Here is a 132,789-nt window from a genome sequence, read left to right on the forward strand (position 1 = left end):
TGAGCGTGGGAGGGGGCCTAGATGCCCTCCAATTTTTTTGGTCACTTAAAAAGGGCACTAGAACTTTTCATTTCCGTTAGAATGAGCCCTCTTGCGACATTCTAGGACCACTTGGTCGATACGATGACCCCTGGGGGAAAAAAAAACAACAAAAAAACAAACAAATAAACACGCACCCGTGATTTGTCTTCTGGCAAAAAATGCAAAATTCCACATTTTTGTAGATAGGAGCTTGAAACATCTACAGTAGGGTTCTCTGATACGCTGAATCTGATGGTGTCATTTTCGTTAAGATCCTACGACTTTTAGGGGACGTTTCCCCCTATTTTCCTAAATAAGGCAAATTTTCTCAGGCTCGTAACTTTTGATGGCTAAAACTGAACTTGATGAAACTTATATATTTAAAATCAGCATTAAAATGCGATTCTTTTGATGTAGCTATTTATATCAAAATTCAATTTTTTAGAGTTCTGGTTACTATTGAGCCGGATCGCTCCTTACTACAGTTCGTTACCACGAACTGTTTGATACAAAATAATTCGTTAAACAAAAATACCAAAAACTACGTGTGAGGATGAGTCTGCCCTCATAGACAATCACGTAATGCTGAGGGGGAAGTAAAAAATAAAAAACACACTATGTTCATGCAGGTTGTCAAAAGGGCATATCAGTAATATCTAAGGCGCGATAAAGACTATTAAGTGGAAACTTACAGAGGGCGTTGAAGGGTTTTGTTGAATTAAGAAAAGACAAGATGTCCACGCTACTACTACTATTACGGCTACTACTATGACTGCTATTACTACTACTACTACTACTACTACTACTACTACTACTACTACTACTACTACTACTACTACTACTACTACTACTACTACTACTACTACTACTACTACTACTACTACTACTGCTAATGCTACTGCTCTTTTTTCAACTTAAAAGGAACAAAAATCATTCCGTATACGGGGGACTGCCTCTTCCTTAACCTTCACTCTTTACGCTAAAATCTTAAAGTGGTTTAAAAACACTTCTACAATCAAATTTATCTCAAATTCAAGAGACTTCTGTTTGAGAAGTCCTTCTTGAAAATATATGACAAAAGTCGAACTTTGGCGTAAAGAGTGAGGGCATAAGAAGGGGTATTTTCCCTCATACACTGAAAAATTTTTGTTAGCTTTAAGTTTTAATGATGTTCCTTACTTTAAGCCATTTTTTTACATTTAATTTCTGACCGTTTTTCAAACCATGGAAGGAAATCCATTCCCTTCCCCTAACCCTACGCGTAAAATATTCATTGGACAATTTTTCCCGGAAGATTTCGTCCCCACCAAAAATATCCCTCCCGAAGAAAATTCCCCCCAATTTTGTTTGCATATTCCCCAATAATAGATACTATTTGTGAACAATGGGCTATTTGCGTAACTTATAACCCTTTTCTGAAGGTATTTGTGGAGTCTTGTCATCCCCAAAGGAATAGTTAGTGGACACTTCAGCTATGCTGAATTGAATGGGGTTTCTCAAAATCTTTATTGGATGTCTTTGAGGAAATAAAGGGCTTGGAAGACTTCATCCATCGATTTCGAAAAATTTACTTTCGCAACTTAACTAATTCTTAAAGTGGTTTACTTAAAAAATACTTTATGATGTATATATATATATATATATATATATATATATATATATATATATATATATATATATATATATATATATATATATATATATATATATATATATATATATATATATATATATATATATCAAACAGTTCGTGGTAACGAACTGTAGTAAGGAGCGACCCGGCTCAATAGTAACCAAAAATCTAAAAAATAGAATTTTGATGCCAATACATACATCAAAAGAATCGCATTTTAATGCTGATTTTAAATATATAAGTTTCATGAAGTTTAGTCTTACCCATCAAAAGTTACGAGCCTGAGAAAATTTGCGTTATTTTAGAAAATAGGGGGAAACGCCCCCTAGAAGTCATAGAATCTTTACGAAAATCACACCATCAGATTCACCGTATCAGAGAACCCTACTGTAGAAGTTTCAAGCTCCTATCTACAAAAATGTGGAATTTTGTATTTTTTGCCAGAAGGCAGATCACGGATGCGTGTTCATTTGTTTTTTTGTTTTTTTGTTTTTTTTTTTTTTCTTTTTCCCAGGGGTGATCGTATCGACCCAGTTGTCCTAGAATGTTGCAAGAGGGCTCATTTTAACGGAAATGAAAAGTTCTAGTGCCCTTTTTAAGTGACCAAAAAAATTGGAGGGCACCTAGGCCCCCTCCCAAGCTAATTATTTTACCAAAGTCAACAAATCAAAATTCTGATATAGCCATTTTATTCACCGTAGTCGAAAAACGTTATAACTATGTCTTTGGGGACGACTTACTCCCCCACAGTCCCCGTGGGAGGGGCAACAAGTTACAAACTTTGACCAGTGCTTACATATAGTAATGGTTATTGGGAAGTGTACAGGCGTTTTCAGGAGGATTTTTCTGGTTGGGGGAGGGGTTAAGAAGAGGGGGATATGCTGGGGGAACTTTCCATCGATAGTTTGTCATGGCGGAAGAAAATCTCCATGAAGGGAGCGCAGGATTTACTAGCATTATTTAAAAAAAAATGAAAAAATAAATATGAAAAAGTTCTTTCAGCTGGAAGTAAGGAGCAGTATTAAAACTTAAAACAAACAGAAATTATTACCCATTTGAGGGGCTCACCTCCTCCTAATACCTCGCTCTTTACGCTAAAGTATTTTTAGTAATTTCAACTATTTATTCTACAGCTTTTGTGATTCTGGGGTCATGCTTAATGAATTGGGACAAAATTTAAGCTTTAATGTAAAGAGCGAGGATCTGACAAGGGGGGAACCCCCTCATATATGTAATAAAAATATGAGAATACAAAAGTTCTTTACTTAAGCTAATTTATAAGTTACGTAAATCTTTTACTAATAAAAATATTCGTAAAAAATCAAAAATTCTAGTTGCCTTTTTAATTAACCAAAAAACCGGAGGGCAACTAGGCTTCCTCCCCCGCTCTTTTTTTCTCAAAATCATTCGTTCAAAATTATGAGAAAGCCATTTAGCCAAAAAAAAAAAATGCAAATTTTGTTTTAATTATTCCTCTGCGGAGAGCCAAAATCAAAACATGCGTTGATTCAAAAACGTCCAGAAATTAAATAAAAAAAAAACAAGTTTTTTTAACTGAAAGTAAGGAGCGACATTAAAACTTAAAACGACCAGAAATTACTTCGTATATGAAAGAGGCTGCTTCCTCATCAACGCCCCGCTCTTTACGCTAAAGTTTTTTACTGTTTTAAAAAGAAGAATTGAGAGAAAGAGTCAAACTTTAGCGTAAAGAGCGAGGCTTTAATGAGGAAGCAGCCTCTTTCATATACGAAGTAATTTCTGGTCGTTTTAAGTTTTAATGTCGCTCCTTACTTTCAGTTAAAAAAACTTGTTTTTTTTATTTAATATATATACTGTAATGATACCGGCACTGTAATGATAAATAATTTTCACAAGAACCTCTAATATTTTAGAAATGATTGTAGTCAATGAGTATTGTTTCTCTTATTAGGGGCATTTGAGATATAACTACCTCAGCAAGGGGCCATTTCGCTCCCTTGAACTACTGTTTTTTTCTATTTTTGGTCCCATTTTTCTGGGTGCCAGCGGGTGCCATCTTACCTTTGTAATAAGAAATTTTACTCCGAGGCACAATTCTCTTTGTGTTTTGCTTATTTATCCAATGCTTTATTCATATTACTGAGCTCTTGACTATATTTTTTTACTTTCTTTATTTTATTATAATTCATTTCTCTAATAATATTAGATAAATTAAGTATCTTCTAACAAGGTAATTTCCTCGGGAAGGTTCAATACAGGAGCAAAAGTTCCTTTCCAATTAGTACTCCTTATTAAAGAACTCATGTTTCATAAGAATCAAGCCGAATTGATTACAAAGAGATAAAAGGTTTAGTTGCAATGATTTTCATGCCAGTATTCCCCTTTTTAAGGATTTCGTTTGGAATTGAAGTTATTAGAAAAGAGGAATAGATCTTCTAACATTGCTTCCTACGATACAAAGGAGTTGCATATGTTAATAAACTGTGAAAAAGGGAGTTTCTCAAATTTCGAGACACCTAGGAGAGTATTTGAAACAGGGGTATTGTTAGAAAGGAATGAACAATACTATTACTTTGTTTACCACTTTGACTTGACTTGACATTATTAACCAAAAACACTATACACATTAATGTACAAAGGAGACAGAGAGGCAACTCGTAAGCCTCCTTTAATAATATAATAAAAGAAAAAAATTGCACTTCACTAACTCTCACAGAGCACTGAGGAAGAAGAAAATAAAGAAGAAAGACATATAGAAAGAGAAGAAAAAAGGAAAGAAAAAACACTGAAAACATTGAATACACAAAATTAGTACAAAGAAGAAAGGGAGATAGAGAGGCAACTTGTACGTCACCTTTAATAACAAAGGGAGTAGAAAAAAAAATGCACTTCAATAACTCTCATGGAGCACAGAGGATTAAAAAAAGAAAGAAGAAAGAGATATAGAAAGAGAAGAAAAAAGGAAAAAACACAACTCGTACGTCTCCTTTAATATTAAAGGGCAGAGAAAAAAAACACTTCAATAATTCTCACGGAGCAGAGAGGAAGAAAGAAAAGAAGAAAAAAAAGAAAGAACGAGAAGAAAAAAACAAAAAAGAAATAAACAAAGAAAGAAAATATCGTCTCAAGGAGATAGGAAGGATATTTCTTTGAAAAAAAAGAAATACTCATGATATAAAATATTGAATAAGTAAGTGAATAATAAAATACGGATAAGAAGAGAATTCCTTAAATTGTCAGCACCAGTATATTTAAAATTGATGAAGATAAAAGCAAAGTAAGAGATCATTCTAAAAAGTCTGTTGCAACTACAATATTAAACTGTAATTGCTATGTTTAACGTTTCTGATTAGAATTCGAGGGGTAAAAAAGAGAAAACACTGACTCAAGGAGATAGGAAAGATATTTCTTAAAAAAAACAGCAAAAGAAATCCTCACGATATAGAATATAATAAAGAAAAGAATAATAAAATACGGATAAGAGAATTCCTTAAATTTTTAGCATCAGCATATTTAAAATTGAATAAGATATAAGCAAAGTAAGAGATTAGTCTAAAAGTCTGTTAACATTATAATAATAAACTGTAATCTTTATATGTAATGTTTCTGATTAGAATTTATAGCACAAAGAACATTTCTATCTTCTTGCTTGTAAATATATTCACCTTTCAGGTATTTAAAATATTAAGCTCTTAAATATCACTATATATGTAACATCATATATAGTCGTAAGACTATATATGCAACATCATCGTAAGACATAAATGGAACTAAAGTTCATAAAAAGAAGGAAAGAAATAGGCTGAACACAGGAGCAACAAGATACGGTATAAAGTTAGAAATGAGGGGGAGTGAGACTTCCTTACAAAATAGTTTGATCCCATCAAAAAAAGGCTGTAGGAAACCTAGAAAGCCCCTTGCGTAATCGAATGTAACCCAGAATCTTTCGTTCTAATAGTGTTAAAAAAGCAACTGAAACTAAAACTATAACTACTTGTAGGAAGATAAAATAGACCATTAAAGCTAGTGCTATCAACTAAGGTCTCCTCATAAATAGATCCTAAATCTAACGCATTTATCTGCCAAGTTGACATAAAATCTCAAGAGGTCCTTTCGTAATATCATGAGTGGGTTTGCCTTGGGGGTAGAAACTAACCTGGCATACGCCGGTCTGAACTCAGATCACGCAGGTTATTTGATAGTCGAACAGACTGCCTTGCTGGGCTGCTGCACCGAGTAGGGTCCCTGAACCAACATCGAGGTCACAAACTCTTTTGCCGATTTGAACTCTCAAAAAGAATTACGCTGTTATCCCTAAGGTAACTTAATCTTTATTCATCTAAGGATCAATGGTCATTCATTGATGTATTTATATTGTGAGTGTTTATTCTGTTCTCACCGTCGCCCCAACCAAAAATTCTTTTCTTATGTCTAATTACTTACCGTAAGACAAAAGAATTAAATGTAAAGATGGTCTTATCGCCCTCCAAGTGCATTTAAGCTTTTTCACTGAAAGATTAACTTCAATTTAATCGAAGAGACAGATCATCTCTCGTCAAACCATTCATTCCAGCCTCAAATCAAAAGGCTAATGATTATACTACCTTCGCATGGTCAGTATACCACGGCCCTTTAATTCATCAGTGGGCAGGCCCGACCTCCTAATATTAGGAGGCGATGTCTTTGTTAAACAGGCGGAGATGAGTTTTGCCGAATTCCTTTCGGATTTTCTAGAACAAATTGTGTTAAATGTATTTGTAATTCTACTGATTCTATTTTTGTGATCGCTAAATTTCTATAGTTAGCACCGGCTAGTCTAAATTAATTATTTTGAAATTATCATTTTAGTGACCATGGTTATTACACCGAGGCAACTTTTAAGCCTAGTCATGTCCTTATTGATATTATAATATAATTTTTTCTAGAGCTCGTCCCCTAGAAAATCTTCCTTGTGGAGTACCCTGAAGGAGTATTCTGCCAACCAGATATAAAGGTACGAAATATTTTTTACAACAATATCAATCTTAAAGAGAATTATGAAACAGTCATCTTTAATTGATATAGATCACCCTATTTCGGGATTCGCCAATAGATATCGAAATTTAATAAACCCTGTTACAAAAGGTACAAACAATAACTTTTTATAATTAACAAATTTCCTTTTCAGTACTTAGACCTTGAATAAGTTCAATTCTTTTACTTATATAATATTGTTTTAAGTAGATTTGTGAATAAAGGTTTAGGAAGCAAATTAAGATCAGTATCTTTTTAGTGTAAGCAAAATGTTTATTCAAACTCCCTCCCTCTTTCAAGATACACCTTCCGGTGTACCTACTTTGTTACGACTTAAATCTTCAGACAAGAGAGTGACGGGCGATGTGTACATTTCTCAGAGCCTCTTTCAGGTCGACAAGCCTTACTTCTAAATCCACCTCCTCCTCCATGAAAAAATAGAAGTTCCGTTAAATTCTTATTGTAACCCACCCTCTCCCGGACATAAGCTACACCTTGATCTGATTTATTAGCTAAACGGCGGTATATAAGCTGTTTGACAAGAACGGGTTGATTGTTTCGTGGATTGTCGTTTACGGGGCAGGTTCCTCTAGTAAGTTTAGAAACCGCCAAATTCTTTAGGTTTGGATAATACTACCCAGGTTAGTTAAGAATGGACTAATAGGGTATCTAATCCTCGTTGTTTGGCCATCTAAAAAGTGCTTTAATCAAAAGAAATAGAAAATGAATACAGATTTTAACCTTATTAATGTAAAATATGTTTGTGTCAAAGCTCCTCTGTTCACCTAAAATATTTGCTCTAGGGCCTTGTATGACCGCGGATGCTGGCACAAAGTGATCAACCCTATCTTTTCATTCGCTATACCTAAGAAATAGGCAATAACATCGGTCACTGCACCTCTGATCTAAAATGATATCTTGCATATGACTCGTAGAAAAAGTAAATAAACTAGCTAGAATCAAACTTTTACTATTAGATATAGAATTGAAAAAGAATAGATACGGGTTAACAGTGTTGTAATATCGAAAGAAAATGACGATAGGCAAAGCAGTGTGACCGGATTTGCTTACTAATTCGAATGTATGTGGAGATAAAGTTTGTGAATAAAAATAGGAGAAGGTCAGGTATATAAGGTTTATAAAAGCAGCTAGCCCGGCAAGCGACCGAAACCCATTCTCTAGTCGCCATAAAGAGTGAAACATCTCCTCAGTGATTTTATTTAAATATCAAAAACACTATAAAACCAAATAAGAATCTATGTGAAGAAACGTCACCTGAATGGAAAAATAATAATTGAAAAAATGTTGCTCGATTAACTTTAAGTACTTGTTTGGTAAATAAATCTTCTGTAACAAAATAGTTACCACTTGAGGTCCATCAATTAAAACTACCCGTCAGTGCTAGGATTAATAAAATTAAATTTTTAATAAGTGAGTATGAATATAAATGAAAGTTAAAATTTATTTGAATACTTACAATTGTGCGTATATGATTATAAAAGTGATGAACAAAAATAAAAAGGTTGAATAGGGAATTAACCCACCCCTACAAACCTAAAATGACCATATAAATGACATCGAATTCTCGGACCTGACATAGCAGACAGATGTAGTTAACAACCAATCGGAACAGAAATAGCAGGTGAAATTTAATATAATGACATGTTCTATCAAACATGTATGGACGAAGTGATATGTATCATTAAATACGTAGGCTGCCTCAAGGACAAGGCCCCCCCTCAAACATGTAGGTTTGTGCCTTCATCATGGATTCCAAGGCATGACAAAATTATACTATCGAAAATCGCCTTAGCGTTTACAGTATCAATCGCTGTCACGTTCCATACTAGAATATTTTTATCAGTTTCTTTACTTTCCAACTTCATCATTGTATGCTTTAGGCTAGATAACTGCGATTTCAGTAAAGAATTTTCATCAACCAGCACAGAAATGTGGCTCTTCAAATCGTTGGTTTCTACCTCAAGGCTAATCACTTTAGGCTTAATACCTTCCATCTCCAATTTCGATTCCAATACAGATTCTTCGATCTTAGAAATCCTTTGATCTAATCCTTTAAAATTAACATTCAGCTCATTTAACGTAGTTGAATTTTCTTTAACAGTCTGTAAAACTAGACTCAAACTATCAGCTAGTGATTCCAATGAGATTCCTTCAATAGGACTGGATGCGAGAAAAAACTCGTCAGATTTTTCCTTCTTCCTCTTTCCTCCCATTATACAAACCAGTAATTGAACTCCAAGAAAAAATAGACTGTAGAAATATACTACCACATAAGACTCCTTTAATTACTCACTTTGCGTAATATTGGCCTCTGAATCTATCCAAAAAAATTTCGACAGCAAATTAACCTTGCTGAACACTAAATGAATGGTCCGACGCAAAGTAGTAGTATTTACCTAGAATGCATTCTTGTTTTATCAAAACTTTGTGAGAGTAAATCCGGTTTAAGATGTTCACTGAATGAATGCTATATGTGAACTGAATGCTATATGTGAATTGACGATTAAAAAGTTACATAATGGAATCTGCTTACAAGAACGGTTGGTAAAAATTTTTATTTCATATTTTATTTTGGCCTCACTCCAGTTTTTCCGCCTGAAATACCCTCATTAAAGATACTATTTTTTTTATTGATGAAATAGTGGTTAATTTTTTGTTTGTTCTGTATCAATGAGGATTGTTAATTTTTGTTAATATGTTTTGCCCAGTAGTCGAGCTTGTCTCTCCATTTGGGCAAGTCGAAGATTTTGATGAATATGAATTTTTATATAAGTGAATCTGAATCTGAATCCAACAGTTTGTGGTAACGAACCACAAGTAAGGAGCGACCCGGCTCAATAGTAACCGAAACTCTTAAAAACGGCATTTTGATACCAATAGGTACATCAAAAGAATAGAATTTGTATGCTGATTTCAAATGTTTTGTTATTTCTCAAGTTCAGTTTTACCCATCAAAAGTTACGATCTTGAAAAAATTTACCTTATTTTCGAAAAAAAGAGGGAAACACCCCCCTAAAAGTCATAGAATATTAATGAATATCAGACGATCAAATTCAGCGTATCAGAGAACCCTACTGCACAGGTTTCAAGGTCCTATCTGCAAAAATGGGGAATTTTGTATTTTCTGCCAGAAGAAAGATCACGGATGCACGTTAAATTTTTTTTTTCCAGGGATGATCGTATCAACTCAGTAGTCCTAGAACATTGTGAGAGGGGTCATTCAAATTGAAATTAAAAGCTCTAGTGCCCTTTTTAAGTGACCAAAAAAATTGAAGGGCAACTAGGCCCCCTCCCACGCTCATTTTTTTTCCGAAGTCACCAGATCAAAATTTTGAGATAGCCATTTTGTTCAGTATAGTTGAAAAATCTAATAATTATGTCTTTGAATATGACTTAATCCGCTAAAGTTCCCAGGAAAAGGCCTGCAAGTTATGAGCTTTGCCTATTGTTTACTTATAGTATTGGTTATTCCGAAGCATTTAGGAGTTTTCAGGGGGATTTTTTCTGCTCGGTGGGAGGGGAAGGAGGTAGTGTTGGCGGATCTTTCCATGGGGAATTTTTCATGGGGGAAGAGAATTTTTCCATGAAGAGGGTGCCGGTTTTCCCAGCATTAGCCTATTTAAAAAAACGATTCGAAATTAAACAAAACAACATTTTTTTTTCAACTGAAAGTAGGGAGCAACTTTATAACTTAAAATAAACAGAAATTATTACGCATATGAGGGGGTTCACCCCCTCATCAATACCTCACTCGTTACGCAATTTATTTTAGTACTTTTAAAAGAGCTATTTATTCTAATGAAACGGCCTTTGTGACTCAGGGGTCATTCTTAAAGAATTAGAAAAAAAAATCGAACTTTAGCGTAAAGAGCAAGGTATTGACGAGGGGACGAATCCCTTCATATACATAATAATTTCTTTTCGTTTTAGGTTTTAATGTTACTCCTTACTTTCAGTTGAATAAAAACTTGCTTTTTTTTATTTAACTAGCTGTTGGGGTGGCGCTTCGCACCACCCCAACACCTAGTTGGTGGGGCGCTTCGCGCCCCCCAAGCCCTCCCGCGCGCGTAAGTCGTTACGCGCCATATTAGTTACGCGCCATTGTAGTTGTGTCCCTGTGTCCCACGTGTGAATAGAGATAGATATATATGTATATGTTCTTAACTACGTAAAACATGCGAACATACAACATTCTTCGCTGTCCCATTGTCTGTGCATATAAATAGATTGTCAGGTTTACTGACTCTTGAACATGCAACATATAATTGTCCATGGGAAAAACAATCCGTATTCAGATCTATACCTCATTATTCTAATGATGTGTCCCTGTGTCCCGGTCGTCATTTATATTCCCTGTGTCCCGGTCGTCATTTGTGTCCCTGTATGTAATTTCATCAGTTGACAAACATGACGTCAGTCGACAAACAACTTCATGACGCATACAGCTCAATCCTTATAATGACGTCAGTCGACACACAAACATGACGTCACTCGACACACACACACACACAGACAACTTATTTTTATATATATAGATAGATATAGTACCGGATCTAGGCACTTGGCACGTGGCAAGCTTGTGCATATTGATTCACCTTGTTGCTTTTCTTCTAATTTTAAATAATGTGGACTTCTTCTTGATGCCTTGGCGTCACGCTGGGTTTCATATAGCCACCCTGAGAAAAATACGAATTCTTCATTAAAGTAGTGACGTATTTAGCTCGTTTTTGTGGCCAGAAATGTTAATATGCCAGCTTAAGAAAAATATTATGTAGCCGATTTCGAAAAAAAATAAGAACATATATGCACAATTATTGCTTGTTAAATTGATAAAAAATGCATACGATTCTATCAAAAAGACGTTTCGTTGGCAGTTGTCAATGCTTCCTTCCACACAGCATAATGTTATAGCCATTTTTTTTCAGGTTGTAGCAGAACTTCTAAGCTACGTTGTCGTTTAACGCGAGAAAATGCCACGTACAAAATGCCGTCATTAAAAACAGGTGTCCGGAGGTTAATGTGTCTTAAGTTAACACAACTTAAGAAATGTGAACTGCTTCTCTGGATTTTTCCCCAGTAATTCTATTTGCCGTAATTATGTCGTTACATAGTTCAGTAACAATAAGGCACCTTTCAGTGCACATCTCTTCTGAAATATCTTAGTTATCCTTGAGTATAACTACTGTATTTTCTGTTTTTTTAATCATGGTAGTGACAAAAGTGCAGTATCAATTGAATTGGGGAATTCTGAAGTGAATTCAATTCTTCCTTCCTGTTTATCCTTTACAGAATCACAGAATCTTTACAGAATCAAATATTTCTTCAATTAAATATTTACTTGCAAGTTTTCTAACCGGATATGTCTTTTTTCTTCACTTTTGATTTTGACTCGTTTTGATTCTCACTGTCACTCACCTTCTAACCGTATATTTCTTTGCTCATCACTTTGGTTTTTAGTTCTTTGTACTCCTCGTCGTCGCAAGCCTTCTAATCGCATATTTCTTTGTTCCTCACTTTCATTTTTGGTTCGTTGCAACCATCGCTGTTGCAAGTCTTCTAACCGCATACTTCTCTGTTCTTCATTTTGAATTTTCCTTTCTCAGACATTTTTCAATGCCCTTAGCTTTAGTTGCTCGGAATGGTCTTGTCTCATTTCATGGTCCAGGCTGTTCATTTTCGCTCATTATGAATTAAAGTTTTTCGGGCCGTTCTCTCGACCTTTTCACATTTGATGTTTCATGGGGGCCGAAAAAAATTTTTCCTAGTTCCAACAAATCATCATTAATAAAAATTGTACATTCTAGTTTTCTGGGTCCTTCTTGACAGTCTTGTCTACGTGAAAGATAATATATGAGACTGCATAACGGTTTATGATGGTAAAAAAAAAAAACAAGTCATTAAAAAAAGTCGTTGAAGCTATTTCAGAGATACAAGAAAAAACATGCATTTGATAAGATCAACACATTTACATACGTAAGTAACAGAAAGTTAAAAGCAATATAATTGGGGTAGCTGGTTTAGAATTAGTATCCAAAGATTTTAACAAGATACAATATCGAATTAACCAACCTTACATCTTATGCTAAAGACCATTGTCTTTGGAAATCATTTATCATTTTAGACCACCAAGAATAGCTTGAAAATTTTTTTATAGCAAAACTCCAAAATATAAACGAAAGATTAAGAACTTTAAGAGCATATTATATACGCTATGTTCAATTTCTCAATATTTACCTCAAATCAAGCCAAATACAATAAAAAAATATAATAAATCAAACAGTTATAAGTCTGAAATGTACATGTCAGCACACGCTGTCCTTTGAATTAGGAAGCGATGGTAGGTTTGAACCCCTCCTCAAACTTCTCCAGACCGTCACTGACCATCTTGCTTGATGAGTTGACACCTTCCGGCTAATAAGTGACCTTTGGGGTGTGAAACCCAAATTTGTTTCTCTCGTTCCAAAGGTGTTTCTTTCATTCAAATTTTGAAATTGAATTTCAAAATTTGAAATTCCAAATTTGTTCAGCAGAAGCATGTATTGTTTTTTCCGTTAATGCAAAATTTGAACTAAAAGGTTTAACTACTTAGACCTGGTGCAAGCATTTAAGTGCATCTGCATTTCAACAGAATAAAGCGATTCGATTATTGGGTAAGTACGTTATAGATGTTTATGACACAGTAGGCTATGTTGCCTCATATGCTTGAGAGCACATATTCGGCAAAATTTGAAACCATGCTTCCTCTCAAGGTCAAAATGTGTTACTGATTTTAGGAAAGGGCAATCTTTTTCATGCAAGGAACAGCTAGAGATATCAAATTAAAACTTTCAGTGCGTGTTGGAGAGAGATAATGTAAACAAGGAATACGAGGTGGAGGACTATGTGGGGTTACATATTTTTTGTCTCTAGTGGTTAAAAAAGTATGCACACTACTTGCAGCTGAGGTAAAAAATCTACAATTATCATAACAGCTAAGCTAATTTTATTGTCCCCTTGACATGGACGTTTTGAATATATTTGACGAATTTATTCTAAGGGGTATATGGTTTTGGAATACAGTTCATAGTCCCCGTTGAAGTATAAAGGCGAGGCCGTTAGATCTCATACCTTTAAAACCAATAAAATTTTAAAATTCGTAGAAGATAATACCCAGCACCTAGCATATATCAAAATAAGAATGGAAGTATGGAAAAGATTATGGTGAGAGTTTATTTTTTATCCAAAATAACTTTGGAACTTGATTTTTTAAATATTTATAAATTACGCTGTAAAAATTACCTAAGGCTAGTATGTATTTTAACAAATTGAAAAACAGAAAATTCGACTTATAAATCAGATATTACAGTATTTCAGCTTTTACTAAAATTTAAACTTTAAAGTTTTTGAAGCAAAAGTGTTACTTGTGCTCTTTTTCAACAAATAAAATATACCTGCTCTACAACCTTAATGCCTTTGAATAAGTGTTTATTTTCTTCCATCATTTTTTGTTTGCAAGAAGATTTCACAGAAAAGAATTTCTTCTAAATTAAACATGATGTCTATTCAGTTTGTACCATTCTCAATGAATACTCCAGTCTTCCTTTGTCAGGTTTTAATTTTGTCACATTCAATCTCAAGATTTCAGGTCAGTATGTTTGTTTTTCTTTCCATTCAAAAGCAAATCTAATCTTAGTAAAAGTCCTTAAATGTTGTCCAGGCAAATCGGAAATGTTTTCTTGCTTACAAAGAAATACTAGGAACAGGGTGTAATTGCTTTTCTGATATAAAGGTGATCTGAAAAGGCCTTCTCAAAATGCTTTTGAAAGGTCAAGATTATGGAAACATTCTCTTGCAAAAAGAAAAAAAATAAGGTCAAAACGATGTACGTAGGAGAAGCTGGCTAAGGGTCCGTGTCCCCCTGAAATCTTAAATTTCCTAGATGTCTTGGTAATTCTGATTCAAACTAAAAAATGGTTAAGGCTTAGAATAAATCGTCTCTTGCGGCGAAATGCCGCTCTACCGAAGCATAGGCATAAGTTTTAGCGTTGGCAAAATATAGGAACCAGGGCTTTGTCTCAAGAACATAGGGTCAAATGAAGTCTGTGTAGAGGCTCCTTAAAATATATTTGATTGAAAGAAACAGTAACAAATACCATTTATTCTTTGCCAATCAAATTCCCCTCGAAGGGTGCCTTGTCTGTGGAAAAACATGTAGAAACTTCCGTAAGTAACATAGGCTCTATAACGTTCAGTTCTAATGATGAAAAAAGAAAAATCAACTGAAAGTAAGGAGAAACATCAAAACTTAAATCGAACACAAATTATTACGTATATGAAGGGAGTTACCGCTTTATTTTTTTTTTTTTACTTTATTTGCATAATAAACAAAAATATAAACTATTACAGACATAAATCACTACGCTAGGATATATAAATCACTCAAAACTTCGCTCTTTGCCCTAAAGTTTATTAGTACTTCTAAAATGTTTCTTATTTTTCTAATAAGTGACCCTTGTGTTTAAGGAGTCGTTTTTAAAGAGTCTGGACAAAATTCGGACTTTAGAGTAAAGAGCAATCTGTGGAGGAGGGGGTAATCCTCTTCATATTCGGTATAATTTCTGTTCGTTTTAAGTTTTAATGTTGCTCCTTATTTTAAGTTGAAAAAACTTCTTTTTTATTTAATTTCTGATAGTTTTTTAAATGATGCCAGGATATCTGGCCCCACCTCCACGGAGAATTTCCCCTCCCCACGGAAATATTCTATAGACAATTCAATCCTGGTGAACTATTTACCCTGGACAATTACTCTTAGCAACTCCACGCGTAAAATTGACACGGAAAAGAGAAAACAGGACATATAATAAGAGTTTTCAATAAGAATTCTGGTAATTTCCACCAGTGTATAATTTCCCCTTGCAAGTTCACTCTCTGGAAACTTCCCTCCCCAAGGAAAATTACCCCATGGAAAAACTACCAGCAGAAAATCTGTCCCCTCCCCAACCGAAAATGTAAGCATACTTTCCTGTAACGATTACTATGCGTAAACAACGGACAAATTTCATATCTTAAAAACTGCTCCCCTGGGGCTATGGGAGGTGGGTCCTTTTATAATCAAAGGCATAGTTATTGTGCCTTCCAGCTATAATGAACAAAGTTTCTATATCAACTTTTGGGTAAAAGGTGGGGAGGGGCCTAGTTTCCCTCCATTCTTTCTTGTCACTTAAAAAAGGCACTATAACTTTTAATTTCCGTTCGAATGAGCCCTTTTTGCGATATTTTAGGATAACTGGATCTATGCGACCACCCCTGGAAAAAACATAAAAAAACACAAACAAATAAATAAACATGCATCCGCTTTAGATATATCTATTGGTACAAAAATTCCGTTTTTGAGCCTGGTGGCTCCTTACTTACAGTTCGTTACCACAAACTCTTTGATAATGACCAAACATCTGGTATTCAAGTGAAGTAAGCATACTTTCAGGGTCAAATGTTGACTAAACATTTTTAGTTTAATTTATAATAATCTTTTAAGAAAAGAGAAAAATTTACCAGGTTCACCTCTATTTTTAGAAACCTGGTAAAGGACCAGAAAAAAACCCAATTTTGATACTTTCTGCAAAAGACAGTTCCAAGACCTTTGAAAAGAATTCAAGCACGAAAAATTGTCACTAGTTTTATTTTAGTAGCCTGGCCCTTTGATATTCTAGTAATAATCATGTAAATGGTAAAATAAATTATATATGAATGCCAAATCGGTGACAAATCATCTACAAAAGGACAAAATCGACATTGAAATTTGAGCGCCCAGTTTATTAACTTAACAGAAGTAATGCCGTGCTTCCGAAGACCAAGCTCTCTAAGGCCAAGTATGTGTCCCGATGTTCTAGGACTACTGGTTCAATACGATCATCCCTGGGGAAAGAAACACATCTGTGATCGCTCATCTGGCGAAAAAGATACAAAATTCAACAATTTTTGCAGATTAGAGCTCGAAACCTCTATAGGATAGGACTTTATTGATACTCATTAGGCTTTTCGATTACAAACAAGAGAGTTTGGAGAATTATTAAAGTATCAGTAAGATGTGAATAATAAAATGATTGAACTTGAACATTCCTAAATCAGCTGAATCAGCGTCTGGCACCGCTATCATGATCCGACACTGCAACCATTATAGTTATTCATATCTTGCATGATTTTTAAAACCTTTGTGCTAAATACAAATCTTTAAGCTTTATGCTTATGCTAACAGAAATTAGAGAAAGTTTATACATTAATTTACACGTACAATCAGCGCCGTATCCATGAGTGGGTGATAAAGGGGTTTGAACTGCCCCTCAAAAAGTGTTTTTCCGACTCATAAAAATTGAACAAAAATGAATATAAAAGATATTTTGATGCATTTTTTAAAAAAAATTTGTAACCCCCCTCCTCGAAAAAATTCTTTGGGCCTCATCCCGCCCGAACCTTGCACATAATCACTGCCGCTTCTGCTACTAAAATGCCGCAAAAAAAAAAACCACGTCCATCTATTCATTTATGATGACAGGTTAGTTAAAAGAACAATTTCTTTCCTTAGACAAATATACTATGTCACCATCTTGAGAATTAAAAAGTCAAAGCTAATTAAGGAACTGAATATGGGTAACCGATTTAATGATAGATTTATGGTCTCACGAGTTTTAGGATAAATATGTCCTCGACATGCAAATTGAGGATTATGTCAGAGAGATTTCTCAACGACAAACTCATGATCAGAGCCGTTCCAAAAGGGCGGAGGGCAACCGGGGCAGCTGCCCCGGCCATCGTGCCTGTAAGGAAGATGCTGGGGGGTTGCCCAATTTGATCAAATTTTTCACTTAAATTCAGGTTTTATTGCTTGTATTTAAATTGGGAGGGGGGCACTGTACATAATCTTTCCCCGGAAAACACCAACTCTAGGAAAAGCTCAGCTAATGATTATTAAAGTACCAATGACAGCAAAAATGAAGTCTAATCTTCTGGATTGGTTGAATTGAAACACTTGCAAAACCAAATATATCTTAAAATTTAGGAAAAATTGGTAATTTAATTTTTAAGCAAAATGCCTATATGGTTCAAGGTTTCATTTATTTATTGATATCGATTTATGTCCGTTTTACACTTGAATTATTAATATTTATTTTTTATTTCTGCTCGTCTTTGGTTTAATATAGTTCTTTAATTTTCTTTGAAAACCTTCTTTTGTAGCAAAAGTTTTGTATTAAATTGAAATTAGCAGAGACCTTAAAGTTGCTACTTCTAATGCTTGGAATTCGGCCATTCGGACTTCACGAGCCTCTCCCCGTCTATCAGTCAGTTGTCTTGGCAGTTTTTATGTGGTTCTCGTAATTCTCTCTTTAGAACCGCCGTGACTCTGTTAGTATGAATCCTCTTGGCCACTTTCTCTATTTTCCACCTTTAGCCTTTTTCTCTTTGTCAGCCTCTAGCTTCTTGGCTCTTTCCTCCATTCTCGCTGTTGCTAAAATCATCAAAGTCACCCTTCCAGTGCTTCGGAATTTAGAAATGCATCTTAGACCGACAAAAGAGTGAGTATTGTAGTGCGTCATGCAATCAGTGGAATTGGCTATTAAATAAATTTCATTAATTTAGCTCAATTATTTAGTACTGGAAGATTACAACCTATTATACCTTACTGTTCTTACTGCAACATATTATTCCTAGCCGGTGGTTGGCGCGGTGAATTTGGAATCCTTTATCTGAAGGGCGGGGCTCGATTCCTGATGTGGCTAGTTATTTGGTTAGGGACGGGAGTCATTGGCGTGACTGTGTAAGCTCAGCCAGAGACCACCCATCTCTAAATGGGTACATGGAGAAATCTGGGGAAGGTAAGCAGGAAGGGTGAGCGAAAGCACAGGATGGCTGGCCCCAGCCTCCCCTTGCACTTCCTTGCTGAAAGGCCTTGAAACGTAGATCACCCCTTCCGTTTGGACTTTAAGGGTCTCGTGCCGCATCTTTACCTTCTATTGTTCCAAATGGCTGTAATAATGACTCTTATGTTTCATGAATCATTGCCAACGATGAAAATACGATTCCTATTTGTAATGAGGTACAGTAATTGGCAATGTTGTTTACACTCATCTCGATTCTTATCTCTAGCTACGAAAGGCAGCTTGGCCTATCAGCCCTAACAAACTTGTTTCTATGAAGTCACATTTCTGTCTTCTGTTGTTTTGTTTTTATGGCACTTGGTATTAACCAAATGACATATAGCAATCGCAAATTCTGTCGGTCTGTCGGTCCCGGTTTTGCTACTTTAGGCACTTCCAGGGATGCTAGGACGATGAAATTTGGCAGGCGTATCAGGGACCGGACCAGATTAATCAGAAATAGTCGTTTTCCCGATTTTACCATCTGGGGGGGAAGGAGTGAGGGACCGGTTAATTAGGAAAAAATAGAAAAATTGAAGCATTTTTAACTTACGAATGGTTGATCAGATCTTAATGAAATTTGATGTTTGGAAGGATATCATGTCTCAGAGCTGTTATTTTAAATCTTGGAAAACACTTAGAGTGGAGGGATCGGGATGAAACTTGGTGGAAAAAATAAGCACAAGTCCTAGATACATGATTGACATAACCGGAAAGGTTCCCCTCTCTTTGGAGTAGTTTGGGGAGGGGGGTTAATTCTGAAAAATTAGAAGAAATGAGGTATTTTTAACCGACGAACGGGTGATCGGATCTCAACGGAATTTGATATTTAGAAGGATATCATGTCTCAAAGCTCTTATTTTAAATCTCGACCGGATCTGGTGACATTGGGGGGAGTTTGGGGAGGGGGACTTAAAATCATGGAAAACACTTAGATTGGAGGGATCGGGATGAAACTTGGTCGGAAAAATAAGCAGAAGTCTTAGATACGTGATTGACATAATTGGAATGGATCCGCTCTATTGGGGGGGGGGGTTAATTCTGAAAAATTAGAAAAAATGACGTATTTTTAACTTACGAAGGAGTGATCGGATCTTCATGAAACTTCATATTTAGAAGTGCCTCGTAACTCAGATCTTTTATTTTTAATCTCAACCGGATCCAGCGTCATTGGGGGGGGGCAGTTGGGGGAACCGGAAATCATAGAGATTTCCTAAGTATTCGAAAATACTTAAAGGGGAGGGATCAGGATGAAACTGAATGGGAAGAATAAAAATCTAGATACGTGACTGACATAACTGGAACGGATCTGCTCTCTTTGGTGGAGTTGGGAGGGGGTAATTCGGAAAAATGATGCATTTGTAACTTAAGAACGGGTGACCAGATCTTAATGAAATTTAATATTTAGATGGATCTTGTGCTTTAAAGCTCTAATTTTAAATTCAGACCAGATCCTGTGACATTGGGGGGAGTTGGAAGGGGAAACCGGAATTCTTGGAAAACGTGAAAATTGGGGTATTTTTATCTTACGAATAGGTGATCGGATCTTAATGAAACTTGGTATATATAGAAGGATCTTATGTCTCAGATGCTCCATTTTCGACTCGAATTAAATCCGAGGATATAGGGGGTTGAAGGAGGGAAACAGAAATCTTGGAAAACGCTTAGAGTGGAGAGATCGGGATGAAACTTGATGGGAAGAATAAGCACAAGTTCTAGATACGTGATTGACATAATTGGAACGGATCCATTCTCTTTGGAGGAGCTGCGAGGTGTTAATTTGGAAAAATTTGAAAAATTGAGGTTTAACTTAAAAACAGTGACTGGATCTTAATGAAATTTGATATTTAGAAGGAATTCATGTCTCAGAGCTCTTATTTCAAATCCCGACTAGATATTTTGACATTGGGGGAGTTGGAGGGGGAAATTTTGGAAAACGCTCGGAGTGGAGGAACCGGGATGAAGCTTGGTGGATAGAATAAGCAAATGTCCTTGATACGTGATTGACGTAACTGCACTGGATTCGCTCTCTTTGGGGGAGTTGGGCGGAGAGGTTCAGTGATTTGGCGAGTTTGGTGCTTCTGGACGTGCTAGGACGATGAAAATCGGTAGGCGTGTCAGGGAGCTGCACAAATTGACTGGATAGAGTCGTTTTCCCAGATTCAACCATCTTGGGGGCTAAAGGGAGAGGAAAAATTAGAAAAATGAGGTATTTATAACTTACGAGTGGGTGATCGGATCTTAATGAATTTTGATATTTAGAAGGACATCGTGACTCAGAGCTCTTATTTTAAATCCTGACGGGCATTAAGCCTCTGATTTTTCTTTTAAATCAATCTATTGATTCTTAGAATTTTTTTAGAGCTCATACCATATGAGCTCTTGGCTCTTAGCTCTTCTTGCCTCGTCACAAGTGCCATATGAGCTCTTAGCTCTTGTTTTACATTTTTTCGGAATTTTATGGTCCGTGGTCCTAAGGCCAATGCTTGGTTTAGGTTCCAAGCTATTCTTTAGCTACACTGAAAAAAAAAGAAGAAATTGATTGAAACTATTAAAGAAAAGGTTAGCTTTGTTTGATCAGCAGATAACATATTATTTAAAGTAGTAAAACTTTGATTTTCAGCCATTTTATCACTATAAATCGAGAAACTGCAATTTAATTTTCCCAAGAAACATAATTTTGCGAAGGTAGTTGTCCCAATGGAGTAAAGAATATTTTTTTTTACAGTTTCGCATTTTCTCCGTTCGCCGGGCTTGATTTCGCTGTATATCAAAACTGCTTGACTTACTATGGTTGGCAGTTCGAGCATTCCAGTTGACAGCTCTGGCAAGGCTTTTTTCTATTTTATTTTCAAATGAAGATACAAAAAATATCTTCCATGTCTACAGGGGGGTTTTTCGAATTTGTTTTATTTTTCAAATTTAAATTTCAGAAATAAATGTTTTTTTCCAATTCTAGGGGGGGGGACAATTTGTACGACAACCCTTCACACTTCAAGTTGGCTTGTTCATTTCTCTTTAGTTGTAATGTTGTAATGTTGGATCATTATATATAGTTTTCTCTCTAATAGTCTCGAATCAGTTTTGCAAAGTTTTCATGTTTGTACCTTTGATAGTTTAACAGCTTACCCTTTTCTTTACTATTTATCCCGTAGTTTTTTGGCTTAAAATACAATATCGACTCATTCTAGCTTGTGGCCGCCATTACAAAATTAAATATTACCTCCTAATATTATCTTCCAATATTTACTTCCTTATTGAAATCTTACTCAATAAAATGTTTGGACATTTAAACATTGAAATCTTCCCTGGTGAAATGATTGGACACCGGCTAAATTAAGTTCCAGCTACTACTCTATTTATTATCAAAAACAAAGTAAGTTAAATTATAGTAGCATCTATCCTAAATAATTGTAGAAGCAGGAACACACTCGTTCATGTTTATTCGTTAACAAGCCACTTTCTTTAATTCTCTTTTAAGGGTCTATTATTTTCATTCGATGGATTTCAATCGAATTTCTCCGGTTGCTATGTAACTGCTACTAATGAATCTAGTCTTGACAGGAATAATGTAAATATAAAAAATGTATTTACAGCTAGAACCGTTCCTAGGGCTGGTGATACCCTGGAAAAAATTAATTACAGTCCCCCCCTTTCCAAACCAAATATATACATAAAAAAGTCGAATCAAAGTGAAATATTTGATCAAAGTGGCCAGTTCCCCAACCGCCTTCCCCCGCTTAGGTGCGGCACCAGGGAAGCTAACATGATTCCTCCTTAACAATTAAGTTTACAATGCATTTTGGGACATAAAAATCAAGGTCGTATTCAGGGGGAGTAGGGGGTTTCAACTCCCCCTGAAATACTTGTCTGGCTCGTAAAAAAAAGTAGCAAAAATGAATATAAACAAATATTTGATTGCATCTTTTTAGTTTTTGTAACCCTCTCCCCTCCCTAAAAATTATGTTGTAAACCCCCCTCGAAAAAATCCTTCATACGGTGCTGATCAGAATGTACAATTTATTCGATTCATTTTCTATTGATCCAAATGAAAAGGTTTGGAACAATTCTTATGAGCGTATCAGCGAGTTAGGAGGTACTCGCGCTAATAATAACCAAACTTTATAAGAGAAATTTAGGCTAACAATTAATACCCCAAAAAATGGCTTTTGATACTGATTAATTTGAAAAACTTTTTATACAAAACAAGATTTACAAAGAAAAATAAAGAGCTCGATAAGCCAAGAATGAGCAAAAATAAAGTCAAATAATCTTCCAAGCTTAAAACTACCACAAATCACTATCAATAAATAAATGAAAATCAAAATGAACAGAAACTACAATAAATAGCCGAGTAAAACTCAAATCGAGCAAAATTTAAAACGAGTAGCGCGGATAACCCCCCACACCTTGTCAAGACTAGAACATAGTTTGCACTTTACTTAAAAAAATGACCGTAGATTGTCAGTTTAATTGACATATAATGATAATTATTCCTTAAAAGTTTTGATAATTTTTCATTTATGAAAGTAAGAAAAATGAAAACATTTCGAACGTATTTTGTTCTCTAAAGCGCGATTTTTGGTCTGGCACATTAAACCTGTCCAAACCAAAAATCTTGATTTGCAGCACAAAAAGTTTACAAGAACCTTGAAAGGGTTGTAAAAGTTCATTTTCAGGCGTGTTCATTTGAAAATTCTCGAATCACTGAGCTTAAGCCCCATCTTGGCCATATTCCAGATTATTACCTTCTGTCATCAGACCAACACAGACCAGAAGTCCCTATTGCCCCTAAAACAATAATGCCATCAACATAAAAGTATTTTGTCCCCCCTCACCAACATGAACCCATTTAGGTCTATTACTACCTAAGAACTTCTACTACCTAATATTTTCTTTCTGTTGTCTTAAAATTACAAAGTTTTTAGGGTAGTGCCACATTTTCGTCAAGTTTAACCGTGATAATAAATAAAAAACCTAATTAGTTAAAATTGACAACGATTTTCTTATAGGAAAATTCGAGCATGCCTTCGGAAGAAAGATACTCCTTTTTACAATGTTTGTTACCACATATTTTTAGCTGATTTTTGCTGGTTTTTCAGCCCCTTTCTTTGTTTTTCATTTATGGGCCCACTGCTACCAACAAATGCGCAACTGCATATGGAGGCCTTCTTTGTTAAGGATTAAATTTCAAATTTTTTTATTATTTTAAGATGTCCATGGTTGCTTAGGTTTCCAATTGACCAACCCAAACAACAAGGTTTCATTTTCTTTGTCGTTGGTGCTTCAACTTAAATTTGTTTGAATAGTGATGAAAAGATAACCCATCTCACATTGACATTTGATGTCTGGCTAAGCACACATGCGAACTGGACCAAAGAGTATGGGTGACTTATGAGAGTGGGAATTGGCGCTAGTGTTGATAAAAAACAACAGCACCATCAAGCGTTTGGCGGCTATCGGTATTTTCAGTGTAATAATAAGAATAATAATTTAATTATTTTAATTGGTAAAAGTATGTCTGTAAGTGTCTGATCTCAGTTCCTGACAGAAAAAAAGATTGAAAGCTTGAAAAAATACCAAGGATCGCTAGACGCTAGATGACATTGATAGTTTTATTGACGACACTAGTGCCAGTTTCCACTCTTATAAGTTACCCTTAATCTTTGAACTGCAGATGAATTACTGCAGATACCTTACTTCAGATGAATAAAATGCAATAAAACTCATAAAAAACGAATATATTGATTGTAACACTGTACAAAGTTAGGAGGTAGAATACAAATAGGAATAACGCATTTGGAACGAAGAAAAAATAAATTATTATAAGAAATGTAAATTAACACAAACCATAAACCAAATAAAGTTCAATTGAAAGGCAAAACTATATGAAGATATTAGTTAAAATTTTCATCAAGCATTTCACATTAATTTAATCACGGAAAAAGTTTTTTAGTCACAAATTTTTTTCTACTTATGTCTTTGACATAAGTAGAAAAAAATTCATGACTAAAAAACTTTCATTTCTTTTAACTGCCTTAAATTTTATAAAAAGGTAACGGATCAAATAGAATTTCGCTTTTTGGATATTTCAATGGCTTAAAATATCCCACAGAAACCAATAAGTTTAAAAAAAGCATCCCTCGCTAGCATTCGCAATGGCGCCAATTCATCGAAACTTGGGAGTGGACAAGAATGTTTTTTTAAAGTTTGATGATTTTTCATAGTTTAATGAAAATACAAAAGAAACCACTTTTCAACGAAAACACCAAACAAAGCATTTTACGCCAGTATGGATATAATTAAAGAATATGATTAATGATGATTTTGATGATGATATCAATTAATCATGATGGATCCTCTGTGCCACGGAATTCAAGAAAAATAATCTCTCGGTTTTTCTATAATTTTTTTTGTAAGTTGATTCTATCTTTAATTCAATCTTTTTCTATTTGAACGTTGAAATTGATGCAGTTCTATTTAATTTCTTCAAACAATTCACTTCCAAGGTTATTCATTAGAAAAATGTCAAATACTTCTTTCAAATACTTTTTTTGTATGTTTCAATCAAAATATTTGACTTACATTTAATTTGATGTGTTCCTTCATGATGAAAACATAAATTATGAGTATATTCTATTTTGAATAGCTGTGAATTTACCGTGAATAACAATGCATTTATTTCATAAAACAAGGACAAATACAAATAAATAACAGGGATTTTTTCCAACACCAAACATTCTTTAGTTAGTAAATTCGCCCAAGTTAAAACTAAAATTCAGATAAGGACCGTATCTGTATTTATGAATTTAAATTTTAATCAGTAATAAACTAATGTAAGCATTAGAGGATTATATTCTACTTTATATTTCTTCTGTTTCGTTCTGTGTGTTTAAAATTTGACCTATGAACGCTTTAAGCGTATTAAAATTTGTAGATAGTTATTATCAAAGCCAGTGCTAACAGAGGTCTCACAATATATAAAATACACAAGAGACAGAAGCAACATTTAATTCAAATTTTATGTGAAATTTTAGCCAGGCACAAACAAGAAATAAAAACTACTATACTATCTCAGAAGTTTCTCCTAATATTTACGCCGCCATGATTTTCCTTAAAAAAGGAAAGGTGAGAACCAAATTTTTAGGAGGGAAGTGGGGACAGAGTGGAAGTGGGGACATTTTTTTTCTTAGTAAAGGTTGGGATTAATCCAGGATTCAAGTTTTTATTTAACACAAGAAATAATGACTTAAACCAAAAACATCATTTTGCTACCATTTTAAAAAACATGATCCCACCTCACCATTTTTTAGAGACCCTCAATCAAGTTCTTAGCTCTAGTGAGGTAGACTCATATGAACTTTCGTGATAACGGTATTCCTGGAATCAATATATTTAACACCAGATCCCAAGAATAATTTTAATCAGACTTTAAATACCAAACAACGTTAAACAACGTTTTTTCAATAACGTTATATAACGTTAAATACCAAAATCAGACTTAGGAGACTCAAGTTCAAAATCAGGTTTATGCCCTTCGCCCACTGAATAAGCTAATGAGGATTGATATAATGAGGACGGATGGGTTCCGCTATAAAAGCCAAATGGCAACATATTCTTTTCACAACAGTTGAAATAAAGCAGGTCACCATCACCATTTGTCTTCCCCAGCACCATGGCTCTGAGCAACACCACAGAGCCATGGATTATAAATCTTTGTGGATGTTCTTCTTAGATCACAGCATGGATCTTCTTCTGTATAATTCAAGTAAAGCAGAACAATACTAGCATTAGTATTTCGATTTCACTACCTATTACTACAAGTCATGGCTCTTGTATCTTGATGAATATTTTCAAGATCACAGTATTGATGTTCTTCTGAATGATTTAGATAAATCTGGTCTCTAATATCACTAGGCTTTCGAATTCATTACCTATTGCCACAAGTCATGCCTCTTGTACCTTGATGAATATTTTTCTTGATCACAGCATTGATCTTCTTCTGTATGATTCAGATAAAGCAGGTCTGTACTATCATTAGGCCTTCTAATACATTACATGTTACCATACAGCCATGGCTCTCGTGTCTTCGTAAATATTCTTCTTGGATTAGAGCAAATATTCTTTTTCAGTGAGAGGGAGATATGTCTGGTTGCCAATACCGTTAACCTTTAGAATGTATTACTGGTTACCATAGAGCTGCTCAAATCTTGAACCATGGCGATGGTCCTGCTTCAGCACAAAGCAGGCTGCCAGTATAATTATTGTCTTAATACTTTTCTTGTTGCCACATAGCCAAGGGCTTCCTAGACAGAGATTCAAACAAAATATTTAAAATTGGTGCTGTTTTTCTACATTAAAATTAAAATCATGTGATTGATTCCCTATAGTTTGATAACAGAGGACAAGCGGGTGAATTGGATGGAATGGTCTTTGAGATTCGTTTACGGTCTACATGGGCATATATGACCGACTCTCTATTTTGTGGATCAATCACTGTTGCAGGAGGTGATCGAAGAACTTGTGATTCTGGATACTCAATTTCTCCATCCTGAAAGAAAAGAGCATATTTACCATAGTAGAATATATAATCAATTCTACATAGAATATATGGAGTTGACAATATATCGTCATCGTAATAATTAATTATCTCATTATTTCTGCTATATAATGTCTTCGTTGTATTCAGGCAAACCTTAACAGCAGGGTCGTATCCAAGACTTTTTTCGGGGCTGTTTTGCACAAGACTCTTTTTTCGGGAGGGGGGAGGTAGGTTTTGAAAAAGGGGTTCAAATCTGGAGAGTCAAGGGGCATGGGTTGCGTAACAATTATTTCTAAATTATATGGGGGGTTACAGCCCCCCTTGCCCCCTTCCCTCAAACGATGCCACTGCTACTACAGTATAAGTATAAAATAAACTTTTAATAAGTTTGGTGCCACTTCAGAGGTAGCACTCGGAGAGAGCCTTCCCTTTACCAACTCCTAACTACACCAGTGCTTGGGGTCATCCCTGTAGAACACAAATGGATCAACTACCTACTTAGCGCCTGGTTGTATACTTGTTTTAGTATAAGAGGTCATTTCCAAAGTTATTACTCCATCTCTGCCTAGGTCGTCCAAGATTGTGTCTTCCTTGGGGACCCTTCTTGCAGGCATAATTTCTCCATTCGATGCCAGTAAACCAGTCACCTTAGTTGCTGTAGTCGCACTAAGAAAATGTTGTTTCCTACCTCAGTTGCTTTCGAAGGTCATTATTTAAGGCTCTGATACGCTATTTCAGATATATGGTGCCAAAGGCCGAAATTCTACTTTCGTCTCAACCAATCATAAAAGTGTGCCAAATCACATCAATTTAGTTGATCATTACTTTTCTTTGAAAAATTTCAAATCTCTTTTGCAGTTCGAGATAATGAAGCCCTTGTTTCTGAAGACGATCGAATCATTATATCCCTAGTTTTTGTGTCATTATTGTAGGAGCAACTTTGCAAGCTCTTGAAATGACTTTTAGTCCATTTGTTTTCTAAGATAAAGATATATGATGGCATTCACAAAAATCGTATTTAAAAAAGTAACACATCAGCAACTTTATACCTGAAGAATTTCAAAACTTGACCCTCTCTAATACAGAATTATTTTTCTTATTTTTAAGGATACTTGGATTAAAAAACAACATTATTTTTGTTTGTGAATGGGCGAAATTTTTGGTGAATAGTGTGCCACAATGAAAAGGGATGCCCTATGACGGAAGGAAACCCTGCAAAACAACTAGGAATTTTTTTATTTGTGCATTTGGTTGTAAAATGTCACCAAATTTAAATCATTATTCACTGCCAAGATTCAACGATTCTTTTAAATAGAATAAAGTTAAAGAATATTTTTGTTTGTAAGTCTAGGTGGCCACTAAATAGAACTATTACTTTGGAGGGTAAAGAAGTTAGTACCAATGAAAGAAAAGGAGACGTGGTTTAGAAAAAAAAAATTGTGGTTTTCCAACGTACCATGAAAAAGACTATACTCAGTGATTCGGAAAATAAGTTCCAGGAATGTTTTCGGCAATAAATTAGGCTATCTGGCAAGTCACATGGTTCTAGAATTACACAGCGGCGGAGTTGATAACATCCTTCAGTAGTTTATAGATGGGAACAACTTTTTTGTAAATTTCAAAACTGATTCGTGTTAGCGGGTATGCTAGTAAGAAAGAATTTTCCAGATAACCGAATCGGTGTTCACCAATTCCGGTAGAGAAGAAATACAAAAAGAGATGAAGAATGAAAAAAGTCAGAACAACCGAAAGTGAACGGAGAATGAACAACTGACTAAGAGATTGAGAGAGAGAGAGAGAGAGAGAGAGAGAGAGAGAGAGAGAGAGAGAGAGAGAGAGAGAGAGAGAGAGAGAGGGAGAGAGAGAGAGAGAGAGAGAGAGAGAGAGAGAGAGAGAGAGAGAGAGAGAGAGAGAGAGAGAGAGAGAGAAGAATAAGTAAGATAGATAGACAGGAAGAGAAGGGAACGATAAAACGACAGAGACATACCGGTGGTTTACAAGAAAAGGAGACAGATTTAATAGGAGGATGTCTAAGATTACTTCGTAGAACAACATCATTTTTGGGCAGAGTCGAACATTTGCGAATACTCGATGTGTCACCACTTCTGATTCCAACAATTGTCCCAGAGAGAACATTTAATGGATTTTCAGTTATATGAGGAACTAGGTCACCTGAAAAGAAACTTGATAATTGATATAATATATTGAAGCTACATATGAAGCCATAACAAATCGGCTTCCTAATAACTGTTAGTTGGCGTTTGGATCCTTTGAATTACCATTTCTGGAGGCAAACTTAAACTTCTCCCCCTTTTTTTATTTCAAATATAACCCATATACAAAAAAGACTTATTTCTAATTATCCATGTTCCAGCCATAACCTAAGAATAAATACTAGAGTCAGAACCCCTGGTAATACTGTTGCCCAATTATAGCAACTCGTGAACACAAACTAAAATATTACGAACTTTAAAGACTACTTAAGAAATGTTTAGTTTTGGTTGAAGCATTATAGAATGTAAACCAGACATTTGTCTCAGGAGCAAAATAAAACCCATATCACAATTTTACAATACCAATTATACATACAATTATATTAAATCTATAAATTCACATTTGTATTCGCTTATTTAAATAGCTATCGTAGTCCTCAAAAAAGAATGCAAAATTATTCTACTTTTACGATCACAAAAAATAGAAGATGAGAAAAAAAGGTACTTGTTAATACTCTTACAAAATATCGCATGAAGGAGTTTATATTATATGTTGGTACAACATTTAACGGATTGTAGTTTATCGTGATGCCTATTAATTTTGCTGATCTGTGCAGATGGTGGAAAAAAAGATCGGTGTTTCTCATTATCTATTAGTGATATGTGATGATATAGTGAGATATGTGATGCCTGTTAATTTTGCTGATCTGTGCGGATGGTGGAAAAAAAGATCGGTGTGTCTCATTATCTATTAGTGATATGTGATGATATAGTGAGATATGTGATGCCTATTAATTTTGCTGATCTGTGCGGATGGTGGAAAAAAAGATCGGTGTTTCTCATTATCTATTAGTGATATGTGATGATATAGTGAGATATGTGATGCCTATTAATTTTGCTGATCTATGCGGATGGTGGAAAAAAAGATCGGTGTTTCTCATTATCTATTAGTGATATGTGATGATATAGTGAGATATGTGATGCCTGTTAATTTTGCTGATCTGTGCGGATGGTGGAAAAAAAGATCGGTGTGTCTCATTATCTATTAGTGATATGTGATGATATAGTGAGATATGTGATGCCTATTAATTTTGCTGATCTGTGCGGATGGTGGAAAAAAAGATCGGTGTTTCTCATTATCTATTAGTGATATGTGATGATATAGTGAGATATGTTATGCCTATTAATTCTGCTGATCTGTGCAGATGGCGGAGAAATAGATCGGTGTTTCTCATTTTCTCTTAGCTTTTCTCAGATTTCATTATCAACTCATGTCTTTGAGCAAATAATGTGGTCAAGCTCAAGAGTTCAAGAGTATTTTCATGGTTAATGAAGCGGGGTCCAAGTATTATTTTAGTAGCAAGTTGTTGGACGTCAGTTGTAATGTTTTACGCTCAAACCAAATATGGCCATGGCACTTTTTTTCATTCAACATTTCTTAACAATACCTGTGATCTTTTTTTTATACATTCGGGTGTCGGGTATATTAAAAATAAATATAACGGTAATGGCTTTGTGAATTTTATCTGAAGAGGTTGTGGGCTAGACTCAAAGATTTAAATAAATTTTTTCTGACTCTCCAAGCTTTTTTCCTGATTTAAAATAATATTTAGTTGAATTTAAAGGCCCAACAATTCAAATACCGATTCGACGCTTTACGCGCCATCAATGGCTTTGGAGGACCTCTATCGTTTTATTTATTTTCTGGGTTTCAAACCAGCTATGTTTTTGGAGAAGATTCTAAAAGCTATATTTACGACTTACCTCTTTCACTCCCTTCACTAATGTTCTTCATCATTTCTGGGTCAACCTCTTCCTCCTTGCTAAGGTTGTTTGGTGGATGACCTTTCCGTTTTGGTTTTCTCGTTGCCTTTGTTAAAACAGCAGCTATAGTGATGGCTGCCAAAACAAAAACGGTGCCACAGAGCCCAATCACTGCTCCCACAGTTGGCGTAAGCTCAAAAGGGATTGAGGATGTTGCTACGAAAGGAAAACAATTAACATAAATCGGAGAAAGATAGTTTACTAAAAAAGATTGTTTTTAAGCTTATGGTTCATGGGAAAATGCAACTGAGGGTATAAGGTTTACGTACTTTGAAAAATTCTGTCAAAAAGAGTTAACCCTTAAAGAGCCTGAGTCAACTACCAGAAATTTGGATGGCCTGGATGGCTAGTTTGTTCTTCAGACAGATAGACCAAGAAGCATACGAATAGGATATAGAACTATTTAGGCTACAGTCAAAATTCATACTTTATAAACGATGGTTGGAGTTTCTGTAGTAGACTGCGAGGGAATCGGTCAGTATGTGTTGTATATTGAGAAAAATAGGTTTAACGACTACACTGAGAGAATTTGTACATCTCTCATATTAAAATGATATACATGATTATGTACAAACTTATATACTTAAAGAAACATCGTCAGAATCATCATAAGTACCGTCAACTTAAAGAAACATAATCATCGTCAGGCATGTCAGGGCTGTAGCTCGTGCACGAGCTACAGCCCTGAAAGATAACCTCCGGTCAGCTATCTATTTCATCTTTACTTTTTACTGTTTCTCCTCATATTTTACATTTTTGTTGTTGCTGGTCGGCTCTTGATTTTCTTTTTATCTAGGTTTCTCTTCTTTGTTCATTCTGAGTATATCATTTTAGGTTTTTCTTCTTTTTGCTCTGAAAGGCTAAGGCAAGGTCTTGGTCCAAATCTTTGCATTATTTTCTGTTAAATTTCCGGATGGCATGAAATCAAAAAGAAATCAACATAGAACTATATGGCAAAACAAATATATGACAGGGTTCCAAGGACGAGAAGGGATATAGACATAGGGAATGGTACCTAGCTTAGTTTGATTTCAAAAGTTGCCTATTATTGCAAGAAGCTATCGAGAATCTTCTAAAAACACTAATTAATACAAATAATGAAACTTTTACAATTTCTTGATGGTACATCTATCTTTTTTCTTAGGATTTAATTTAATTTCTTTTCCTTGGCTTTATTTTCCTGAGCTCTTTGCAGAGTGGATTAGCTGCTTCGATAGCCAAAGAACAATCCATTTGCAATCGCATATCGAAATGGGAATCTTTGGGTTTTACATTTGTTCACCTGCTATTCCAATGGATAAAACCTTCTGATCAATATTTCAGCCGTTTCCCATGTTCCAATTGAAAAAAAAAATAAAATAAAAAACAAGCGAGGAAACGTGTGCAGCCAGTAACTAAATGTTTTATGAAACAATTAGATATTTCAGCATGATCATCGCTTTGGTGTCTTCAGTAGGGAAATAATCCTTGAAACACAAAAATAAAACGGAAAAGAGCTGATAATAATAACAAGAGTTTGAATGAAATAACTTTTTAAAGTTAAACTAAAAGTGAGGACTTGAAGAGCTGCCTATCAGATCATAACCAGATTTTTGCTCTATTTTTGGCTAGAGGCCAAAATTGGTCCATGAACTCTACGAAAGTGGACCCAGAGACTAAATTGAAGTAAACTTAATAAGTCCGATAGAGCCTCTTTCCCTATGGGACCACATTCTAAAAGGACACGTGTAAAGAAAGAAGGATCGCAAAAAAGCATGTTGGAAGACAGTAATTTGATTACCTCTCTAACAAGTCCCGTAACAAAATAATTGCCAAATGTTCTTATCTTTTTATCCAACGGACTGTTGGAAAGGAAAAAACAGTCCGCAAAGCATTATGCAATAAGAATAAATTAAATGCCGATTCATTCCGCTTTCCACAAAAATGTTACTTTTGCTTAGCAAAATTTGCCATAAATCTTCTGAAATTTGTATATTGTAGTGAAAAAGCATGATTAGAAATTGCTGAACGCACTACTGATACATTGAAAAGCCTTGGTTTCCCCCTTTCTGATTGTAGGACACAACTATGTGAAGATGCTGTAAACATACCACCAAAAACGATTATGCACGAGTGACATGCCACCTGGCTCATCATGGTACCCAGCATCACCTTGGCTCTCAAATGTTTCTTGAAATGTCAAAGAACATAAATAGAAGACCATGATTCTACAGCTACATTATCTCTTGAAGATTGCCACGCATCTAGTTTATAAGCTGATGACACTGATAAATTCATTCCAGAAAAAAACCTCGTACTTGGAAATGGCCCAGAATAGAACGTCCAGTGATAACCCCAAGATAAGCAATTTTGGTAAAGCATTTTCGATTCCATGTGAGCCTTCTGCGACCGAACTTTTCACATTTAATAGATATTTGAACTATCATCTGTAACAGCAATCCTAAAGTGGAGGAAAATTTTCACTTACGGTCTATAAGGCCGGAAAAGGTATGGCTGCTTTCACATCGTTAAGCCAGCTTGAAGAATCGATGCACAGACCTTTTAACAAGATTCCTTCAGCCTCAGAACAAAATACAGAGCAACTAAAACTTTTAAAAACGCTTGAGATGGAAGGGATGGGGTAAAATACGAGGTATCAACAGTATTTGTCCTTCTTGGGAAGCTAAAGACAACTGAATTTTTCCTTTACAGTCACGTATAGCCTTTCAGTATGTAAAGCCAATAATGGAAAGTAATAATGGAAAGTAATAATGGAAAGTAATTAATGGAAAGTAATTAAGCTTTCGCCTTATTAAAGTTTTTCCAAAATCCTAGACCATAAATCATTATCTAAATCTTTAGTATTTGAAATCTGGGCTATGTGCAGTAGCGTGTGAAGAATATACGTCTCTAGGTGACCAACATAACATTAAAAGAGACAAAAATTGTCATTCGGAGAAAAACCAGTGACGTAAAAGGCCCCCTTGTCTCTTTGATGTACTTAAGCACTGATTTAAGGCTTTAGCATCAGAAAATTTGCCCACTGATTAAATAACTTACAGAAACCATGGGTATATGAAGTTGCATAATTTTTTCAGTGAAGTTGCCTGCGTGAAACTAGAAATGTAACTGCAGGTTCAATAATGATTTGTGGTTTACAATTTTAAGTTGAAAATTAATTAATTTTTAACTTAAATTGATTTTAATAATTTTTAATGAATTAAATGTAAATAAATTAATTTTAATTGTCTAACATAAATTTAAATTTAAAAATAAAATTCAGATCATTATAAGAAAATAAAAAAAAATATATTAGAATTTGTTTCTCCAGAAATTAACATTCCTTCTCCGACTATATTAGTTGGTCAGTATTAGTTAGCCTGAAGCATTAATTAGCCCAGCTTCGAAAAGGTAGGACTATTTTTCTCCCAAAAATAAGAAATATCATTGGCTTACGAATATACATGGCGAAAATCCACCAATGAGGACCTTTCACAATTAAACAAGTTCCTTCTCACAAAGGCCACCATAAAAATCTCAAAAATCATCACAACCACCTTCTAAAATTATCGCATTCATCAAAGGCAAACTATTCAACAATTAAAATACGGAATGGACATGGAAATTAAAGTTCTGATCAATCATGAAAGGCTTTCAAGCAGAAGTTTATAAATTTTTAATTGATTTTTTTTAATTCTATTTTGTTGATGCTATGTTGAACTTTTCCACAGCATAACATAAACTTTACGTAATGTCAAGTTTTAAGAAGAGCTAAAATCCACTTTACACAAGTTACAGGCAGAATTTGAACACTGAACACTGTATCTGTGTTCAGTGTTCAGTGTGTATGTGTACAGTGTTTAGAAATGAACACTGTATATGTGTTCAAAATATCTAGTTAAAAATTGTATATCTGTTCACTATCGATTAAAAGGTTTCATCCCTATTTTGAACTGTTATACTTCCGTCATGGAAAGGCACTGTGGTTTTCGAAGTTATCAACATAACATGTTTTATTTTTATTTAGGTTTTTTAAGGGAGGAGATGAGTTCGGAGTGTTAAGCGAATGGTAGCAGGGTATATGATGTTGTGTTTTATTTTTACAGCCTCTCTGAGGTTCATGCTAGGTTGTTTTTTTGTTGTTGTTTTTCTTCGTTTTTTGTGTTTTTTTTTATTTGTTTGGTTATACCTCCACTATATCATGCTCTGACATTTGGAGGGGGTGTGTTTATGTTTTTTTTTCAATAATTGCCATTAAATAAATAAAATAAAAATGAAGTCTTAAGCTATGCTGGTATGAATTATTTTACGGGGTAGTTGGAAAGAACCATTGACTGTTTCAAGGAATTGGCTGTAAGTCTGATTTAATTTCTCAATTAATGGAGATGTTTATGATTCGAAATATGCAGGAACTAGTCTCAGGAAAGAATAGGATTTGACTCTGTTTTCATATTGATTTTTCAATCAATGTCGAAGTTAATTAGACATAAGTATGAAAAAACGTCAAATAGGATGAACTTCTTTAATTAGAAATGGGAATAAAGATAAGAAAAGAATGGAAATGTAGATCGATCTTGGGATCATAATAAGTTATCTCTAGAACCTATATAGAGGAAATGAATAAAACAAAGAGATGTGGAGTTTAATAAGGTAAGGAAAAGTGTGATGTGACAAAATTAAATAGATTCAATTTCAATCTTTTGGAAGGAAAATAATGAAACATGGAGGCTTTTTTATGAAGATTTGTAGGCCTTCTTACTACCAAAGGGAGGGGAAAGGTAAAAGCAATAAATTAAAATAATTCTAAAAAATATATATTTCCAAAAATTCTTGTCCTTCTCCTCTGAAAAATATTGTTTACCCATGTCATACCAGCATATAATAGAAAACAGTAATTATGTCCCTCTATATGAGTAAAACAAAAATAAACAGAAACTCATAAAAAATATATATAAATAATTGACAATGAATATCACGGTAGATACTACGAATCTACTAGGGTGCATGAAAGAGGAGGAGAAATTTTCCTTCTCCGATATATTTCTCCTTAATACATTTCCTATCCTATATCTCCTTAATATATTTCTTTCGAAAAATATATTAAGAAAATAAAAATTTTCTTAATATATTTGGAGATATATTGAAGTGAAGGTGAATTTGATCTGACTGGAGTTATAGGACAGAGTGAATATACCTGCAAGTAGTGGATGAATGATTGGAAGATTACTCTAAAATTGTTTCAAAATATCCGCGCCGCCCTCTCCCCAGAAAGAACTATGCTGCGACAATCCCCCATCCACCCACGAGGAAAACCCGTAACGTCCCAACCCATATAAACCAAGTCTATGTGCACCTATAGTTCAAAAGTGCCGAAAATTGTCCCATTATTCCCTGTCTAAGGTATTCTATATCGACCTTGTCACGCCATTTGAAAGATATTGCAGGTCTTTGATATCCTGGTCCTTGTGACCTGTACTAAAATACATTGTAAGCTGATGAAAAACATTAATTTCTTAGAAGAAGAAATACTACAATTTTTGGGATTTTTCTATTGGTTATAAATAAAATAACAAACGGAAAACATGATCTTTTTTCCATAAACATATCTTTTTAAAGACTAATAGAAATAGCAAACTATTAATAAGAAGTTTGACGCAATACGGACCAGCACTTATTATATTTCAATAAAATACAGACTAATTCTTTTGGCGGTATATTTTTAAAGTACCAAGGACAATGAAAATGAAACCTAATTGTTTTCATTGGTTCGGTAGCAACTTACAGAACTAAATGTATATTAAGAAACTAGGAAAACTTGGCAATTCAATTTTTAAAGAAAAAGACATCTGTATGCGGTTATACAGTTGTTTTTTTTTGTTTTTTGTTTTTTGTAGTAGCGAGCGCCAAGTTAAAACAAAGTAACGTGAAAAAGAATCAGCAAAAAATCGGCAAAAAACTTGTGACACCAAACCCTTAAGAGGGTGTAGCTATCCTTTGAAGGTGAAGTTGTCAATAGAATGCTAGTGTTCGAACTTTTATGAGCGAAAAGCGTTGTAAAATTTAACTAATTAGCTTCGCTTATTTATTTTTGCGATTTAGCATGGTAACGCTGACGAAATGGCAGCACAGCCCTAAAAACTTCTCATTTTTGAAAAAAAAGAAAAAACCTTAAAAACTCTCAAATTTCATAGTATGAAAAGACCTAAGACGGGTCCACGAGGGAAAAAATTGGTCCTTAGTAATTTAAGTAAGCTATGAAGGTTTTCTTGAGTCTGGTCTTCTTGGGAAGATTTTCTAGGAAGGGTTTCATAGATTAAAAAGGTGAATTTTAAAATTCCTCAGCTAAATCTTAGCCATAATTTGCCACAAATAGGAGTATAAAGCTCTTGCTTGCTGCTAGTGCAACGATAGCTTTGGCTTGGCTGGACGTTGACACGGCGTTACGAAATTGACGTGACAATTTGATGTTTATAGTATTAAATAAATAAAAATAAGTTTTTTAACTGAAAGTAAGGAGGCACATTAAAACTTAGAACGAACAGAAATTACTCCGTATATGAAAATAGCTGTTCCCTCCTCAACGCCCCGCTCTTTATGCTTAAGTTTGACTCTTTTTCTCAACTCTACTTTTTAAAACAGTAAAAAAAAACGGCATTATTATGCGAGAGTCTTGGATATTGATTCTCATTGTCACTTATCTTATAACCGCAGACAGTGTGTGCCTCTTCTTGATGTCATGACGTCGATAGGTTCGATTAAATAAAAAAAAACAAGTTTTTTCAACTGAAAGTAAGGAGCGACATTAAAACTTAAAACGAACAGAAATTACTTCGTATATGAAAGGGGCTGCTTCCTCATCAACGCCCCGCTCTTTAAGCTAAACTTTGACTCTTTCTCTCAGCTTTTCTTTTTAAAACAGTACTAAACTTTAGCGTAAAGAGCGGGGCGATGATGAGGACGCAGCCCCTTTCATATACGAAGTAATTTCTGTTCGTTTTAAGTTTTAATGTTGCTCCTTACTTTCAGTTGAAAAACCTTGTTTTTTTATTTAATTTCGGAACGTTTTTGAATCAATACATGTTTTGCTTTTGGCTCTCCGCAGAGGAATTTGCAGATTTTTTTTTTTTTTTTTTTTTGGCTAAATGGCTTTCTCATAATTTTGATCGAATGATTTTGAGAAAAAAAGAGCGGGAAGGATGCCTAGTTGCCCTCCAATTTTTTGGTTAATTAAAAAGGCAACTAGAACTTTTAATTTTTTACGAATCTTTTTATTAGTAAAAGATATACGTAACTTATAAATTAGCTTACGTAAAGAATTTTTTATTCTCATGTTTTTATTACACATATGAGAGGGTTAGCCCCCTCGTCAGTACCTCTCTCTTTACACCAAATCTTAAATTTTGTCCCAATTCATTAAGAATGACCCCTGAATCACAAAAGCCGTAGAATAAATAGTTGACATTACTAAAAATACTTTAGCGTAAAGAGCAAGGTATTAGGAGGAGGTGAGCCCCTCATTTGGGTAATAATTTCTGTTCGTTTTAAGTTTTAATGCTGCTCCTTACTTCCAGCTGAAAAAAACTTTTTCATATTTATTTTTTCATTGTTTTTTTTTAACAATGCTAGTAAATCCTGCGCTCCCTTCATGGAAATTTTCTTCCCCCATGACAAATTCCTCGATGGAAAGTTCCCCCAGTATATCCCCCTCTTCTCAACCTCTCCCTCCAACCAAAAAATCCTCCTGAAAACGCCTGTACACTTCCCAATAACCATTACTATATGTAAGCACTGGTCAAAGTTTGTAACTTGTAGCCCCTCCCAGGGGGACTGTGGAGGAGTAAGTCGTCTCCAAAGACATAGTTATAAGGTTTTTCGACTACGCTAAATAAAATGGCTATCTCAGAATTTTGATCCGTTGACTTTGGGAAAAAAGTTAGCGTGGGAGGGGGCCTAGGTGCCCTCCAATTTTTTGGTCACTTAAAAAGGGCTCTAGAACTTTTCATTTCCGTTAGAATGAGCCCTCTCGCAATATTCTAGGACAACTGGGTCGATACGGTCACCCCTGGGGGAAAAAACAAACAAAAAATCAAACAAACAAATAAACACGCATCCGTGATCTGCCTTCTGGCAAAAAATACAAAATTCCACGTTTTTGTAGATAGGAGCTTGAAACTTCCTATACAGTTGGGTTTTATGATGTGCTGAATCTGATGGTGTAATTTTCGTTAAGATTCTATGACTTTTAGGGGGTGTTTCCCCCTATTTTCTAAAATAACGCACATTTTCTCAGGCTCGTAGCTTTTGATGCGTAAGACTAAACTTGATGAAACTTATATATTTAAAATCAGCATTAAAATTTGATTCTTTTGATGTAGTTATTGGTATCAAATTTCCACTTTTTAGAGTTTTGGTTTCTATTGAGCCGGGTCGCTCCTCACTACAGTTCGTTACCACGAACTGTTTGATACAGCCAACATGGGAGATATACAACTTATATATCTATATGAAACTTATACATTTTAAACCAGCATTAAAATGTGATTCTTTTGATGTAACTATTGGTATCAAAATTCCGTTTTTTAGAGTTTCGGTTACTATTTAGCCAGGTCGCTCTGTTTGAAAGGTAAGAAAAGGATACAGAAAGTTGGTTCTTCGGTGATTTATCATGGAAAGATAGCATTTAAAAGCCAATTTCATCATTGACAGTGTAACGTCTGACGAGTTTATTAAATAAGTTGTAAACATCAAAGAAAATTTTATAAATGATATAGTTAATCATAAAAGCTGAAATTCCCCTATAAAGCTTAGTTCTGACACTATCCCGTATTGTATGATGTACGCTGCAAAGAATACAAGGACCTGGGAATCAAAGAAAATACATAGAAGGAGGTGGCTAAAACACTTGATGGATCAGCTAAAAATATCTTTGGTATTTATTCAATCTTTGAATTTGAATGAGAAGTGCCCAGAGGACTAAGAAAAAAATTAGGGGGAGAAGAATGCCCAGAGTCATTATATATATATATATATATATATATATATATATATATATATATATATATATATATATATATATATATATGTATATATATATATATATATATATATATATATATATATATATATATATATATATATATATATATATATATATATATACACATATATATATATATACCAGGGCACTTCGTGTCAAAGGAGTTGTCATAGGAACTTCGAAAAAGGATCAGCAACTTGGAAATTGAAAAGGTTAGTGCCCTTTTTAATAGTCGAAACTGATTGGGGCATGGGGGGGGAACTCACCCCCCTCACCACGCTCACCATTTCCCTAAACACATTCAATCAAAATTTCGAAATAGCCATTTTGTTCAACATAGTTGAAAGATCTGGAAATTATGTCTTTGAGGATGACACCCCCCCGCATCCATCAGGGCAAGGGCTGTAAGTTATACCCTGGGGGCATTTAAGGTTTATAAAGAAAGGGTGATCGTATAAAATTTGGAGGGTGCTCATTGGATTGGTAATCAAAAATTCTAGTGTCCTTTCTTTAAGATTCAGAGTGATCAGAGTGTGGATACCCCCAAAACCTCGTATCTTCCCGAAATGCATCGGATAAAAATTTTGAGATGACCATTTGTTGTCGCAGAAACTTCTAAAAGGGCTTATTAGATTGGAAATTGAAGTGGCTAGTGCCTCTTTTATTAGTCGAAAGTAGTTAGAGGGCAACTAACCCCCCTCTTACAACCACCATTTCTCCAAACACATCCAATCAAAATTTTGAGATAGCCATTTTGTTCAGCGTAGTTAAAAGGTCGGTAAATTGCATCTTTGAGGATGACAACCCCTGAGAGCCCTCAGGGCAAGGGTTGTAATTTATGCCTGGGGGCATATAAAGTTTTGTATAGAAAGGGGGGTCGTAGAAACTTTGGAATGACCTCATTGGATTGAAAACCAGATGTTCTAGTACCCTTTCGATTCAGACTTCTCAAAGGGTGGATGCCCCCCTCCAAACCTAGCATTTTTCCGAAATGTATCAGATAGAAATTCTAGATGGTCATTTGTTATCGTGAAAACTTAAAAAAAAGTTCATTCTGTTGGAGACAATTTCGAAGACCACACTGCCTTTCCATGACGAAAATACATCAGTCCAAAATAGGGATGAAACCTTTTAATTGACAGTGAAAAAAATATAGAATTTTTTTAACTGGATATTTCGAACACATATACAGTGTCCATCATCAACAGTAAAACTGATGCCAGTTTTATATTTACGTCGATTATATGGGGCTATTGTGACGAAGGAGGTGTCTAAATATATATTAACACCCTTAAGAGACACGCAAATGTTATAAATCAAAAGATTTTCTTCATCAATGTAAGAAGAAAAGGATTTTGGCGCCCTCAATAAAATTCAATCTACATTTAGGCACCTCAGCAATCTACATCTGTCTACATTTTGGCATCATTTACATTTAGGCAATCTACATTTAGGCATCAAGTTCATGTTCAAGTTCAAGTTTTTTATTTCAACATTCACAAATACATAGATAAAATACAACACTTTCGCGCTGGGGAAAACCTGCCCTTTTCATCATCAGCACTTTTACTGCTGATGATGGACACTGTATATGTGTTCAAAATATCCAGTTTAAATTTCTATATTTGTTTCACTGACAATTAAAAGGTTTCATCCCTATTTTGAACCGTTATATTTTCGTCATTCTGTTGGAAGTTGAAGGGCTAGTGCTCTTTTTAATAGTCGAAAGTGATCGGAGGGCAGCTAACCCCACTCCCACGCTCACCGTTTCCCCAAACACATTTAATAAAAATTTTGAGATGGCCATTTTGTTCAACGTAGTTGAAAGGGCCGAAAAGTTAAGTCTTTGAGGATGATAACCCTCCTAGAGCCCTCGGGGCAAGGGTTTTTAAGTTATGACCTGGGGGCATATAGGGTATATATATAAAGGATGACTGCATCAACTTCGAAGGGGATCATTGGATTTGTAATCAAAAGCTCTAGTGGCCTTTTTAAGATTCAGAATGATCAGAGGGTGGATACACCCCCCCCCCTAACACGCCTCATATTTTCCCGAAATGCATCTCATAAAAATTTTGAGATGGCCATTTGTTGTCTTAGAAACTTCAAAAAGAGCTGATTTGATTGGAAATTGAAAGGGCTGGTGTCTTTTTTAATAGTCAAAAGTGATTGGAGGACAACTAACCTCCCTCCAATGCCCACCATTTCCCCAAACTCATCCAATCCAATTTTTTGATATTTTGTTCAACGTAACTGGAGGGTCCAGAAATTATACACTCCCCCCAGAGCCTTCAGGGCAAGGGTTGTAAGTTATGCCATGGGGGCACATAAGGCATATATAGAAAGGGAGATCGTATAAACTTCGGAGGGGGCTCATTGGATTAGTAATCAGAAGTTCTAGTGCCATTTTACGATTCAAAGTGATGAAATGGCGGATAAACCCCCCTCCACACCTCGTATTTTCCCGAAATGCATCTGATCAAAATTTTTAGATTGCCAGTTGCTGTTGTAGAACTTCGAAAACACCTCAATTGATTGGATATTGAAAGGGCCAGTGTCCTCTTTAATAGTCGAAAGTGATTGGAGGGAGGGCAAGGTTAAAGTGAGGAGCGATACTAAAACTTAAAACGAACAGAAATTATTACGTATTTGACGGGGGGGTTGCATTTTCCTCAATAATTCGCTCTTTGCGCTAAAGTTTGACTTTTTGTCCCAATTCTGTAAGAACGACTCCTGAAGAACAAGGGCAGGTCAATTAGAGCAACAAGATACGTAACAATTTCTGTTCATTTTAAGTTTTAATTTTGCTCCTTACTTTAAGGTTGAAAAAAATTGTTTTTTATTAATCTGGAATTGAAGAAAAGACTTCAGGAGAGATAATTAACTGCGCCTTTTTAAAGCCGAGTGGTTAGTGTGCTTGACTTGCAATCCTGTATCCGTAAGGGTAGGGACACAAGCCTTGGGGTTGCTGAATATTTGGTTTCGAACGGGGCAGGCCCTTTCACTCTGTAAGCTCCAAATGGGTACCTGGAAAAATAAGTGGAAGAAACATGTGAAGGGTCAGATGATTTGCCAAGCCAAGATGTTCTTTTACCAGTAAAATCTCTGTATTTCTTTCTCCATTTTCTCAGGTAACTAACAAATCTTTTATAATCAATTAACAAAATTTAAGAAAACGGCAGTGAACAAAAATTACCGGAGGTGTGCATCTCCACAGGCATTCCATTTAGACTGACAGCTTCTAAGTAAACAGGATCACTTTGACCCTGAGCATTTACAGCTGTGATTTTAAGGACTGTTGACCCATACGGAATAACTGCAGTTGAAGGGGTAATCCGAGATTCGCTGACAAACCCCTCATCATAGGAGGATGTGCTTGTAGGGAGAAGGCCAGCCATAACAAGTTCAAATCTTGGAACAGTTGACGATAAATTTGCAAGTGATCTAAAAAAAGGTAAAAAATTGTAGTTTAATTATAGCTGCATATTATCTCTGCAAGATTTTGGTATGTTATTTATCTGCGGGACTAGAATTTAATGTTTCAAAGTGAAACTAATTCTTCAGTCATTCCATTGTTGAGATTCAGGTATATCCATCCATTGAATTCCTTCTTTTTAATTCGCCTTGAATTTGATTTAGATTTATAAGTATGTTGATAAGGTTCTGGAAACATGAAAAAATTGGAAAATAGATTTTTCTCTAAGAGAAAAGTTTAAAGTTATTCTGGATCAGTGAATGGATACATCTGAAACTAATGAATCCAAATGATGTTAGTATCATTTCCTTTTGCTAAAATTTACTGATGTGACAATATATATATATATATATATATATATATATATATATATATATATATATATATATATATATATATATATATATATATATATATATATATATATATATATATATATATATATATATATATATATATATATATACATATATATATATATATATATATATATATATATATATATATATATATATATATATATATATATATATATATATTCCTTTACCCTTCACAAAAGTTTCACCCTTATAAGCTTTGCCTTAGTAATAGCAGTATTAGTAAAAGTAGCTATAGTAACATTAGTAGTAGTATTTTACAAAAAAGGCCTTTTAGTTCAACATCTCCCTCAGCATGTCCCGGAAGTGTCAACTTGCTACTCCAAGCCGTTCCTGAAATATTGCTGATACACCGTTTTGATAAACTATGTTCCCTGATGGTCCCCAAAAATCTTTCATACTCAAGTCATTATCGGTCCCTGAAATGGCCAGAAAACTTGTTTCCTCCCAAACAGCTAGACAGTCACACAAGTAAGCTCCTGGGCCAAAGTAACCCTCATGCTCCAAAAACTTCTCTTTTACTCTCCCCCTCCCCTTTTCTCTCTCCCTCCCTCTATCTATCCTTCTCTTTCTCTCTCTTTCTAAAGTTAAGCACCAAAACTCGTAAAAGATTCATAACACAAAACTTTTGGTGATCGACAAACTCTGATTTCTTTTTTCTGTTCACCATAAAGAAAATGCACCGAAAACATTAGGCAGTTAGGATTTTTTTTTTTTTAATCCCCCAAGTTTTGCCAAAACAGAAAAAAAAATCCCAAAAACCTGAGAATTGTGGGTGATGACAACTTCCTAATTGTTTTTTTTCTATATTAAAAAGCTATATTTGAATAGCATTTTTCTGCTATTCAGCCACCTTTTTTCTATTCTATGTTTTTTTGGTGTTATATAAAGCAGATTCTCATTGATATAATCCACATACTAATAAAATTTATAGTAGGAAGAGCATCATTTGTGTCCCGGTGTCCCAGTTTGTAATTTCTCTTTGAGTGTCCCGGTCGTCATTTATATTCCCTGTGTCCCGGTCGTCATTTGTGTCCCGGTGTCCCGGTCTGTAACTTCTATTCGAACAATCCCTGTGTCCCGGTCGTCATTTATATATCCTGCCTGTGCCCCCGGCGTCCCCGTTGTAGTTGTGTCCCTGTGTCCCGGTCGTCATTTATATTCCCTGTGTCCCGGTCGTGATTTGTGTCTGGGTGTCCCAGTGTGTAATTTCTCTTTGAGGTTCCCGGTCGTCACTTATATTCCCTCTGTCTCGGTCGTCATTTGTGTCCCGGTCTGTAATTTCTCTTTGAGTGTTTTTTCTTTTGAGTTTTTTTTTTTAGTTTTTTACCTTTTTTCTTTTTTCAGTTTTCTTTTTCTTCTTTATTTTTCAGCGTCACTATGAAGTACATATCGACGAACCTTTGTTTTTTTAACTTAAATCTGGTAGGCATTGATGACCTTATCCAAGTCAAAATCCCAAACCCAATAGGTTCTTCAGTCATTTTACAATTAAACATTTTTCCGTGAACAAATGTCTTAAATACCGTTAATGACGTCACCGTCAAAGCAAAAATGACGACAACTAATTTCATGACGTCAGCCGACACAGAAACATGACGTCACCTGATCCACAGATCCACAGACAGACAACTTATTTTTATATATATAGATATATAATATATATATATATATATATATATATATATATATATATATATATATATATATATATATATATATATATATATATATATATATATATATTTAACTACGTAAAACTTGCGAATATACAATATTCTTTGCTGTCCTATTGTCTGTCCATATAAATAGATTGTCAGGTTTACCAACTCTTGAACATGCAACATAATAATTGTCCATGGGAAAACAATCCTTATTCATATCTATACCGCATTTTTCTTACGATTGCCCTTGAGCTTTGTTGATGGTGATTGCTAATCAAACATTCCCTGTGTCCCCTTTGTCATTTATATATCCCCCTGTGCCCCCGGCGTCCCCGTTGTAGTTGTGTTCCTGTGTCCAGGTCGTCATTTATATTCCCTGTCCCGGTCGTCATTTGTGCCCCGGTATCCCAGTCTGTAATTTCTCTTTGAGTGTCCCGGTCGTCATTTATATAGATATATAGGTACAGTTTCATTTCAGTTTTTTTTCTTTTTTAGTTTTTTCTTTTCTTATTTTTTTTCTTTTTTAAGTTTCTTCTTTTTATTGATTTGTTTTCTTCAATTTGTCAATGTTCATTCTAACATTGACACTTGGAAAAATCTTTACGTGCCAAGCAAGCTAAAGCTCCAACAATTTATAATAAACCTCAAAATTTTAAACCTCAAAATCTGTTTTAAGGTTTTCGAATTACCTGAATCTTTGTCAAAATATATTGAAATATTTGTGCAATTCCCAGTTTTTTTTAGTTTTTTCTTTTTTAGTTGTTTAGCTTTTTTTAGTTTTTTTTCTTTTTAGTTTTTTACCTTTTTATTTTTTTATTTTTTTTACATTTTTTCTTTTCAAGTTTTCTCTTTTTTTCTTTTTTTTTATTTTTTAGTTTTTTTTTAGTTTTTTCTTTTTGGTTTTTTTTTTAGTTTTTTACCATTTTTCTTTTTTCAGTTTTCTTTTTCTTCTTTATTTTTCAGACGTCATATGCAAATCCTCAATACAAAAATACATACAACTTATTTTTATTTATAGATAAGATATAATCTGGCGTAACAGACATAGTGTAACAGACATAAAAGACAGACAACTTATTTTTATATATATAGGTTTATAAATATATAGATACAGTTTCTTCTTTAGTTTTTTTTCTTTTTTAGTTTTTTCTTTTTTTTAGTTTCTTCTTTTTATTGATTTGTTTTCTTCAATTTGTCAATGTTCATTCTAACATTGACACTTGGAAAAATCTTTACGTGTCAAGCATGCTAAAGCTCCAACAATTTATATTAAACCTCAAATATGGGGTATCTGTTTTAAGGTTTTCGAATTACTTTAATCTATTGTCAAAATATATTGAAATATTTGTGCAATTCCCAGTTTTTTTAGTTTTTTTTTAGTTTTTTAGCTTTTTTAGTTTTTTTTTTAGTTTTTTATCTTTTTTATTTTTTTACGTTTTTTTCTTTTTACGTTTTTCTTTTTTTAATTTTTTTAATTTTTATTTTTTTTTTAGTTTTTTCTTTTTTAGTTTTTTCTTTTTAGTTTTTTTTTAGTTTTTTACCATTTTTCTTTTTTCGAATTACTTTAATCTATTGTCAAAATATTTTGAAATATTTATGCAATTTCCAGTTTTTACATTCTTGTTTGTTTTCTTTTATATATATTAGAAGATATAATCTGGCGTAACGGACAGACAACTTATTTTTATATATATAGATATATATATATAGATAAAAAATGTATATATAGGCTACATATTGGCTGAATATATTATCATTCGAGGTCTCAAATATATTTCAAGAATCTACCTGCCTTGCAAAGGTTTTGAGCAGTAGTGTTTCCAAAAATTGTTTTTCAGGAGAATTTTCATGGTTTTGACAATAAACAATTTAATTGCTTTTGATATATCTATCAGTTATATTTTTAGGCTAAAAATAGATGAATTTTAGTGGTGTTTTAATGAATAATGATCAAATTTTAGGCTTTCCCGAATGCAAAACTAAAAAGGAGCAACAATTGTGAGGAAGGAGAGTAAGGAGGAGCTATTGATGTCCCCTCAGTTTTTGTCCCCCCAATTAAAAATTCCGTTTTTTGGTATTTTCGTTGAAAATACTTGAACAATTCTTTTTTCTGTTTTCGCTGAAAAAATCAGAAAAACTACATAACTATTCCCTAAAGATTTTCACATATACATTTTGCCACCCTCCCCCTAAAATATCATGAATTGATGCTTCTGTCTGAGAGAAAGTATATTAAGAGTATAGAATTGTGATATTCTCAAAATGAAGTAATCTTACCGTTTTGAATGTGACTCGAAAATTTCCAGAACAAAATGCTGCTCAAGACCACCGTTAAATGATTCCTGACACTCAATTTCCATTGAACTGCTTTTATCGTTGGTTAAGGTACAATTTTTTGGAGCGTCCGGAGGTCCTACATAAAAAGGATCTTAATTAGAATAAAATTGATTCTTTTCTTGAGAAATTTTTTTTTTTTAAATGGTTGGTTCGCTGTTGTTATTTCTTTTTCCGTTAGTCATTCTTTTTGCCATCAGTTTTACAGCTTTACCATTTTTTTCTATTTAATAGTTACTCTGCTTTCCTAGAGTTTTGTATAGTGGGTAAAATATAAATTAATATTATTGTCAGGTCTTAGTATTGTCAACATTACTATTATTTTGTAATTGCTTTCAGTATATTTTATATGTTGATTATCAAAACATTAGTATTACAGATAATATATTTCTATAACATTAGAAATATTATTATCAGTCAAAATTCAGTTCTAGGCTATCCCTTTTGTCAAAATTTTTCAGTTGTTCTTTTTTGTGTTTTTTCTTTTTTTTAATCTGCTTTTTAACAATTTTTTATAGTGGCTGAACAATAAATTATTAGCAGATCTTACTATTATAAACATTATTTTTATCTTTTATTACAATTTTTGTTAAATTACGTATTTTTATAACTACAATGTTATTGTTATTATATTCTACTAGCTGTTGGGGTGGTACTTCGCGCCACCCCAACACCTAGTTGGTGGGGGCGCTTCGCACCCCCGAAGCCCCCCCGCGCGCGTAAGTCGCTACGCGCCATATTAGTTACGCGCCATTGTAGTTGTGTCCCTGTGTCCAACCTGTGATATATATATATATATATATATATATATATATATATATATATATATATATATATATATATATATATATGTGTGTGTGTGTGTGTGTGTGTGTTTTAAACTACGTAAAACTTGCGAATATACAACATTATTCGCTGTCCCATCGTCTGTGCATAAAAATAGATTGTCAGGTTTACCGACTCTTGAACATGCAACATATAATTGTCCATGGGAAAAACAATATGTATTCAGATCTATACCTCATTAGTCTCTGTGTACCACCTGTGATATATATATATATATATATATATATATATATATATATATATATATATATATATATATATATATATATATATATATATATATATATATATATATATATATATATATATATATATATATATATATATATATATATATATATATATATATATATATATATATATATTCATATATATATATTCACACATATATATATATATATATATATATATATATATATATATATATATATATATATATATATATATATATATGTTTTTAACTACCTAAAACTTGCGAATATACAACATTCTTGGCTGTCCCATTGTCTGTGCATATAAATAGATTGTCAGGTTTACCGACTCTTGAACATGCAACATATAATTGTCCATGGGAAAAACAATCTGTATTCAGATCTATACCTCATTATTCTAATGATTGCCCTTGAGCTTTGTTGATGGTGATTGCTAATCGAACATTCCCTGTGTCCCGGTCGTCATTTATATTCCCTGTGTCCCGGTCGTCATTTGTGTCCCGGTGTCCCAGTCTGTAATTTCTCTTTGAGTGTCGCGGTCGTCATTTATATTCCCTGTGTCCCGGTCGTCATTTGTGTCCCGGTCGTCATTTGCTGTTGCCATTGTAAGTTCTTAAGTCATTTTACAATTAAACATTTTTCCGTCCACGATCTTCTTACAATTAAAAATTTGTCTTTGAAGGATTTTCTTAAATACCTTTAATGACGTCATCGTCATAACAAACATGACGACAACTAACTTCATGACGACATGATGACATGACGTCACTCGACAGTCACACAAACAATTTATTTTTATATAGATAGATGTCCCGGTTGTCATTTGTGTCCCGGTCGTCATTTGTTGTTGCCATTGTAGGTTCTTCAGTCATTTTACAATTAAACATTTTTCCGTCCACGATCTTCTTACAATTAAAAATTTGTCTTTGAAGGATTTTCTTAAATACCTTTAATGACGTCATCGTCATAACAAACATGACGACAACTAACTTCATGACGACATCTTGACATGACGTCACTCGACAGACACACAAACAACTTATTTTTATATAGATAGATAGATATATATATAGTATATATTTAGTATATATAACTATATGTACCTATTATATAATTTTATATTTGATAGCTTTATGCTGTTGCAAGGATGTTCTTTAATCTCATAAAAAGGATAACATTAAAAAATATGTTAAACTCTCTGGCGTACTTATGATCGACTCCAGACCAAGTCCAGACATTATGAACTTGGACTGGTTTCAAGGGCTTGGTCTATTGTGTTTATGGATGGTTTGTATCATACCAGATTGATATTGAGCATCAAATGCGATGCAGAATTTGAAAAAAATCGCAGTTTTTCTATGTTTCTCAATAGTCCGTAGAGATAGTCTGGCAAATGACAAGTTTATATTATATATATATATATATATATATATATATATATATATATATATATATATATATATATATATATATATATATATATATATATATATATATATATACATATATATATATATATATATATATATACATATAACATATATATATATATATATATATATATATATATATATATATATATATATATATATATATATATATATATATATATATATATATATATGTGATTGTATGGATGAGTAGGGTTAAGGCCTCATTCAAGTGCTGGTCTATATTAATCACTAATTTAGGAAAACAGTCTTCCTTTTCTACTTCTGTCTTTTTTTTATGTGTTTGTGCTGTTGCATTGGTGATTTCTCTTTTCATGATATATTTATATATATATATATATATATATATATATATATATATATATATATATATATATATATATATATATATATATATATATATATATATATATATATATATATTGTGATTCCTCGGCACGCTTTCTGTTCTTACTTTCTCTATCAGCCACAAGCCTGTTTTCTTGCTGTTCTTGTGATTCCTCGGCACGCTTTCTTTCCTTACTTTCTTTATAAGCCGCAAGTTTTTTGGCATAGACTCTTTGAGCAGCTTCCTCGGCTGTTGCCATTGTAGGTTCTTCAGTCATTTTACAATTAAACATTTTTCCGTCCACGATCTTCTTACAATTAAAAATTTGTCTTTCAACGACTTTCTTAAATACCATTAATGACGTCATCGTCATAACAAACATGACGACAACTAACTTCACGACGACATGATGACATGACGTCACTCGACAGACCCACAGACAACTTATTTTTATATATATAGATTACTAGCTATTGGTGTGACGTTTCGCGCCACACCAACACCTAGTTGATGGGGGCGCTTTGTGCCCCTCATGCCCCCCCACGCGCGTAAGTCGTTACGCGCCATATTAGTTATGCGCCATTGTAGTTGTGTCCCTGTGTCCCACCTGTGATATATATATATATATATATATATATATATATATATATATATATATATATATATATATATATGTTTTTAACTACGTAAAACTTGCGAATATACAGCATTCTTCGCTGTCACATTGTCTGTGCATATAAATAGATTGTCAGGTTTACCGAATCTTGAAATGCAACATATAATTGTCCATGGGAAAACAACCCGTATTCAGATCTATTCCGCAATTTTTTTAATGATTGCCCTTGAGCTTTGTTGATGGTGATTGCTAATCGAGTATTCCCTGTGTCCCCGTCGGCATTTATATATCCCCCCTGTGTCCTTCCGGCGTCCCCGTTGTAGTTGTGTCCCTGTGTCCTGGTCGTCATTTATAGTCCCTGTGTCCCGGTAGTCATTTGTGTCCCGGTATCCCTGTCCGTAATTTCTTTTTCAGTGTCCCGGTCGTTATTTATATTCCTTGTGTTCCAGTGTCCCGGTCTGTAACGTCATAAAGTCTTCAATGGCTCTGGTGGTGCAGCCAGCTGAGGAAGTTTAACTTTTCCTGAGGCGCAACATATTCCCGTTGTTTCACCATTAAATTCCAAGGCCTTGCAATAGGAACAAATTTTAGACATAGTCCCGATTTGAACACATCTACTCAAGCTATAATCATCGACTGGCCAGGCGATAATTTTGACGTTGCTCTTGTGATTCCTCGGCACGCTTTCTTTTGGCATTATCCCTTTGAGCAGCAAGCCTGTTTTCACGTTGTTCTTGTGATTGCTTGGAACGCTTTCTTTCGGCATTATCTTTTTGAGCCGCAAGCCTTTTTTCACGTTGTTCTTGTGATTCCTCGGCATGATTTTTTTTGTAATTTCTCTTTGAGCCTCAAGCCTGTTTTCACGTTGTTCTTGTGATTTCTCGGTACGCTTTCTTTGGTATTATCTCTTTGAGCCGCGAGCCTGTTTTCACGTTGTTCTTGTGATTCCTCGGCACGCTTTCTTTTCTTATTTTCTCTTTTAGCCACGAGCCATTTGGCATTAATTTTTTGAGCCGCTACCTCGGCTGTTTCTTCTGCCATTGTAGGATTTATACTAAAATTTCTCTTTGAATTAAATCTTTGAGCAGCTTCCTCGGCTGTTTCTTCTACCATTGTAGGATTATAATGACGTCATATACAAAGCCTTTGACGTCATATGCAAAGCCTTATATACTTATAATAACGTCATATGCGGACAAACAAACACACATATGCGGACAAACACAAAGCATGGACAAACACACAAACTTAGAACTTATCTATATATATATATATATATATATATATATATATATATATATATATATATATATATATATATATATATATATACTAGCTGTTGGGGTGGCGCTTCGCGCCACCCCAACACCTAGTTGGTGGGGGCGCTTCGCGCCCCCCCAAGCCCCCCCGCGCGCGTAAGTCGTTACGCGCCATAATAGTTACGCGCCATTGTAGTTGTGTCCCTATGTCCCACCTGTGAATATAGATAGATATATATATACTACTACTACTAATAACTCACTGCAGCACCAAACCGCCTGAGGCCAACACAGCTACGCACGCTCCTCCTCCAACCTAATCTATTTAAAGCCTCCCTCTTTACACCCTCCCAGGAAGTTCCCATTTCCTTTAAATCCTTATTTATGACATCCTCCCAACCCAGACAAGGACGACCTGCTTTCCGTGTAGCCCCAGACGGTTGGCCAAAAAGGACAATCTTCGGTAATCTGTCATCCTTCATCCGTAGAACGTGGCCTAGCCATCTCAACCTTTCTTTCATTATAGCCCCAGAAAGCGGGATTGAACCACACTTTTCGTACAACCTACTGTTTGAAATACGGTCAGTCAGCCGGGTACCCAGAACAATCCGTAGGCAATTTCTCTGGAAAACATCTAGTAAATTTTCATCTGCTTTTCGGAGTGTCCATGCTTCAGAGCCATATTTGACCACTGTCATCACTGTAGCTTCCAATATTCTAATCTTGGTTTGTAGGCTTATCTTTCTATTCTTCCAAACTTTTTTTAACTGTGAAAAAACACCCGGAGCTTTAGCTATTCTACTTTTAACATCTTCACTGCTCCCACCATCTTTACTAATAATACTACCAAGGTAACTGAAGCTCCCAACCTGATCAATCTTTTCGTTACCTAAGGTCACCTGTTCATCTTCACTTATTCCTAACCTTAGTGACTTAGTCTTCTTAACATTAATTTTCAAGCCTATTTTAGCACCCTGAACTCATAATATATATATATATATATATATATATATATATATATATATATATATATATATATATATATATATATATATATATATATATATATATATATATATGGTTTTAACTACGTAAAACTTGCGAATATACAACATTCTTTGCTGTCCCATTGTCTTTGCATATAAATAGATTGTCAGGTTTACCGACTCTTGAACAAGCAACATATAATGGTCCATGGGAAAACAATCTGTATTCAGATCTATACCTCATGATTCTAATGATTGCCCTTGAGCTTTGTTGATGGTGATTGCTAATCGACCATTCCCTGTCCCGGTGTCCCGGTCGTCATTTATATCCCCCTGTTTCCCCCGGTGTCCCCGTTGTAGTTGTGTCCCTGTGTCCCGGTCGTCATTTATATTCCCTGTGTCCCGGTCGTCATTTGTATCCCGGTGTCCCGGTCTGTATATACATTCGTTTTTTAGTTTTGTTTTTCTCCTTTATTTTTTTCCTTTTTTTTTCTTTTTTAGTTTATTTAGATTTTTAGATTTTTTAGTTTTTTTATTAGTTTTTAGTTTTTTTTTCTTTTTAGTTTTTTTGTAGTTTTTACCTTCTTTATAGTTTTGTTAGTTTTTTTTTTTACTTATGTCCTGGTCGTCATTTATACTCCCTGTGTCCCGGTGCTTTGTTGATTGCTAATCGAACATTCCTTTTGTCCTGGTCGCTTTCTCTTTGAGTGTCGTCATTTATTTTTTTCTTTTTTAGTTCTTTTAGTTTTTACCTTTTTTAGTTTTTTTTTAGTTTTTTAGATGAAAATTTTTTTTAGTTTTTTCCTTTTTTTTCTTTTTAGTTTTTTATTGGTTTTTACCTTTATTTTAGCTTATTTTTCAGTTTTTTCCTTTTTTTAGTTTTTTTTTATTTTTTATTTTTTTTTAGTTTTTTACCTTTTTTTATTTTTTTTATTTTTTTTTTGTTTTTTAGCTTTTTTACTTTTTTTATTAGTTTTTAGTTTTTTTTGTAGTTTTTGCCTTTTTTTAGTTTTTTCAGTTTTTTTTTAGTTTTTTATTGGTTTTTACCTTTATTTTAGCTTATTTTTCAGTTTTTTCCTTTTTTTTAGTTTTTAGTTTTTTTAGTTTTTTACCTTTTTTTAGTTTTTTTAGTTTTTTTAGTTTTTTAGCTTTTTTATTTTTTTTATTAGTTTTTAGTTTTTTTTTGTAGTTTTTGCCTTTTTTTAGTTTTTTTAGTTTTTTAGCTTTTTTATTAGTTTTTAGTTTTTTTTGTAGTTTTTGCCTTTTTTTAGTTTTTTTCTTTTTAGTTTTTTTGTAGTTTTTACCTTCTTTTTAGTTTTGTTAGTTTTTTTTTTACTTATGTCCTGGTCGTCATTTATACTCCCTGTGTCCCGGTGCTTTGTTGATTGCTAATCGAACATTCCTTTTGTCCTGGTCGCTTTCTCTTTGAGTGTCGTCATTTATTTTTTTTCTTTTTTAGTTCTTTTAGTTTTTACCTTTTTTAGTTTTTTTTAGTTTTTTAGATGAAATTTTTTTTTAGCTTTTTCCTTTTTATTCTTTTTAGTTTTTTTATTGGTTTTTACCTTTATTTTAGCTTATTTTTCAGTTTTTTCCTTTTTTTTAGTTTTTTTTTATTTTTTATTTTTTTTAGTTTTTTACCTTTTTTTAGTTTTTTTAGTTTTTTAGCTTTTTTACTTTTTTTATTAGTTTTTAGTTTTTTTTTGTAGTTTTTGTCTTTTTTTAGTTTTTTCAGTTTTTTTTTTAGTTTTTTATTGGTTTTTACCTTTATTTTAGCTTATTTTTCAGTTTTTTCCTTTTTTTTAGTTTTTTTTAGTTTTTAGTTTTTTTAGTTTTTTACCTTTTTTTAGTTTTTTTAGTTTTTTAGCTTTTTTATTTTTTTTATTAGTTTTTAGTTTTTTTTGTAGTTTTTGCCTTTTTTTAGTTTTTTTATTTTTTTAGCTTTTTTATTAGTTTTTAGTTTTTTTTTGTAGTTTTTGCCTTTTTTTAGTTTTTTTAGTTTTTTAGCTTTTTTATTTTTTTATTAGTTTTTAGTTTTTTTGTAGTTTTTGCCTTTTTTTAGTTTTTTCAGTTTTGACGTCACCTGATCCAGTTTTTTCAGGTGACGTCACCTGATCCACAGATCCACAGATCCACACACAGACAACTTATTTTTATATATATAGATATATACATATATATATTAATTGTCATTATTATTATTGTCAAGTCTGCGCCGGGTCTTGTCTCTGTAAATAGAAGCAATAATTTCGACACATCAAGTTTTTAAAATATACAATCACTGCTACAAAACAGGAGCAAACACCGAATGAAGTGGATTTTAACCAAAGACACTGTTATTCACTTATTCAAAAAATATTTACAGTATAGAAAACAGCACAATACTCTTCTGGGCTGCCTAAGTATGCATGAAAAAAAAAAATAACGACGATAACCACACTGCCTTTCCATCACAAACATCAAAAACAAGAAGAAAGTTTTCGTAAGAAAGTGGAAATCTAACTTGAATGAATATTTCGACCTATGTCCAAGAGCTGTCCTCAGCAAAACATGAAAATATAAAAGAAGAAAAACTTACAACAACATACGACCAATAAAACTAAAATTAATTTTTTTAAACAGTCCTGGTTGAACTTCACTGAAGTAAGGATGCTAGGACTGTTTTAAAACATTTTCATTTTAGTTATATTGGTCGCATGTTGTTGTAATGCTTTGTTTTTTCTGCATGTTTTTTCTGCTGTCTAGGGCTTAAAGATGGCCTTTTGTTTATGGTTTTATCCATAATGGAATTTTTAAAACTAACTTCTGCTAACTAATTAAATTAATTTTTGTCTGTTTTACAACACCTGAGAAATTTGAAAAAAAGATCACATAAAAATGGTGATTACTAGAAAATAGGTTTGCTTTTAATTAATGCTATTATATTATTTTTCGTTTCGGAGCGTTTAATGCTTGGTTTTAATAGCGTAAATTTTTTCGCTCTTACAGCCAGTCAAATATTGAAAAACCATAATTACCTGCAGGATAAATTGTGAAAACACAAGGTTCGTCTTGGAGTCCGATTTCGTTTTCAGCCCAGCACAGGATTGCACCATAATCATATTCACTTTTAGGTGTGTACCTAAGTATACTAGTGCTGCCATCTTTAGAAACAGTTGCAAATTCTCCAAGGTTAAGCTGATCATCTGACGAATTGAACATCCATCTGAAGGATTTAACTAAAGGATGGGCATCAACTGAGCAAGAGACTAGAGTGGTTAAAAGTTTAGCTGCACCATAGCTAAACTGTTGTCGAGGTTTGCAGGCAGGGCGGTCTAAAAAATAAGGCTGTAAATGTTATTGTTGATATGGTAAGGACAGAGGCGCCATTTGGGCCAAATCTTGGGGTGGGCATAAACTCCATTTTGCCCCCCCCCCAACTTTTATGTAAGAAAAAATGTGAGTTTTGGCAGCACATCGATCGAATATTCTAAGTAAAAACTCATTTTCAGCACCCGTGTGTTGCATGGAAATGTACTGTAACCCAATGTGGAACTCAGCCACACTGACCTCTAAGATTAATTATAACATCAAAGACCATAATCAACGAAGTCAAGTGATTAAACTGAAAGTGAAAAATTCAACCAGACTAAAGGCTGACCCTCCTCAGCAAGAAATTTTCTTATTTAAGTAAACAATACGTCGGTGAAAGTAATAGGCGTGCAGTAATTTCGAATCAATTGGACAGAATGGATTATGTTGGACATAATGGATTATTATGACCGGCAAAGGGTACTTTGTGGTGGAATCTTGGCCCCCCCCCCCCTGAAAAATCTGGGGTGGGCATTTGCGCAGCCCTGATATATACATTAAGCCCTTAAAAAATTAAGGGGATGTTTATATAAATATTATTGCCAGGAAGAGGAAGTAATAATAAACACGAAATACTACTTAAAAAGGAGAATGTTTGACGACATATAAGATTCGTGAAGTATAACTACTCATTCAAATCTGATTTTGGGGGATAAGCCACAAAACACGAATCGATAAAATAATGCTATTTATTGGTCAAATAATGCTTTGTTCATTGGTTAAATAGGCAATTGGTCAAATAATGCCTTTGGTCAATGGTGATTGACCAACTTAGGTTAGGTTAGATCACCTAATGGTGATCTAACCTAACCTAAATTAATGCAAAAGCTTTTGGTAAAACTTTATTGGTAAAACTTGGTGTTTTTCAGTTTTATTACTCTAAAACTTACTTTTGCGGAACAGATGATCACTTGAATTATCTCGGGTGATTTGGTCATTTAGTCAATTGGTCAATGTAATAGGTCTATAATGCAAAAATTGGTCAAATAATTATTGCTAAGTAATGCTCTTACGCTCAAATAATGCTGTGATCATTGGTCAAACACGCAATTGGTCAAAAAATGCCTTTGGTCAATGGTCATTGACCATTGATCTAAACTAAACTAAGTTAATGCAAAAGTATTTGGTAAAGCATTATTGGTAGAACTTTGGTAAAACTTCGTGTTTTTCAGTTTTATTACTCTAGAAATTGCTCTTGCATAAAAGATGATCTATTGAATTGTCTCGGGTGATTTGGTCATTTGGTCAATGAAATAGGTCTATAATGCAAAAATTGGTCAAATAATTATTGCTAAGTAATGCTCTTACGCTCAAATAATGCTGTGATCATTGGTCAAACACGCAATTGGTCAAAAAATGCCTTTGGTCAATGGTTATTGACCATTGATCTAAACTAAACTAAGTTAATGCAAAAGTATTTGGTAAAGCATTATTGGTAGAACTTTGGTAAAACTTCGTGTTTTTCAGTTTTATTACTCTAGAAATTGCTCTTGCATAAAAGATGATCTATTGAATTGTCTCGGGTGATTTGGTCATTTGGTCAATGAAATAGGTCTATAATGCAAAAATTGGTCAAATAATTATTGCTAAGTAATGCTCTTACGCTCAAATAATGCTGTGATCATTGGTCAAACACGCAATTGGTCAAAAAATGCCTTTGGTCAATGGTCATTGACCATTGATCTAAACTAAACTAAGTTAATGCAAAAGTATTTGGTAAAGCATTATTGGTAGAACTTTGGTAAAACTTCGTGTTTTTCAGTTTTATTACTCTAGAAATTGCTCTTGCATAAAAGATGATCTATTGAATTGTCTCGGGTGATTTGGTCATTTGGTCAATGAAATAGGTCTATAATGCAAAAATTGGTCAAATAATTATTGCTAAGTAATGCTCTTACGCTCAAATAATGCTGTGATCATTGGTCAAACACGCAATTGGTCAAAAAATGCCTTTGGTCAATGGTCATTGACCATTGATCTAAACTAAACTAAGTTAATGCAAAAGTATTTGGTAAAGCATTATTGGTAGAACTTTGGTAAAACTTCGTGTTTTTCAGTTTTATTACTCTAGAAATTGCTCTTGCATAAAAGATGATCTATTGAATTGTCTCGGGTGATTTGGTCATTTGGTCAATGCAATAGGTCTATAATGCAAAAATTAGTGAAATAATTATTGGTTAATAATGCTTTTTGAAGATTAAGCTTGTGCTGAAGCTTAATCTATGCTGAATCTTCGTAACTCTTTTATTTATATCTGAAAGATCTTTTCGTTAAAAAAGGAACCCATACGATTATTGCAGAAGAGCTTATTATTCCTTTAATTAAAACTATATGCTGCACAGCTAAGTATTCGGCCACTCTATAACTCTACTGGCCACTATTGCCACTCTATATCCGAGTGTTGGCCACTCTATATCCGAGATTTTCACGCAGGGTTGATTACGAAATCGTGGGAAATGGACTATGAATATTGTTATTGGGAAGATACAGTAATAATGAACGAGAAACACCACTTAAAAAAGAAAAAAGAAAATGCCGAAACCAGACCTATAGTTAACATATTCACAAGTAGTTTAAATGGCGAAAGTGAGTCAGGTTCTTTTATAGTATGTGACAATATTTAAGGTTCTAAATGTGAAATTAATTATTAAAAGCTAATTTAGAGAAATTAGGCAGAATAATGCTTTTTGAACTACTGAAGCTGACTTGAATTGTTCAAGACTACAAAACTCAACCGGAAGCATATACGACAGGACCCGAGAGACGGTCAGTGACACTTAAGCCACCCAAATAGTAACAATACACGATGTATTCCAAAAAGCCTAGTAACTTTACTTTAACTACAGAAAGGATTTCTATACAACCATCATTTACGCAGTATCTGAGTATAAGTCCCCAATTCTAGAGATGTCGAAAGACCACACTGTCAGATTGAAACCGATTCTAAAATGGAAAAATTTTAAGACCCATGGTTTAGGTCATTAACGAGGCACAAAGAAGCACCAACGGAACCAATAGCATCTAAAGAACAATAATAGTAAGAAATTCATCATGGCAAAATTGTCTTCAAAAATGTAATGTAAAATCTTCGAGTTGAATCTAGACGGAGATAACAGGAGTAGATTCCCAAGAGCTTGTGATGGAAGTAATTCGGCACGTAAATCTTCTCGGTTGATTAATCTTTGATCTTGAGTTGTCCGGAAATGAAGCCTCTGATAGAGATCAGGTCACGTATCTCTTGAGTTGTCAGTTCTTAGGAGGCATCACAAAAAAAGGATTTTTTCAAAACTCTAATTGAGCTCGTATTTTTTTTCTCGACTCTTTGATGGGATCTAGGAGAGAAGACACCATATATATCGGTGATCCCATGGGAGAGGAAGAGAGGTGCTGGTAGGCCAGAAGAAGCATGTGTCCTAAGCGCTTGGGAAGAACTTCGTAATTGGATTTATCCATAATAACAGAAATGCTCAAAGATGAGAATTTTGTCCTTAAAATGTGTATTTGTATAACTATTGAAATTCAGCCATATGTTTGGTTTAAAAACTCATAAAAAGGATGGTGGACCATCTAAACGTAAATGAGTAAGAGCCCCCTTTTCCATGAACGTAAATTTCGGCTTATATTCCCTCTAGACCGAACTCTTGGGTTTTTTAATGTCTTTATGTATTTGTTTAATAAGGCATCTCAGTTTGAAAATTCTATTTTGGTCCCCAACGGCTATGGGAAAACGAAAATGTGAAAAGTAATATTCACCCCGTGTAAGAAACTTTAAATATCAAATATACAAGACTTCACACACTTTTTTAAGATCAGGTTTCTTGTTATGAACAGGGGACAATTCATGAAAAACGAAGAGATAGTAAGACAATGGGGGCATTGGCATAATTGCGTCAAAATACTTGGGGGGGGGGCAAAGTTGTAGCGGATTTTCCCAAATCAAGTGAAAATGACAGTGAAAACTGAAAAATGAATCATATATTATCATAAAGGCAAAGATATACTAAAGAAAACTGACCTGTTTCTCTAGATACTTGAATTATGCAAGCTTATCTTAATTTTGACAAGATTTTTTACGGAAACTAAATTTCAGCTGGCGGCCGAACTAAGAGGTGGGAAGGGGTGGCAAACCTGGTTCTGGAGGGTACAGTTGTCCCTCTGCCCCAGAGCAAATTACGCCCCTAATTGGGGCAGTAAATTTTTTTTAAGAACTAAACAAAAAGAATATCAAGAATAATACCAACAGAGGCTTAAAGCAAATACTGCAAAAAATATGCTATGAGTAAAGAAGTATCGTGTATACTTGAGAACTCAAGGAGCATAAAAAAGGGACTAGATGCTAAAAAAAGTTGCAGCTGATGCCGGACTTTGGGCGAGAAGAGGTAGATTCAGAGGATTGAAAGTGAATATTGTGAGTTAAAGTCGTCTATACGTTTGACATACTAAAAAATTTCCCCTTCATTAGGCTGCACCCACGCTGAAGGGCTCAATATTAAAGAGGAATATGTCTATTTTTTTACACTTTCAATGAGCCGATGCTCCAATGCACCTCAAATTGTTTGTTTTCACCTCACTTATGAACGATTCTAATTCCTATATTGCTCATTATATTTCAGCAGTTGGTGTTGTTGCATACAAATTTGAGATTTCTCTTCATAAAACAATGAATTCATTTTATTAATTCACTCTATTCACTATACAATCCCCTTCAGTAGTTGCACCCACGATGGAGGGCTCAGTATTAAAGAGGAACATGTCTATTTTTTCACGTTTTCAATGAGTCGATGCTCCAATGCACCTCAAATATTTTGTTTTCACCTCACTTACGAGCGGTTCTAATTCTTATATTGCTCATTATATTTCAGTAGTTGCTATTGTGGTATTCGAATTTGAGATTTCTCTTCATAAAATAATGAATTAATTTTATTAATTCACTCTCTTCACAATACACTATTAAAGAGGAACATGTCTATTTCTTTCAAAGACAACCACACATCCACGATGGAGGGCTCAGTATTAAAGAGGAACATGTCTATTTTTCTGCATTTTCAGTGTGCCTATGCTCCAATGCACCTCAAATTTATTAATTCACTTCCTATACCCTACACCCTTCACTAGCCGCACCCACGATAGAGGGCTCAGTATTAAAGAGGAACATGTCCATTTTTCTGCATTTTCAGTGTGCCGATGCTCCAATGCACCTCAAATTTATTGATTCACTTCCTATACCCTACATCCTTCACTAGCTGCACCCATGATAGAGGGCTCAGTATTAAAGAGAAACATGTCTATTTTTCTGCATTTTCAGTGTGCCGATGCTCCAATGCACGTCAAATTTATTGATTCACTTCCTATACCCTACATCCTTCACTAGCTGCACCCATGATAGAGGGCTCAGTAATAAAGAGGAACATGTCTATTTTTCTGCATTTTCAGTGTGCCGATGCTCCAATGCACGTCAAATTTATTAATTCACTTCCTATACCCTACATCCTTCACTAGGCGCACCCACGATAGAGGGCTCAGTATTAAAGAGAAACATGTCTATTTTTCTGCATTTTCAGTGTGCCGATGCTCCAATGCACGTCAAATTTATTGATTCACTTCCTATACCCTACATCCTTCACTAGCTGCACCCATGATAGAGGGCTCAGTATTAAAGAGAAACATGTCTATTTTTCTGCATTTTCAGTGTGCTGATGCCCCAATGCACCTCAAATTTATTAATTCACTTCCTATGCCCTACACCCTTCACTAGCCGCACCCACGATAGAGGGCTCAGTATTAAAGAGAAACATGTCTATTTTTCTGCATTTTCAGTGTGCCAATGCTCCAATGCACCTCAAATTTATTAATTCACTTCCTACACCCTTCACTAGCTGCACCCACGATAGAGCGCTCAGTATTAAAGAGGAGCATGTCCATTTTTCTGCATTTTCAGTGTGCCGATGCTCCAATGCACCTCAAATTTATTGATTCACTTCCTATACCCTACATCCTTCACTAGCTGCACCCATGATAGAGGGCTCAGTATTAAAGAGAAACATGTCTATTTTTCTGCATTTTCAGTGTGCCGATGCTCCAATGCACGTCAAATTTATTGATTCACTTCCTATACCCTACATCCTTCACTAGCTGCACCCATGATAGAGGGCTCAGTAATAAAGAGGAACATGTCTATTTTTCTGCATTTTCAGTGTGCCGATGCTCCAATGCACGTCAAATTTATTAATTCACTTCCTATACTCTACATCCTTCACTAGCTGCACCCATGATAGAGGGCTCAGTATTAAAGAGAAACATGTCTATTTTTCTGCATTTTCAGTGTGCCGATGCTCCAATGCACGTCAAATTTATTGATTCACTTCCTATACCCTACATCCTTCACTAGCTGCACCCATGATAGAGCGCTCAGTATTAAAGAGAAACATGTCTATTTTTCTGCATTTTCAGTGTGCCGATGCTCCAATGCACGTCAAATTTATTGATTCACTTCCTATACCCTACACCCTTCACTAGGCGCACCCACGATAGAGGGCTCAGTATTAAAGAGAAACATGTCTATTTTTCTGCATTTTCAGTGTGCCGATGCTCCAATGCACGTCAAATTTATTGATTCACTTCCTATACCCTACACCCTTCACTAGGCGCACCCACGATAGAGGGCTCAGTATTAAAGAGAAACATGTCTATTTTTCTGCATTTTCAGTGTGCCGATGCTCCAATGCACGTCAAATTTATTGATTCACTTCCTATACCCTACATCCTTCACTAGCTGCACCCATGATAGAGGGCTCAGTATTAAAGAGAAACATGTCTATTTTTCTGCATTTTCAGTGTGCCGATGCTCCAATGCACGTCAAATTTATTGATTCACTTCCTATACCCTACACCCTTCACTAGGCGCACCCACGATAGAGGGCTCAGTATTAAAGAGAAACATGTCTATTTTTCTGCATTTTCAGTGTGCCGATGCTCCAATGCACGTCAAATTTATTGATTCACTTCCTATACCCTACATCCTTCACTAGCTGCACCCATGATAGAGGGCTCAGTATTAAAGAGAAACATGTCTATTTTTCTGCATTTTCAGTGTGCCGATGCTCCAATGCACGTCAAATTTATTGATTCACTTCCTATACCCTACATCCTTCACTAGCTGCACCCATGATAGAGGGATCAGTATTAAAGAGAAACATGTCTATTTTTCTGCATTTTCAGTGTGCCGATGCTCCAATGCACGTCAAATTTATTGATTCACTTCCTATACCCTACACCCTTCACTAGGCGCACCCACGATAGAGGGCTCAGTATTAAAGAGAAACATGTCTATTTTTCTGCATTTTCAGTGTGCCGATGCTCCAATGCACGTCAAATTTATTGATTCACTTCCTATACCCTACATCCTTCACTAGCTGCACCCATGATAGAGGGCTCAGTATTAAAGAGAAACATGTCTATTTTTCTGCATTTTCAGTGTGCCGATGCTCCAATGCACGTCAAATTTATTGATTCACTTCCTATACCCTACATCCTTCACTAGCTGTACCCACGATAGAGGGCTCAGTATTAAAGAGAAACATGTCTATTTTTCTGCATTTTCAGTGTGCCGATGCTCCAATGCACGTCAAATTTATTGATTCACTTCCTATACCCTACATCCTTCACTAGCTGCACCCATGATAGAGGGCTCAGTATTAAAGAGAAACATGTCTATTTTTCTGCATTTTCGGTGTGCCGATGCTCCAATGCACGTCAAATTTATTGATTCACTTCCTATACCCTACATCCTTCACTAGCTGCACCCATGATAGAGGGCTCAGTATTAAAGAGAAACATGTCTATTTTTCTGCATTTTCAGTGTGCCGATGCTCCAATGCACGTCAAATTTATTGATTCACTTCCTATACCCTACATCCTTCACTAGCTGCACCCATGATAGAGGGCTCAGTATTAAAGAGAAACATGTCTATTTTTCTGCATTTTCAGTGTGCCGATGCTCCAATGCACGTCAAATTTATTGATTCACTTCCTATACCCTACACCCTTCACTAGGCGCACCCACGATAGAGGGCTCAGTATTAAAGAGAAACATGTCTATTTTTCTGCATTTTCAGTGTGCCGATGCTCCAATGCACGTCAAATTTATTGATTCACTTCCTATACCCTACATCCTTCACTAGCTGCACCCATGATAGAGGGCTCAGTATTAAAGAGAAACATGTCTATTTTTCTGCATTTTCAGTGTGCCGATGCTCCAATGCACGTCAAATTTATTGATTCACTTCCTATACCCTACATCCTTCACTAGCTGTACCCACGATAGAGGGCTCAGTATTAAAGAGAAACATGTCTATTTTTCTGCATTTTCAGTGTGCCGATGCTCCAATGCACGTCAAATTTATTGATTCACTTCCTATACCCTACATCCTTCACTAGCTGCACCCATGATAGAGGGCTCAGTATTAAAGAGAAACATGTCTATTTTTCTGCATTTTCAGTGTGCCGATGCTCCAATGCACGTCAAATTTATTGATTCACTTCCTATACCCTACATCCTTCACTAGCCGCACTCACGATAGAGGGCTCAGTATTAAAGAGAAACATGTCTATTTTTCTGCATTTTCAGTGTGCCGATGCTCCAATGCACGTCAAATTTATTGATTCACTTCCTATACCCTACATCCTTCACTAGCTGCACCCACGATAGAGGGCTCAGTATTCAAGAGAAACATGTCTATTTTTCTGCATTTTCAGTGTGCCGATGCTCCAATGCACGTCAAATTTATTGATTCACTTCCTATACCCTACATCCTTCACTAGCCGCACTCACGATAGAGGGCTCAGTATTAAAGAGAAACATGTCTATTTTTCTGCATTTTCAGTGTGCCGATGCTCCAATGCACGTCAAATTTATTGATTCACTTCCTATACCCTACATCCTTCACTAGCTGCACCCACGATAGAGGGCTCAGTATTCAAGAGAAACATGTCTATTTTTCTGCATTTTCAGTGTGCCGATGCTCCAATGCACGTCAAATTTATTGATTCACTTCCTATACCCTACATCCTTCACTAGCCGCACTCACGATAGAGGGCTCAGTATTAAAGAGAAACATGTCTATTTTTCTGCATTTTCAGTGTGCCGATGCTCCAATGCACGTCAAATTTATTGATTCACTTCCTATACCCTACATCCTTCACTAGCTGCACCCACGATAGAGGGCTCAGTATTCAAGAGAAACATGTCTATTTTTCTGCATTTTCAGTGTGCCGATGCTCCAATGCACGTCAAATTTATTGATTCACTTCCTATACCCTACATCCTTCACTAGCCGCACTCACGATAGAGGGCTCAGTATTAAAGAGAAACATGTCTATTTTTCTGCATTTTCAGTGTGCCGATGCTCCAATGCACGTCAAATTTATTGATTCACTTCCTATACCCTACATCCTTCACTAGCCGCACTCACGATAGAGGGCTCAGTATTCAAGAGAAACATGTCTATTTTTCTGCATTTTCAGTGTGCCGATGCTCCAATGCACGTCAAATTTATTGATTCACTTCCTATACCCTACATCCTTCACTAGCCGCACTCACGATAGAGGGCTCAGTATTAAAGAGAAACATGTCTATTTTTCTGCATTTTCAGTGTGCCGATGCTCCAATGCACGTCAAATTTATTGATTCACTTCCTATACCCTACATCCTTCACTAGCTGCACCCACGATAGAGGGCTCAGTATTCAAGAGAAACATGTCTATTTTTCTGCATTTTCAGTGTGCCGATGCTCCAATGCACGTCAAATTTATTGATTCACTTCCTATACCCTACATCCTTCACTAGCCGCACTCACGATAGAGGGCTCAGTATTAAAGAGAAACATGTCTATTTTTCTGCATTTTCAGTGTGCCGATGCTCCAATGCACGTCAAATTTATTGATTCACTTCCTATACCCTACATCCTTCACTAGCTGCACCCATGATAGAGGGCTCAGTATTAAAGAGAAACATGTCTATTTTTCTGCATTTTCAGTGTGCCGATGCTCCAATGCACGTCAAATTTATTGATTCACTTCCTATACCCTACATCCTTCACTAGCTGCACCCATGATAGAGGGCTCAGTATTAAAGAGAAACATGTCTATTTTTCTGCATTTTCAGTGTGCCGATGCTCCAATGCACGTCAAATTTATTGATTCACTTCCTATACCCTACACCCTTCACTAGGCGCACCCACGATAGAGGGCTCAGTATTAAAGAGAAACATGTCTATTTTTCTGCATTTTCAGTGTGCCGATGCTCCAATGCACGTCAAATTTATTGATTCACTTCCTATACCCTACATCCTTCACTAGCTGCACCCATGATAGAGGGCTCAGTATTAAAGAGAAACATGTCTATTTTTCTGCATTTTCAGTGTGCCGATGCTCCAATGCACGTCAAATTTATTGATTCACTTCCTATACCCTACATCCTTCACTAGCTGTACCCACGATAGAGGGCTCAGTATTAAAGAGAAACATGTCTATTTTTCTGCACTTTCAGTGTGCCGATGCTCCAATGCACGTCAAATTTATTGATTCACTTCCTATACCCTACATCCTTCACTAGCTGTACCCACGATAGAGGGCTCAGTATTAAAGAGAAACATGTCTATTTTTCTGCACTTTCAGTGTGCCGATGCTCCAATGCACGTCAAATTTATTGATTCACTTCCTATACCCTACATCCTTCACTAGCCGCACCCACGATGGAGGGCTCAGTATTAAAGAGAAACATTTCTATTTTTCTGCATTTTCAGTGTGCCGATGCTCCAATGCATCTCAAATTTATTAATATCCTATACCCTACACTCTTCACTAGCTGCACCCACCATAGAGGGCTCAGTATTAAAGAGGAACATGTCTATTTTTCGACATTTTCAATGTGCCGAAACTCCAATGCACTTCACTCCCTATACTATACACTCCCTTTCAGTAGCTGTACCCACGATGGAGGGCTCAGTATTAAAGAGGAACATGTCAATATTTCTACATTTTTAATGATCTGATGCTCCAATGCACCTCAAGTCGCTTCTTTTTATCTCAATTATGAACGGCTCTAAACCTTATATTGCCCAATATGTTTCAGCAGTTGCTGTTGTGGTATACGAATCTGGGACTTATCATTATAAAAAAAAATTAATTCTATTATAATACGAGGCATGATAACCATTTTGATAAAGGTCATTACAAAGTCTAGCAAAGACCGTGATGTAGCCTGTTTTCCGATAAAAGTTGCAATTCGAAACGATTACTGACGCCTGCTGTCCATATAGCGTAAAGTTATTAGTCTATTAAGTTGATAATACACATTGCTGACAATGTTCATATAATGTATAGAAGAAGATAGTATAGAAGAATAATAGAAAGGTATAGAAGAAAATTGCTGAATTCACAGTTGTTGTAGAAAAAGCTACTGAAATTTGTTCACACAAAGCGAAAGTTCAGATATTTAAAAAAGTAAATAGACGATGACTACTCCGGAGCTGATGATGAACCAGCTTTCCTTTGTTGGTGATCTATGACATTTCAACTAATCAAGATTTTTTTTTGTTTAACTGATCCATGTGATAGCTTGTAAAGGTGTCTTGATCAGCGTTGCCAATAGTTTAAAATAAACTGCACCAGTCTTCTGACTAAAATTGTACCGCAGGAGATTAATTCGTTCCATCTGAACAGCAGGTTAAAAATTTGCTGTAATAAGAAGACAATTGCTGATAGAGTAGGACTTGGATTAGGACTTAGGACTTGGTATCTGAGTAAGAAACGAGCAAGCAATGCCCGAATGCAACGAACAATTTGGTTGTACCAAAAAATTCCAAATGTACCGCGGACCTTTAACTTATTACAAAAAACGGTACATTTGTAAAGCGTTGGCAACGCTGGTTTTGATACAATTCTGCTCAAGGAAAGTATACACATATTACAATTAAACTATTTCCAGTTATCTTAACTTAATTATATCGCTGAAACCTACCTCAGTTTTGGTACAGTAAGGCTTGGATGCTTACTGCAAGAGAGTTGTCAACCCCTTCGCAGCTAAGATCCTATTTCGATAAAAGGCCCTTGTCGCATTGAGGTACCTTTCTTGTGTATCATTAGTTGGTTTGTTTATTGTCTCTTAATTATTCTGTCTCATGTTTTGCAACTAAGAATTTCTCAATTCTGACGCAACATGTAGTCTCATTAAGTAACTAAAATACTAAATGGATAATACATTATCCACTTGCGTTGTGCAAGAAATCTATTTCTTTCGGTTATTTATTTTCTCGGGCTTCCTTTAAATTAACAAGACATGCCTCTTATTTTGCCCTATTTCTTTCCAAATGTGATGCATTTCTTTATTTGATTCAAAAATTTTTTCTTCGAAAAGGAGATCATTCTTGTCAGTGGCGGCAAATAACGCATGTTAGGGGAGGCAAACGCAAAATTCTCACACGCTCTGGCGAAGCTTCTTTTTTATTTAAGGCACCAAAACAAACCATTTTCCAATAAAAATACCTAAAAATATTACGGATTTTTTTTTCAAAATCAATGGGGTGAAGAATCTTGCGGGGCAAATACCACCCACTGCCCTAACTCTATTGACGCCACTAATTGCAGTCAAATTTCAGACATTATATTGCCACCGGGCTGTGTTTGATGCAGTTTAATAAGTTTACGGCTCTTGATCGTAAGAAGGAGTGTACAATCCTTCCTTTGTCAAGGGAAACTTAGGTTTGTTTCAGATCTTAAAACCGAGGACGTACACCGAGGAGAGGGAGCTCGGGTTCCGACTGTTCCCCGAAAATATTTTGGTTTTCTTTAATTTCTGGGTACTTTCTATTCAAAATAGTATCTAAAGTTGGTTTTGTTTTCATTACTCTCCACCCCACACAGAAGTCCCGTGTACTTGCCAGTCTGAGATGATATTAAATAAAAAAAACAAGTTTTTTAGCTGAAAGTAAGGAGCGACATTAAAACTTATAATGAACAGAAATTACTTCGTATATGAAAGGGGCTGCTCTTTACGCTAAAGTTTGACTCTTTCTCTCAACTCTGCTTTTTAAAACAGTAAAAAACTATAGCGTAAAGAGCGGGGCGTTGATGAGGAAGCAGCCCCTTTCATATACGAAGTAATTTCTGTTCGTTTTAAGTTTTAATGTCGCTCCTTACTTTCAGCTAAAAAAAACTTTTTTTTTATTTAATTTCTGAACGTTTTTGAATCAATGCATGTTTTGATTTTGGCTCTCCGCAGAGGAATAATTAACACGAAATTTGCAAGTTCTTTTTTTCTTTTTGGCTAAATGGCTTTCTCATAGTTTTGATCGAATGGTTTTGAGAAAAAAGGGAACGGTGGAGGAAGCCTAGTTGCCCTGCGATTTTTTGGTTACTTAAAAAGGCAACTACAACTTTTAATTTTTACGAATGTTTTTATCAGTAAAAGATAAACGTAACTTATAAATTAGCTTACGTAACGCACTTTTGTAATCTCATGTTTTTATTACATATATGAGGGGTTCACCGCCTCATCAGTACCTCACTCTTTACATTAAAGAATAAATTTTGTCCCAATTCATTAAGAATGACCCCTGAAAGCCGTAGAATAAATATTTGAAATCACTAAAAATAATCTAGCGTAAAGAGCGGGGTATTAGGAGGAGGTGAGCCCCTCATATGCCTAATAATTTCTGTTCGTTTTAAGCTTTAATCCTGCTCCTTACTTCCATTTGAAAAAACTTTACATATTTATTTTTTCATTGTTTTTTTTTAAATAATTCTAGAAAATCCTGCACTCCCTTCATGGAAATTTTCTTCCCCCATGACAAATTCCTCGATGGAAAGTTCCCCCAACATATCCCCCTCTTGTCAACCCCTCTTCCAACCAAAAAATCCCCCTTTAAACGTCTCTACACTTCCCAATAACCATTACTATATGTAAGCACTGGTCAAAGCTTGTAACTTGTAGCCCCTCCCATGGGGACTGTGCGGGAGTAAGGCGTCCCCAAAGACATAGTTATAAGATTTTTTGACTACGCTGAATAAAATGGATATCTCAGAATTTTGATCCGTTGAATTTGGGAAAATAATTAGTGTGGGATGGGGCCTAGGTGCCCTCCAATTTTTCGGTCACTTAAAAAGGGCACTAGAACTTTTCATTTCCGTTAGAATGAGCCCTCCAGTAAGATTCTAGGACCGCTGGGTCGATACGATCACCCCTGGAAAAAAAAAATAAAAAAAAAATAAATAAATAAACACGCATCCGTGATCTGCCTTCTGGCAAAAAATACAAAATTCCACATTTTCGTAGATAGGAGCTTGAAACTTCTACAATAGGGTTTTCTGATACACTGAATCTGATGTTGTGATTTTCGTTAAGATTGTATGACTTTTAGGGGGTGTTTCTCCCTATTTTCTAAAATAAGGCAAATTTTCTCAGGCTCGTAACTTTTGATGGGTAAGACTAAACTTGATAAAACTTATATATTTAAAATCAGCATTAAAATGTGATTCTTTTGATGTAGCTATTGGTATCAAAACTCCATTTTTTAGAGTTTTGGTTACTATTGAGCCGGGTCGCTCCTTACTACAGTTCGTTACCACGAACTGTTTGAAAGGTGCGAAAAAACATGCGACTTCAGACAAAAAAATATGACGTGCGAAAAAACAAAGAGCAGAAAAAATGGATAAATCAAAAAGACAAAACAACCTCGGGGATAATTTTCAGCCAGTAATTGACGAAATAAAAACAGATTTTCCAGCAAAGATTTCTGTTATAAGAAGACACTGGTCCAGCCAGTAGCTGGAGATCCAATTCATGTATAAGACAGGAATTCCCCTATTTGAGGCAGCCCGAGACAATTCATATAGAGATTTTGCAAATAGAAGTTTCTTACGGTCCTGAGAAATGAAGGGTAAGAGTTGTACAATTTTTGTTTATCTATTGCAAAGTATTTTATATAATATTATCAAGATAACTATTTAGTTAGAAAAAAATCAAGAAAAAACAAACTAAAAAGGAAGAAGAAAAGAAGTGTTTTTTACCTTAGCAATTGAGATAAATAAGTACTTGCTCACCAATCCAATCACCTAGGACAAAGCAGTATAACCAACAATCGACCAAATAGAATTATACAAATTCATGTAAAATTATTATTAATGAATGTAAGCCGTTGTAAAATTATGTAAGTCAATACTCCTCATGAAAATATTAATTTTTCTTTTTTAATCTTCTTTGTTAATTTTTCTATACAAATTTCTTTATTAATTTATTATTATAATTTTTTTTAGGACGTAAAAGTCTAAAGCATGAATTCCAGATTATTTTATACCAAGACTTAATTCTGTCTGATATTGATATTTCGTTTTAATTAATGTTTCGTTGAGAATGACCATTCCGTGATAAAACATAGTAATTTAATGACAATTAATTCCGTTCAAATACAGAATTGAAGCGTAGCTGAAAAACCCTGTCGCTGAAGGCAACCCAAAGAACAGTCAACAGATTAAAAATATAATTCCTTGCCAGTTAAAGATGATTTTATCTAGGATTTTGATTATGTAATTGCAAAAGATGCACTTTATATTTCTATTTATAATTACAGGTTTACCACAAAGAGCATCACAAGCAGGAATATGTTTCATCCACAATAGCAAAACTGGTAAATAAACCGTTGGAGTCATATCACAATACAAATCTATCAGTTCGCCTATCCCCCAAAACAGTAATTGATTTACAGAGATAAGGTTTATACTTACGCTTGACCCTGAGTCTGACTAAATCACTGGTACTTTCCCCCTCTGAATTAGCAGCATAACAGCTATACATTCCCCCTGTTGTTCGAGATATCCTTTGTAACACCAAACTCCTGTCACTAATTATAACACCAGCTGAAATATTTTGAGTCAATGGAACGCCCTGAAAAAGAATATGAATATTAAACGGGGGTTCTTCATTTTTCATAACATGTATTATTATTAAAATTTATTTCTCTTTGAATTCCAAAAAAAAAAAAAAAATAATAAAATTTGGCGAAAGATATATACCACCTGGATGTCATAGAATTTGTGTTTATACTTAGTTTTTCTCAACAAGAAAAATTATATAACTAACATCGAAGCCAGTCGAAAGACAGGTGTAAAAAAAGAAGAAAAAAAAGGTGTATTCCTCTCCCTCCGAAAAAAAATCTGTCACTGGAAGCTTCATCATGATTCCTTCTACTGTGCGAGGATTAGGTTGACTTACCAAAAATAATAATTTAAAAAATCATCATTCAAGAAAAGAAATATCTTCCTCACCCTTTTTAATCAAACAGTTCGTGGTAACGAACTGTAAGTAAGGAGCAACTCGGCTCAATAGTAGCCGAAACTCTAAAAAACGGAATTTCGATACCAATAGGTTAATCAAAAGAATTAGATTTATGGTAAAATTCTAGTTAATTGACTTCTTTCTATCTCAGAAAAGGTTTAGGTTAGGAAAATGAAACTTTCAGGGATGAATCTACAGACTAAAGTATGTCCCGGGAAGGTATTTTGAAGCAACTACCTCCACTCCTTCTCCCTCTAGAGGGCCCTGAACTTTGATGACCTTTTAAAATATGTGTCTTATAAAAGTGAAACCTTGCAAAATAGATCTTCTGCTTAATTGAAGTACAACAAAATTGTTTTCAGCTTCATAACTTTGCTCAATTCCATTTTATAAGGTTTTAAAGATATGCAAATACATTTCCTAAATTTTGAAAAAAAACATTGATATGGCTCAAGATTCTACTCAAATAACAGGAATTGCATTTTCAGAACTAAAGGCAGAGAAAAAGCAACTAGTAACTGAAAATTAAGGTAAAATGTTGTTTTGTCAAATTTTCAATAAGTATACGCCTGTCCTGTAGGCAAATTTCAGGGCCCTCTAGAGGGAGAAGGGGTAAAGGTGGGTACTTTGAAATACTTTCCCGGGACGTAATTTAGCCTGTAGAGCCATCCCTGAAAGTTTCACTTTCCTAACCTAAACCCTTTCCAAGATAACAAGAAGTCAATTAACTAGAATTTTACCGGATTTATATGTTGACTTCAAATATCTAAGTTGCATTAAGTTTACTCTTACAAATGAAAAATTACGAGCCAGAGAATATTTGCCATATTTTCGAAAACAGGAGGAAACACCCCCTAAAAGAATCTAAATGAAAATTACAGCACCAGACTCAACGTATAACCCTACTGTAGTGGTTTCAAGCTCCTATCTGCAAAAATGTAGAATTTTGCATTTTTGCCAGAACAAAGATCACGGATGTGTGTTTGTTTGTTTTTTGTTTTTCTTCCCATGGATAATCGTATCGACCCAGTGGTCCTAGAATATTGCAAAATGATTGACTCTAATGGAAATCAAAATATCTAGTGCTCTTTTTAGGTGACCAACAATTAGAGCGCAACTAGGCCGCCTCCCACGCTTATTTTTTCCCAAAGTCACCCGATAAAAATCTTGAGATAGCCATTTTGTTCAGCATAGTAAATAAATCCAACATATATGTCTTTGAGAATGATTTAATCCCCCCACAGCCCCGGGGAAGGACTACAAGTTGTGAACTTTGCTCATTGTTTACATATAGTATTGCTTATTGGGAAGTATACAGAGGCTTTAAGGGGAATTTTTATGGTGGGGAGGGGAGGTTATGAGAAAAAGTTTACGTGGGAGGATCTTTACATGGAGGAATTTTTCTTGGGAGAAGGGAATTTTCCACGAAGGGGGCACCGGATTTTCCAGCATTATTGACACGCAATGACCAGTTTTTTCAACTGAAAGTAAGGAGCAACATTAAAACTTAAATCGAACAGAAATTATGACGCGACTCCACAAATTTTTATCACATGATTCCTTATCAAATAACTTCTAAATCTCTCAAATTCCTGCTAAGCAGCTACTCACTTACATGCCATCCACGTGGCTCCCAATTCACACAAGGTTCCACCGTTCAACTATGCATCACAAACTCACCACTCACTCTGCTTACATAATAACTTCTAAATCTCTCAAATTCCCGCTAACCAACTACTCACTTACATGCCATCCACGTGGCTCCCAGTTCACACAAGGTTCCACCGTTCAACTATGCATCACAAACTCACCACTCACTCTGCTTACCTACTAACTTTTAAATCTCTCAAATTCCCGCTAAGCAACTACTCACTTACATGCCATCCACGTGGCTCCCAGTTCACACAAGATTCCACCGTTCAACTATGCATCACAAACTAACCACTCACTCTGCTTACCAACTAACTTCTAAATCTCTCAAATTCCCGCTAAGCAACTACTCACTTACATGCCATCCACGTGGCTCCCGATTCACACAAGGTTCCACTGTTCAACTATGCATCACAAACTCACCACTCACTCTGCTTACCTACCAAATGACTAAACACAAAAAACCATATATCTCAGATTCCCGTCACTCATACAAGTTTATTAATTAATATTATTTCTTAGAATTCGAAGCTTTTTCAAGATTAGCAAAGAATAAGATGGCTGTCCTCTTGGAACAAAATGATAAGTTGAAACTCTTGTGGAACATGGGAATAGCCAAGCCCTTATCAACTACAAACATACGGTGTATTAATAAGGGCAGTATCACTGTATTTTAGAGCAGCTCCTTGGGAAATTTGGAGAATATAAAATAATCAAATATCAGTAGCCAATAAAAATTGTTAGTACGAGCTTCCATTATAATCTTGAGGAGACATGGATATTGAACAAGTAAAACTATTTAGTACAGAAGAAGAACTAGAAATAAAGCAAGAAAGTTGGCTAATTTTTATAAGAAAATTGCCATCACAGATTGTCATTACAGATTTTTCGCCCGCGCTCTCCTAAATTTTGAAAACCATCTTTTTGGGAGAATTTTTATTGAAGATAGAAAAAATTACTCCCAATTAAATTAAAAAAAAAATACTTCCTCCTTCTACATTTTTGTGACCTGAGCCACGGGTCATATCTTAGAGCCTCTTATTATTTTTATTGGCTTGAAAATTCATACAAAATAACCGTTCAGGTTGAATTTATTGACAATATGGATTAAATCAAAGCAGCAACGTACATAACGCAAAAGGTATAAGAAATAATCAGGTTTTTAAAAAGGCGGAGCTATTTGTCTCTTCGGAAACAAAGAATAATATTATTGGCTTACAAAGCTACTTCACAATTTAAACCAATATACGTAAACCGCACTTTTTAGCACGGCAGTGAAGAGTAGTGATGGGGTTCCAGTCACTACTCAGAATATATCAACTATCTGAGTTTGATGTTCTCAAAAGAAAACATTCACTAAATTTTTGTTACTCAGTCAGCAACTCAAACACTCGGAATTCACCAGCTAGCTGAGTTTGCTGTACTCAAAATTCTTTTATCAAGGTTTCCTATACGCAGTGGTTAACTAAAATACTTGGAATTTACCATCTAGTTGAGTTTATTGCAGTCAGATACTTTTATTAATTCTTTTGTATTTAGCCAGCAAGTAAAACACAGGGAATTTATCAACTAGCTGAGTTTGTTGTAATCAAAAGTGCCTCAATTAAATTTTTCCTTACCCAATCAGCAATTAAAACATATGGAATTTACCAACTAGCTGAGTTTGTTGTACTCAAAAGTTTTTTCATTAAATATTGGTACTTAACCAACAATTAAATCACTCAGAATATATCAACTAGCTGAGTTTGATGTACTCAAAAGAACATTATTAATTTTTTTCCCCAGTCACCAACTTAAACACTCGGAAATTTAATAACTAACTGAGTTTGTTATACTCAAAAGTACTTTTATTCATTTTTTGACACTCAGTCGGTAACTAAAACACTTGCAATTTACCAACTAGTTGAGTCTATTGAATTTAAAAGTGCTTTTATTTAATTTTTGGTATACAGCCAGCATGTAAAACACAAGGAATGTATCCCCTAGCTGAGGTTGTTGTACTCAAGAATACCTTTATTACATTTTGTTATTCAATCGGCAAAAATAGCACACGGATTTTACCGACTAGCTGAGTTTGTTGTACTCAAAAGTTTTTTCATTGAATGTCTTGATACTGAACCAGCAAATAAAATATTCGGAATCTAGCAACTAGCTGAATTTGCTCTACTCAAATGTGCTTTATTTTTTTGTTTCTCAGTCAGTAACAAAAACACTAAGGATTCACCACCTAGTTGAGTTTGGTGTAGTCAAAAGTACTTTAATTAATTTTTTGGTACTCAGCCAGCAAGTAAAACATACAGAATTTATCAACTAGCCAAGTTTGTTGCACTCAAAAGTGCTTTTATTAAGTTTTCATTGCTAAATCAGCAACTAAAACACTCAGAATATACCACCTAGCTGAGTTTATTGTACTCAAAAGTGCCTTTATTAAATTTCAATATCTAGTCGGTAACTAAAATATTCAGAACTTACGAACAAGCTGAGATTGTTGTAACCAAAAGCATTTTTAGTACATCTTCAGTACGCAGCCTGCATGTAAAACACACAGAAACTATCAACTAGCAGCTTTTGCTGCATTCAAAAGTACTTTCATTAAAATTTTGTTACCCAATCAGCAACTAAAAGACTCAGAATTAATCAACTACCGGAGTTTGTTTTATTAAATTGTTTGATACTAAATCAGTAACTAGAAGACTCGGAATTTAACAAATAGGTGAGATTCTTGTAGTTAAGGGTGCTTTTATTAAATTTGTGATGTTCGGTCAGGAGTTAAAACATACAGAATCTATCAATTAGTTAAGTTTGTTGTACTCAAAAGTGCTTTAATTAAATTTGTTTTATTCAATCAGCAACTAAATCACACAGGATTTACAAGCTAGCTGAGTTTGATGTACTCAAAAGTTTCTACATTAAATTTTTTGGTACTCAGCCAGAAATTAAACCATTCGAAATTTGGCAACTAGCTGGATGTGTTGAATCAAATGTAATTTTGTTAAATTTTTTAAAATTAAATATATACAACTTTATTAATTTCAACTTTATGCATACCCCAATACAAAGCAATACTTTTTCAAAGGCTTTATTATACCATTTCCCTCATAGCCCTGTCATATCATCACTTAAAATATTTAATTTCGAATTTATGCATAACCCAATACTGAGTAATGCAAAAAATTATAAGTTCAAGAAATCCTTAGTTCAAAAATTCTAATTTCAAAAATAATCTGAATCTAAATAATTTTAAGTCCAAAAAGTTCTTAGTCGAAACAAATTCTAAGTAAAAATGGGGGAGGGGGCAAAAAGTTAGAAAGTTGAGTATCTCTAAAAAATGCCATAGCAACTGATTCATTGGAGAACATTAGTTCGCTTGTTTACATTAGCCAAGCGTGTGTTCTGAGACCAGATTTCATTCAATCCAACTAAAAGATTTATTCATAGAATTAAATCGTTAAAATACGTACTTCTACTTTCTTTGTTAATCACGTTCAGACGGGTATATGAAAATGAGATGCCGGGTGGATTATTCTAATGAAATATCTCTTGTAATATGGCCATGTAAGTAGGTCAATGACCAAAATAAAATAAAATAGTTATTAGATGTAAAAGAGAGATTTTTGTGTGTGTCATATGAGTGAACTTTTTAGGAGGGTACTTGTGCAGCAGGCGTTACGCTTGTTTAACAGTAGAGGAGGGAGGGGGAGAAACTTGAAAAGAGCCACACAAATTTTCATTGCTGATCAGAAATCCCAAAATTAAATTAATGATCAAGCCCAATTTATAAATAAAAGAATATACTACAACTAGGGCAACCACTGCCCCTTCTCAAGGCCAAAACGTCATTGGTGTTTTAACGAAAGTAAACTATGCTTTAGACATTTTCTCTTTAATAATTGTAGACATTAAAAAATTGAAATACTGCTCAGACTTCCAGAAATTCACACCATTGTAGCCTATATAAAAGAATTCCTCAAGTTTCATTATTCCCTTCCGGGAATAAACTAAAAAAAACTATTTACAGCAAAAATTTTGTAAAAAACGTAAAGCGCTACTTTAAACCAATGAAGAACAGAGTCAAAGTAAAGTAAAATTTCAACCTTGAAATAAACGGAAATCACTGCCAACGAATAAATGAGTCCCAAAACAAACAGAAATTACAATGAATGATCAAGTTAAACCTAAAACGAACTGAAATTGCGACAAACAAGAGTAAAGCTAACGCTATCTAATCTTTTTAAAGCTAAAAGTGCCATAGAAATTCTTTTTCTAATTTTTTAGGGTTGAGAGGGAGGAAGCCATAGCAATGCTCTTGTTTATAAGTTTTGATCATCCTTGTGAGACCATATTTTGTTGTTGTGCTGATGTTACAACAAAAAACATTCGTAGTATTCGAAACACAAATTGTTTTTAGAAAAACGCAAATGGCGCTCTGGCCTTTAGAAGTCTTAGGGATTTAATAATATTTTTTTTTAGAATTATGTTTATTTTATATATCTGTTTTCTATATGTTTGATTTGACAATTCATTTTAATTTCTGCTTGTTTTGAGCTACATTTATTAATTGATAGTAATTTCAGTTCGTCTAGAATTCGAAATAATATTGGATTTTATTTCTGCCCAATTTATTTTTAATAGGGATTTTACTCTGCTTTGAAAAACTTCTTTTTTGGAAAGCATTGCTTTTTAGATTGGTTGCAACTAAATACATAAGAACAGGTACAAAGTCGTCAATCAGTGCTCAAGAACAACCGGGAAATTATAAGAGTAAAAAGTTATTCGTCGGAGCTAACACGCTTACCTCATAAAACAGTCGCTTTTCTAATAATACACTCTCCCCCTCCTAATAATCCCATATTTTACCTAGCCTTAAGATTTAGCCAGATTTTCGGTTAAAAAGATTATTTTTCATTCGAAAATTACGCAGGCAGAGAACTGTGTTTACAAAACTAATCTGATGGTTAATGGATATATGTCCCTAACTCACATCACACCTTACTTAAATCTTCAAAATTTTATGATTAATGTATTTGGAACCTTGAATACTTAGGTAATATATTGAGGCTGGGACAAGGACGAAAGTTTAACATGAAACTGAACTTTTGGAGAAAAGACCGTTAGATGGTAAATGTAAAGTTGAATTCCAAAAAAAAAAATTGCCATCCAGGAACCCTCGTTGGTCGACTAGTGAATTTACATACTAGAAAACAAAAGCGTTTATATTAAAGAGAAAAATCAACGAAGTAATTAACGACTGTCAATTTATATTTTTCTAATAGGAAAAATTCGTTAATTATAATTATAATCATTATAGTTAATTATAATTATTATTATAATTATTAGTTAATTATAATTATTTATATATAATTATAAATAAATATATAATAAATATAAATTATAAATATATAATTATATATAATTATATATTAATATTTATATTATATATATATATAAATGATTATAATTATTATTAGTTAATTATAATTATAATTTTATCGTTGCATATTTACGTGCCAAATCAAGAAAAAAGAGAAAATGGCCCAGAATATCAGACCAGTGTCATTACAATTATGTTCCTTTTTCCGGATATTCATGTACATTTCCACTTTTTATTACGTATTGTGTATTTTATTACGAATTACATCCCAAAAATGTAAGCCTATACACTGTATATTAAAAGTGAGTTAGAAAATGAAGAATATTCTGCTAGTATATCTATGCCAAGGTTAAAATTTGAAGAGGAGACAAGTTTTTCATACGAGGTAAATGGTGTCGTAAGTAAAAAGGAGGGTGTCATGCCTGTCATCCCCTCTTCCAAGATATCGATTTTTTCTAATTTTCAAATATTTTTTCTTTGTTTTTAATTTATTCCCTTCTCCCAGATGCATTCTTCATGCATTCCGTAAGATGGGTGTTATCGAACATGGTCAGGACATATTATGTTTTAGTTTGTCTACCAGAAAAACAAATATGAAAGACGAACGTAATTGTGCGTTGAACGAAACCATTTCATTCAGCTACACAATGCTACTTTAAAAAAATATAAAAAAATGCTGTGAACAAATTCACGATTAAAAGTGAATCACAAGCAAATGGTAACTGTGAAAAAACAATATTTTTGCTCTCCTGTAAAATACCAATGACGTATTCGACTATTATATAGTAAGTCAAAATATTATTATCGGTAAAATACTGTATAGAGTGCGATGCAATATCGAATAGTAATCGCGAAAAAACGGTATTTTTGACCTCATGTAAAACACCGATGACCTAATCGACTATTGTGTCTTAAGCTAAAAACATTGCGATCGATAAAATATTGTATTGATTGCGGTATAATGTCGAATAGTAGTCGTGAAACAACTTTACTTTTCTCTGTTTTAATAATACCGATACAACCTTTCCTTTTGAGCAGAACGAGATAAACCTTGTCTCACCAACACTACTTTGAAGTATTTCAAAGATGTTTAGCACACACGAAAATAAAACTTTGTAGATGTTCGGTTATAGAATGAAGGAATTGGATTAAAACAATAACAAACCAAATGGCTTAATCATCAGACCATTCTTAAAAACAAAAAAAAAAGAGGAAAAAACTAATTACGGAAAGATAACAGTGTCTAGAAACTATAAGCCTATATCTAGGGCCTAGATTCTAGGCCATTTGTCCTTTCATTTTTGTTCGGAACGCTGATTTTGTAATTTTTACATTCTTTTTTTGTACTTGTTTCTCATCAATAGTTAGTTCATAATGCTAATTCGAAAAAAAAATAACAAAACCGGCGCATTTGAAGGTTAGCAATGTCCAGGCATTAGGAGGGAACTGGTGTCAATTAAACTGAATGAGCTATTGAAAGCCCAATACATAAAGACATTTTACGATAGGTGAAGTTATTATCGTCATTCGGGTATCAAAAAGACGTATGCCAATAATTGCAATTTTCAGAAGATAAAAAAAAAACCATAACTAATTTATTTCTCTTTCGATAATCGTATAACAAAAAAAAAGATGCATGTGCATTGATTCACATATCGATCTGTTTTTATTACGGTCATCGGGGGGAAATAAATAAGTTGTGAGTTTTTTTTGTTCTTCTGAACATTTACAATTAAGGAGATACATCTTTTCGATACCCGGCTGACGTTGCATTGTTATTATACTGCTTAGTTAAGAAGAGGGCAAAAACTAGAATGTTGCCACAAATATACAACGTATTTTCGACGTAACACCTTAGATTAAGTATTCTTTTCTTAGACCAGACTGCCGTTCTAGGACGAACAAACAAATTTTCAAATTGGGATAATTCCATTTATTTAGACAGTAAAAAAAAAAAAAAAAAAAAAAAAAAAACAGGTACAAAAGTACAGATATTTCGATTGCATATACAGCAACCGTCATCAGTAGAATTACTAAAATAACAATATTGAAACTAGTATATTTATATACAAAGAAAAAATAATAACTTTTCGGGTCATTCACAAAATAATGAACTTTTGGATTATTCACTGGATTATTTTCATAGAAAGTTAAAGTGGATTAGTTTCATAGAATGTTAAAGTGCATTGAGTCTTGATATAACTCACTTTCTCTGAAAATAATCTAGTAAATGATCCGGAAGTTCATTAATTTGTGAATGACCCGAAAATTATTTTTTTGTATATAAATTGCTAGTTTCAATATCATTATTCTAGTAATTCTACTGATGATGGTTGCTGTATATGTTATCGAAATATATGGATTTTTGTGCCTGTTTTTTCCACTGTCTAAATAAGTAGAATCATCCCCATTTGAATTATGTTTTGTTTGCCACAAAATTTCTAAGGCCCTAACATCTATTAGCTTCTCTTAAATATCTAAGGCTTAAATGAATAATAAATGTATTATTCTTGATACCAGTGCAAATGCATTACATATCCATGGGCAATTAATCAGATCTGTTGAAGTCAAACTGTGTTCCAGCTTTGTCAGTCGTGTAGTGTCACTTTATCATCCAAGACTCTCTGCTGGAAACCGTGTGTTACATATTATTTATTCCAAATATTTATAGCTTTTATTTAGGTTGTTTCAACTATGGACTGATTTATCAAACTTCGACCATAATATGGTCCATGAAATATTTTTGGTTTTCAAGACTACAGTAAAATGACTTACATAGTCTGATTAGATTGAAAAGAAAATTTTCATCATTACTATTTGTAATATAAAGTAAAGAATGGGCATACAATTGAAAGTGTGAAGAAATAAAAATAAAAAGAATTTTCCCCCTTGAGCCCATCTTCGGTCTATTCACAACTAAAAGCTGTGATTTCTAAGATTTTTCTTTTTTTGGTTTCTTCATCATGAAGTTTTTATGGCAGTATGGTATTTTCGTCAGAGTTGCCAAGCCTGACCACCAAAATAAATAAGCAAAACTAATTAGTTAAGACTGACAACATTTTCGCAGTTTTTTCCTTATTTTCACCAGCGTTTCTTGTTCTTAAAATGGCACCGCTAACACGAAAACCTGCATAAATGCACATAGAAGTTTTTATCTTCTGATCTTTAAAAACAATTAATTGAAAAAAAAAGTTTTCTTAACAGAAAGTAAGGAGAAACATCAAAAATTAATACGAGCGGAAATAATTACGTAGCCTGTATGAGGGGGTTAGCCCCGTCGTCAATACCACGCTCTTTACGCTAAAGTTCAAAACTTGTTTCAATTCTGTAAGAATGACCCCTGAATCACAAAGGCTGTTTAATTATAACAAATTTGAAACTACTAAAAAAACCTTTAGCGTAAAGAGTGAGGTATTGACGAGGGGGCGAACCCTCATATAAGTAATAGTTTCTGTTCGTTTTAAGTATTAATATTGCTTCTTACTTTCATTTGAAAAAAACTTGCTTTTTTATTTAATTTCTGATTGTTTTTCAATAATTTTGCAAAACCGGCACCCCCTTCATGGACAAATTATCTTCCCCAATGAAAATTTCTCCATAGAGGGATCGTTCCACTCATAGCCCTTCCCCAAATCCCCCCACACGAAAATATCCCCCTGAAAACGTCTGTACATTTCCCAATGACCAATACTATATGCAAACAATGGGCAAAGTTTATAGCTTGCAGTTCTTCCGTCGGGGACTGTGGGGGATTAAGTCATCCTTAAAGATATAGTTACTAAATTTTTGACTATGCTGAACAAAATAGATATCTTAAAATTTGTATCTGGTGACTTTAATAACAAATGAGCGTGGGAGGGGGTCTAGTTGCCCTGTAATTTTTTTGGTAACTTGGAAAGGACACTAAAACTTTTAATTTCCATTCAAATGAGCCCTCTTGAGATATTCTAGGGCCACTGGGTCGATACAATCACCCATAAAAAAAAAAACAAATAAACACGCATCCGTTATCTTTCTTCTGGCAAAAAATACAAAATTCCACATTTTGTAGATATGAGCTTGAAACCACTACAGTAAGGTTCGTTGATGTGCTGAATCTGATTGTGTGATTTTCATTAAGATTCTATGACTTTTATGGGGGCTTTCCCCTTTTTTCAAAAATAAGACAAATTTTCTTAGGCTCGTAACTTTTGATGGATAAGACAAAAATTGATGAGACTTACACATTTAAATGAACATAAAACTTAATTCATTTGATTTAACTATTAGTATCAAAATCTCTTTTGTAGAGTTTCCGTAATTATTGAGCCGGGTCGCTCCTTACTTACAGTTTGTTACCACACACTGTTTTATATGGATGATTGTGTAAGTTTCAAATTTACCAGTTTAAAAAGAAGATTTCATTTTGACTGCCCTTGGGACTGTAAAGATAAATCCAAAAGAGCCACACGTTTGATTCTAAATCTGGGCAACTTATTTTCCTTTTTGATATAGAAAGGTTCTGAGGGGGAATGGACCACTTCTAAACCCAAACGACCTTTGTCTCCATTGCGAGAATAAGGTGGATAGTACAATTATGGAATTACATTTACCAGTCTTTTTCAAGGAAGATTGAGGTTGCTTGGAAATGTTAAACTAGAATTTCCGGGCATTTTCAAATCGACAAATAGAGACAGATATTTATCAGCTCCTAAAAAGTGCATAATAATGCAGGCAATGTGCACGCTTTGGAATATTCAACTACACGTTTTAAAAATGTTTATGTGTAGGGCTTAAGAAGGCTATTTTGTCAAGAAAAATTGTGTAAGACCTATACAGAATAATACAGGCTTGCACAAAATATTTTATCGTCTCAGGAGGGAAAAACCTTGCCCTTTGATGTCCTTTGTGCGCAATTTTCCATGTTGGCCTAGCAACCAATTAAGATTGCTTTCGTTGTAATCAAGAAAGCAAGGCCATAAAGCTTTTTTTTATATATAAAAGGACATTAAAACCTACAGCCCCCACTCAATAAAGTTTATATTCCTATTAGCTTCAGAGCAAAGAACAGTCATAAAACTTTTCATAATAATACAAAAACATTAATGAATAGTAGAGCATGGGGTTTTAAACGAGATTTAAGGTAGCCTAAAAGGAATTCCAAAGGAAAAATTTTGTTGACAGGAACAGGTGACAGATTCCAAATCAGTTTATCACATGTCTTCCCCCTTTTTATGAACCATTGGTTGCCTAGCTTTGACAAAAAAGGAGCTTAAAACCTCTGCTAGCGGTTCTTTAGTATGTCAAATTTGATGGTGTAGTTTTCGTGAAGATTTATCACCTTTTTAGGGAGTTTTTTTTTTCTTTTATCTAAAATCATCCACATTTTCTCAAGTTCATTTTTGTTGATAGGTTTTAGAATTACCAATCATCCGAATTACCCTTAAGAAATTCTGAATATTTGGAATCATCATAAAAATAAAATTGCTTTGGTATATATATATATAGCCTAACGTCGTTGAAATTCATTTTTATAGTTCTAATACATAAAATCTACGTTTTTGCAATAGAAGAACTATCCCCCCCCACAGCACCCATATTGCACTGTTAACCCTAAAGTTTCCCTTTCAGTGGGATATAATGGATTAATCACTGGATCTAAATCGCTATGAACATAAACTGAGCCTAAAACGTACTTTTGAGGCTTCAGTCTTCTTCCCCCCATCCGCTACAATACTACAGATTAAAGTTAATCTGTATTTTCCGATATACGTGCTTTTTGCATTATTAAATAAAAAAAGTGTTACTTTATATCTGCTGTTTCGAAGGTTTTGGCCCCCCCGGTAATAATTTCTGCGTACGTGCCTGATATATGGTTATGCAAAATTCCGCACAAGAAGTTCAAACAATTAACTGTTTTCACTGTTTTTCTTACTTTAATAAACAACAGAGCAAGGGTTTTCTAAAGGGATATAAAACAACTTAGAAAGAAAAACTAAGGGAATTTTTGCTGATGGCAACAGGTGACAGATTCCCAGGCAGTTTTCCGCCTTTGAATGTGAACCATTGTTGTCCTGACTTTGAGAAAAAGGATTTTGAAATCCCAATTAAACGTTTTAAATATACTGAATTTGATGGCGTAACTTTCACCGAGATTTATCCCCTTTCTGGAATTTTTTTTTCTGTTTCTCATAGGTTTCTACGGATAATTCTAAATCTAATGCATTTTAAATATTTGAAATCATCGTGAAAAAAACATTTTTATGCATATATTGTGGCCAAAATTCCTTCATTTAGTTCGAATCTTTACTTAGATCCGTCGCTCTTTACTTACAGTTCATTAACAGGAACTGTTTGTTATAATACACCCTTATGATAAGGATTGAGAAAAAAGGATTTGAGAAATTTTTTTTGAAAACTCTATTTAAGGTCTTTAATACGGTGAATTTGATGATACAATTTTCACCAAGATACTTTTCTTTTCTGGGATACTTTCCCTGTTTCTAATAGCTTTTTGCGGGTAATTCTAAATCTAATACGTTTTACGTATTTTAGATCACAATGGAAATCAATATATGTATATGTTACCGTGAATGTTCGAAATCTAGTTATGTTGACATTCATCAATGAATGTTCAAAATTCCCTTTTCTCTGCTTAAATTAAATTAGCTTTGCAATTCAGCTGTTTCAGTTTTATACAAGCTATGATGGTGAAAGTTAAAGTTAGGTTAGGTCAGGTTAGGTTAATTTAGATTAAAAACCTAACTTAAACTATCCTAAACAAACCTGACTTAAGCTATCCTAAACAAATCTAACCTCGTCTACCAAACCTAATCTAACCTAATGTGTCATCATCAAACCTTGCATTAAATTGAAAGAATTGACTGGCAATGCTGACTAAATCCAAGGAGAAAAAAGGTATTTCGGACATTCACCGGTGAATGTCGACATTACCCAATTTGCGGACATTCACGGTAACATATATAGCCTACTGTTATCAAAATTCCTTCTGTTAGAGTTTTGATTTTCACTTATAACCGTCACTTCATACTTAGAGTTCGTTAACGGGAACTGTTTGTCTTGATACACCCTTAGAATAAACACAGAAGAGCGTTAATGAATAATAGAGCTAGGGTTTTCCAAAGGAATATAATTCAGTCTAGAAAGAACGCCAAAGAAAACTTTTGTTGACTGGAGCAGGTGACAGATTCCCAAGCAATTTATCACACGCCTTTCTCCTTTTTTATGAGGCATTGCTTGCCGCGCTTTCGCAAGATTCGTCAGAACGTACCTACAGCTGCGGAAATACAATTCGATGTCAACGGATTTTTGAATGACGTACAAGTTAATTCAAAACCATGATACTATCACAAACCTATTTGAGAGAGATGATTCCTCAAGAACAAGAGGGCGCCTCCTGAAGCTCTTCAGAAACACACATACTTATCATACAATGATCAGTAATAAAAAAAGATGTCAACAATTATTGCCGTAGAAACAATACCAGAAAGTAAAAAAAAAATTAAACACTGAAATTGAAAATAAAGCAAAATTCAAAACACCAAATTAAAAAAATTAAAGAATTATTTCCTGAAAAAGACCTCTCTAACCCCTCTTCTTCCCTAGTTAGAACCTCCTCTTACCTCTTTTTCCCCTCTTCAGCCTATCAGCTGGCCGAATGCTGACCCTTTGTAATTAACATTGCCTTTTGTAACTGACAAAAACAATATTTAGATAAAATATCTTTTGACAAAAATTGAGTTGTCGTAGACAAGATGAGGATATAGTTTAAAGAGTGTTTTGGATAACAGCGACGACAACGTAGTTTGTTTTTTACTAGTTTTCCGATAATAAATTCTATATGATGGAACGTTCCTACAGCTGCGAAAATACAGTTCGATGTCAACGAAATCTATATTCCTTAGAATTTTGTTGTATTGTTTTCTAATTTCGTTTTGAGTATGAAATCTCGATTCAAGTCAACTGATCGTGATTTCAATTCTCAATCTCTATTTTAGTTCGATCAAAAGCTTAATGTGATCACCATGAAACCTTCATTTTTTAGAAGTTGAGTATTTGAGTGTTTTTCTAAATAAGCGTAACCCAATCCTAATTGAGCGCGATTCGAGTTGAGATAATTTAAATTGGTTCTAGGCACTTACACCCCACCCCTGAAATCCCCCCCTGTGGGAAAAAGCAGAAAATACCCCCGCTGAAAATCCTCCTGTAGAAAATACAACTCGCGGATACCCTCCGCGGAAAATACCCCCCCCCCCCCGTAGAAAATGCATCCGATGAAAATACCCCCCCCCCGTGTTTCACTCGTTTATCTATAGTAATTTTTCTTTGTTTTTTTTTTATTGATGGTAATTTGTGGTAGTTTTAAGCCTGGAAAATTATTTGAATTTATTTCTGCTAGTTTTTGGCGTAATGAAGCTTAACCCTTTTCTTTGACAACTTTTTTTTGTGGAAAAGGTCTTTTAAATTATTTTCTGCTCGTTTTTTGTTGACAAAAATTACGTCCTATTGTTTTTATTTCTATTAGGCTCCATGATTTTTTATATACTCCGTGGGGTGGATTTTCCAGGTATTTTTCGGAATGGATTATTTTCTAGGGGGTATTTTTCGGGGGGAGGGGTAACCGCCGGCCGCCATTTAAATCATATGAAATCTTCATTTCTTAGAATTAGATTTGTACATAATTTTTTAACTGAGCAGATCTCGATTATAAAGTTTTCAGCCTTTTGCTTTTGAAATTATGTTTTAAACAACTCTCTTCAATTTGTTTTGTGATGCACGGCGCATAGTTCGTTACGGTGCATCATAGATTCACATTATGAGTAACAACATTAATATTATCACTCTATGGCTGCTAATTCAAGTTGTTTTTTTTTACTTGGATACAAAAAAAAAAACAAAGAAAAAATTATAAAATACATAAGGATATATTTCCTGCTTTTCAATAACTGCTTTTCACATGTCCCAAGAAGTAATCCACATAACTGCAACCAAGGTAAAAAAAAAGTATAATTGTTGGAATACATGGAAAAAATCTTACCATTCAAAATTTTTAAAGTTGCGTAAAAAAGGGATAGCAGGGTATCCCACTTTTGTACAATATACAAGCCAAGGGATAGCTTTAGTGGTGTATTTAAAAAAATACATTTTCACTGAGTGCTATTTTTTAAGGCAAATAAACACACATTTAGTGATTTTAAACTTGGGCTATTTAAACACCCAAAAATCTATATTTATTAATATTAAGACTCTGCTTTTTAAAGCTTTGGTTACAATTTAGCTATGTCGCTCCTTATTTACAGCTGGTTACCACAAACTGTTTGAAATCAAAATGTCTAAGATCCCTTTAAATATTAAGATTACTACCACTGAGGTCCATTTTTTGAAGAGTCCCTTCGTTTAATCCTTAGACCATCTTCGGAAGTGCAATTTCATCAAATTCTGTCCTAACTTCTTATCACTCTTCCCCTTGGAGGTGTTTGAATTCGGGGAGAAAAAATTAAACAAATGAATAAAAACACTGAGCCCCTAAACTGAGCTGTAAAAGCAAGTGTCAAAGATTGGTTTATTTTCTTTTCCGTTAATAGTTTTTGAAATTTTATGCGTCAGTCAACATAAAACTTGTATCCAAACTTCTAAATCAAAACAAATAATCTTGTAGAGAAAAGAATTTCAAAAATCACAATTAAAACAACACCCGGAGAGTAAATAATGCTAGTACATTGGTTTACTGGAAATAATATATAGTCACGACTTGACTTTATTCTTAAGATAACATATTTTAAGACATTATCTGAATTTATATGTTAAGACACCCTCTCAAAGTTTTTATCGGTACCATTTTCCCAAACTCGCAGCATAACAGCCAACGCTTGGAAATAAGGATCTCCCCCCACAAAAAAACTCAGGAATTTAATGAACTTTGAAATCTTTTTCTATTTTTTTCATATAATTTTCCAGTTTTGCCTTTTCTATGAATTGTTCTCCCATCCCCAAAATAAATTACTACAGACGGGACTGCAAAGAAGGTGTATTGGATACCGATGGCACAATGTGGTATATTCCCTTGATAGACTGTTTCCGACTCTTTTTTTGTTTGACTATAAACTTGAAACGATTGTAGTAGAGATGGGACAGACCTTCCTATTGGTATGTTTCCATTCTCTTATAATTCCAATTTTCACAATTTTTATTTTAATTTTTGTTTATTTCCATTATTTTCATTTAGCTTATCTAATTACCATTTACACCAATTTTTGTTTTGGATTTGTTGTATTTGAAAATAGACAAAAAGAAGAGGATGAAGCATCATTCTAATTACTTGGTGGAGAACTTTTTGAGTACAGCGGAGGAAACTTCTGAGGTACTTCAAATACAATTTATAATTGTTAAAACGCCCTACAACTATAACTAAGTATTTTCACAACCCTCTAACAAATATGGGCCACACAAGATTGTATCTGCTGAGTGCTAATTTTATATAGCTTTATTTTTAAGTCCTTTTTGACCTTTTTGAGACCTGGGTCTCAGGTATTAACGCGCTTTCTGCTAAAATGTCCTAGCACCAAACGTAACTTTAATTTCATTTACTCCGATTTTTATTTTGGATTTGGTTTGCTTGACAATAGAAAAGAAAAAAGTGGATAAATTTCACTTTTTTTAATTTTGTGGAAAACTTCTTCAGTATTATGGAGAAAACTTCTGAAGTACTACGTTTCCAAGACGTTCTGCGGATGAAGGATGACAGATTTCCAAAGGTTGTTCTTTTTGGCCAAACATCTAGGGCAAAGGGAAAAGCAAGTCATCCCTGAATGGGGCGAGGAGGTCGTAAAAAGGATTTAAGGGAAAAGGGGATTTCTTGGAGAGAGTAAAGAGGGAAGCTGTAAACAGACTGAGATGGAGTAGGAGCTTGAACAGGTGTATTGGCCTCTGGTGGCTTAGTGTTGCAGTGAGTTGTTAGCAAAAATTTAATTTTTATTTAGGGTTAAGTATCCTAGCAACTGTATCTGCTTTTTGCTCATTTTATATAGTTTTATTTTTGAATCCTTTGCAATTGCTAATTTTATACAATTCTTATTTTAAACCCTTTGTGAGAATCAGGTCTTGTGCTATAAGGTCTTCCCCTTCCCCCTAAAATATGCTAACACCGAACACATTCACAAGCCCCTTACAAACATGAACTTCGAAAAATAGTATCCACTTCGAGCTAATTTAATATAATTTTATTTTTAGATCCTTTGTAAGAATTGGGTTTTACATATTAGCGTCTCCCCCCCCCCTTCCCCTGAAAATTACTGAACACTGTTAGTTCCTTATCAATAAGTTTTTGTACTTTGGTCTATATACTGAGAAACTGAAAGTACTGAAAGTTTTTCTCAATCACATAGTTAAAGTTGTTGCTCATGTCTAGTTAAAAATTCCTACTAGAACATATACTACGGGGTCATTGAAGCGTACTATTTTGAAGTGACTCACTCAAGTGTATTCTGGTATTGGTACTGGTATCTGGTACTATGTACTATATCCTGTGTGAGTATGTATGTATGCTGAAATCATTTCAACCAATTATTGGAAAGTATAATTATATTCCAAAGTATAAATTTAGTTAAGCTTTATATATTATAACCTGAAACTGTTTACAGTTGGAAACCATAAACATTTAACTGCTTCCGTCTTATCATATTCTATAAGTGAGTGCTGCAATTTTGAAAAGGCGCCGCGAGAGACAATTTCATCCAAAAGCTGAATAGCTTTGGTGTTTTTGATTTGCCAGAAGTCTAAAAGATATTTACATAAATACAACATGAAAGAGCATATTACTATGATTTTTAAATAGACTGTTGTATTAAGATAAACCTATATAATAGTTATCATTCCTGAATCCTTTTTAGATGTAGAATATTTATCGCTAGACACTCTCTTTCAAAAGGCATTTTAACTTTGGGTTACTCTGGGCTGTAGTTTCCTCTTTACTAGGTTGCAGGTGCTGTTACAGCCATGACAAGATCTAAAATACTTTCAGTGAGACTTTAAGAAGTTCTGAATTTAAGTAATTATAAAAATTTAAATAATAAGTATCAGTTATTAAAACGCCTTAATGGTTTACTTCCCGCAGCGAATGAAACTAAATGAAGTTAAATTTATTTCGCAAAAGAGATTTTAAAAAAAAAACTTAAAAAGAAATTTGCAAATAATAATTGTATGCAGCCTATGTATATTTATCTATTTATCTGTGATTTTTTCTTTTCGAAAAACAAACACCCTATAATTTTCCTTGAAAATTGGCATGCTACAATTTTCTGGTGTAAAAAAAAAGATTATCGTGTTAAGGGTAAATTATTTGATGGCCTTAAACATTTTTCATATCAATGACGTCACAAATACCCAGATGACTAATGCTCTAATGGTTTTAGTATCTACAGCGATTAAAACAAAATTAAATTAAAGCTGTTTGACTAAAGAGATTAAAAGAAAATTGATTAAAAAGAAAAAGAAATTAAAATTAATATTTTTTTTCGTCACATTAAAGTGTTAAGGGTAAATTAGTTGATGGCCTTAAACATTTTTCATATCAATGACGTCACAAATACCAGATGACTAATGCTCTAATGGTTTTAGTATCTACACTACAGCGATTAAAACAAAATTAAATTAAAGTTGTTTGACTAAAGAGATAAAAAGAAAATTGATTAAAAGGAAAAAGAAATTAAAATTAATTTTTTTTTTCGTCACATTAAAGTGTTAAGGGTAAATTAGTTGATGGCCTTAAACATTTTTCATATCAATGACGTCACAAATACCAGATGACTAATGCTCTAATGGTTTTAGTATCTACACTACAGCGATTAAAACAAAATTAAATTAAAGTTGTTTGACTAAAGAGATTAAAAAAATTGATTAAAAGGAAAAATAAATTAAAATTAATATTTTTTTTCGTCACATTAACGTGTTAAGGGTAAATTAGTTGATGGCCTTAAACATTTTTCATATCAATGACGTCACAAATACCCAGCTGACTAATGCTCCAATAGTTTTGCTATCTACAGCGATTAAAAGAAAATTGATTAAAAGGAAAAAGAAACTAAAAGAAATGCATTTTTTTTTCCTGGTACTATACATAAATGCGACATCGCATAGTATTTAACTTATATTTATCTGCTGCAACCGTGATATGACCTTAAGTGATTTCAGCGAGATTTCAAGAAGTTCTCAATTTATGTAATTATAAAATTGATGAGAATATTAAGCATGATGTCATAAGGATTTCCCCAAAAAATATACATCATAATACTGACAGTGAAATGACAAGGCTGGACATGACAGACAAACAATTATAAATCCCATCGTGATGCTTAGCTTATCAGCATTCAAGCAGTTTCAATAATATATTGCAAGCAAATAGGACAAAAAAAATTGGATGTAGCTTAGAGTAAATTAAAATTAATTAATGAACTTTGTAAATAGTCCCGTAGTCCTTAAACGACTTGTTCCTGTTCTGGATTATTCACTGGCGAAGGAAAATGTTTAACGTTAAATTTTTAGGTACCAAGGACATCAAAAATAAAAATGATTGTTTGAACTTCTACAACCCTAAATATCTTTAAAATTTTAAGAAAATCAGTAGTTCAACTTTCAACGAAAAATACTTTTATTTTTTAATTTTCAGTTAGAGTGTTTGGTAGCAGTGGGCGTCAAATTAAACAAAAGAAAAATGGACGAAAAATCATATGTCAAAAATACAAAAACCTATGGCACTAACCAACTGAAGAAGGCGTAGCTTTCCTTGAAGGTGCAATTGCATTTGGGAATAAAGTAACTCGTTCTACCTCTACCCCTCCTGCCAACCTTAACTAACGTAAGTAACTAGACTTACTACTGCAAATATTTATTTTTCCCCTTTAAATTGTCCAGGCTCTCACCCCCTGCCCTGGCAGAACAACTGACACAGGATCTCGTGGCGAAATATTATAAAACCCTTACACACATGTGTATTTTATACCTTGAATGCAAAAAAAAATTCAATGCAAATAAAAATTTAAAATAAACATAATTAAATCAAAATTAAGCTTGTGCTGAATTTATGACTCTGCTTTGTAGAAAATGACCTATTTATGAGACTATACAGTTTTGATTTCAAATTAACAGAATTTGCTGGAGTTTCGCTGGAGTTTCGACTCCAAAAGAAAAAAAATATTTTGGTTGTTTCAAAATTTGGCGCCTTTAGAATAATAGCCTACCTCATTTTTTTGTTGATAGTGCCACCTTAAATAGCGAGACTAAGTAAGCAAAACTAATAAGTTAAATTTGAAAATTAGTAATTTAGTTAATTAGAAAAATTAGTTAGAAAACTAATTGGTTTAACTTATTTATTTCCAAGGTTTAATATGCCAAAAAAAGCAAAAAATGTGATTTTGCTGTAAAAATTTCATAATTTCCAAATACCAAAATAAAAATCTAAAAAATTACAGTTTTCAGGTATGAATATACCCAAGATGGATATAGGCAGTGATGTCATTTGGGGGAGGCAAGGAGGGAGTCGTACCCAAATAACTTGGAGAAAAAATTATTATATAGCCTGTGCCCCTTGACTCTCCGGGTGTAGACTCCCGGATGTACAATCTGGCGAACTATTTATTTAGTTTTATATCAGGGTTTGAAATTTGTACCCTCGTTAATACCTCGTTCTTTACACTAAATCGTAAGTTTTGTCCCAATTCTTTAAGAATGACCCCTGAATCAGAAAGGCCGTAGAATAAATAGTTGAAATTACTAAAAATACTTTAGCATAAAGAGCGAGGTATTTATCTCCTCCTAAATACCTCGCTCTTTATGCTAAAGTATTTTTAGAACCCCTCATATGCGTAATAATCTCTGTTCGTTTTAAGTTTCAATGCTGCTTCTTCCTTTCATTTGAAAAAACGTTTTCATGTTTATTTTTCATTGTTTTCTTATAGTAATGCTAGAGAATCCTGCGCCCTTTTCATTGAATTTTTCTTCCCCCATGACAGATTCCTCCAAGGAAAGATCCTCCAACATAGCCCCCTCTCCTCAGCCCCACCCCCAAACAAAATAAAATCCCCCTGAAAACGTCTGTACACTTCCCAATAACCATTACTATATGTAAACACTGGTCAAAGTTTGTAACTTGCAGCCCCTCCCCCAGGGATTGTTGGGGAGTAAGTCATCCCCAAAGACATAGTTATTATGGTTTTCAACTATGCTGAACAAAATGGCTATCTCAAAATTTTGATCAGTTGACTTTGGGAAAAAAATGAGCGTGGGAGGGGGCCTAGATGCCCTCCAATTTTTTTGGTCACTTAAAAAGGGCACTAGAACTTTTAATTTCCGTTAGAATGAGCCCTCTTGCGACATTCTAGGACCACTTGGTCGATACGATGACCCCTGGGGAAAAGAAAAAAAAAAAAAAAAAAAACAAACAAATAAACACGCACCCGTGATTTGTCTTCTGGCAAAAACCACAAAATTCCACATTTTTGTAGATAGGAGCTTGAAACTTCTACAGTAGGGTTCTCTGATACGCTGAATCTGATGGTGTCATTTTCGCTAAGATCCTACAACTTTTAGGGGGTGTTTCCCCCTATTTTCCTAAATAGGGCAAATTTTCTCAGGCTCGTAACTTTTGATGGGTAAGACTAAAGTTGATGAAACTTATATATTTAAAATTAGCATTAAAATGCGATTCTTTTGATGTAGCTTTTGATATCAAAATTCAATTTTTTAGAGTTTTGGTTACTATTGAGCCGGGTCGCTCCTTACTACAGTTCGTTACCACGAACTGTTTGATATACCTGTATATATACTTTTAAAAATTTGTTAGTTTTAAGTATAATGGAATTATACTTAACTAACATGTCTTTGCTTGTTACTTGAAGTTCCTTCACTGTACTACTTTAACATCTTTACTGATTGATTTGTCTTATTCTTAGTTAAACAAACACATTTTTGAATAGGTATTCAAAAAAAAATTCTGTATTAGTTTATTTAAGAAATTAGACAACTTAAACTTCCAATCATATATATTAGCCAAATTCACATCTTGTTTTTTTTTTTTGTCTGACGAATTTATCAGTCTTTTTTCAGAATCTAGCTCAAGTATGGAGAATTTCCTCAATGAATGACATATTTAAGAATGAGAATAATTACTTTTTACTTCCTTTACTCTTCACGGTATATTTTTATCCTGTAATTAATTCCTCTTACTCATATTAATCAAGGAAGTCCCAGTTGAAGACTTATACTTAAAATTTACTCTGACTGCACATTTAATTTTTTTTTGAAATGATGACCGCTTTAAATTTCGGTGGCAAAGGATATTCCGCTAAAATTCTTAGAAAAGAAACCGCTCACATCTTTTTTCCATCCAAGTCGAAATGGCTCTGGCTTAGCTTTGACGTGGCACTCAAAATAAACATCGTCTCCTTCTTTGATATCATTTGGATCTAGGCTTCTTCCAAGCGTGGCAATTAGATCTGGAGCATCTGGAAAAAAGAAAACATTAAAAAAGTTTTCTTCGATTAAGACAAATACAAAAATAAAAACAATATATTAGGAAAAGGAATCAAACTGAGGAAGAATTAGAGGTTTATATTGGAAAATCTATTTGGAATCTGAATTTTCATTGTAAATTTTCGCCTTCAAAGACGCCTAATAGCATATTAATAAGAAAACTGGTGCTATATGTTCAAATTTTACTATAGGACATTCTCAAAACGTTACTTGTATGATATACGCCCTACCTAATGTTCTTCTAATATATTTCTCTGACACTCAATCCTAATGAAATATACCAAAGTAAGATAAAAATATAATACTTTAGACATAAATTTGGGCTATATATTTGCAAATTAGTGGGGGGGGGGGTTTAAGTATAGAGGGTAAGTATAGAGGTATATTATACAATAAGAGTTGATTTTGAACTCGGATTGTCCAAATACTTTAGCCCCCCCCCCTAATGTGCAAATATATAGCTCAACTTATACACTTTTCATCTATTCTGTCACTTTTCTTTTTCTTGTCTCACGCTAAGCTGAAAGAAACTAGTGAAAACAACCGGTTCTATTATGCGTCAATGAATGAACAACTTGAGCGATAGGGCTTTTAATATACAAATACCCTCAAAACTTTCATTTAGGTACTAATAACTTTGACTATAGCAAAACTCCTTCCAGAGGTGTCGCCGGTGCAAGCAATATTTTTAAGGCCTACTTTTAGCTTAATCGTTTCATTACTTCGTGATCCATGTACTTAAATTATTAACTTTTACGTAACAAAATGTAGGAATAAATTTAGGGTATTAAAAATTTAGGGTACATTTAGGAATAAATGTAAGGTAGTGTTTGTTTCTCCTGATGTAACTTGTCTTTGTGTTGCGGAGCAACACTACTGCTTTCGTAGTTTTTTTGTTTTTTTGTTGTTTTTTTTCACCGTGATCAGCGACCTGTAGCCCCGAAGTGGTAAGAGTTAAACATTTGAGATTTTTCAGAGGGAAGGGAAACGTGAAACAGAGTAAAAAAGTTCCAGAGAAGTTCCTAAAATTTCTAACAGTTTTCCATAAAAAAAAATAAAACCGTTTTTTTCTTAGAAACTCTGCGTTCGATGTTTGGTGTCAAGTTAAGACGACCCTAGCTTCGGAAATAAACTTGTTAGAAATACAGTTATGCTGAACTCATGTAGAACTTTCATTTGGCTCTTCGAGAACCGGAGCACAAAATTCCGTAGCTCTTACAGATTTCCCGGAAATAATTCCGGAAAAGTCCATCTCGTTCCGATTTTTTTTTTGAATTTTCTCAAATTTTCGATTTTGATGTTTCTTATATTTTTATCGAGTAGTGCTATGAAAAGTATGCAAGAAGAAGTGAAGTGTTCTATATACCAAGTTGCTTCGTTCTCTAAGAAATAATTTCCGAAGTTTCGACGTTCTAGAGGTAACTTCTGTTCTGGACCAGCTAGAGTTTTTTTTTCCAACGCGGTTCGACAGGTCTCGATCTCCTAACAACTGGAGCTTACAATAGTTTCTCCGAAATAAAATTCCTTCTTTGGGTTTTTCTATTTGGAAGTTTTGTCATGCCCTCGGGGCAATTTAAATTTTTTGGTGAATTTGGTTTGTTTTATATTTTCCTAGTTTAGACCATCAAAAGTTAAGCAGAAAACTATAAGACGTTATTTCCGTATCTCTTTCAGATTTCCCGGAAATAATTCCCGAAATGTGCGTCTCGAAACATAATACTTCGAATTGGCGTCAAGTTAAGACGGCCCTAGTTTCGGAAGTAAACGTTTTAGAGATAAAATAATTATGAACTCATATAGAACTTTTATTGATGTTTTCGAGAACTGAAGCATGAAATTCCGTAGCTCTTACAGATTTCCCGGAAATAATTCCGGAAAAGTCAATCTCGTTCCGATTTTTTGAAATTTTCTTAAATTTTCGATTTTGATGTCTATTTTATTTTTCTCGAGTAGTGCTATGAAAGTTATGCAAGAAGAAGTGAAGTGTTCTTTATACCAAGTTGCTTCGTTCTCTTAGAAATAATTTCTGAAGTTTCGACGTTCTAGAGGTAACTTCGGTTCTGGGCCAGCTAGAATTTTTTTTCCAACGCGGTTCTTTGAACTTTTTCTTATTTTAGTTTCTTGGTTGTCATTATTCATGTAGTGTAAACTGTGGTTTAATTTGTATCGTATTATTCTGTTGTACAGGACAAATTCTAAAAGTTAAATTTGATTTCTAGTTTCAATTATTTAAAGAAATTCTGGTTTATCTTGAAATTGTAATTATCCATCCTATAAATATTCAGAATTGTCAACTGTGTTATTGTGTTATTCTCGTTTATTTCTGGACCAGCTAAACATTTTACCAAACTCAGTTTAGTAGGAGCTCGAAATAAAACCATATCAAAGATGCTTCAAGATAACAATCGAAGCCGCATTAGAAAAATGTCCTCTGAAGGACATAATGGAGACTGTTGCTCCGTAGGGCACAGTTGCACGTGTTGCTCCGCAACTGTGCCCTAAGGAACAGGGCACAGTTGCTGCAACACTTCCCGTTGCACAGGCAACGGAGGTCTAGTTTCTTCTTCTTCTTGTTTGACTATTTGGACACACTAATACATATTTCCATACAATCCCTGGCTTCCAGCAGCTGGGAATGTACCCTGGCAGTGGCGTCAATTCATAAAAAAGGGGGGGGGGGTCATAATGTGTCTTTCAAAATCTAAAGATGAGGGGAATTTTGTGTTTTCAGCTTTTTCAATGAAAACACAAAAAATGTAATCTTCATAATCTAGAGGGGAGGGCGATGCAAATATTCTAGGAGGCAAATCCCCCCCCCAATTGACTTCCCTTAATCCTTGACCCCGTATTGCCAATCAAAGATCAAGTCAAAGGATTAGCTTGGCTTTTCGCAAGCGAAATAACAAAATTCTACTCAACGAGAATGTTATAGAGTCTTTAGGTCAAGAACCTATACAACATAAAAGCAAAACAATCAACACAGACACCGATTTTAAATAAGGAAAAATACCTCTTATGATACAGTTAATTTTTTTTTTTAAGTCAATAACACACAATCTAGTTAATAACCATGTTTAAAAAATCGGTTTCACCTATAAAAAAAAAGAAAAAAAGACAGAACATAAATTCTACTCATGCATAAGAAAAAAAAAACACAATCTCCTATATAGGGCCGTGTTCAGGATTGTTTTGGAGGGTAGGAGACGGGGGTTACAAAAGGATTTTTCGGGAGGGGGGGGGTACAAAAACTTGAAAAAACGCATTGAATTTTTTATATTCATTTTATATTCATTTTTGTTACGTTTTTACGAGTTGGAAAAACATTTCAGGGGAAGGGGGGTCAAACCCCTCCCCCTGAATACGGCCTCGTATGTACGGGTTTGAAATCAAGGAGTTAATTACCCTTTGCAGGTAAGCCAAGCAATATGAATAATTTAGAAACTACACTGGAATTCCCCCATGGATCGTAGTTATAGGCTAGTTTTAATTGTACGTACTTTATCACGAATAAGACGAAAACAAAGTTGGTATGAACAAATGCAAGAAAGAACTAAAAAAAAAAAAAAAAACTCGTTGCGCTTAGGACAGGGCAAAGTAGAAAATAATCACATTTCTTTTTATTATTTCGTTTCAATATAAAGAAATACTAATTAAATAACTAATTTGATAGTTAGTTGAACACATTATTATTGCTAACTCCTTACGTTTCCCAAGGCTGCATATCACCTTTGGTGTCTCTTGGTTTAACCATTTGGGGACTACTTGTTGTTCGTTCAAAACTAATTTTTACCCCCTCTCCCATCTAAAAAAAACGTCAGGTGTTGATGTTGCAGTCCTAACTCATTCAGAAAGGTAGGATTTTTCTATTTATTACTTCAGAACGAACCAAGTGGCGCTGAGGTTTATCCCGTTTGATTTCTCCAATATGTCATCTAATAACAGTCAAAGAATTTACCACAAATAGTGTTATTAACATTTCATATAGCCCTTTAGAACTTCATTGAAGGAATTATTATGTGCGGTATATCTTTCTGTCATGAATCTTTCAAATCACTGATGCGTGAATAATTAAAGCGGCGCACCTCTCATTAGCCCCTGTCATTTCATGTTAGACAACCCCACAGGCTGACGGCATATTATTATATTATTCTGTAGGCATTTAATGCCAGTCTTTATTAGAATTTCAAAAATGACAAGCGAAAAGGGGAGCAATCCAAGTTACTAAAAAGTATCTATATTTAAGTCATTACAAATATCTAAGGGAAGCGGGGGCTGTTTGCTGTGATGTTTTTTGAGGGGGGGAGCTTAAAATAATTTTGAAAAACCTGTGAACTGAATGAAAAAATTTAGAAAATTATGGAACAAGTGGCAAAATCTCTCTAAAATTAACAAGCACACCAGCCAGAGCCCCTCCCCCATATTATGCATTTATGAGTTGAGACTAGCATAGATACTGATTTTTTAAAAGTAAAATAGCAAAAAATAATAAGGTTGGCCGAGGGTGGAAGAAACTGAAAAGAGGTGTCAAAAAAGCATAAATGGACTTATTTCAGGAGAGGGGAATTTATGAAATAATATATACTGGCAAACTGTATTTACTTGTGAAAAATCCCTTTATATCCAAGTCAGGGCTTCGTTTGTAGGTATCTGATAAAAGTGACGCTTTTTGTAGTGATCACTGACAGAAGCTTTTAATGAGAAAAAAAAACGTAAAGCATTTCGTTGGAAACGAGGACTAGTAGGGGTGCTCACAGGTAGAGGAGCTGGGGTGATCAATCAGTAAGACCGAAAGATAAGAATCAAGTGTGAAAATATTTATCATTTAGGATGAATTTAACAAAATAAATAATAACATTTTAACAACTACAATTTAACAAAAATAACATCTGGCAGAAAAAAATCCTTGCAAAACTTCATTGGGTGCCTTCGTCTGGGTTAATCTCTCAGGAGATTCTGTATAGCTGAACCGAATTGCAAACGTATCAGTGACCTTTGAATCAATCCGTTAAATACCCGTGATGGGCACCATATATTTCTTGAAAAGACCCCGATGAAGCAAAAAATGAATGTCAAAAATATTTCGACTAAGAAGACTTTATGGAGTTTCAAAATAAGCTTGAGGGATAATTTACTTGGTGAATTAATTGAGTTTTCCTTGAAAAAAAATGAAACCTAAAAATTTACTTAACACTGACTTGTGGGAGGGAGGGTCTCAGGGTCTGGACCCTCCAAGTCCTAAGATTTTCCAAACTTCTTGGCATTTATTATTCAAATTATCAGACAAATTTGGTTTTTATTATTCTCCGACCCCCCCCCCCATAATCCCAAGTTTTTTCAGATTTCTTAGGTTTTTATCTAACTTTAAAATATAAATCTTTTTTAAAATTTTTGCCCACACCCCCGAAGAAACGTACAACTCCCTACTTGCGCGCCTGGTGTAAATCAACTATAGAAAATTTGGTGACAGCACACATTGATGCGTAAAAATACCCCAGATATTAGGCTACCCCGAAGAAAAAAGATTCGGTTAAGTATAAAGGACACAAAAATATTTCTTGTTCCCTGAAATCGTCTTAGATCTGTTTGCCATCCATGATGCAATTTCCAAGACGTTAATTATTGCGTAAAGATAGAAGTTTTCAGGGTAGTATCACAGTTTAACCAGAGTTGCCACATTGAAGTGGGAAGGTAAATAAGCAAAATTAATTAGTTCGAGTTAACATCACTTTCTTCCGTCAATATCAAAATTTAACCACCTATTGATCCTCAAAGACAACTATGAAATCTAAGGAATACTGCCCTTTTTTTATTCGGTGCCATATTTTTTTAAAGTTTTTTCCCTGTTGATTCCCCCCCCCCCCTTCTCCTTTTTATTAACTTGGCACCGCTAGTACCAAAAATACATAACTGTAGTTGGATTTATTTTTCATTTTTGCCAGGTTTCTCTAATGTTTTAAAGATATATAAGTTTGCGTCGTTTTCAACTTAACTAATTCAAACAATTGGATATTATTTTCACTGTCTTTGGCACCTTGAAATATTTGACATTGATGAATTGAAAGAACATAAAACATAGGAAGGAAGATTCTTCCTTTCTCCAAGGAATATTCTGGGAACAGAAACAAGTCATTTAAGGGCTGGCTACTCACACAGTACATCAATTATCCAGGAATCTTTGAGACTGGAGTCAGTCAAAGCTGTATTTTCGGCATGACACTGTAGCGCTTTTCCGTCATCCGATATTGTTGGAATGAACGTTAGCTGACTGGTTGTGACATTTCCGTCGTCATAGATCTGAAAAGGATGTCGTTTGTTTAGCGGGAGTTCAAAAGGTTAAAGGAATACAGATTTTTCTAAGATCATGGCATTCTATTTCAAGGAAAAATTGTCTAGTGAAAATTGGCTATCAATAGGTATTATCTTCCGTACAAAATCTTCCGTAGGTTTAATTTCAGCATAAAAAAAAAAAAAAAAAAAAAAAAAAAAAAAAAAAAAAATCAGTTCAACTATGAGTCGTTGTGGCTTTAGATATTATTGATTATTGCTTATAAATACTTATAAAATATAATATTTTATATTATTTCATATATTATATATATATATATATATATATATATATATATATATATATATATATATATATATCTATATATATAAAAATAAGTTGTCTGTCTGTGGATGTGTGGATGGATCAGGTGACGTCATGGAAAAAACTAAAAAAAGGCAAAAACTACAAAAAAACTAAAAACTAATAAAAAAAAATAAAAAGGCTAAAAAACTAAAAAAACTAAAAAAAGGTAAAAAACTAAAAAAAACTAAAAACTAAAAAAAAAACTAAAAAAAAGGAAAAAACTGAAAAATAGAAGAGAAAAAGAAAACTAATAAAATTTTAGGCTAAAAAAGGTAAAAAACTAAAAACTAAAAAAAAACTGAAAAAACTAAAAAAAGGCAAAAACTACAAAAAAACTAAAAACTAATAAAAAAAATAAAAAGGCTAAAAAACTAAAAAAACTAAAAAAAACTAAAAAAAGGTAAAAAACTAAAAAAAACTAAAAACTAAAAAAAAAAACTAAAAAAAAGGAAAAAACTGAAAAATAGAAGAGAAAAAGAAAACTAATAAAATCAAGAATAAAAATAAAAAAAAAATAAAAAAGATAAAAACTAAAAAAAAAGTAAAAAGAAAAAACGAAAAAAAACTAAAAAAGCTATAAAAAAAAAGGTAAAAACCAATAAAAAACTAAAAAAAAACTAAAAAAGGTAAGAACTAAAAAAGAAAAAAATAAATGACGACACTCAAAGAGAAAGCGACCGGGACAAAAGGAATGTTCGATTAGCAATCAACAAAGCACCGGGACACGGAGTATAAATGACGACCAGGACATAAGTAAAAAAAAAACTAAAAAAACTAAAAAGAAGGTAAAAACTACAAAAAAACTAAAAAGAAAAAAAAACCTAAAAACTAATAAAAAACTAAAAAATCTAAAAATCTAAATAAACTAAAAAAGAAAAAAGGAAAAAAATAAAGGAGAAAAACAAAACTAAAAAACGAATGTATATACAGACCGGGACACCGGGATACAAATGACGACCGGGACACAGGGAATATAAATGACCATACATAAGCCATAATGATCAGGACATAAGTAAAAAACATAAATGACGACCGGGACACAGGGACACAACTACAACGGGGACGCCGGGGGGCACAGGGGGATATAAATGACGACCGGGACACCGGGACAGGGAATGTTCGATTAGCAATCACCATCAACAAAGCTCAAGGGTAATCATTAGAATCATGAGGTATAGATCTGAATACGGATTGTTTTCCCATGGACCATTATATGTTGCATGTTCAAGAGTCGGTAAACCTGACAATCTATTTATATGCACAGACAATGGGACAGCAAAGAATGTTGTATATTCGCAAGTTTTACGTAGTTAAAAACATATATATAATATATCTATCTATATTCACAGGTGGGACATAGGGACACAACTACAATGGCGCGTAACTAATATGGCGCGTAACGACTTACGCGCGCGGGGGGGCTTGGGGGGGCGCGAAGCGCCCCCACCAACCAGGTATGACGACACTCAAAGAGAAAGCGACCGGGACAAAAGGAATGTTCGATTAGCAATCAACAAAGCACCGGGACACAGGGAGTATAAATGACGACCAGGACATAAGTAAAAAAAAAAACTAAAAAAACTAAAAAGAAGGTAAAGACTACAAAAAAACTAAAAAGAAAAAAAAAAACTAAAAACTAATAAAAAAACTAAAAAATCTAAAAATCTAAATAAACTAAAAAAGAAAAAAAATAAAAAAGGAAAAAAATAAAGGAGAAAAACAAAACTAAAAAACGAATGTATATACAGACCGGGACACCGGGATACAAATGACGACCGGGACACAGGGAACATAAATGACCATACATAAGCCATAATGACCAGGACATAAGTAAAAAATATAAATGACGACCGGGACACAGGGACACAACTACAACGGGGACGCCGGGGGGCACAGGGGGATATAAATGACGACCGGGACACCGGGACAGGGAATGTTCGATTAGCAATCACCATCAACAAAGCTCAAGGGTAATCATTAGAATCATGAGGTATAGATCTGAATACGGATTGTTTTCCCATGGACCATTATATGTTGCATGTTCAAGAGTCGGTAAACCTGACAATCTATTTATATGCACAGACAATGGGACAGCAAAGAATGTTGTATATTCGCAAGTTTTACGTAGTTAAAAACATATATATAATATATCTATCTATATTCACAGGTGGGACATAGGGACACAACTACAATGGCGCGTAACTAATATGGCGCGTAACGACTTACGCGCGCGGGGGGGCTTGGGGGGGGGCGCGAAGCGCCCCCACCAACTAGGTGTTGGGGTGGCGCGAAGCGCCACCCCAACAGCTAGTATATATATATAATATATATAAATATTAATATTTTATAATATATATTATATATATTGTAAAATATTATAATAAATATTGCTTATAAATGTTATTGCTTTAAATATCACCCGAAAAATTAGAGCAATTTCAAGTTATGGGAGCACCCCCATGTATTAAATTAATTTTAGGAAAAGGACAAAATTTAAAAATGGTATTGGGACGAGAGTCGCCTTGAACCAAAGCCAAGATGGGCCGAGATCAAGAAGACACGGTTCTATTTTGTGGACTTTAACTATCACAGAGCTTCGTTGATTCAGTAAGTATGAATTCATAATCACCCAACTGTAACTAACAGTAAAAAAAGCACAAATGTTTTATAGGTACCAGTTTTGACCATAGGATTTTAATAGCTTAAATATTGCGTGTCTTTCCTTTTTGTTGCGATAGCTACTTTATTGATGTTATTACTCAAGTCTGAAAAGGTCTTTTTCAGTAAGCTTAGAGCGCTATTGGAATATTACATTAACATGTTAAGATTTAAGGATGCTGAAACAACTTATCAATGGAATTTGACTCATGAAAATTTGAAAGTTTTTATACTTTATTAAACGCTCTTCCTATAAATGAGGTTCCTTAAACATTGATAGCTAGAAAGGGAGATGATAAATCCACCTCTGTTACGAGGTACCTTGCATAAGCTAACACAGTCAAAAAAAAAAAAAAAAAAAAAAAAAAAAAAAAAAAAAAAAAAAAAAAAAAAAAAAAACAGTGCGGGATCCACAATTAATCGATTTGAAAATATGCCTTCAAATGGCGATTACTCCTCACTTGACATTTTTTTTTATACAAACACATTTTTCAACTTTCGGTTACTATGGGCTACAGTTCATTCTTAACTAGGTTTCATCTTACACAGCAACTATGATTAACAGATAAATTATTTCTGAAATATCAGAGTTCTGAGTCATACGACTTTATAATCAAACCGTCAAAAAAAAATCCTTTCGGACGATCAGGGCCGTATCCAGGGGGACATCATTAAGGAGTTTAAAGTCCCTCCCCCGAAATGTTTATCAGGCTTGTAAAAACATAGAAAAATACGGATAAACACATTTTTACAAACGTTTTTTAAAGTTTCTTCTGTTCCCACAAACACCAAAAACAAGAAGAAAAATAGGGAATTTCTCAAGACAATGAGAAACAAATTAGAATGAATATTTCGGCCCTATGTCTAAGGGCCGTCCTCAGCAACACAAAAAGATATAAGAAGAAACAACTTACAACAGGATAAAATCAATAAAAGTACAATAAAAAGTTTTTCAGAACAGTCCCAGCATCCTTACCTCAGCGAAGTTCAACCAAGACTGATAAATAAATTGTGATGAAACGAGGCAATTCATTGAAATGAAAGATAATGATTTAAGATATAAGAAGAAACAACTTACAACAGGATAAAATCAATAAAAGTACAATAAAAAGTTTTTCAGAACAGTCCCAGCATCCTTACCTCAGCGAAGTTCAACCAAGACTGATAAATAAATTGTGATGAAACGAGGCAATTCATTGAAATGAAAGATAATGATTTAAAAACACGTTTTTAATGCCAGCCTTGCATTTTTGGCTGCTGATCTCATAAGTCTATTTGTGACAGGTTCTGTGTTAATATCTATTGGTTTTTTATAATATTTCGTGTGGTCATTTTAAATTAAATTTGTGTATAGAGCATTTAGTGAATATTCTCCCAAGTCTCTATTTAAGGAAATATTATTATTAATCTTAAGTCCGATTTCAATTGCTTCTTGAACTACTTGCTTTATGCCTAGGTCATTGCTAATAATGGCGGATTCTTCAAAAAGTATTTTGTGGCTAGGATTTTCAAAAACATGGCTGCTTAAAGCAGAATAAAAATAAAACAGAAGTAAAATTAGAATTCAGAGCTTTGGTGATATCATCCTTATGCTGTTGTAGGCGTTTCTCGAGTTTCTGGTGGGTTATCCCTACATAGAATTTGCCACAGTCGCATGGTATTTGATAGACACCTCTTTGGCGAGTGACTGGAGTTTTATGTTTACCAGAATTTAGGAGATTTATGATTTTCAAATTATTGGTAAATACAACATACAGATTATTTTGTGTGCATACTTTTTTAAGTTTCCTAGTGATTTTTGGGATATATGGGAGGTAGATTATGTTTTGTGGCTTATCGGGATTCTCACATGGTAAGTTATCGTTGATTTTACGGGAGTGTCTTTTTAGTCTACGGTTTCCTCCACATCTCCTTTCCTCAACATTTTAGAATCCCTTACACTTTCCTGAAACAAACGAAAATATGGAAAATTCCAACTCGATCCCAGATCCATGAGACAAAACTACTACACCTGGAGATAGTCACACCATTAGATGAAGCATACTGACTGTATCTATATGGGATAACACTGACTACCTTGCAGATTGCCTACTGGCTGGCTCCCATTTCCCGACACTGTCAGTTATATTTTGGAATATCATATCTTTTTCTTCATTTGTTTCCAAGGATTTTCTTTTCTTTCAATTTGATGTACAGTATCATTAATATTGTCATTTATTTTGGCAAAAATAGACCATCTTTTTACCTTTGCGTTCACTTTCATGCACTTAGTACCTTTGTCAAAGACGCCTTCTTAAGTCAGCAACAGAGACACATTTAAATTATGCCCTTTCTGAAGTATCTAAGAAGTCTCTAGAGGGTTAAAAGCTGTTTCTTTTGCATGCCTAAAGAAATGGTTTTTCCGTCATTAGTTCCCTGAATAAGGGAACTAATGAATAGAAGAATAAGAAGAATATAGAAGAATAGAAGAATAAGAAAATTCTTAGCGCTTGTAGAATCCTCCAAAAAATAGACAGTATCTCTAGTCGTAATGTTCAGTTGTAAATTTGCTAATCTTGATGTCTACACTCATTTTTAAAAACGTTCCTAAAAGTCTTTTGTATCTCTAGCTTGAATCAAAACAGCCGGGTAATAAGTGCTTGGCTATTATGATGAAACGCGGGTTCTGCCTACAGACAGCAAAACAAATAAATAAAAGAGTCACGAAAGAAGAAACACTAAAATACTTGAAATCTGACAGGAGCTATCTCACTCATTGACAAGTATAAATGAAGATAAACTGCTAATGATGAAAAAGACACTCATCTACTTTTGAAAACAAAAGGAGTAATCGACGAACTGAGGAATGCTTTCTTAAGCCCAGTGTTGATTGAATAGTATGTTCCACTTACAGAAACAAAGTTCTGACGCTGTTCCAAGCTGAAACTTCTGATGGAAAGCGATATTCAGAACAAATAAAGTAAAGAGCCAGATAGACAAGAATCACCAAAGAAGAAACAACAATATATTTAAAATCTGACAGGATTTATAAATCTTGTTGACAAATATAAATCAATATACGCTGCTTATGATGAAGACGAATTTCTTCTACCTTTGAATACAAAGTATTTGTCAACTAACAAAGTGATTTTTTAAGCTCCATGCTGATCGAATATAAGGTGTGTCTAGTACCTTGTCCTGAAAGAGGATGTTACATACTGTCAAGCAAAACAACCAAGCTAAGGTAAAGCAACCGAAATTTTGTTCCTCTGTCTGATTGAAAGCTAAATTTTTCGAAATTCGACTTTCTAGGCATTATAAACACATATAAATAAGAGTTAGAAGTACAATATTTTCAGTGCAGTGTAAACACGGGAGTTTTTAACTATCTTGAAAACGATTTAGCAGTCTAAGAAACAAAATTTCAAATCTGATCGAAATTAAACGAACGAAACATTCACCCATGTGATTCGACTTTTTTTTTTCCTCGGATGGGAATAAAATCAGACTAGATCAATTTATAACAGACAACAATTACAAAATTATGATAAGAAGACGTAAAAAGTCTTGACATTTGGTGCAAATAGTTAAATGAATTACATAACCTTTAACCCAATATTACCGAGAATTACCACAAAGAAAGAAAATCAAAGAAAAAAAGAAACCAAAAGACCCATCAAAAAACGCAAGGCAAAAGAAAAATTAATACCAATAATGGTAAAACACGCTTTAAATGAAATGTAAACAAATGAAAAGTAGGCTATATATTCCAGTATCGTGTAATAAATAAATAAAAACAAAATTACCATCCATCTCTAAACCGTAGTATCCTCTCCAACAAAACAATTTTAGTAAATTTTATATAACTGCTGATTTTTCATATCCAGGTCCAGCAAAACTTCGTTGCCTAAAAGTTTATATCTGGCAACAGGGGTGTCAATCTATAGAAGTTTAGGGAGGTGGGGACAAATTGTGTTTTTCAAAATATCAGGGTAGGGAAAATTTGGTTGTTTTATCACTTTTTAATGGAAATACCAAATAAAAAGGTATCTTCTCCAAGATATTAGGGAGTTGGCCCAAATACCTAGCGGGAGATGACTCCCTACCACCCCCCACCCATATTGAAGGGCCTGTCTGGTCATGCATTCGTCTAGTGTGCTTAGCTAGACATCAATCTAAACAAGGATGGAAGTCAAGCTACACATACTTGTGTAGTACCCCTCTTAAGCAAGGATGATAAATTTTTATTTCTGCTTTCCTCGCCAGGAAAGTTTACTAATTTACATAATTTGAGATTCTAGACACAGATTGTGTTAGTTGTATACTTGACTTTAACCTACTGCAACCAAGCACTAGTGAAGAGGAGGTGCCTGGATATTGATGTTTCAACCGACACTGCCTGTTAATACACTTAACTTTAATAGACAGTGAATGCCAGCTAAAGGAAGGAGCTTGTGAACTAACTTTCTCTTTCTGAATTTTAGACTTAATTTTTAAAAGGTAAGTTAGGCAATAATTGGGAAGCTAACTTTTTACTCCTATATGAATTAGAGGCAATGTTTTACATACAAAAAATTTCAAAAAAACATTCTCGGCACCGATTTTAGCCAAGAATAATTAATCTTTCAATCAACTAATTTTGATTAATTATTTCTATCAGATTTTATGACGACTTCGTTGTCAAGATTAATCAAGATTTTAATAACAAAATAAATATTTTCTTTACAAAAGACATTTGCAAAAATAAATTAGGACTGTTTTCTTTTAACCGAATCAGATTTTAATTAAGACAATACACATAACAAAACCTTTTTTGGACTGTAATAGTCAATTAAAAAGTAATTGTATTTGGAAAACAGGTGTTTTTCTTTTTTTTTAAATGAAAACATTTCCTAAGAACATTTTGTTTTCGTTGTATTTGCACTATTTATCTTCAGTCCGGAAATTAAAATTTGTTAAGGTTAAAAAGTGTTTTTTTTTAATGCAACCGTTTTCTTAATTAAAACCCATATTTTTATTTTTTTTTTTAAACTTGCTAATTTAAATTTCCAGACACAGGACTGAAGGTGCAGAATATGCTCTAAGCCTGTCTTTTATATTACAAGTAGGAAAACTACTGTATATCCAAATACAATTACTTTTTAACAGACTCTATTCAAGTCTAATTGCCTATGCATCTGAAAAAAAAGCTTTGGTTTTTCATAGCATTTTCAGAAACTTCGTCACAATCCCTCAAGAAAGAATGAAGATTTAGGGGGAGGGGGGTTAACACGGTCTTTGCTACCTATTGTATATCTTTGAGCACAACTTGTTCAACTAAGCTTCGTACACCTCCGCTAAACTTATCCCCTTTGTATCACGCTCGACACACTGTGTGCCACGCGCGGCATATTTCTACCATACGTGACGTACAAAGCCCATAGCTCATATTTTTGATATTAGACGGCCCCTCCATTAAAGATAAGAGCTGTTTATTTATTAATTGAATTGTAAAAAAGCAATACTTTTTGGATTTTTTTTTTTTGTAATTTAAAATATAGAAATCTGTCTTAATCCTTTAAGTATTTTTAATTTGAATCTGGCTAAATTTGAGCGAACTTTATCACATTAGAGAACAATTTTGAAAATTTTAAATTAATAAATAGAAGAATAAAAGTTATTATGAACTAGAATGAGCTTCATTTTGGCAGATTTCCAAATTGCCTTCAACAATGAAAGAGGATGATTTTCTCAGTTCTAATAGGGCACTCCAATGCAAGAAAATGTTCCATTAAAAAGAAAGCTTTATTAAAACTTTTCTTAAAACAGAATATTTTTCAGAATTTGTTTAAGTCCAAGATGTTGCAACTCACAAAAAAAAAAAAAAAAAAAAAAAAAAAAAAAAAAAAAAAAAAAAAAAAGTTTCTTATCCACTAACAATATGTAGAAATTTTTGTGAAGGGACTAGCAATAATTATTATTTCTCGTTTTTTCTCCCTCCTTCCTTACACAACTGTCAACTTGAGGAAAAATAACAAATTAGCTCCACTTGTGAATATGAAAGGGCTTACTTCCCTGACGAAAAAAACTTCAGTAGAGCTGAACTTGTGAGCTGGGCTCCAGAAGCTGGATCAAGTGCGTTGCATCATCACGTGAAATCGTCAGACAAAGTTAGGGTAGTCTCTAACTTCCCATAAGACCTTAACGTTAGGGTACACCCTAACTGCAGCATCAGGGTAGACCCAAATACTGCATCCTGACTCTGCATGGAACGGAAATACTTTATCTAAAGTCTGGAAAATGATATCAAACCAGTCCCCGGACCATAATCTTAACTAACTAACCAATACCGACACAAAAGTATAACGTAATGGTTGGATTGTATCGGCCACATAATTGATAAACGAATCGCCTTATCGAACCAGCCAAAGGTACTTGTGCTGCTGCTCTTGTTACCAATCTTCTTGAAGATTCACTGCTAGAAAAACTGCTCTCGCTGGTCGAATTCCAAAATGTCTGATTTCACATTTACCAGAGTTTTTACTTCAGAAGAGAGGATTGGATTAAATGAAGCTGCTAAAGATTTATTCATTAAAAAGCGTTTTTTGTACGATGTTTATTAATCTCAAATGCGTTGTGTTCCGACAGTATTGAAAGACTACTGGACTGCAGCCCAATAGGTCCTAGATATTTGAATATCACCTTCCAAGTACTGTTAGTTCTTTTAAAGAATACAAAACGCGTTTTTGAGCTTTCAGGCTACCCTAGTCTAAAGTTAGCTCTTTACTAGGTTATATCTGACGTCGCGACCATGATTACCCAACCCACTCTTTTAAGCAAATTCTACCTAAAAAAAAATTGGTTTATAGTCTTTTATCAGCTAGGTACATTAGTAGTAGGAGCAATTATTCTTACTACGGATAATGAAGTGTCGTTAAGTATACATCACAAAAAAACTAACCACATTGCGCTCACTTATACCCAAACCGATCTTTAAACCAACCTACCATACATGACGGTATTCGTGTGTTATATCATCTTGTATATGAAAATGCCGTTTTTGTAAAAAATTATTTTTTTTGCTCATAATAGGTTTTGTTGCTTCGGAAAAGCACCTAGATATAGCAATTTCCTTCAAAATGAGTTCTTAAACATCTCTCTATAATTTTTCAGCCCCCACTAGGGGCGACAGAGAAACGGAGAAAAAAGATAGATATCACTGTTTTTTTGTTTTTTTTGCAAAATACTGATTTCCCTTCTTGGTCAAATAAGGCTACTGTTATCCTCCTCAACAGGGTTTTGGCTATGGTGATACTAATGGTGAAGTTTTCATTTCGATCCGACGCCTATTTTGTTCGGCTTCAGGCCTTTTTTTAATTCCCATAAATTCTTTAACGCAACGAATTTTTATCAGTAAAATTAATTGAAATAAAACTACCATTCCTGAGTCGGGTTCAAATGTCGCGCTTCTTTTTTTCCTTTTTTTTTGTTCTGAAACAAATAAAGGCATCCTCAGACAATGAGCTGCTTTGTGGTTCACTTAGTAAGGGGGTCATGTCTGGATAGTTTCTCTGAAAACAGAAAGAAGTTTACACCGAAGAGACTCTAATACAAAAAATTCCTCTTAATCCCGTCTGGACGTGGTCATAGGGTCTCGATATCCCAACACAAAATGCTTGAGCTATAGGCCTGTCATGTCAAATATTTTTGCAGCAGTCTTTTAAGAATTAGAGAATTAATAGGGGAAATTATTAATTTCCCATATTAATATAATTGATAGGGGATTTATTAATTAGAATTATTAAGGGAAATTAAAAATTTCCCCGTAAGGATTTTTTTTTATTGATTAGGCTACTATGTTACTTCCTTTATCTTTTTGGATTTGGTCATTTTTGACTTGCAACTAGCAGTATTAATTTAAGCCACAATAATGATAGTGGTCGAGTATTGCTCTGAACGTGGGTGCTTTGATTGTCTGAGGAATATTTGTGATTTTTTTTTCTAAAGACATTATTTAGGAATAGCTTTTTAGGAAATTATCTAGGATAGAGCCGGACGAAGATCAGGTCCTCCCAGAGCAGGGTGGAAAGTTTCGATTTCCACCCATAGATTGAGGTGGAGGAAGAGCGTGCGCACTCGTGTTGACTTCAGGCGGCTTGGTGCTACCGTGCATTATTAGTAGTTATAATATTAACACTAGTACTCTCAGGCATCTCGATAATGAAACTCATTTTGAGCAAAACTTTCTTCAAATATGTCAATTTGCAATTTCCAAATTTTTATATTGCACTAGGACATAATTTTGTAAAATCTATTACTATTAAAATGAAAACGTTGAGTCTACTAATTCGGTCAGTTTCTTTAGGCGTTGCTGGCAACCCTACGTACAATAAATAAAAAAAAAAACTAATTTTTTAATTCTTTTAAAAAGTAGAATTGTGGCAAAGAGTCAAACTTTAGCGTAAAGAGCGAGGGATTGCGGAGGGGACAACCCATTTTATATACGGAGTAATTTCTGTTCGTTTTAAGTTTTAATGTCGCTCCTTACTTTCAGCTAAAAAAATTAGTTATTTTTTTTATTTAATTTCTGAACGTTTTTGAATTAATGCATGTTTGGTTTTGGCTCTCCGCACATAAATTATTAAAATGAAATTTGTATATTAATTCTTTTTTTGGCTAAATGGCTTTCTCTTAGTTTTGATCAGACGATTTTGAGAAATAAGGGGTGGAGAAGGAGGTGGAGAGTTGCCCTCCAATTTTTCGGTTGCTTAAAAAGGCAACTAGAACTTTTAATTTTTAACGAACGTTTTTATTAGTAAAAAATATACGTAACTTATAAATTAGCAACTTACGTAACAAACTTTCATAATCTTATATTTTTATTATGTATACAAAGGGGTTTGTATCCTCGTTAATACCTCGCTCTTTACACTAAATATTAAGTTTTGTCCCAATTCTTTAAGAATGACCCCTGAATCAGAAAGGCCGTAGAATAAATAGTTGAAATTACTAAAAATACTTTAGCATAAAGAGCGAGGTATTTATCTCCTCCTAAATACCTCGCTCTTTATGCTAAAGTATTTTTAGAACCCCTCATATGCGTAATAATCTCTGTTCGTTTTAAGTTTCAATGCTACTCCTTCCTTTCATTTGAAAAAACGTTTTCATGTTTATTTTTCATAGTTTTCTTATAGTAATGCTAGAAAATCATGCGCCCTTTTCCTTGAATTTTTCTTCCCCCATGACAGATTCCTCCAAGGAAAGATCGTCCAACATAGCCCCCTCCCCTCAGCCCCACCCCCCAAACAAAATAAAATCCCCCTGAAAACGTCTGTACACTTCCCAATAACCATTACTATATGTAAACACTGGTGAAAGTTTGTAACTTGCAGCCCCTCCCCAGGGATTGTGGGGGAGTAAATCATCCTCAAATACATAGTTATTATGGTTTTCGACTATGCTGAACAAAATGGCTATCTCAAAATTTTGATCCGTTGACTTTGGGAAAAATGAGCGTGGGAGGGGTCTAGATGCCCTCCAATTTTTTTGGTCACTTAAAAGGGGCACTAGAACTTTTCATTTCCGTTAGAATTAGCCCTCTTGCGACATTCTAGGACCACTTGGTCGATACGATGCCCCTGGGAAAAAGAAAGAAAGAAAAAACAAAAAAAAACAAACAAATAAACACGCACCCGTGATTTGTCTTCTGGCAAAAAATACAAAATTCCACATTTTTATAGATAGGAGCTTGAAACTTCTACAGTAGGGTTCTCTGATACGCTGAATTTGATGGCGTGATTTTCGTGATTTTCGTGTTGTGATTCTATGACTTTTAGGGGGTGTTTCCCCCTATTTTCTTAAATAAGGCAAATTTTCTCAGGCTCGTAAATTTTGATGGGTAAGACTAAACTTGATGAAACTTACATATTTAAAATCAGCATTAAAATGCGATTCTTTTGGTGTAGCTATTGATATCAAAATTCAATTTTTTAGAGTTTTGGTTACTATTGAGCCGGGTCGCTCCTTACTACAGTTCGTTACCACGAACTGTTTGATACAAAGGATGTTTTTAAATTTATTAAGGGTTTTTCAGAATACAGCCAAAGCTATAATTCGCACTATTCATCATAGAGAACAAGATGTTTTAAACAGATGAAACAACATACCATTTCTTTAGTTCTTCTCAGCATTTCGCCGTTTTTCCACCACGTAATGACAGCAGGAGGCTTTGAGCCTGCTGCCTGACATGTGATATCGTATCGGCGCCCTGCGGTTAGGGGCTGTCGGCTGCTTAAAATTTTTGTGGTTAGTGGTCGCACTAGAAAGGAATAAGATATATTTCAGGATGTATGTAGTACCAGCACAGAACTACTAACCAATTCTTTACCAATCTGGTAACTTGTAATCTGATAATCCTGGAAAGAGTAATTCACAAGGCTGTAGACTCCAGAGGGGTAAGCTGGAGGTGTACTCAGACCTACCCCCGAAACCCCAATTTTCCTGAATTTTTGACCACCTCTTGTTTAAGTTACGAAATTATTTTTTTTTATTATTATTGGCCCCTCCCTTCCTCCGGTAAAATTCCTGTGCGAACCTAGTGAGTCCCCTCTTTTTTTAAAGACTAGAAATTCTTATATTATCTTTCAGCCTACTTTTTACCTCCTCCTCCTCCTTGAAAAGAGGCCCTGGCGAAAAATTATTACTTTGCTTTCCCTAAGTATTTTAAATTGTATCGTGGAACTATCATAATTCATAAATGTTGACTGAAATTAAATCTTCAAAGACCTGTCTTTAAAAATCACAATTATCTACAAGTTTTAGCTTTGAAAATAAACAAAAAAGTTTATTTTAATTGAAAATAAGGAGAAACATTAAAACTCCAAACAATGAGAAATTATTCCATATATGCCCCCTCCTCAAAACTTTGATCTTTACGCAAAAGGTCTTAGCACTTTAAAAAAAACTTCCTATTCTATTTCAACAACCCTTGTGTTTCAGGAGCCCTTCCCAACGAATTGGGAAAAACAGTCAAACCTTAGCGCAAAGAGCAAGGTATTGAGGGGGAGGGGTAATCCTTCATATACGGAATAATTTCTCTTTGTTTGAGTTTTAATGTTGCTCCTTAGTTTCAGCTAAAAAACTTGTTCTTTTTATTTTATTTCTGTTTTTTTTTTTCAAACAATGTCGATAAATCTGGCTTACACTCCCTGAAAGATCCCCTCCCCTGTCACGGTAAACTCCTAGGTGAAATAACCCTCCCATAAAATTCCCTTCGAACAGTTCCATCCTCGATGAAAATCCCCCCGTAAAATTTCTTGCGGACGATTCAGCCTGATTTAATTTGAACTGAACTAGATAATCATTTTGATTACCTTGGTGAGCTAAAATAAATTAAATAATGAAATAGCTAGCGGTGCTTTAAATATAGGTAAATTATATAGTAGGAATATTGTTTCTGTGCTGAAATGAATCAAACCCCTTGCTAGAAACTGACAAGGTTTTCGCTAGGTAAACTGAAAATTATAGAACCTGTTAAATTCACCTGTTAAGTTTTTTTTTCTAGGAGAGGCGGCAAGCTGGTAAAGAATCTGCAAAAGGGGATAAGGTTTAAAAAAAAAATCTGTATATGCCCAAAAAGTGGCATGTGTTCCAAGAATGTTACAAAATATTTCACGTTTTAGTTCTTCCCCAAAATTTCCCCTGTCATCATCTGCTTGAGCACTTGGTAGCTGTACAGAAAAGGCTTTAGTATTCACTCAATGCTGTATACACAAATTCGACTCTAAATGACCTAACAAATCTGGGTTGCAGCGGTAGCTAGTATTATAGTAAGAGACGATCACACCCCATAGTAAAAGCTAAAATAACCCATAACTCCTAAAATAGAGTGAGATCAAAACAAGAAGTACGCTATTAGAACTGCCTTGTCCGAAAGCCTTGTATAGAGATTTTACAATCTCTTGACTTGTACAACAAGGAAATTATATTGGCTTAAAAATCAAGAGAAATGTGGCTGCAACCACGATATTCTGTATATACGTAATCTTCTTTTCTTTCCGTTTTTTTTTCTCCTCAGCTAGCTGGGCACTGGAAAATAATAGAGAGCTGTATAATGGCTCATTTCAAAGGATATTGCTACATCTAGTGCCTTTTGTAATTAAAAATAAAGTAGATTTTAAAATAGAATCAATTTCGACAAAAAAAAAACTGCATTTGCGGGTAGAAGCATGACAATTACAAGAATCAATTGTTCACGGAAAACTGTCTTTTTCAATAACACTGTAGAGGCAAATGTTATTTTTACCATTCTATAGTAAAGAACAAACTTAAGCTCATAAGAATTATTGATATTGAATAGAAAATACGGAAGTTTCATTGGTATCATGGCTTATTATTATCGTTAAATATTTCTAGGGTATGGTGGCATATTTGACTTGCTTAGCTACTTGACTCTCTGAATTTTGTCTCTTACTATTCAGCCGAAAAAAAAGCAATAGGCTATTTCATGTTTGCTATTTCAACACAAGGGGAGATAAATATTATTATAAGTTATTATGTAAACTGAAAAAAAATATAATAAAAAATCAATAGCAGATACCTACGAGCCAGTTACAAAACGACCTTTTAAGTAAGTCGCTAAAAAGGCAAGAATAGCATTAAAAACATGTTCTTAATTTGTACCAGGATAAATTTCCTCGTTTTATATAGTTTCATCATCTATCCTGTTTGAACTTCGCAGAAGTAAAGATTCTAGGACTGTTTTAATTTTTCAATCTTAAGTCATATCATAAGAACTGTATAGACAATGTATTTTGGAAGTTAGGACTATGAAGGTAATTAGTGTTTACGAAGAGTAACGTAGCCGTTACTCTTCTATAAAGAATAAACTATCTTTATAATTCTTCTCTATAATTCTATCTTTATAATTTTATAATTCTATCTTTACAATTGTTCTATAAAGAATAGTTTATAAGAATAAACTGCCGACAACACCGGGTCAGCCAAAATTAATAAAAATATTTTTTTATCTCAATTAATGTGAAAAAAAGAAACAAATAAATAAAGATGACAATTTCATTAGTCATAAGCAAAATAAGCATAACTGAATAATTCCTATTCAAAAAAAGAAAAAAAGAGTAATACAATATCATCCCAGCTGCTTTCATAGGAAATGAGTGGTCAAAACTTAAGAAAACAAAATGTGCCTTCTTAGGAATAACAGTACACGTCATTACAGCAAAATATATTCAAAGGCCAAAATTAATTTATTCAAAGCTAATAATGGCTTCTAATGAGCGATTTCAAAACTGAAGTTGTCAGATAAACTTAGATTCTTTTAGCATAGCTTTATAGCCATTTTTATTCTTTTTTCTGGGACATGTTATTTCCTGTAAACTTGATCATAATTGACAACCCGGAAAATTCCCCACCATGGAAAATTCCCTTTGAAAAATTCCCCCAACTAAATATTCCTCCAGAAAATTCCCTCCTGCAAAAAATTACACTGGAAAATTCCCATATACGAAAATTAAGTAGCCAAAGGGAAAGTATGCCAAATAAAATGTATGTAGAAAAGAAGGGGTTTTGGAGTATTCCCTTATATTCAAAAATATAAGTAAAAAATATGGTATAGAATGTCCTATAGTATTTATTTTTAAATTTTTATGTCTTTTTTCCGTTTTTTTGGGAGAAAGGGCTGAGCTACCGCAGCAGGGTAAGGTAAATACTAGACAAAATAATTTGATAATATGAAATTATTGGTAATTGTAGAAGTGTTTCCCTATAATAGAAGAGCACAGAGATAGAGGGTGGAAGTAGAAAGTACGAGTAATTGCTTCCCGTGGACTTGCTCTGCTACCGATATCTATAGTACATGATCCGAGTTCACCCCTTGCGATCCAGAAAGCGTCCACTAGGCGTTAGACTGTTTGTCCCAATTTTTCTAGAAGAGCTCCTGAAACACAAGGGCCGTTTGATAAGAATAGGAAGCTTTTTTTTAAGTTCTTAAAAACTTTAGCGTGAACAGCAAAGTATACAAGAGGGGGTAACCCCTTCGTATGCGAAATAATTTTTGTTTGTTTTGAGTTTTATTGTTGCTCCTTACAATTTGTTTTTATTAGTGCGATTCAGGGTTAAAGAGAGGTCACACGTCTTGTGAAATTGAAAAGCTAATTACATTGAAGGAATGAATGGGTATATTTAACAAAATGGTGCACAAGAAGGGTTGGCTGATATCTTTATAGCATTGGGGAAGTTCTTAGCTCCTGGCCCCATTTAAGGCGAAACTGGAACAGCTGACGCAGTGACAGTTTTGTACGACGAAAAAGACAAGACTGTAGTTTTTAATAAATGTTGTTTAAAGCAAAATACGAGAAAAATGCCGCCTCGCGGCTTTTGGATTGCAGTTTTGACTGGAATCACGGCATATTTTGAAGTCATGTCGGCTGCAGACGCTATACTCTATGTAATGAAGGTTCAGAGACGTAATATTGCTCCTGAAGTTGAAAAGCTATTAAAAGGGAGGAAGAAACGGGAAAAATTGTTTAAATCGGACACAAACAAGATTTTTTGAAATTTATGCCTCAAAAGGAAAGTTCTAGCTCCTGACCCCGCTTATTACCACACAAAAAATTGAAACAGCTGGCTTAGGAAGAGTTTTCAAACGATCTTGAAAAGAAGGAGAACAGGAAGAGCTTTTAAGATATGCAGTACAAATACGCCGATTTAGTTTTTCTTTGGGTGAGGCCAAGAACTGGAAGTTTCCCTATTGAGGCAAAGAGTTCGGAGAAACCCTATTTCTATACAATCATTAGTAAATTAGTCGAGAGAGAGGCCAGAGAGAGGATATATCTTAGATCGAAAAGTTACTAAAATACGAGGAAAATGGGGAAATTTGTAGGAAGTGGGCGTTTTACGGAGTGTTTTTGACTTCATTGGAAATTACTTTGCTTCTGGACCTTATTTAAAGAAATAAGTTATATAAAATCTTTGCATAGCATTCTTAAAGGTTTCGATCTTCTTCCCCTTCGGTCTGAGGAAAAAAAGAGCTTGTAAAATAAGAGGAAGCATTTGAATATTAATGAAAATGGGATACAAATAGGATTTTTGTGAAATCTTTGCTTCAAAGAGAAAGTTCTTAGTTCCTGGCCTGCTTGAAAAAAAAAAATTAAACATCTAACATAGTAAATGGTTTCCGGATGATTCTGAATGAAGAAAGAGAGGTAAAGACTCTTTAATATATAGAATGCTAGTACACCGTTCAAAATTTTTCAAAGGTGCGGCCAAGAGCCTGGAATTCCTCATTGAGGTAAGCGATCCAGGAAACCCTACGTTTATAACATGATTAGTAATAAGAGGAAGTCTAAATCCCTCCTAAAGTTGAATAGCTAATAAAATTAGAGCCTAAAAAGAGTGAGTTTACTGTGGTACGAAATAATTTCTCTGAAGCCTTAGTCACCATGGGAAAGTTCTTGGCTACTGACTACACTTAAGAAAAACTGCCCTAGGATGGAGGGATGATAGACTGTCTATCAAAAAGTGGAATGAATATTTTTATACAATTATGAAAAGGGCTTATACCAGCTTCGCCTCTTACTTAGACTATCGGTCTTGGCTTTTTCTTCAATTAGCCATGGCTTGATAGCAACTTGATTTTAATTCTTTATTTTATATTTTAAGGACTACTAATTCTAAGGACTATTTAATTTTATATTTTAAGGACTGACTCTTATTAACGTAATAAACAAAAATATAAACTATTACAGATATTAACTATTATAAACTATTACGAAAATGTAAACTATTACAGATATATTACACATACAGGTTTTATTTTCTCCTTTTTTTTTAGATCGTCCTAAAGCTATTGGTACGTACAACATCAGATTTATAGGAATACTAACTACCTTATTTTGACAAGTCTAACTGTGCATTTAACAAGTAGTTTTGTGATTAAGATCTCCAAGTTTTATTGTATTGGGTTTAAAAAACACACTGTGAAAACTGCCACATTGTCTACACTTGCAAGATTAACTGCTTATCAAGCTGTGAACGAGCTTCCTTGTCTTCCTATTTGTCTTCTATTTTTTTTTCAACTGTCAATCCTTCCAAGAGGAGATAATAGCTTTTTATGTGTTTTTATATCTGCTATAATACAAATTAAACTCTCAGCCTATATTTTAAATAGTCTAAGCTAAATAATTGAGGTTACCTGGAAATATCCAGGCACGTTAATTATGGAGAAGGGGCAATTACTTTCTATATTGTTTTCCTTTCTAAATTTGAAAATACCTTTTTTCGTATTCAGTAAACAAATCGAATAAATAAGACAATTATCTCGCCAAGATATTGAAAATTACATTTTGGACTCCCCCTAAATTTTTGCGAATCGACACCCTTGGAAATAATCTCTTAAACAAGATCATCACTTCAGACAGGGCATAGTTATTCACTACCAAGATAAATAGATGAAAGGACTTGGAATGGATACAAACACATGGAAGGAAGGGAGGAAGGTCTTAAAACCCAGTACATTCTGCTAAACTCAATATTTTCCCTTCGTAATTTCATGTAATATCCAGGGAACTCGTCTGTTTTTTTTTTTTTTTTTTTGTTTTTTTTGTGTGTGTACCCCACCCAACTTGGTATAAAACTCTCGTCTTGATGATACGTGTGGTAAAGCTAGTGTGCAACACAAGTTCAACACAAGGGTAGTTTCAGCCATAGCATCCACTTTTCCCCCATTTACTTATATCTTGAGGCGGTGCCTTTTTTAAGTTTGTCTAAATATAAACTTAAATATAACGGACAACTGGGATGAAAAAGAATAATTGAAATCTCCGCTAACAGGTCCCAGATCTGATAAATGTGATGGTTTAATTTTTATCAGCATCGCACTCCCCCTTTTTTGAAAGAGAGGGTATATAACAAAATAGCATACAGCGGGTACCCGAAAGGATTATTTAATCTGAGTACTTTCGGATCACTTAGTATGATTCTGATCCTTGCAAGAGGATGATATAGGTTGAGCAGACTTGTATTTAAAAAAAATCCTTCGCTGAAAAGAAATACATAGGCTAATAGTATTGAAGTGGTTTAATATAATTGCAGTTTTTATCATACACAACACAGTAGCAATAAGCGCGAATTTCATTCTAAACAATGGTAGATGTCCCTCTCACATGATTTTATTTTCCTTGAGGATAAGACAAAGTACGCAGAAATTGCCTCCATTCTAAAGCAAAACAAAGCAAAGAAAATTATACGTAATAGAGCTAATTGAGTAAAATTTGCACTCTATAGCTTATTTGGCCTCCTTGGGTAATTATGAGAGCTTTAATATGAAGAAAGTAGTTATTTGTATGCAGAGAAGCAAAGCCAAAGTACTATAAGATAGAAAGAAATTTAAGCTTCAGATGAGACTCCCAAAGATAAAAGGAATTATATAGGCTATAGCATGCAAATACGTTTGAGAAGATAGGAATTCTATTTCACAAATAGCGTCTTCATTGCAGCCATAGGTAATTCAGAAACATAGGAAAAAAGGTCTTCATAGGCAGTAGAGACAGCTATATAACCCGTAAAATATTTCTATTGACCTTTTCGACCTGGGAGGTTCCCAGAGGATGCATTTTGTAGTCCTACTGTAACTGTTACCACTAATTTAACCTTAATTCTTCATTCCTCCTAGAGGAGTTAACGACTAATATGTGAGTGTTGTGCTTATAATGCTTTCCTTCAAAAAAAGGAGAAAAATTAAATGCCCATGGGATTTCGGCCAGACATCGCTTGATACACCTTTCTTTTTTTTTTTTTTTTTTTTGTTTTTTTTTGCGATCATGTCGTAAATGCGAAAACCAATTTTTCCTTGATCTTGCATTCCTTCCAGCTGAGGCAGCGATAAATATCTAATTGTTATATTTGTAATGTGTTCCTTTGAAAAAAAAGGGGAAAAAATACACTTGGGTCCCAGCAGGACCCACGTTACATAATATTTTTTAGTGTTTGTGATCCTGCCTTAACTGCAACAGCTAATTTAATCTTTTTTTTTTCCTACCGCATGAGGTAGCGATGAATATTTTATTATTTTGCTAATAATTCATCCTCTGACAAGAAAGTAAAAAATCCGTTGCTAAGCTGTTCTCATAGGGAGGATTATCATAGTAGTATATGTGTAATCACACCTCGAGTCTCATGATCCACAGTGGCCTACTGATCCTCCCCTTGAGAAAATCTTGAAACAGTTTTCCACAATTATTTCCGCATTGGAAAAATGCCAGTTGTTACGACGTATTATCAGATATTACCTTTAAATGTGCCAATGACGAAGTATTATCTTCAGAGACGTACACAGGAGGAAGCCCCCCCCTCCCAAAATACTAAAGTTTCTTGAATATCTGGGCACTTCTTATTGAAATTATCGATATAAACTTGTTTCTTTTATTATTGCATCTTTTTCCAAAGATACTGATTATTGGACCCATAAAAAAAATTCCTGTAGCCTCTTTGTGACTTATTTTTTTCTCATGAATACCACTTTCTCTCCATATTATCAAAAAATTGCTGGAGATTCAATGAAAAAAAAAAATCAAAAAAATCGCGCATACGATAAAATCAGTGATTTGATCAGATTCCGAAAGTTTTATTTTTAATCAAGACTTAAGACAATTGTTACTGATTTAATTAATCTGGTTGGGATTTCATAAAAATTGTAGATTCTATAATATCACTGCAACGTATAAACCGATAAACTATGACGGGCTAATCAAAGTGTTTCATTTTTCGAGGAAGTAGGTTTTTAGGATTTCTGAGCTTACGATGGACTGGCTTGAAAAGAACAACCCCCCTCCCCTCTTTAATCTATAAAATTGTGAACAAATATGTTTTTGCAAATCTCTCCCAGTGTTTTAGACCCTACTCCAAAATAGAAAGTTTTGTAACGCTCATGATTTTGCGGGCTCAAAGTTTTAGAGATGTAACTTAGTAAAAATGTGTTAACCATCTTTCTTTGCAATACAGAAAGAGACATAGTATTAACCTGTCTGTACCCAAAGACCTGAGCAGGTATTTTCAAAAAAAGGGTTTAAAGCAGCAGGTGGGAACGGTAGCTTTGCCTTTGATTGATTTAAGTATATCCCTACAGACGATAGGTCTAACTGTTAATATGTCTAACTGTGTTGAGGGTGGCTTCTGAAAAACTAAAACGTCCCTTCCGTAAGCACTGGTCACAAACTGTGACATTCAAAGAGGCCTTGAATGAAACCACTATTATTTATATTTTCAACCCTTAGTGGAGTCATTTTGTTGCGCGGTATCTAAGCTTGGAATTAATGACTGACTGACTATGTGAGGACAGTTTGAGGAAAGAGCATAAAGACTGCTTGACAAAAATTGAAAGCAGTTAAAGGATGGCACACAAAGCCCACAAATGAAGCGTAAAGAAAACTCTCAGACTTTTTACTTCTAACAGATCTTTGCCATAATTTATTAAGCCAGCTACAACCCAAAGACCCTTAACGTCAATAGATCAGGAGTTGTTCGTTTCATTCCTACTTGAGAATTTTATTATCCCTTTGTGTACAGCCAAAGGTACTGGAAAATGAACGGACAAATTGAAATCCTTCAAAAACGGTTTTAAGAGTTTGGGATAAAATATATTTCCCTCTTACAAAGACGCCCTAGGATTAAAAGTGCAAGAGGTTGTTCCCAAAAATCGCATTCTAAGAGGAAGACAAATTGTTTGGATAATCTGCAGGAGGAGACATCCCCTACTGAGTACCTGAAGAATAGCTTAGTAATTGTAAGACGTTGAGCCTCCATTCATAATTCTTTCCCGACGGATTTTATCCTTAAAAAACTCTATTGAAACCGACAAAAGAAAATTCAACAGAAATAATTGTAGGGAGGAGAGGTAAGTGATTAGTTGACTTTTCGCATATCAGGTCCCGGCCCGATGCCATAGATTTTTTCAGAAAAAAAAACCATGAAGAAAAGAAAAAAACAATCAAGTGTGAAGATTACCAGTAGTTGCGAGATGTTTTTCTAAAAATCCGGATAATATTGGGCCAAAATCGGAAACCATTTATGACAGGCACGTACGTAGAATTCATTTTCAAGGGGCAACCAATAGTTAAACCAACACTTTTCATTTTAGAATGCGAATGAGAAGTGCCAAAAATTTTAGGGGTTTTCGGATCCACACATCTTTACATGTTCCTGACTTGTTTGTAAGTGCCTTTTTATATCTCGATGAGAAGTCATCGTGGGTTCAATATTCCATGTAGAATTAAAAAAGAAATATTTTTCGCCGTTTGAAATTCCCCAACTACCATTATAAATAAGGGAAATTAGATGAAATAGGAAATCCGGTTTCCGCCTGGTAAGGACAAATAGTGACTGAAGAGAGATGAAATGTGAGGAAAAAGCCCGGGAGATCCATTGCTGGAAACGGCAGCTGGAAACGGTAGAATATGAACATAAGTCTGCGAACCAAGATCGGAATATTAGAAGCTACAGTGATGACAGCGGTCAAATACTATTCTGAAACATCCTTTCGGTCAAATACAATATGAAACGCTCGTGGAGGGAGAAGGATTTGCTATTTTTTTCAGAGCAAATTTCTACGGATTATTATGGGTAACCGCCTGACTGACTGTATTTACAACTTTAAGCTGTACGAAAAGTATGGTTCTATCCCAATTTCTAATGCATCAATGAGAGAAAGGTTGAGATGGCTAGAAAATATTCTGCGGTTGAAGGATGGCAGATTGTCAAGATCATCCTTTTTACCCAACCAACTAGGGCCAAACGCAAAGCAGGTCCTCCGCAGGTATGAGCAAAGTTCCAAAGCTGCCAGTAGCAGAATTAAATAGAATTTCAAAAGCCATCGACACTTTAGCAGCATAACTTGTGTTTTGGCAGCTTTTCAGCTTTTTCGTGGTAACGAACTGTAGTAAGGAGCGACCCGGCTCAATAGTAAACGAAACTCTAAAAAACGGAATTTCGATGCTAAAAGATATATCAAAAGAATCGGATTTTTATGCTGATTTTAAATATATAAGTTTCATCAAATTTAGTCTTTGTCATCAAAAGTTACGAGCCTGAGAAAATTTCCCTTATTTAAGAAAATAGGGAGAATTTTCTCCCTACTTTCTCCCTCTCCGCAATCCCTTGCTCTTTACGCTAAAGTTTGACTCTTTGCCACAATTCTACTTTTTAAAACAATTAAAAACTTTAGCGCAAAGAGCGAGGGATTGCGGAGGGGACAACCCATTTCATATACGGAGTAATTACTGTTCGTTTTAAGTTTTAATGTCGCTCCTTACTTTCAGCTAAAAAAAATTTTTTTTTTTTATTTTAAATATTTTAAAATATTTTAAATATTATATATTAAATAAATATTAAAATATTTCAAATATTTTAAATATAAATATTTTATATTATTTTGGAAAATAGGGGGTAACACCCCCTAAAAGTCACAGGATCTTAACAAAAATCGCACCATCGCATTCAGCGTATCAGAGAACCCTACAGAAAAAATTTCAAGGTCCAATCTACAAAAATGTGGAACTTCGTATTTTTTGCCAGAAGACAAATCACGGGTGCGTGTTTATTTGTTTTTTTTTCCCAGGGGTCATTGTATCGACCAAGTGGTCCTAGAGTGTTGCAAGAGGGCCCATTCTAACGGAAATAAAAAGTTCTAGTGCCCTTTTTAAGTGACCAAAAAATTTGGAGGGCACCTAGGCCCCCTCCCACGCTCATTTTTTTCCCAAAGTCAACGGATCAAAATTTTGAGATAGCCATTTTGTTTCGCATAGTCGAAAACCATAATAACTATGTCTTTGGGGATGACTTACCCCCCACAGTCCCTGGGGGAGGGGCTGCAAGTTACAAACTTTGACCAATGTTTACATACAGTAATAGTTACTGTAATAGTTACTTAACGTCAAATAAATCTCCAGAAATTAAAAAAATATATATAATATGGGGAGGAAGTCCAGCACCCTCTTGAGTATGTTCTTGCCTACATAAATTTTTTTCTCTGCAGAAGCAGCTAAAAAAGATAACTGTCTTGTTAGATTCTTTTCAAACCTTGTCTGAAACTCACGACCTCTTTGGTTGACATTATGCATGACATAACCCACACTCAATCTTTTTTACTGCCACTTTTGTGGAACTGATTATACTTTGGCTTCCTTTAAAAAGGTGAGGTGAATACAAAGCAGTGAATTAAGACATCTTTCCGGGAGCTCAAAGACAAAAAACAATCACAACATGTCATTTATTATTTATACTGTGCCGCATTTTAAGGTTGTTGAAAAAAACTCAGAACGATTTAATTAGTTATGATGATTCTGAGCTGTTTGGTGAAGAATATTAAGAGCGTTCTTCAAACATACTTGTCATAAGAAGAATGTCTTTATTTGAATTTCGTGAAATTATATGGATAATTTGTTAGAGTACACAGGAAAATGAAAATAAAATCTTGTTGGTTGAATTCTTAAAGTGGAAACCGAGGGGGCACCCATTTTCAGATATAACGTACACCAGGTGGCAGGTACCATTTGTGGTGGAAACTGTGCCAAGCGTAGCGGAACTGTGCGGCAGCACACGTGGCGTTCTCATATGTAAACCAAGTGGCGGGAAGTGGGTACCCCTCGGTGGAAATTTACAAAACTATATACATCTTAAAAATTAGGGAGAATTAGGAATTCTGTTTTAATGAAACATCCTCCTGGCATAGGTAGTAACGCATACCTAATTTAAAAAAGGAAAGAATTTTGGGTGAAAAACCAGCACAGAGTAAGCAAAAAGGAATGGCATGAAGTAAGTTAAGGGAGCGTACCTTTCTTAACTGGCGTGGTTGTCTTTGGGATTCAACAGGTTATCAATATTTGAGCTTTTACAGACGAAATTCATTGTCAAATTTAACTAATTTAGTTTTGTTTATTCATTTACACGATTAAACGTGGTGACACTGTCTAAAGTGTAATAGTTAATAGTTTTTGTAGTAAAATTTTTTTGGTTGAATAAATTGATTGATTACTGCCTTAAAAACTTCATAATTTTGAAACAAGCAAAGGGAAACGTCTTAAAAATTCGTAGAAATTCGTAATTTTCACCCAGGAACAGAACTAGAATGGGTCAAGAAGGTACGTTTTTTGTTTGATGCCCTTGGTACTATAACAACTGAAATAATCCAACAAACATAGTCTGTGAATTTAATATCTTCATAATTAAAATGCCGTATCTACATCCTAGATGATTACATCATCAGAGTCTTGTATATTTCATGTAATAAATAATACACATTTTCGCAGAAGAATCAAAAGAAGCAGAGCCGTTGCGATGCTTCCATTTCGAGCACCGTTAACAATAAAAGATGCCGTTCAATAGTCATTAATTTTTTCTTTAAAAACAGGACAGATTTTTTAAACCATGTTTTTAATACCTAAGTAAATGGCCCTGAACCAAATTTGGGATGGTACATGCATGTTTTTATTAAGAGTTGGACTTCTCATTTAGACTTTTATTTGAAATATTCCTTCACACACTGGAAAAAAACTGAACGTACGCTATTCTCGTTCTCCCTACTGTTGGACGGCAATTGGATAACAATGTGCAGGTCTGTCTAGTGATCTCAATGGGGAGAGGTGGGGTTCACTGCCCTTCCCCTATATTTTGGGAAATATATTTTTGGGAGGTTGGATCTTGAAAAATACATTTTTTTAAGATATTTTTACCGCAAAATGTCTTGTTTACCAGTGTCATTGAAAATCAAATAGAAACGGCAAATTTACCTGCCCTTGAATTTTTGAAAGTACATTTTGCCACCCACCCCCGTGGGGTTTATACGATTTGTGAATTTCCCCGCTTTCGAATCTCGCTGATAAGAAGACTTAATTTTCCTTGCCCTCTTAAATATAGGATAAAGCAAATTATATTAAGACATAGACATAAATATCCTAATGTGGCGAAACAAAAATCGAACAAAACCTTGACTTTTATATAAATTGAATGTTGAGATCAACCATTTTGTTCACCAAATACACGGGTATATCAATTTGATGCAAATTATGCAATAACATCCAATATGTATAAGAAACTAAAATCAGGCTCCCAATCTGAGGGGTCGTAATAGCACACAACGTTAAACTACTTCCTAAGCATATATTCACCCAAAACGAATGCAACGATTATAGATTAGCGAATAGTGGAGCAACAACTATTATAAGGGATGACACACAAGGAAAGGGCTACCTACGACTTCAAAAAGTTGTTTTATACCCTCATTTTGAACTTTTTCCATGAGTGGTGGTTCAGATATTTTTAAGCTCTGGCCTTTCTTCATTTGAAAGAAAATAAATAAGGATGAAAGAGTTGAAGGCTCCCCTTTTATAGCAGGAATCGAGGGGTCACCCACCCTCCGCCACCAAGTGTATATCTTGAAAGAGGACGTGTACCGCACAATCCCACTACACGTGGTATTAATCCTCAACATTTACCCCCTCATTTTCCATTCTTTAAACTGAAGTTTGCCTTCTTTCCTTGGCATTTTAAGAATAAATACTTTAACACAAGAACAGTGGGAACGAAGTAAAAAAAAATTGCTTTAAGAGACCGTACTAAGGTACGGCCGTACCTAAGTGGATTGCCCTATCTCGTCCATTATAAACTTCTTTAGATGTGTTATTGGACTATTTAAAATTGATTGGCCTTTATTGCCATAGGCTGTAGAGCATGGATAAGAGATTAAATAATAATAATAAAAAAAGTCTTTTTTTAGCTGAAAGTAAGGAGAAACATTAAACAAACAGAAACTATTCCGTGCATGAAGGGTTGAACCCTCTTCAATACCTTTTGCTTTACGCTAAAGCTTTTAGCATTTTTAAAAAAGCTTCCTTTTCTAATCAAACGGCCCCTTTGTTTTGGTAACCGTTCTTAAAACTTAGCAGTCAAACCTTAGCGTAAGGAGCATGGTCTTAAGGAGGGGGAAATCGAAAATTTTGATCAGATACCTTTGAAAAAATGGGCCTGGGAGGGGGCCAAGTTGCCCTCCAACCTTTTGATCACTTCAAAGAGCACTAGAACACTGAATTTCCATTTCAAGGCACCCCTCCCGATTTTCTAGGACCGTTATTTCAATACGATCATCCATAGGGAAAACAGCAAAAAAAAAAAAACAAATATACAAATAAACAAGCATCCGTGATCTGTCTTCTGGTAAAAATAGCAACATTCCGCATTTTCGGATATAGGAGCTTGAAACATCTACACTAGGGTTCGTTGGTACGCTTAATCTGATGGCGTGATCATTGAGATTCCATGAATTTTCGGGGGTATTTCCCCTCTATTTCAAATATCAAGTAAATTTTCTCAGGCTCGTAACTTTTAATGGGTAACACTAAGTGGGTACATCTCAATTAAAATCGAATAGATGTGGATATCAAGTCATGGCTAATCGTAGACAAGGTCAAAACAGATAGTCCAATTGTTTGAGAGGCAATTTTCGCATTACCCCCCCCCTTATAGGATTGTATAAAAATGATGTTAGTTCATTTTCTACTAGATATGTCTATCTATTGTCCATCCATGCATCATTCCTAGGGCAGTAGAGCTAAGGTAGATAGTCATAGAGCTAAGATAGTCTCGTAGAGCCTATAGTTTTCCAAGTGTTTGGTTAAATGGTAAAGGTAAAACGGCGAGAGTAAGCGCGCCTCTCTTATTGGACAAATACTTGTTACTTGTCTTTTAGCAAGTCCTGCCTGCCAAAAGTCTCAGGTAGGTTGATTAGGTTGCATAATGATTTTCTTAAAACGTGTTGCGTCTTGATTTTTCACTTCGTGAAACTTTGATTTTTCTCCGTGTACATTGATTTTTCTCCTCGTGAAACTGATTTTGTTCAAGGAACTTGTTGCGTGCTGATTTTTTTTTTTTTAAACATGTTGCATATTGATTTTTCTCTTCGTGGAACTTGTTCATTGAATTTTCTCCTTGTGAAATTAGTTTTGTTCATGGAACTTATTACGTGCTCATTTTTGTTCTTGGAACTTGTTGCATGTTGATTTTGTTCGTGAAACTCTTTGAGTCTTAGTTTTTCACTTCATGAAACTTGTACGTGGAATTTTCTTCTCGTGAAACTGATTTTGTTCATGAAACTAGGTGCGTGCTGATTTTGTTCGTGAAACTTGACATATAATGATTTTTCTCTTCATGAAACTTGTACATTGATTTTTCTAATCGTGAAACTGGTTTTGCTCATGGAACTTTGTGCGCGGTGATTTTTGTTCGTGGAACTTGTTGCGTGCTAATTTTTGTTCGTGAAACTTGTTGCATCTTAATTTTTCTCTTTGTGAAACATATACATTGATTTTTCACTTCGTGAAACTTTGATTTTTCTCCGTGTACATTGATTTTTCTCCTCGTGAAACTGATTTTGTTCAAGGAACTTGTTGCGTGCTGATTTGTTTCTTTTTAAACATGTTGCATATTGATTTTTCTCTTCGTGGAACTTGTTCATTGAATTTTCTCCTTGTGAAATTAGTTTTGTTCATGGAACTTATTACGTGCTCATTTTTGTTCTTGGAACTTGTTGCATGTTGATTTTGTTCGTGAAACTT

General features: G+C 34.2%; 1 protein-coding gene across 1 annotated transcript; it reads right to left on the reverse strand.

Annotated features, from left to right (window-relative positions):
* Nucleotides 1-22,721: 22,721 nt before the first annotated feature.
* LOC136026967 (uncharacterized) lies at nt 22,722-116,498 on the reverse strand. The gene is made up of 10 exons (XM_065703836.1): nt 116,338-116,498; nt 103,074-103,218; nt 96,766-96,896; nt 72,830-72,989; nt 56,716-57,012; nt 47,947-48,082; nt 43,350-43,597; nt 31,078-31,293; nt 29,088-29,272; nt 22,722-27,109 (listed from the first exon to the last, which is right to left on the reverse strand). Exons 1-10 carry the CDS (start codon nt 116,359-116,361, stop codon nt 26,927-26,929), a joined length of 1,725 nt encoding a protein of 574 aa, XP_065559908.1. The 5' UTR covers nt 116,362-116,498; the 3' UTR covers nt 22,722-26,926.
* Nucleotides 116,499-132,789: the final 16,291 nt, after the last annotated feature.

The sequence above is a fragment of the Artemia franciscana genome, chromosome 5 (genome assembly GCF_032884065.1).
Source record: "Artemia franciscana chromosome 5, ASM3288406v1, whole genome shotgun sequence".
NCBI classification, from domain to species: Eukaryota; Metazoa; Arthropoda; class Branchiopoda; order Anostraca; family Artemiidae; genus Artemia; species Artemia franciscana.

What these genes read in the sequence shown, in the direction of transcription:
- LOC136026967 (XM_065703836.1), bottom strand. Translation starts at nt 116,361, where the DNA reads ATGCTGAGAAGAACTAAAGAAATG. An exon ending in GACTTGGATGGAAAAAAGAT is followed by an intron (nt 72,990 to 96,765) that starts GTGAGCGGTTTC and finishes ATTCTTTTTCAG; the next exon opens with GGCGTTCCATTGACTCAAAA. An exon ending in CCTTTTCTTGTAAACCACCG is followed by an intron (nt 27,110 to 29,087) that starts GTATGTCTCTGT and finishes CTTTTCTTTCAG; the next exon opens with GATGGAGAAATTGAGTATCC.